Source organism: Neoarius graeffei, chromosome 8 (assembly GCF_027579695.1).
Source record: "Neoarius graeffei isolate fNeoGra1 chromosome 8, fNeoGra1.pri, whole genome shotgun sequence".
In the NCBI taxonomy this organism is placed as follows: domain Eukaryota; kingdom Metazoa; phylum Chordata; class Actinopteri; order Siluriformes; family Ariidae; genus Neoarius; species Neoarius graeffei.
The window spans coordinates 78665081-78809259 of record NC_083576.1 but is presented as its reverse complement, the minus strand read 5'-3'; the positions used below and the strand labels follow the sequence as shown (position 1 = coordinate 78809259).

At 41.3% G+C, this 144179-nt stretch overlaps 1 protein-coding gene across 1 annotated transcript; it reads right to left on the bottom strand.

The window, feature by feature from the left end:
• Positions 1-71424: 71424 nt before the first annotated feature.
• Positions 71425-137189, bottom strand: LOC132889937 (septin-8-A-like). Its single transcript, XM_060926745.1, is given in 6 exon segments — positions 71425-71733; positions 71795-71876; positions 71878-71900; positions 71902-71957; positions 128726-128907; positions 137077-137189. Coding segments are annotated over 6 exon segments (765 nt in total).
• Between the last annotated feature and the right edge of the window lie 6990 nt (positions 137190-144179).

The following is a 144179-nucleotide window of genomic DNA, read 5'->3' as shown; positions in this document are numbered from 1 at the left end:
GTGCACAGGGGAGTGTCTCCTCACGCCCCTAGCCCCACTCGGCTCGGTTGGGCTCACTTCAGCCTCACTCCAAAACCGTGCGAGTTTTGGGTGCTGAGTAAGGCTGAAGTGAGCTCAGTCGTGCTGCTCTGAGGTAGTCGAAACACGAGCCGTGTTGGGCTGAAGTGAGCTGAAGTGAGCTGAAAAAGGGTAGTGGAAAAGGCCCATAAGTGTCAGTCCTGCGATGATCTGGTGACTTGTCCAGGGTGTACCCCGCCTCTTGCCCATAGTCAGCTGGGATAGGCTCCAGCTTGCCCGTGACCCTACACAGGATAAGCGGTTATGGATAATGGATGGATGTTTGATCTCAAACGCATTAAGGCAAGAAACTTGTCCACTAGTTGCCTTTTGATGAGACACACCTGTTAATTGAAAAGCAATCCAGCTGACTTCCTCATGAATGTGGTTAAGATAATGCCAATCGTGTGCAAAGTGTCATCAAGGTAAGTGCTGGACACACTGAAGAATCTAAAATATCAAGCATGTTTTGTTTGTGAACAAACATAATTCCATATATGTTCCATATGTTATTTTATAGTTTTGACGTCTTCAGTATTGTTCTATAATATGGAAAATACAAAATACAGAAACACCTCTGCATGCTCATGAACGGGGTGTACAAACTTTTGATTGGTACTGTATGTGAATTGTTTATTTGTTTGTTTTTCCCCACCAGTTATCTGTCCTTTTTTAATAATATATTTATCATCAATTATATCAATTTGTTTCAATTGCTGTCTTAAATCAACATATCGATCCAAATAGGGAAACCCCTAGTTTCTATAGAAACAACATACATGGAATTTGTTTGGCAGATGCTGCAGATAAATGCTTTTTTTTAAATTATGTACAGGTATATGGTGTATGCAAATGTTTGCATTCCTCCAATACAAGATGAAACAAAAAACAAGAAGATCCATCCATTCATAACCACTTATCCTGTGCAGGGTTGTGAGCAAGCTGGAGCCTATCCCAGCTGACTATGGGCAAGAGGCAGGACAAGTCACCAGATCATCACAGGGCTGACACATAGAGATAAACAACCATTCACATTCACACCTACGATCAACTTAGAGCCACCAGTTAGCCTAACCTGCATGTCTTTGGACTGTGGGGGAAACCGGAGCACCCGGAGGAAACCCACGCAGACACGGGGAGAACATGCAAACTCCACACAGAAAGGCCACTGGGCTGGAACCCGGAACTTTCTTGCTGTAAGGCAACAGTGCTAACCACTACGCCACCGTGCCGCCCCAAACAAGAAGATGTTTGCTGCAAATCGCACAAAAATGTTAATATAATGATGCCTTAAGGTTATTTGGTTTGCCTGTATAGTGGAACCCTCCAATGTTTTATGTAAAACCCTACAACACACAGTCCCGAGTAAAACTCTTCAACGAAACCAAGAAATCCAAGATTGCTGTCACAGCTCATTATCATAAAAAACAAAAATCGTGCTTTTTCAGGGGGGTGGGATCATTAACCGACTTATTAATTTCTTGGAATTATTTTTTTTTTTGTACGAGAACTGTAAAACAGATCTACATTTTCCTTCCTGAAAATAATTCAATGTACTTTATGAGTGAAAATCGTCATTTCACAATCACAGACAATCTGACTTGGTCCCTCAACATCACCTCTCTTGCGAAGAGAGCACAGAAGCGCCTGCACTTTCTGCGCTGGATGAGAAGAACATACCTCCCCCCTCCCATCATCACCACTTTCTATAGGAACTCTATAGAGAGTGTACTGACCAGCTTCATCTCTGTCTGGTTTGGGGACTGCAAAGTTTCAGACTGGAAGATTGTACGAAGAGTGGTGAGGACAGAGGAAAAGATCATCGGGACGTCTCTGCCTTCCATCCAAGACACTGCAGTTGAACGCTGTCTGACCAGAGCCCAGAACATTAAAGACCCCACCCATTCACATCACGGACTGTTCTCCCTGCTGCCCTCTGGCAAGAGGTTCCGTGGTATTCGGAACAATTAGGTTCAGGAACAGCTTCTTCCCCCCAAGCCATCAGACTCCTGAACTCTAAATAATCCCCTACTGTATATATCTGGACAAGAACTTCACCGTGTGAGGACTATACTTGCAACCAGAAGTTTATATACAGTTTAGAAAAAGACCCAAACTTTTTTTTCCCTCCATGTCTGACAGTAAAATTGAGGAAACTTTTCCTGTTTTAGCTCCGTTAGGATCCCCATTTCTTTATTTGTAAAATGTCAGAATAATCAGAGAGAGAATTTTTCTGAGAATTTTTAATTATGTTCATCAAAGTCTGAAGTTTACATACACTAAGTTGACTGTGACTTTAAACAGCTTGGAGCATTCAGCATGATGATGTTTTGGCATTAGAAGCTTCTGATAGGCTAATTGACATCATTTGAGTTAACTGGAGGCACACCTGTGGATGTATTTTAAGGCACACCTTCAAACACAAGGGCCTTTTTGCGTGACATCATGGGAAAATCAAAAGAAATCAACCAAGACATCAGGAAAAGAATTGTGGATCTTCACAAGTCTGGTTCATCCTTGGGTACAATCTCCAGATGCCTGAAGGTCCCACGTTCATCTGTTCAAACGATAATACACAAGTCTAAACACCAGGGGAGCACACAGTGATCATATCGCTCAGGAAGTAGATTGCTTCTGTGTCCCAGAGATGAATTTGCTTTGGTGCAAAATATGCAAATGAACCCCAGAACAACAACGAAAGACCTTGTAAAGAAGCTTACAAGCATCCTTGCTTACAAGGACCTTATAAAGTATCATTATCCACAGTAAAACGAGTTCTGTACCAAGAGGAGCTGAAAGGCCACTTGGCAAGGAGAAAGCCACTGCTCCAAAACCACCAGAAAAAAAACCCAGATTACAGTTTGCAGCTGCACACAGGGACAAAGATCTTAATTTTTGGAAACAAGTCCTGAGGTCTGATGAAACAAAAATTGAACTGTTTGGTCATGACGATCATTATGTTTGGAGAAGAAAGGTGGAAACTTGCAAGCTTCAGAACACCATCCCAAGAAGAAGAAACCTTTATTTGGCACATGCACACTCAAGCACAGTGAAATTCATCCTCTGTATTTAACCCATCTGAAGCAGTGAACACACACACCCAGAGCAGTGGGCAGCCATACTACAGTGCCTGGGGAGCAGTTAGGGGTTAGGTACCTTGCTCAAGGGCACTTCAGCCCAAGGTCACCCCATGTTAACCTAACTGCATGTCTTTGAACTGTGGGGGAAACCAGAGCACCCGGAGGAAACTCACGCAGACACGGGGAGAACATGCAAACTCCACACAAAAAGGCCCCCTGTCAGCCACTGGGCTCGAGCCCAGAACCTTCTTGCTGTGAGGTGACAGTGCTAACCATTACACCACCGTGCCACCTGGTATGTGGGGCTAGGTACCTTTCTCAAGGGCACTTCAACCAAGGCCGCCCCATGTTAACCTAACTGCATGTCTTTGAACTGTGCTGCCACCACCATACTTCCTGGTTGTGATGTATGGGGGTGGTAGCATCATGTTGTGGGGCTGCTTTGCTGCAAGAGGGACTGGTGCACTTTACAAAATGTCATCACATTACATTACATTATCTCTAGCCGCTTTATCCTTCTACAGGGTCGCAGGCAAGCTGGAGCCTATCCCAGCTGACTACGGGCGAAAGGCAGGGTACACCCTGGACAAGTCGCCAGGTCATCACAGGGCTGACACATAGACACAGACAACCATTCACACTCACATTCACACCTACGGTCAATTTAGAGTCACCAGTTAACCTAACCTGCATGTCTTTGGACTGTGGGGGAAACCGGAGCACCCGGAGGAAACCCACGCGGACACGGGGAGAACATGCAAACTCCGCACAGAAAGGCCCTCGCCGGCCCCGGGGCTCGAACCCAGGACCTTCTTGCTGTGAGGCGACAGCGCTAACCACTACACCACCGTGCCGCCTACAAAATGTCATGAGGAAAGAAAATTATGTGGATATATTGAAGCAAGATCTCAAGACATCAGCCAAAAAGTTAAAGCTTGGGTGTGGATGGGTCTTCCAAATGGACAATGACCCCAAGCATACAGTACCTCCAAATTAGTTGCAAAGTGGCTTCAGGACAACAAAGTGAAGGTATTGGAGTGGCCATTACAAAGCCCTGACCTCAGTCCTATAGAAAATGTCTGGGTGGCACTGAAAAGACGTGTGTGAGGAAGAAGGCCCACAAATTTGACTCAACACCACCAGTTCTGTCAGGAGGAATGGGTCAAAATTCCAGCACGATATTGTGAGTAACTTGTGGAAGGCGACCCAAAACATTTGATCCAAGTTAAACAGTTCAAAGGCAATTCTACCAAATAGAATAGAATAGAATGCCTTTATTGTCACTATACACATGTACAATGAGATTAAAGCATCTCCAATAACAGTGCAAAACAGCGTGTAGAGTGAGAGAGAGAGAGAGAGAGAGAGAGAGGAAGGGGGGAGAAAAAAAAAGGGGGGGGAGTGTGTCAGGTGGGTAAGGTGCACAGTCCTGAGGTGTATATGTTGTGTTACACATTATGGAGTGAGGTATTGCTTATTGCACAGAGAGAGTCACATTATAAATTATTGCACGAGAGATTCACATTATAAAATAAAATAAAATATTACACATTTATGAAGTGTTGCAAGGTAAGGTAGGTGCACAGACTTGAGGTGTGTGTAAGGTGCACAGTCCTGAGGTGCATGTGCTGTATGTAAGGTGTACAGTCTTGAGGTGCATGTGCTGTATGTAAGGTGCACAGTCCTGAGGTGCATGTGCTGTATGTAAGGTGCACAGTCCTGAGGTGAGCTGAATGTGTTGTGTTTCACATTATGGAGTGAGGTATTGCAAATTATAAAAGTATTGCACATAGAGAGTCCCTTATAAAAGTACTGCATATTATAAATTATTGCACGAAGAGAGTCACATAGTAAAATAAATAGACTATAAAGTCAGAGCATATCCAAGTTCAGGGCGGTTATGGCTTTTGGAAAGAAGCTCTTTTTGAATCAGTTTGTCTTTGTCCTGATGCACCTGTCGCGCCTCCCTGAAGGCAACAGGTCGAACAGATCAAAGCCAGGGTGGGAGCAGTCCTTGATAATGTTTTTAGCTCTGCTAAGGCAGCGGGAGGTGTAAATGTCCATCAGGGAGGGGAGAGGGCAGCCAATGATCTTCTGTGCTGCCTTAACTACCCTCTGGAGCCTCTCCCTGTCTACAGCAGTGCAGCTGCCATACCATACTGTAATACAGTACATCAGCAGGCTCTCGATGGATGAGCGGTAGAAGGTCAGCAGCAGGTTGGAGTTTAGGTTGTACTTCCTGATGACTCTCAGGAAGTGTAGCCACTGCTGAGCCTTCTTAATAACTGCTGTGATGTTTACTGACCAGGAAATGTCAGCGGAGATGAGGACGCCGAGAAACCGGAAGGTGTGGACCCTCTCCACATACACGTTGTTGATGTAGAGGGGGGCTAGGTCGGTGCTGTGCTTCCTGAAGTCAACAATGAGCTCTTTGGTTTTCTTGGTGTTCAGAGCGAGGTTATTTTCTGAACACCAGGCTGCCAACTTCAGGACCTCCTCTCTGTAGGCTGCCTCGTCTCCCTTTGAGATGAGTCTGACCACTGTGGTGTCATCAGCAAACTTGACGATGAGGTTGTTGTTGTGGGTCGAACTACAGTCGTGGGTGTAGAGGCAGTACAGGAGGGGGCTCAGCACACAGCCCTGTGGAGAGCCGGTGCTCAACATGTGGGTGGAGGAGAAGTGGGGGCCAAGTCTCACAGTCTGGGGCCGGTTAGTAAGAAAGTCCTTTAACCAGGCACATGTGAGAGGGGGGAGGCCGAGAGTGTCCAGTTTTCTAATAAGGATGTCTGGGACTATTGTATTAAAAGCTGAACTGTAATCCACAAAGAGTATGCGGACATAGCTCTGCTGCTGCTCCAGGTGATTTAGCGCAGAGTGGAGAGCTACGGTGATGGCGTCCTCTGTGGATCTGTTTAGATAGATAGATAGATAGATAGATAGATAGATAGATAGATAGATAGATAGATAGATAATAGATAGATAATTCTTTAATGACCACACTGCAAGCAGGTGGAATTTGTTTTCAGTACAGCATGGTACAGGTTCCAACATATAACATAAGGACTAGGGACACAACCTAAGACAACATGAATATCATACATACAAATAGACACAGACAATTCCAACATCAAACAATTTTCAGTCCATGATCAATGTTTATCTGAAAGAGTTCAAAAGTTGTATGGCAGTAGGGATAAAACTATTTTTAAAGCGTGTTGTTTTGGTGGCAATTGACCTGTAGCGCCTTCCAGAGGGCAGAAGCTGAAATGCATAGTGTGCAGGGTGAGTGGGGTCTGAGACAATTTGTGAGACAGTTTGTGCGATATGCGAACTGGTAGGGGTCGAAGTCTGGGGGAGGTGGTCCTTGATGTGCTGAAGAACTAGTCTCTCGAAGCACTTCATGATTACCGGGGTGAGGGCCACAGGACGGTAATCATTCAGGCTGGTGACGGGAGACTTCTTCAGCACTGGGATTATTGTTGCAGATTTTAGGCAGGGCGGGATGACTGCCTGAGCCAGGGAGAGGTTAAAGATCCTGGTGAAGGTAGGGGCAAGCTGGTGGGCACATGCTCTGAGCACCTTACCAGGTACACCATCTGGGCCGGCAGCTTTCTTGGGGTTCACTGCCAGGAGCACCCGTCTGACCTCATGCTCCTGTACAGTGAAAGGAGTGGTGTGGGAACTGTGTGGTGGTGGGGGTAGGGCAGGAGCAGATGAGTGCTGCTGAGATGTTTCAAAGCGAGTAAAGAAGCGATTTAGCTCCTCTGCTAGTGGCGCACTCCAGTCTCCTGTTGGCACATCACAGTCTCTGAAGTTTGTGATGTCCTGAATGCCCTGCCACACCTCCCGTGTGTTGTTGCTGGACAGATGGGATTCTATGCACAGCCTGTGGTCCGCCTTGGCTTTAATTATTCCTCTTTTCAGATCAGCTCGAGCAGTTCTGTACAGAGCTCTATCACCTGACCTGAAGGCAGCGTCGCGAGCCCTGAGGAGTGAGCGGACCTGGCTGGTCATCCAGGGTTTCTGGTTTGGGAAGACCTGGATGTTTTTATCCACCGTCACATTCCTGATGCAGAACTTGATATAGTCCAGCACCGTTCCTGTGAATGTCTCCAGCTCCTGGTGTTCAACTAAGTCCCAATCTGTCTGTTTAAAGCAGTTCTGTAGTCTGGAGAGTGCATTGTCAGACCAGGTTGTGATAGTCCTTGTGGTGAGCCTGGCTCTGCGTCTGAGGGGGGTGTAGGCTGGGAAGAGCAGGAGGGAAAGATGGTCTGACTGGCCGAGGTGGGGGAGGGGTATGGCTCTGTACGCATGCTTGATGTTGGAGTAAACATGATTCAGAGTGTTCTCCCCTCTAGTAGAACACTTAACATGTTGGTAAAACTTTGGCAGTACAGTCTTCAAGTTGGCCTTATTAAAGTCTCCTGCTATTATGTGAACACCGTCAGGGTGAGCCCGCTGCTGTTTGTTAACGGTGTTCAGCAGGAGAGAGAGCGCTGTGTTTACACTGGCGTTAGGTGGAATGTACACAGCTGTGACACTCACTACAGTTAGCTCTCTCGGTAGAAAAAAAGGCCGGCATCTTACAGACATGTACTCGAGGTCTGGGGAACAGTGTTTATCTATAATTGTTCCGTTGTTACACCAATTGTCATGCACATAAACACAGAGCCCCCCTCCTCTACTCTTACCGGAGTTCTCATTTCTATCCCAGCGGATCAGAGTGCGGCCTGCTAGCTGCAAGCTAGCATCGGGTATTTCTGGATGAAGCCAGGTTTCTGTGATAATTAAAACACAGCAGTCCCGAACATAGCGATTTCCAGCGAGTTGTAATTCCAGATCATCCTTTTTATGTACCAGGGATCTAGCACTGGAGAGATACAGGCTCGGTAGAGGTGGCTTGTGTGGTTGTTTTCTTAGTCTTAGCATAGCACCAGACCTGTGGCCCCGCTTCTGCTTCCTCTCCCTCCTCCGTCTGCGCCGCCTCCTAGACCCAACAACAATCCACGGAGAGCCCGGCGGTCTCGCTATGTCATCTGGGATGTTATGCGTGAAGAGAAAGTAGCTCGAAACAGATATCTGGTGTTGGTCACCGATGGCTAAAAGTGTCTGGTGGGTGCACTGGATGTTCGCAGAACCGATGGTGCACAAACAAGCAAGAAAGAAATACAAAAACAAACAAAAAAAGAGCACTGAAAAGGAGAGCCGTAAGCCGCTGCAACCACGCGCGCCGCCATCTTGAATCAAGTATAAACAATACTTGATACTCAACAAATACTCACCAAGTGGATATAAACTTCGGACTTTGATAAAAGTAATTAAAAATTCTCTAAAAAAATCACCTCTCTGATTATTCTGACATTTTACAATAAATAAATAAATAAAATTGGGGGATCCTAACTGATCTAAAACAGGAAAAGTTTCCTCAATTTTACTGTCAGACATGGACAAAAAAAAAAAAAAGTTAGTGTCTTTTTCTAAACTGCATGTAAACTTCTGGTTGCAATTGTTTGTGGAATATCTTACATGTTGCTATAAATTTTTCATTGTCCAATATATTTACTATATTTTGTATAGTTAGTATAGTCTATTCTATGGAATATTCTTTTTTTAGAGTTTTTTTTATATTTACTTATAAATTTGATATTTTTGGTTACCGAATTATATGCAATAATTATATGCAGTCATCAATGAAGTGATGAGGATTGTTGTATCCAGAGGTGCTACAATGTCTGATCCAGCCATGTGTAAAGATCGTGATAGAGGGAACAGAAGTCCTGGACAGGGATCCCAGCAGTAATTGAAAAAAATAAAGGAATGTAAGAAACTATCAGCAGGGGTCAAGAGGGCTGCAAGCCCCCTGAAGCTGTTGAGATTTTAACATTTAAAGATGCTATAGAACACATTTTTTACATAGATTTAACATAGAAAAGCAACAGAATTTAACAATAATGTGTATCTATTTGATGCCATATTTTGTAATCAATGACATAAGTGGCAAAAAAAATTGTTATTTATAAAAATTAGATGAAAATGTAGCTTTGAAGAATATACTTCTTCTAACCTGGACACTGTTCCGCTATCTCTTTTATGGACGATATCTTTTTTCCACGACATATTCAGGGCTGTGAAATTGTAAATAAGAAATCTGAGGAAAAGGGGGGTTCTGGGGGGCACAGCCCACCAGCATAAGCCGGGGGTCTGGGGCCCACAGGGCCCCAGACACCAAGCCATTTTAGGTGTTATATGGTGTATTCTGAGCATTTCCTGCAAGTAAAAAATTGATCTCAATAAGTAAATATTTGACTAGTCTTGGTCTTCATTTTGCCATATAAAATACCTATCAACAGTTTTCTCTTTTAAAATGAAAGATCCATGTAAAATACCTTGAAATATCTAATAAGTGCTTATGTATTTTATCTCTTAATCAAAATAAAAGTAAAAAAAATGTGTAAATAACAATTTAAAGAAATGTTAATAAAAGAAAACTTTGATGGGCCTTTCAAAATGACTTTGTGAAAAATCATGCTCAATATTTAAGTGAGAGATACCTGTTGTCTTCCAAATTACACTTAATTCTTGTATTATGTCCTGGCTTTTTCCAAGAATCTGTCACAATGTCTCTTGTCTACAGAGCAAAAGTTTAAAAAAAACTAATGTTTCTTATCTAATATATTATTTACATCTTTTCTTTTACTTCTGGCTCCTTCTATTCCTCTTTGCATCACTCCCAGCTATTTCTTTCAATTCATCTTTCAGTAAGGCTATGTTATTAGTTCTATAGTATTTGCATTCCTCTATTAAAGCTATTTACAAAATGTTCATAGTCTGTCAAACAGCATCTAATGAAAGTCTTTTAATTTTCTTTTCTTTAACACCATCTCTTTCAGTTTTGCAAACTTGTTCTTTTTCATCTTTTCCTTCAGTCTGTCTGTGTGTTCTTTTCTAGCCCTCTTTGCATCTCTCTCAAACACCTCCTTAGCTTTCCTTTTTGATGGCATCTTAACTATGTCTGATCTTGCACCCTGTAAGTACAAAATTCACGTACGCGGTGCCAGGTCACGCAATAGCTATTTTTAGCTCTGTCATGCACTCCTGAGTCGCAGTCTCAAGACGTGTTCCACGCTCAGCTGGCATAAAACTCCACGAGTCCGGCTGTATTGAGCCGCCGGTCTCGTGCAAGGCGATTAAAACCGACTAGACCCCCCCCCCCAATGATTTTTAATGCAAAATAGACGTTTTGTGAAGATTATATTTTTCGCGACAGAATCCACGGAAATTTCACAGCCCTGCATATTGAATTAAGTTCAACGCATTAGAAACAAAAGCACGAACGGAGTTAAAACACATTTTCTAGCAAATGGGCGCAGCCATATTGTTTTCTCGTTCTATCGCGTACAGTCTCGCGGTATTTACATCAGTTTAACTTCCGAGTGTTCCCGAATGTCAACGAGAACAAACGAAGCTGACAAAAACATCGCTAAACAAGCAAACCAAATCAGAACATATTCTGCTGGTCATTTTACTTAAACAAACATATTTTTAACGGATATACAAGAGATTAAAAAAAACAAAAAACACCACCACTTTGGCTAGAAAAATAGCGGAATTCCGCTAAATAGCGGACGTCTGGGATCCCTGCCTGGAAGACCTAGATGTACCCAGAGCTTGTGCTTTGCTGATGGGGCTGAGATACAGTATACACTCAACCTCAGCTATCCAAAAGAACTGGGGAAAAAAAAAAACTTTGAGGTGTTTCAGGAGGGATTCCTTGAGCTGGATGGTCTGAAAGCTAGTCTGAAGGTAATGTTTCTAAAAAACAAACTGCTGTACTTAAAATGTGAAGAATTTGGCTGTTCACACATTCAACAGGATATGTTGTTGCACTGTTCACAAAATTTTGTTCTGCAACATACAGCACGTCGACTGTTGACAGTTGGTAGTTAATTAGGTGCACCCAGCGAAAATGAATGCAGTTTAATACAACAGCACTGCAATAAATCGTATCAGCACGAATGTTACAATGGTCACTGTTCTTGAGACAGTTTTACAGGTTTGTTATTTTAACTTTATGGTCATCTGGAATTTGTGACGTTGAACTGTATTGTGTGCTATCGAGTTGTTATTGATATTTAGTCTGCTCTCACTGAAAAACATGTCAATGGGGTGGACTAAACAGAAGCAGATCAGTATAATGTGTTTTCTTCCATCATCAGCAACACTTGATTTATGGATTACTTTTTTAATTTTCTCTCCTCCCCCCTCCCACTCTGTCTGTCCCTCTGAGTTACATGTCAATCCTGAGATCAAGATGCTGACCTCTTCTGCTCCTCGGACCTGCCTGATCCATCCTGGTGCCCTACTTCTGGCTGGAGTCTCATCACATCGCTCCTGTGGAGGACGGCCCCTATGGACAGTTGAAAGTCAGACTTGGAAGACGCTCTGGACACTTACAGTAATGCTTTTATGGCTGAGGACTACAGTTGACTTCCTAATTTTTTTTTTTTTGGCATGAACAGTTTTGCACTCAAGTTTCCATCAATGAAGAGTTATAACATCAATGAAACTGACTTCATGTTAAAACTGTTAAAGTTATATTCATGTTGTCTGTTGTCACCCAAATGAGGATGGGTTCCCTTTTGAGTCTGGTTCCTCTCGAGGTTTCTTCCTCATGTCGTCTGAGGGAGTTTTTCCTTGCCACCGTCGCCACAGGCTTGCTCATTGGGGATAGATTTTTTAGTATCTGTACATTACTTGAGTATTATTTTTTTTGGCAACTTATGACTTTAACTTCACGACATTTGAAAGGCAAATATCATACTTTTTACTCCACTACATTTCTATCAAGGTCCTCGTTACTCATTACTATGAAGCAGCTTTGAAAGTGGATGTTTTTTTTTTCTTTTCTAAAACGTGATTGGTTTTTTCCCAGGTGACACTGAGACAGCCTATCAGTAATCACTAAGGTCACGTCACGTCCAGCTGTATAAAATCAAGCTCAATTATTTCTCTGCAAGATTATTTGAACACAATCAACTGATGGCAGAATGGAAGGAGGCGGTTCTTCTGAAGAATGCACAGACCCATGGCCCATGAACCCATGTTTCAATTTTCTGAACAGATTAAAGATTTATTTCGTTTTAAATGTTTGCTTTGTTTGCCTAAAACGGAGTGCATCACGGGTTACAAAAACTTGCCATCCAACCTGCGGGAGCATATTGAGGGATATAAACATTTTATTCCAAGAGAAAGCTTGCAATGAAGTTGTTTGTGCTTTTAGAGCTAGCAATAACGTTGCAATAGCTATGCAGTCCGGTTAGTCAAATGACTTTCTATGGTTTTTCCTGCCAAGTTGCCATAGCTTTGTCCACGGCTAATGTTTACACACAGAACGTTAACTTGGACACTGTTAGTTAGCATGTAAAAATGGAGTTATGCTAACATGTATAACGTTAACTTATCTGAAGTCCTTTCAGAAATATGTTTTAGCATAATCTTGCCAAATAAACAACATGTAGAAATCTTTCTTTTCTAGTAATGTTAGCTACCCAATATGATTTCGAGTTTGAAAAGAGTTTGCTAGCATGTCGGGTGGGGCTTCACTGGCTAGCTAGCTTAACATTAAACCACAATGATTCCACAGGCAGATTCATAAGTGCATGGATACATACACTTATGCGTGCACGGACACGCACGCACACGCGCGCGCACACACACACACGCGCACACACACAAGAGACCTGTGAGATGGACAGTATTGTACTCGTCAATCGCAACAAATTGTTGGAATTTTTATCCCCTGCTGGCCGAAAGGCCTGAAGGGGGATTATGTCATGGTGAAGTCCGTCCATCCGTCCCGGAAAGGGTTCTCACCTTCTGAAATCAACTCCTCTCACAATTTTTGGAGGAATTTCACAAAACTTGACAAAAAGCTTTGTTATCGGACAGTAATACGCATATTGCAATTTAATTTGCAATATACTGTAGCGGGAGATATTGCGCTCTCAGAGCACTCTTGTTTGTTTTGATGTCAGATGATGGTCTTGCTTTTTTATCTCGCCCTGGACGGAGTCCACCAGGGGGTGAGGTATTGTTTTTGGTGGGATTTCTTTGTTTGTTTCTTTGTTTAGCTGTTAACGATATTACTGGAAAATGGCTGGACCAATCTTCATGAAGCTTTCAGGATAGATGGGCACTGGTCTCAAATAGAACCTCCAACATTTTGAGGGTCATCCGGTTATGGTCACCAAAAAGGTCAAAATCGTTTTTGTTGTGTGTACTGCCTCATATACAGGCGCTAGCCACTACTTCATCGTACTGTAAGAATGGAAGAGTGTAACAATCTCACACTGTGCATGCACATACACGTGTTCCGATTAAAATGGCCAGTGAGTGTATACAATTTGGTTCTCCATTCGAAATAAATGGACTAGACTAAAGAAATCGCTTTCAAACATGTTTATGTTTATTCCAGAGGGAAAGTGTGTTCCACTGAGCTCTAGCACCGGTGTTCTGATAAACGGTCCTACATCCGCGAAGCTTCCTACGGTAGGAGGGGATGTCAGACATGTCTGTCGAGCAGTCCTACATTGCAGGAAATCCTACAGTGTGATTCAACTTTAACTTTTAGTCATAGTTCGTGGTTTTTCCCTCTGCAAAGAACATGCTTCTACATTGATACAACGTCCACCAACCCTGTCAGAATTCATATGAATGTAGGACGTTCTGACAATTCAAACGACTCTGTCAGAATATGCTTTTACATTCATATGAATCTAGGACGCTCTGACTCTTCAATTGACCCTGTCAGAATATGTAGAATTAATAGTTTTTTTTGTCACTATTCACAAGTACCATTTGCTCTATTAAAATGAGTGTAGGACGTTCTTACAATTCAAATGACGCCGCAGGACGTTCTCACAACTCATATGACCCCATCAGAATATGCTTCTACATTAATAAATGAATGTAGGATGTTCTGACAATTCAAAAGACCCCTTCAGAATATGCTTCTACATTAAAATATGAGTGTAGGATGTTCTTACAATTCAAATGACGCCGCAGGACGTTCTGACAACTCATATGACCACGTCAGAATATGCTTCTACAGTAAGTAGGGCGTTCTGACTATTCAAATGACCATCGGAATATGTTTTTACAATATATGAATGTAGGGTGTTCTGACATGTGCTTCTACATTAAAATAGGAGTGTAGGACGTTCTGGCAGTTCAAACGACCTCGTCAGAATATTCTTTTACTTTAATATATGAATGCAGGACTTTCTGACAACTCAATGATCATCAGAATACACCTTTACATTAACATATGAATGTAGGAAGTTTTGACAATTCAAATGACCCCACCAGAATATACTACACTCACTGTAAAAAAGAATAAGTTAAGCTTACTTGAAAAAAAGGTGGAAACTCGTTGCCTCAAATAAATGAAGTAATATAACTTGTTCTCTTTCAAGTTATCTTTACACCGTTAATCTGCACCGTTTATTCTGCACCGTTTATAGCACAGCTGATGTAGGACAAAAACCTGTACAAATGCCAAGAAATGATGTTTTGTGCTCTGCGCATATGCAGTGGGGCTTTGTAAGACGCATTGACGTGTAGGACAGTTTATCAGAACACCTGGCCATTTCCGGGAAATAAGAGTTTGGGTCATGGCGACAGCGTGTGTATGTCAGCCTCGGTTCGGAGGTTTCAGTTTCAAAAACTGTAAGAGGTAAGAGTAGAATAATATAAAGTACAGACACTTGGTATATTTTACTTCTGTGATTTTTAAATTGTTCACTTTGGCGTTGTCAGTGACAACAAGCCACAGCACCAAGACCAGCAACACTAACGACTCCATGTTTATTGTTTACTATCCGGGTCGTGCGACTACCGCTTAAAAGGTCACTGATGTCACTGTTTGCGCCGCCTAACGACATCACGTGACGTCCACCCACTTTCGCTAACTCCACCCAATGTGTCCACCCACTTCCAGCCAGCACGGTTCAGCGCGGTTGTAGTCAAAATGCAACCCCAACAGCCCCACTCAGCTCGACTCAGCCCAACTCAGCACGGCATGGCTCAGCCCTACTCAGCCACGTTGGTAGTGGAAAAGCGGCAATACACATACATATGTGCACACACTGCCAGAGCTGGGTCAGAACACGACCATGCTGCTTTGTGGGGGTGGGGAGGAGTGTTACAATAAAAAAAAAATAAGACAATGGCTCTTTTTCAGTTCAGTTGTGTTTCATTTTGTAACATTTTACCAGGTGTTTATTCTACATGTTCTACAAGCGAGTCAGTAAATCCAGTCGGTTGCTTCAGAGGCGTTAGGTTTTGTAAGCTTTGTCGCAATAATACAACAATGTGTTGACAGAAAATGTACTTTTAATACTTAAGTATTTTAAAAGCAAGTACTTCAGTACTTTAACTTAAGTAAAAATTTGACTGGACAACTTTCCCTTGTGGGGTGGCACGGTGGTGTAGTGGTTAGCGCTGTTGCCTCACAGCAAGAAGGTCCGGGTTCGAGCCCCATGGCCGGTGAGGACCTTTCTGTGCGGAGTTTGCATGTTGTCCGTGTGGGTTTCCTCCGGGTGCTCCGGTTTCCCCCACAGTCCAAAGACATGCAGGTTAGGTTAACTGGTGACTCTAAATTGAGCGTAGGTGTGAATGTGAGTGTGAATGGTTGTCTGTGTCTATGTGTCAGCCCTGTGATGACCTGGCGACTTGTCCAGGGTGTACCCCGCCTTTCGCCCGTAGTCAGCTGGGATAGGCTCCAGCTTTCCTGCGACCCTGTAGAACAGGATAAAGCGGCTACAGATAATGAGATGAGATGAGAACTTTCACTTGTATTGGAGTAACATTGTATCACCGGTATCTGTACTTCAACTTAAGTAATGAAGTTGGGTACTTTGTTCACCTCTGACAGCAGGTATGTTGAGGAGCACAACACCGAAACATCCAGAAAGCAGAGACTCTTTGACTCCTTTATTCCAGCACACACCGTCTGCAAACAAACTCTTATTCACTTTGTCACTTCAGGGAATTTGATGAGGTGTGAAGTTTCTACAGGGGAAAGAAAAAGCCTTTCTTCTTGATGATGATTAAAAAGAGCAAAACAGCATTTCTCCTTTCTACCTTGTTTTTCATCCTGAGATGAAACGCTGCTGATGAAGTTTTGCTGACACTGTTTTCTGCTTTGCTTCATGGTCTTGGCATTGTTCGTATAACCAAACCTAAAGGAGTTTAAGCTAATGGAAGGACAGCATGGGAATCAGAGAAGATTTTTTTTCAAAAGAGGGAAAAAGTTTACTTTTTCATCCATGAGAACTTTTTTTTTCCCCTCTTATGCAATTCCAAGAGTGAGTCCAAAAAGCAGCTGACAAAAATAACAAATGAGGACTAATATCACAAGTATTTTGGACATAAATAAAAGCAGTCGAAGGTCTTTTTTAAAACCCAAGAAGAGGAAAAGAAAAAAAGATGTCCGGTGGCCAGCTGCTGACTCTGCAGTTAATGTTACGTCTCACGCATGATCTTTGTTATGGCTAAAACCTAATAATCATTGACACCACATTAACACAAAGACACTGTGTTGGTAAATACATTATGAATTAGCCTGCAGAGAAAGTGGATCTCATGACCATAAGTGCCGCATCGTGTCCCTTCCCCAACAGGGCCTGACAGTTGATCATCTAAACATTTTCAGCAAGCTATCTCGAGTATTCGCAAATAAACCATCCTGTTCATCCGTCTTTAATTAATTCTGAATTGCTATGCAGATTCTTCCAAAGAATTCTCAGAACAAGACTCTCATAATTCTGTCATAACACAATCTGTTCCACACACAGTCAAATAAATCCATAAATCTCTCTCACAAACACAAAGCAGACACTCAGTCACGTCAAATCCACTTCACTGATTACGAAATGTTCTTACAAATGCAGCTCACAGATGATACAATAGCCGAACATTAGATAAAGTAGTGAATTATGATAAAGTAGAGAATTACTGAATGAGTGACTGGAAACAAATCTGGTTCCGTCATTTTCTTTTGAGATGAACGAGATCATAGCTCTTGATTTCTCATGGCTCATGCTCCAAAAGTGCACAAAATCTCATTCTTTAATTTTGACTTCAATTATCTCGGTGAAATTAAATGATTTTGCTACAAATTGCTGTTCTTTATACCTGTGTCCTCATCTCATCTCATTATCTCTAGCCGCTTTATCCTTCTACAGGGTCGCAGGCAAGCTGGAGCCTATCCCAGCTGACTACGGGCGAAAGGCGGGGTACACCCTGGACAAGTCGCCAGGTCATCACAGGGCTGACACAGACACAGACAACCATTCACACTCACATTCACACCTACAGTCAATTTAGAGTCACCAGTTAACCTAACCTGCATGTCTTTGGACTGTGGGGGAAACCGGAGCACCCGGAGGAAACCCACGCGGACACGGGGAGAACATGCAAACTCCACACAGAAAGGCCCTCGCCGGCCCCGGGGCTCGAACCCAGGACCTTCTTGATGTGAGGCGACAGCGCTAACCACTACACCACCGTGCCGCCTACCTGTGTCCTTTCCCATTTAAATGAACTGGGTGCATTTTATTCATGTACACGCTGAGCATTGTTTGTTTTATCATGTTAAGATAATTTGAGAAACTGAAACAAACTGATGCTCCGTACTTAAGAGAATATGATAATGCTTCGACCTGATTTTTGATGGCTTTTGCAACCGTATAATGTCCGTACATACAAACGAGGTACATGTACCACGACAGGGAACCCGATTGTAAGTGCAAGGCAACATATCTCATAAACACTTGACCACCAGACAACTATATATCAGGTTTGTAGTACTCGAGTCCGACTCGTGCCCTAATTTTAAGGACTCGTGACTTGACTTGGACTTGAGCACTGATGACTCAGACTTGGACTCGGACTCGGACTTGTGCATTAACTGCATTCGGACTCATAAATTGGAGACAAGGACTCCGATTTTTTTTTTAATTTTTTGTAATATGACGTAAAAATGTGCCATAAGATATTTATATCTAGCCTGGGCCCGCCCATCCTAAGCGTGACGCAACACGAGGGCCTGTTGCGAGCTTAGTCTGGCAAGGCAAGCTATCTACAGCTCTTCCAAGCTCCCGAAAAATCGGGAGCCAATCAACTTTGAGCATCTCCAATGGCCCTGGGTAGAGGCGTGTTCAAGGCACTGACGTAGTAGAACTGCGACCGGAAGCCATAGATTGTTTACACAATCTATGCCGGAAGCGCTTCATTCACTAGAAACATTACGAACATGGAGCAAGTTCTCATTGAAAACGGAGCAAAGAGCAGCCCTGGAGGTATTTATTGAAAGGAAGGACGTTTTCACCTTGCTCCCGACCAGCTTCGGTAAGAGTTTAATCTACTAGTTACAGTGGTGCTTGAAAGTTTGTGAACCGTTTAGAATTTTCTATGTTTCTGCATAAATATGGCGTTAAACATCATCAGATTTTCACACAAGTCCTAAAAGTAGATAAAGAGAACCCAGTTAAACAAATGAGACAAAAATATTATACTTGGTCATTTATTTATTGAGGAAAATGACCCAATATTACACATCTGTGAGTGGCAAAAGTATGTGAACCTTTGCTTTCAGTATCTGGTGTGACCCCCTTGTGCAGCAATAACTGCAACTAAACATTTCCGGTAACTGTTGATCAGTCCTGCACACCGGCTTGGAGGAATTTTAGCCCATTCCTCCGTACAGAACAGCTTCAACTCTGGGATGTTGGTGGGTTTCCTCGCATGAACTGCTCGCTTCAGGTCCTTCCACAACATTTCGATTGGATTAAGGTCAGGACTTTGACTTGGCCATTCCAAAACATTAACTTTATTCTTCTTTAACCATTCTTTGGTAGAACGACTGGTGTGCTTAGGGTCGTTGTCTTGCTGCATGACCCACCTTCTCTTGAGATTCAGTTCATGGACAGATGTCCTGACATTCTCCTTTAGAATTCGCTGGTATAATTCAGAATTCATTGTTCCATTAATGATGGCAAGCCGTCCTGGCCCAGATGCAGCAAAACAGGCCCAAACCATGATACTACCACCACCATGTTTCACAGATGGGATAAGGTTCTTATGCTGGAATGCAGTGTTTTCCTTTCTCCAAACATACCACTTCTCATTTAAACCAAAAAGTTCTATTTTGGTCTCACCCGTGCACAAAACATTTTTCCAATAGCCTTCTGGCTTGTCCATGTGATCTTTAGCAAACTGCAGATGAGCAGCAATGTTCTTTTTGGATAGCAGTGGCTTTCTCTTTGCAACCCTGCCATGCAAACCATTGTTGCTCAGTGTTCTCCTGATGGTGGACTCATGAACATTAACATTAGCCAATGTGAGAGAGGCCTTCAGTTGCTTCAAAGTTACCCTGGGGTCCTTTGTGACCTCGCCGACTATTACACGCCTTGCTCTTGGAGTGATCTTTGTTGGTCGACCACTCCTGGGGAGGGTAACAATGGTCTTGAATTTCCTCCATTTGTACACAATCTGTCTGACTGTGGATTGGTGGAGTCCAAACTCTTTAGAGATGGTTTTGTAACCTTTTCCAGCCTGATGAGCATCAACAACGCTTTTTCTGAGGTCCTCAGAAATCTCCTTTGTTCGTGCCATGATACACTTCCACAAACATGTGTTGTGAAGATCAGACTTTGATAGATCCCTGTTCTTTGAATAAAACAGGGTGCCCACTCACACCTGATTGTCATCCCATTGATTGAAAACACCTGACTCTAATTTCACCTTCAAATTAACTGCTAATCCTAGAGGTTCACATACTTTTGCCACTCACAGATATGTAATATTGGATAATTTTCCTCAATAAATAAATGACCAAGTATAATATTATTGTCTCATTTGTTTAACTGGGTTCTCTTTATCTACTTTTAGGACTTGTGTAAAAATCTGATGATGTTTTAGATAATATTTATGCAGAAATATAGAAAATTCTAAAGGGTTCACAAACTTTCAAGCACCACTGTAGCCCTGTCGCATCACATACGTCAGAGGAAAGCGTGATGTGATTGGTTTAAGCTTCGTCACAGACTTTTCTGGCTTCGACCAGTAGCAAACTGAGGCATTTCAGGGAGGCGGGTCAAGCACGCACTTTGGGAAACAGTTGGGCTTAATATCTTTGCCAGACCAAATGCTCGCAGAGCTTTGAAGTCGCGTTAGCCAGACTAATTTATATCTACATTAATTTGAGACTAATTTTGTGCAAGAGAAGAGAATGCACATTCACTTGTTCATACGTCATGTTCAGGAACAAACTTTAATGGCGCTAAAATGCCTGGAGAGAAGCCCCTAGGATTGTCCGTTTTGCTTATACAGACTTCTCGTGCAGTGGGAAAAAACGCTCTGCTATGTGTTCCATATGTAGAAGAACTATCAAGGAGATGACGGGAACAACCTCGAACTTCAATCATCATTTGGCCAGACTCCACCCAGAGAAGGAAGTGACACGCTATGTTCACTGCTCTGTTGATAGCGGGGCTTGCTTGCTGAGTGATGAGCTAGCTAGTGTTAACCCTCTCTCATGTTATTTGCCCTGTTGATAGTGGGTGGGGCTTGCTGAGCGATGAACAAGCTTTTTATCTGTAGCCTGTTAACTAAAATGGGGCAGTCAAGAAGTAACATTAGTCCAACACAGCAGCAGAGACACTTTCACATAAAGGCAGCAACAGCCAGCGTCAAATGGTGTGGTTGGAGTCTTGTTCTCTGACTCGACATGAAATTTTCTTTAATGACTTGGATTTGACTCAGACTTGAATACTGGGAACTCAAGACTGGACTTGGACTCGAGGTTTAGGAACTCAACTCCGACACTTTATATATACAGTGGTGCTTGAAAGTTTGTGAACCCTTTAGAATTGTCTATATTTCTGCATAAATATGACCTAAAACATCATCAGATTTTCACACAAGTCCTAAAAGTAGATGAAGAGAACTCAGTTAAACAAATGAGACAAAAATATTATACTTGGTCATTTATTTATTGAGGAAAATTATCCAATATTACATATCTGTGAGTGGCAAAAGTATGTGAACCTTTGCTTTCAGTATCTGGTGTGACCCCCTTGTGCAGCAATAAATGCAACTAAATGTTTCCAGTAACTGTTGATCAGTCCTGCACACCGGCCTGGAGGAATTTTAGCCCGTTCCTCCGTACAGAACAGCTTCAACTCTGGGATGTTCGTGGGTTTCCTCACATGAACTGCTCACTTCAGGTCCTTCCACAACATTTCAATTGGATTAAGGTCAGGACTTTGGCTTAGCCATTCCAAAACATTAACTTTATTCTTCTTTAACCATTCTTTGGTAGAACTACTTGTGTGCTTAGGGTCATTGTCTTGCTGCATGACCCACCTTCTCTTGAGATTCAGTTCATGGACAGATGTCCTGACATTTTCCTTTAGAATTCGCTGGTATAATTCAGAATTCATTGTTCCATCAATGACGGCAAGCCATCCTGGCCCAGATGCAGCAAAACAGGCCCAAACCATGATACTACCACCACCACCATGTTTCACAGACCGGATAAGGTTCTTATGCTGGAATGCAGTGTTTTCCTTTCTCCAAACATAACGCTTCTCATTTAAACCAAAAAGTTCTGTTTTGTTTCATGCATTCACAAAACATTTTTCCAATAGCCTTCTGGCTTGTCCACGTGATCTTTAGCAAACTGCAGACGAGCAGCAATGTTCTTTTTGGAGAGCAGTGACTTTCTCCTTGCAACCCTGCCATGCACACCATTGTTGTTCAGTGTTCACCTGATGGTGGACTCATGAACATTAACATTAGCCAATGTGAGAGAGGCCTTCAGTTGCTTAGAAGTTACCCTGGGGTCCTTTGTGAACTTGCCAGCTATTACACGCCTTGCTCTTGGAGTGATCTTTGTTGGTCGACCACTCCTGGGGAGGGTAACAATGGTCTTGAATTTCCTCCATTTGTACACAATCTGTCTGACTGTGGATTGGTGGAGTCCAAACTCTTTAGAGATGGTTTTGTAACCTTTTCCAGCCTGATGAGCATCAACAACGCTTTTTCTGAGGTCCTCAGAAATCTCCTTTGTTCGTGCTATGATACACTTCCACAAACATGTGTTGTGAAGATCAGACTTCGATAGATCCCTGTTCTTTAAATAAAACAGGGTGCCCACTCACACCTGATTGTCATCCCATTGATTGAAAACACCGGACTCTAATTTCACCTTCAAATTAACTGCTAATCCTAGAGGTTCACACACTTTTGCCACTCACAGATATGTAATATTGCCTCATTTTTCTCAATAAATAAATGACCAACTATAATATTTTTGTCTCATTTGTTTAACTGGGTTCTCTTTATCTACTTTCAGGACTTGTGTGAAAATATGATGACGTTTTAGGTCATATTTATGTAGAAATATAGAAAATTCTAAAGGGTTCACAAACTTTCAAGCACCACTGTATAATATTCTACAACAATATTACTGTTGGTTTTTTATTTTTGCTTTTTTATTCATATCATTTAGGAACAACTATGAAGTGTTCAGTACATTCAGTAATCCTAGCAGGAAAGGTCTGTAGTTACAAGAGTGAGGAATGCAAATCATTAAATTTGTGATAAAGCCTCACACTTTTGATTTAATTCCAGCATCATATTTGCCCTTTAGTCAAACATAGTATTGTGCAGGGTATTGTATTTCCAAGCCTCAGAGCAGCTACAGTATAAACTTGACCTGAATTTATGCAAGCGTTATGCAATCAGTACGATATTGAAATATGATTAACACACATTTTCATGTTTATTGACCTTGAGAGATGGATGGGGGAAATAATGAAAGTTTTCAGAACTATCAAGAACTTGACAGCATCACAATGCTGATAGTAAGTGGAAATATGACAGAAAGTAATCTATGGCTGACTTACAACCCTGATTCCAAAAAAGTTGGGACAAAGTACAAATTGTAAATAAAAACGGAAGGCAATAATTTACAAATCTCAAAAACTGATATTGTATTCACAATAGAACATAGACAACATATCAAATGTCGAAAGTGAGACATTTTGAAATTTCATGCTAAATATTGGCTCATTTGAAATTTCATGACAGCAACACATCTCAAAAAAGTTGGGACAGGGGCAATAAGAGGCTGGAAAAGTTAAAGGTACAAAAAAGGAACAGCTGGAGGACCAAATTGCAACTCATTAGGTCAATTGGCAATAGGTCATTAACATGACTGGGTATCAAAAGAGCATCTTGGAGTGGCAGCGGCTCTCAGAAGTAAAGATGGGAAGAGGATCACCAATCCCCCTAATTCTGCGCCGACAAATAGTGGAGCAATATCAGAAAGGAGTTCGACAGTGTAAAATTGCAAAGAGTTTGAACATATCATCATCTACAGTGCATAATATCATCAAAAGATTCAGAGAATCTGGAAGAATCTCTGTGCGTAAGGGTCAAGGCCGGAAAACCATACTGGGTGCCCGTGATCTTCGGGCCCTTAGACGGCACTGCATACAGGCATGCTTCTGTATTGGAAATCACAAAACGGGCTCAGGAATATTTCCAGAGAACATTATCTGTGAACACAATTCACCGTGCCATCCGCCGTTGCCAGCTAAAACTCTATAGTTCAAAGAAGAAGCCGTATCTAAACACGATCCAGAAGCGCAGACGTCTTCTCTGGGCCAAGGCTCATTTAAAATGGACTGTGGCAAAGTGGAAAACTGTTCTGTGGTCAGACGAATCAAAATTTGAAGTTCTTTATGGAAATCAGGGACGCCGTGTCATTCGGACTAAAGAGGAGAAGGACGACCCAAGTTGTTATCAGCGCTCAGTTCAGAAGCCTGCATTTCTGATGGTATGGGGTTGCATTAGTGCATGTGGCATGGGCAGCTTACACATCTGGAAAGACACCATCAATGCTGAAAGGTATATCCAGGTTCTAGAGCAACATATGCTCCCATCCAGACGACGTCTCTTTCAGGGAAGACCTTGCATTTTCCAACATGACAATGCCAAACCACATACTGCATCAATTACAGCATCATGGCTGCGTAGAAGAAGGGTCCGGGTACTGAACTGGCCAGCCTGCAGTCCAGATCTTTCACCCATAGAAAACATTTGGCACATCATAAAACGGAAGATACGACAAAAAAGACCTAAGACAGTTGAGCAACTAGAATCCTACATTAGACAAGAATGGGTTAACATTCCTATCCCTAAACTTGAGCAACTTGTCTCCTCAGTCCCCAGACGTTTACAGACTGTTGTAAAGAGAAAAGGGGATGTCTCACAGTGGTAAACATGGCCTTGTCCCAACTTTTTTGAGATGTGTTGTTGTCATGAAATTTAAAATCACCTAATTTTTCTCTTTAAATGATACATTTTCTCAGTTTAAACATTTGATATGTCATCTATGTTCTATTCTGAATAAAATAAGGAATTTTGAAACTTCCACATCATTGCATTCCATTTTTATTTACAATTTGTACTTTGTCCCAACTTTTTTGGAATCGGGGTTGTAGATAAGTGTAATTAATTTTTTGGATCTATCAAAAAAAAAAATCATGGTTGTTAACAAAGGCTTTGGGTTTGTGCTGCTCACTTTAGCACTCTCAGTCCTGCAAAATCACACACAATCTCTTTCGTAGTCATGGTTGTCTGAGTCCAGTTGGGTCCTTGAAACTCTGACAGTAAGTCAGATTATGATGTCCTGACCAATTTTGAGATTGCCTCGACAACACGTTATTGTGTTCTCCTTTCCTAACTTTTTCATCTTTCCTTTTTTTCAGCAGAAGAGAAAAGGGCTTCCTTCTGATCCCCTCTTTCCTTATAAGAGTAAATACATCCATCTTCTGTGCAGCACAGAGTCCATTGATAGATAAAGCCTTTGGAGAGAGAGAGAGAGAGAGAGAGAGAGAGAGAGAGAGCAAGAGATAGAGAGATGAATAGTCTCTGTTGAGTAGATCTGTAGTCTCTAATCACATCCCCACAGTGAACAGAAATGCTTACAGCTCCAATTTGTGCACACCAAAGAAGAAGAACTGCAGGAGGTAATTTAGTCTTCATAAACCCGTCACACTCCACACGGAGCAGAGGATATGTGTAGCTCAGGCTTGTTTGTTGCTACGCTCTATTTCTTTTTTCATATATATATCAAATATGCATGTGTACAAAGCACATTTGTAGACACTCACACAACACAAAATATTTACTTTCCATCATGAAATAAAGCCTAAGATCATACAGGCAAATGTACAATACTTGACAACCATCTTAGCCATGCCTTGAGGTTAAGTTGAAGTTATAACAAGTGTTGCCAGGCAAAACAAACCTTGCCCGGCAGCACTTATTTTATACCTATTTATTGATAATGGTAATATTTCTCAATCATCAACTGTCATCTTATAGTCTGATGAAAATCCACTGAAAATCCAAAGTAATTCAAGGTCAAAGGTCATGGCAGCAACTGAAAGCCCATATGGGACTTCTTATATGTTGATAATGGTAAACATCTGGCTATCATGCACCATTTTAAAGTTATAGCCCTTTGAAAACCCATGACCTTCAGTTTGACCTTTCAAGGTAACTCAAGGTCAAAGATTATGGTGCCAAATGAAAGGCCATATAGAAGTTCCAATATGCTCATATTAATAAACATTTGTCTATCGGCAACCGTTTTTGAGTTATAATGGAAAATGTTATTTTGACTGAAAGGTTGACCTTTCCGGTGACCTTGATGTTCACCTTGACCCGATTACCCCCAAAATTTAATCAGGTACTCTACGGACCATTGCCCACCTACCCTGAAAATTTGAAGTCAATCGGTGCGACCGTCTAGACGCTAGATTGTTAACAGACAGACACAAACACAAACAAACAAACCCCACTGATTACAATTCCTCACCCCACTTACTCTGTCGCAGGTGAGGTAACTGGTCAGAGAAGGCCATGGTTTCTATCTAGCTGAATAGGAAGACACCAAGCTGATGTTTCAAAGACAGATTTAAAACTGATGCTAAAATTGGACAGAAAATGGTATGTATGTAAAGGCTGAAATAACACAAAATAGCAGATTTGTTGTCTGGTAAAGTCTTTATGGCACCATGCATGGTCATATCCGAAATGGATTTCAATTCAATTACTGTACATGTTATTTGTATTGATTCGTCTTATAATAGATATCTTTACAAAGCAGATTTCCATCATGATTCATAGTAAGCAGAGGAGATGGTGGCAAGGAAAACCTTCCTGAGATATATAAAGTTGAAACCTTGAGAGGAACCAGACTCAAACTAGATAGAACTCGACGCCAACGGCGTCGATGGGGATGCCTCCGCCCGGTAGACTACACGCCTTATTAAGTTGTGATTTGGGGATGGACATTTGACCTCACAGTAATCTTGACCTGGTGAAATTACTTGTATCAGCCTTGGAGACGTTCTGTTCACAAGGTTTTTGGACAGACATTTGACCTCACAGTGACCTTGACCTTAGACCTTTTGATCTCAAAATCTAATCAGTTTATCTTTGTCCCCAAATGCACAAATGGTGAAAGTTTGGTGAAATTCCTTTCATTTGCCTTGGAGATATTGTGTTCACAAGGTTTTCGGACAGACATTTGACCTCACAGTGACCTTGACCTTAGACCTTTTGATCTCAAAATCTAATCAGTTCAAGTTTGTCCCAAAGCGCACAAATGGTGAAAGTTTGGTGAAATTCCTTTCATTAGCCTTTGAGATATCGCATTCACAAGGTTTCGGGACAGACGCACGCACGGACAGACATTTGACCTCACAGTGGCCTTGCCCTTAGACCTTTTGATCTCAAAATCTAATCAGTTCATGTTTGTCCCAAAGTGCACAAATGGTGAAAGTTTGGTGAAATTCCTTTCATTAGCCTTTGAGATATCGCGTTCACAAGGTTTCGGGACGTACGGACGCACGCACACATGGACGGACAGACGGACAACCCGAAAACACAATGCCTCCTGCACCTTACGGTGGCGGAGGCATAATAAAAATGGTACCTACTGCCGTCTGGCAAGGCATGCTGCAATACAGGTGTGAGTGGTAAGTCAAGCTCTCATGGTTACTAGAGGACTAGCCCCCCATTGTAACCCTAGCTATGTAAGAGGCCGAGGACTACGGAAACAGAGATCGGTGGCGCCACATGGCGTGGGAAGGACTTTGATTTGACACCAGTCATAATGGCCGTGGGTTCAGGGGCTGCCTTCGGCCCCCGAAAGCTCATGGGCTCTACATGCTCAGAGATGCACTTGCAGGCCTCCCTGAAAGTCACTCTTTTTGGCAATATTAATGAGATTTTTTTTTTTGCGAAAACTTGCTGTGATTGTTTTTGATTGAAGACTTATTATAATTAATATTCAACTATATCAGTGACATATTTATGGAATAAGAATAAAACAACCAGTTGATGTTCACCAAGTGTCAGCTTAATTTTCAACTTTAGCCGTTCAATTACACTACATGACTATCCAGATCTAACTCATATCATCCCTTCCCTTACTGACTGTTACTCTGAAGGATTCAATGCACCATGTCGCGTCATAAAAAAAATTGCTGGGGACTGGCATGTATTATGCGCATGGCACATAAGTGCCTCTTAACACGGATGGCATTTGACTGTGAACACAGCATAAGGAAGGAGGTAAACCAGGCTAGCATGATCAGTGACAATCTCCACATGGAACTACTCGGGCAGCTATGCACTGGGCACTTACGTGAACGGAGAGTGGAGTATGTCCGAATGTAGAACATTCGCATGGTGGTGCTCCGTCACCGCCACGTGGAGATAACAAGAGAAAATTAAACAAAAGACCACATTTTCAAGATTGACAAGTCTTTTTATTAGTGTAGCGGCAACTTTTACAGGCATGTCAGCAATATTGTGGGCGTAGCAGTAAGGAAGCATTGTGTATCAGCCCAACATGCTGAAAAGGCCTAGTTAGAACCCTGGTATACAGGCATAACAGAGGAAAGATAAATGACACTAAGACTATGTTCAGACTGTCAGTCCAAATTCATTTTTTTTTGCATATCCAATCTGAATCTGATCTTCCTGACTGACCGTCCACATTATATATTGTAAGTGATTAGCTCTGATCTGTGTGTCCATGTGCCAATCCTCATGTTTTTGCTCATTGTCGTTGTTGGTTGACTATCGGCTCCCATAATGTCAGCTGTGCTGCTTTCGCTGATGTGATCAAATGAAAGGTAAGCACAACAATAACATGTGTGTGAGTTGGTTTATGGTGGGGAAACTGTTACACCGGAGCAACCCAACCCTCTCAGTTGCAGAAATCAAAGGTCTAGTGGCACGATGAGATGTTACAACTGGAAACTTCTTTGGCTGCAAACCTGGATGGCCAGGTTTGCCAAAGGTTTGAGGACCCCTCAGCGACCCTCACCTGGCTTAGCCAAGCTAGCAAAGCTGTTGTCTGGAGGGTGACTGCTGTTGCATGAAGATAGCTCCTTGGAGCCACAGGTGAGAGCTGAGTGCAGATGGAGACCAATGATGTATGAGCTACCCCGAAAGCAAAGTGCGACAAGGTACGACAATCACCACCACCAGAGGTACTGTTCCTCCCTACTTTACACCCCAAACACCTTTTTTTTTTGCTATAATTATAATATTATTCCTGGGTTGATCATAAGACAGTCTTTAAAATTACAGCAGCATTTCTTAAGCACCAATCTGCAGTAGGCAGCATGGTGGTGTAGTGGTTAGCAGTGTCGCCTCACAGCAAGAAGGTTCTGGGTTCAAGCCCAGTGGCCCAGAGCCCAGTGTGGAGTTTGCATGTTCTCCCTGTGATTGCATGGGTTTCCTCTGGATGCTCCGGTTTCCCCCACAGTCCAAAGACATGCAGGTTAGGCTAATTGGTGGTTCTAAATTGACCATGAGTGTGAATGGTTGTTTGTCTCTATGTGTCAGTCCTTGTCCAGGGTGTCCAGGGCGACTTGTCCAGGGTGTATCCCGCCTCTCGCACACAGTCAGCAGGGATAGGCTCCAGTTTGCCCACAACCCTGCAGAGGATAAGTGATTACAGATAATGAATGGATGAAATCTGCAGTATTTAAGTAACATTATATCAATAGTTAGTTCTGGTACATTTGATCGAGTGGCGTTCCAAGTGGCATTCTTAGAGTGCTTAAATTTACGATAATCTGACTAGAAAGTTTCGCTGTGTGTATCACTCAGCTCATCTGTGTTTGCCAAGTAAAATACCAGCTCCTAGTTCAAAACGGTTACTACAGTAGAGTTAGTGACATCATCAACGGCCATGGCAAATGATATTTTTAAGGAATATACAGTATGTAACTTTTGACTTAAAATATAAAAACCTGTCAGCTGAAGATGAAAAAGAAGAAATGGCATCAAATTTACCAGAAGCACCTTGAATGAGAATGGACAAATCAAAGTGAGCCAGCTAGCCAACAGGCTATAAAGTGAGTGCAGGCTATTACCTCTGCCATCTTTGTTGGAGGAGGTTGTGCTTTTGCTTCTGTTTGCTTGTTCCCAAGTTAACTCAAAAAGTTGTGAATGGATTTAGATAAAAATTTGAGGAAATGTGGGCCATGGGCCAAGGAACAACTGATTAGATTTTGATATAAATCCAGACATATACGTGGATTTGTACAGCGTTACCAGAGTGAACCTAAAGAGAGGTGTCAGGTCTGCAAAAAACACTTACAAACTATGAATACAGGAGGACTTCAAAAGTAGCTCCAATCCACAGAGGATGTGGCAAGGCATCCAGGCTATAACAGACTACAAAAGGAAAAATAACACAAAGCACACACCAGCCAACAGCAATGCAAATCTAGCGGAGGAGCTGAATAACTTCTTTGCTCGGTCTGACAAAGAAAATAACCAACCTCCAGTCAACTTCACACTGTCTGGTGACTCACAAACTTTGGTTCTCCACACCCACAAGGTGCGGTGAGCACTCCACAGCATCAACACACACAAATCAGCCAGACCAGATGGAGTACAAGGGTGTGTACTCCAGGCTTGTGCAGACCACCTTGCAGAGGTATTTACACAAATCTTCAGTCTCTCTCTATCATTAAGCATAGTGTCTGCATGCTTCAAATCCACCACCATCGTGCCTGTCCCCAAAAAATTTACAGTAACCTGCCCCAATGACTACCTGTTGGTAGCACTCACCCCTGTCATCTCAATCACATGAAAAGCATCATCCCAGCTGATACAGACCAACACCAATTTGCTTACAAAGTAAACAGATCGACTGAGGATGCCGTGTATGTAGCTCGCCATTCAGCCCTCTCTCGTCTGGAAAAACATAACTCTCACATCAGAATGCTGTTTGTCGACTACAGCACAGCCTTCAACACCATGATACTGGACAAGCTGGCCAACAAACTCCATACACTGGGACTAACTCCATCCTTATGCAACTGGATCCTGGAGTTCCTCATCAACTGCCCCCAAAAATTTAGACCACATCGTCCACCTTCACCCTGAGTACCAGCATCCCCCAAGTCTGTGTGCTGAGCCCATTCCTTTATGTACTTTTCACCCATGACTACCATCCTACCCATTGCTTTAATACTATTGTTAAGTTTGCGGATGATACTACAGTCATCGGACTTATCACAGATAGCGATGAGAAAGCATACAGGGAGGAGGTTCAGAATCTATCAATGTAGTGCGCTGACAACAACCTGGTCTTAAACACCCAAAAGACCAAGGAAATAATTGTGGATTTTAGGACTACCAGGAAGATCACACACAGTCCAGTTTACATCAACTCCGAGAAGGTGGAGAGAGTCCGCAGTTTTAAGTTTCTTGACGTCAACATCACTGAGGACCTCTTCTGGGGTGTCAACACAGCAGCAGTGGTGGGTAAGGCACAACAATGCCTTTACTTTCTGAAGAGGCTAAGGAGGGCCAACCTTCCCCCAAAACTGCTTGTGAAGTTCTACAGATGCACCATGGAGAGCATGCTCACAAACTGTATGACAGCCTCATACAGCAGTTGCACCAAAGCAGACAAAAAAGCCCTCCAGCATGTTGGGAAAACAGCACAGGACATTGTTGGCACTGTGCTGCCATCCCTGGACCACCTTCACAACATTTGCTGGATGAGGAGAGCAAAGAACATCACAAAAGATATCACATACCCTGGGCACCATTTATTTCAGCTCCTCTTGTCAGGCAGGTGCTTCAGATCTATCTGCATAGACACAAATAGATGGAAAAACAGCTCAAAGCTGTTGAACTATTAAATAACTTGTCCTCAGTTTGACAGGATCCCACTTTGCAATGGTATCAATATGTATCATGTGTAATATTTATTTATCACACTCCAAACCTATCATACTGTTTAACTCTACTGTGCAATACTTAGATTATTTATCTTACTTTTATTCTCAGTCACTTCCTCATATATATATATATATATATATATATATATATATATATATATATATATATATATATATATATATATATATATAAAAGAAAAAATCTACTATATATAATAGTTTTTTTTCCTTTTACTAGTAAAGTTTTATAATATGGAACAACTGATGACAACTTTTCTAATTTTGCTGTGTTGGCACAATGACAAAGTTCTTCTTGAGCTTGTTCTTGATCCAGGATCCAGACATGTATGCATTACATTGCTGGCATTTAGCAGACACTTTTATCCAGAGCGACATACAACAGACCCAGAGCATTCCAGGGAGCAGGTGCCTTGCTCAAGGGCACTTCAGCCATTCCTGCTGGTCCAGGGAATCAAACCAACAACATTTTGGTCCTAAAACTTCTTTCCTAACCAATTAGGCCATGGCTTTCCAGTGATGCAGATCCAGGATTTTTTTTGTCTGTTCCCAGCATAATTCAAAAAGTAGTGAATGGATTTGGATGAAATCTGGTGGACAGCTTTAGTATTATCCTAGGTTTGAGTGATTTGATTTTGATATTGATAATATGTGGCTTGTTGGAGGTATACACTCTACTCAGTCCCCTTTTGATTTTGTCTTTTCTTCCCAACATAACTCAAAAAGTAGGGATTGGATTTTCATGACATTTTTAGCAAAGGTACAATTGATTAGATTTTGATGCAAATCCGAATACGTGGCTTGGTGGAGGTATGCACTCTATTGAGTGCCCTTCTTTTGGGGTTCTTCATTGTTGGGGAAGCCACGGCCTAATGGTTAGAGAAACAGCTTTGGGATCAAAAGGTCACTGGTTCAATTTCCTGGACCAGCAGGAATGGCTGAAGTGCCCTTGAGCAAGGCACCTAACCTCCAACTGTTCTGACAAGAGTGGTGGTGTACCTTGTGTCTGACTAGCCAAAGAAAAGGTGATGTGATTGCCAGTTTGAGGTCAACTGAAAGCAGTGCCCTTCTCATTTATTTCTGGCATCTAACGGAGCAAAAATAAAGCAAACATATTGAGTGGTTTGTCAGATATATTACATTCAGCTAGCATGATACTGAATGAGTCGAAGACGAGTAGCTGAATGGAATATATTCAATATACCACAAGAAAAGCAAGCCATTATTATTCATCTCATCTCATTATCTGTAGCCACTTTATCCTGTTCTACAGGGTCGCAGGCAAGCTGGAGCCTATCCCAGCTGACTACGAGCGAAAGGCGGGGTACACCCTGGACAAGTCGCCAGGTCATCACAGGACTGACACATAGACACAGACAATCATTCACACTCACATTCACACGCACGGTCAATTTAGAGTCACCAGTTAACCTGCATATTATCTTCTTGCATAATCTTCTTGCTCGCAGGCAAGCTGGAGCCTATCCCAGCTGACTACGGGCGAAAGGCGGGGTACACCATGGACAAGTCGCCAGGTCATCACAGGGCCAACACATAGACACAGACAACCATTCACACTCACATTCACACCTACGGTCAATTTAGAGTCACCAGTTAACCTAACCTGCATGTCTTTGGACTGTGGGGGAAACCGGAGCACCCGGAGGAAACCCACGCGGACACGGGGAGAACATGCAAACTCCGCACAGAAAGGCCCTCGCCGGCCACGGGGCTCGAACCCAGACCTTCTTGCTGTGAGGCGACAGTGCTAACCACTACACCACCGTGCCGCCCCATTATTATTATTATTATTATTATTATTATAATACAGTGCCTTGAAAAAGTATTCATACCCTTTGAACTTTTTCACATTTTTCCACCTTACAACCACGAACTTAAGTTTTTTTATTGAGATTTTATGTGATAGACCAACACAGAGTAGCACATAATTGTGAAGTGAAATGAAAATGATAAATGGTCTTCAAAATTTTAAACAAATAAAAATCTGAAAAATGTGATGTGCATTAGTATTCAGCCCCCCTGCGTCAATACTTTGTAGAGCCACCTTTTGCTGCAATTACAGCTGCAAGTCTTTTGTGGTGTGTCTCTACCAGCTTTGCACATCTAGACACAGAAATTTTTGCCCATTCTTCTTTGCAAAATAGCTCAAGCTCAGCCAGATTGGATGGAGAGCGTCTGTGAACAGCAATTTTCAAGTCTTGCCACAGATGCTCAATGGGATTTAGGTCTGGACTTTGACTTGGCCATTCTAACACATGAATATTCTTTGATCTAAACCATTTCATTGTAGCTCTGGCTGTATGTTTAGCGTCATTGTCTTGCTGGAAGGTGAATCTCCTTCCCAGTCTCAAGTCTTTTGCAGCCTCCAACAGGTTTTCTTCCAGGATTGCCCTGTATTTAGCTCCATCCATCTTCCCATCAACTCTGACCAGCTTCCCTGTCCCTGCTGAAGAAAAGCATCCCCATAGCATGATGCTGCCACCACCATGTTTCACAGTGGGGATGGTGTGTGCAGGGTGATGAGCAGTGTTACTTTTCTGCCACACACTTTGCTTTGCATTTAGGCCAAAAAGTTCAACTTTGGTCTCATCTGACCAAAGCACCTTCTTCCACATGTTTGCTGTGTCCCCTACATGGCTTCTGGCAAATTGCAAACGGGACTTCTTATGCCTGTCTTTCAACAATGGCTTTCTTCTTGCCACTCTTCCAAAAAGGCCAGATTTGTGGAGTGTACGACTTATAGTTGTCCTGTGCACAGATTCTCCCACCTGAGCTGTGGATTTCTGCAGCTCCTCCAGAGTGATCATGGGCCTCTTGGCTGCTTCTCTGACCAGTGCTCTCCTTGCTCACTTTGTCAGTTTAGGTGGACAGCCATGTCTTGGTAGGTTTGCAGTTGTGTCATACTTTTTCCATTTTTGAATGATGGATTGAACAGTGCTTCTTGAGATGTTCAGAGCTTGGGATTTTTTTTTTATAACCTAACCCTGCTTTAAACTTCTCCAGAACTTTATCCCTGACCTGTCTGGTGAGTTCTCTGGTCTTCATGATGCTGTTTGTTCTTCAGTGTTCTCTAACAAACCACTGAGGCCTTCACAGAACAAGTGTATTTATGCTGAGAGTAAATTACACACAGTAGGACTCTATTAACTAATTAGATGACTTCCGAAGGCAATTGATTGCACTGGATTGTATTTAGAGGTATCAGAGTACAGGGGGCTGAATACTAATGCACACCACATTTTTCAGATTTGTATTTGTTTAAAATTTTGAAGACCATTTATCATTTTCGTTTCACTTCACAATTATGTGCTACTCTGTGTTGGTCTATCACATAAAATCTCAATAAAAAACGTTTAAGTTTGTGGTTGTAAGGTGGAAAAATGTGAAAAAGTTCAAGGGGTATGAATACTTTTTCAAGGCACTGTACATACCGTATACATTACTTTTAAGTGTTCAGTGCTTCTTTCTCTTGCAAAATTCTCTTGAAATCTTCCATATTTAATGAAGCAAACCTGGCGGCCATGTTTGTTTACAAATTGTCACAGTCGCTCACTAGCACGGAAGTTTTACATCTCCGACATGTGATGTCATGTTGTCTTGACAACCATGCAATATCGTAAACCATATTCAATGCTCATTCTCCATTGGGTAGAGTGACGTAATACACGTAGGATAAGCGATATGCTAACAATATTGCATGCTATCAAACCAAATGAATGAAACCTGCTCGAAGGAGATAGAACACGTTTTTATTCCATCGAAAAAGTGACCTGTATGTATAATAATTGTCTATATTGTATCCAAAATGTAACTTACTTGTTATTAATTTCATGTTTAAAGAACCGTTGTATAAAAGCAATATCGCACTCACAATTGTGCCGTTATAGTGAATATCAGCATGGCTGTGATTCCCTCAGGCCAAATTACAGCCATGCCGATATCTAGTGTAACTGCACTCTTGCTTTTCGATATTGATTAATTATCCTCTGAAACAAAGATTAGGGTTAGACTAAAACTCACAAACAACTTCTTCTTCTTCTTCTTCTTTTTAATATGAGTGAAAATCTTTCAGAAAGCCATCCGGGCCCATTCACAGCAGCAGAAGTTGAGTCACAAGTGCAGAATCTCCAAGCAGAAGCAGATCTTCAGGAAGAAATGAGAAATGATTTTCTATTTCCTCTGTAAGCTAGAACACAATGACTTCCTCACACTATGCTGTTTGAGATGTGGTATAGATGGAAGCATGAAGGATTCTCAGTGTGAGCTATGGAGCTCGCTGGTTTCTCTGAAGTTCATCTATTCTGGCTTTCAGTTCATTTCGATGACAGTTCAGAATAAAAGATCGTTGTCTCAGCTGAATCTAAAGGTGTATTATATGTTTAGATTACATGTTCTTCTTTAGATAGATAATCTACAATAAACCGTATTCTCTGGATTAGCTTCATTATATCGACTTGACAGGTCAGGGTTGGAATCTGACTGGTCTTTTAGGACTTTTGGAACATTAGTCAAAAATTGCTCAGGATCATCACAGATGAGCTAAATGATAGGCCAGGATTTTTCCATTTATGCTTTTCTGCTGATTTTTTTCCCGAAGAATGGGCATCACATGCTCTCTCTCTCTCATTCATGCGTCAAGCTGTCAGCAGTCTCTAATCCTCATACTGTGTTCGATAAAGCCAGATTTTTTTCACCTACTTCCTGGAAGCCTAGCAGAAAACCCAATTATTTATATCAAATTAATATGATTATATATGTCATTTCTTGACAGATGATATGGCTATTTAATTATAGTTTAGCATATAAGTATTGATCTGTTTTTAAATATGAATAAGCTCATTTTCATCATTCATTGCACTGAAATATTTATAAGGATGGATAACGACATGGTTAGAAAATGTACTCCATATACAAGGCATGTTTTTTTTAATATCCTGCTTACAGGAATATATTTAACAGTTATTCCATGAAATCGAGTCGTACATGAGCTGATAGCCAACGAGGCGCGTAGCACCGAGTTGGCAGTAAGCCATATACAGTATGACGAGATTGAATGGATTAACTGTTTTATTCTATACACATTCACTGGATTTTGAGAAACGGAGCATTTTTATTTTTAGCAAATTGGATAAATAAAAACTTTATATAAAACGTTCGACAAACTCATTTCCGCTTAGAATGTAAACAAACCAGTGAAATGACAGGAGCAATTTGTGAAAAATTCGATAATAATAATAATTCTTGAAAAATAAAAAAGATACATTCTCACCATCAAATACTTTTATTCCATATGTTGTTGCTTTTTTTGTATGTTTTGGGGTTTTGTTTTCGAGTAGAGTTTTTATTTTATCCTCGGTTGGTTCAGCAACACGCTCTGCCATTTTGTTTTTCTCTCCTCACGGTATATGAGCTGATAGCCTCGTAGTAGAGTAGCCAATCAGAGCACGCGATTGCTCATATCCAGTGAATGTTGATAGAATAATGATAATTAACATTTGAGCCTCTGATGATTGAATAAACAATATCCTTATAAATAATAAGAATAAACATGTTAAAGTCTGCTGAGTGGCACTTGACTGTAATTAAGTCACTTGTGCTTTTACAGGCTTTAAAGCTGATTGGGATTCAGAGCAGTATTTTGTTCAAAGCATCAGCAATGAAGGAAAACAAGCGCTGAACACGTTTGCATGGGTCAGTAGAATTGCATGGGTCAGTATAATTAAATTAAATGCATTAAATCAAAAGGAAAAAAAAAGGGGGGCAAGTAAGTTAATGGTGTGGGAGGAAATAATTTGTATGTAATCACTTCAAAGTAACAGACAAAAATTTGTGCATCCCCTCCTCCCTGGTTAAGAATTAAGTGAATTATTTATTTATTGACTGATTCAAAAATTCTTATTATTTCAATAAGATTTGAAAGTATGTATTTTTCTTTTTATATATATTTATATAGATTAAATCAAATTTATTTATTTGTATAGATTCATTTATCTATTTATTTATATAGATATGGGGAAAGATTGGAAAGTATTTATGTATATAGATTAAATAAAATGTATTGATTTATTTATATAGATTTATTTATATAGATTGGGGAAAGAATTGAAGGTATTTATTTATTTACTTATTTAAAGTTATTTCTTTATGTAGATTAAATACAATTATTTACACACACACACACAACACACACACACACACACACATGCATATATATATATATATATATATATATATATATATATATATATATATATATATATATATATATATATATATATATATGAGAGAGAGAGAGAGAAAGAGAGAGAGATCAGGGGAAATATTTGAAGGTATTTATTTGTTTGTTTGTTTATTTACATACATTACAACAATGGTCATCCTTATCATCTTTTATTGTAGTTATTATAATTAATATTTAATTATCATACTTATTAAGCTAATTGACTGGTCACTTGAAATGAATAGCTTTAAAATGTTGCCACATGACGGCACGGTGGTGTAGTGGTTAGCGTTGTCGCCTCACAGCAAGAAGGTCCGGGTTCGAGCCCCGTGGCCGGCGAGGGCCTTTCTGTGCGGAGTTTGCATGTTGTCCGCGTGGGTTTGCTCCGGTTTCCCCCACAGTCCAAAGACATGCAGGTTAGGTTAACTGGTGACTCTAAATTGAGCGTAGGTGTGAATGGTTGTCTGTGTCTATGTGTCAGCCCTGAGATGACCTGGTGACTTGTCCAGGGTGTACCCTGCCTTTCGCCCGTAGTCAGCTGGGATAATGAGATGAGATTTACATTTTATTTATAAAGCACCTTTAAAAACAAACGTTGACCTAATGTTGATGATACAGAGGATTTTACGCGGTTGTGTGAAGATATGAAGTTTATCTTTGAGTGGTGAACATATTCACGAGTGAGTGAAGCAAACAAGTGAAAATATTTTCAACATGAGAAGATAAACTTCAGATCTTTGTGCCACCGTGTAATGTTCTTTATATTATATGGACACATTCACATAAAATATGCAATTTATTCAAAATAATTTTGATTTTGAGCTGGTTTGCCATTTTGCTAGTCAGCCGGAAAACACTGGGAGGGACGTCCAGCCATCCATTGTCTGGAGCTGCTTATCCTGTCCTACAGGGTCACAGGCAAGCTGGAGCCTATCCCAGCTGACTATGGGCGAGAGGTGGGGTACACCCTGGACAAGTTGCCAGGTCATCACAGGGCTGACAAATAGACAAACAACCATTCACACTCACGGTCAATTTAGAGTCACCAGTTACCCTAACCTGCATATCTTTGGACTGTAGGGGAAACCAGAGCACCCAGAGGAAACTCACGCAGACAACATGCAAACTCCACACAGAAAGGCCCCCGTCAGCCGCTGGGCTCGAACCCAGGACTTTCTTGCTGTAAGGCGACAGTGCTAACCACTACACCACTGTGCCACCCTGGGAGTGACATCATCGGAGTGAAATATCAGGAATTATGATACATACAGGACACTTTTTCGATTGAATAAAAACCTGTGTTCTTTTCTCTTCTAGCTGGTTTCATTCATTTGGTTTGACAGCATGCAATATTGTTAGCATATCGCTTATCCTACGTGTGTTACGTCACTCTACCCCATGGAGAATGAGCGTTAAATATGGTTTATGATATTGCATGGTTGTCAAGACAACATGACATCACACGTCGGAGACATAAAACTTCTGCACTATCGAGCGACTGTGACAATTTGTAAACAAATATGGCCGCCAGGTTTGCTTTGTTAAGTATGGGAGATTTTGAGAGAATTTTGAAAGAGAAAGATGCGTTGAACACCTGAAAGGAATGTGTATGAATAATAATAACATTGGCTGGCTTTTTTTTCATGGTATATCAGATATATTCCATTCAGCTACTTGTCTTCGACTTGTTCAGTAACATGCTAGCTGAATGGAATATATCTCATATACCACTCAACACCAGCCAATATTATTTAAATGTCACTCAGAATCCGTGATGTACCTGGCGACTTGTCCAGGGTGTACCCCGCCTTTCGCCCGTAGTCAGCTGGGATAGGCTCCAGCTTGCCTGCGACCCTGTAGAGCAGGATAAAGCGGCTACAGATAATGAGATGAGATGCGAATTCATAGATTTCCTAACAAGGGACATATAGAGATTTATGTCATGGTTTTGGTTTCTCCATGTCCTGTCCATGTTTCATGAGCTCGTATGAAAAATACGAGTGACGTATTTCCAAGTAAAACACTCATGTCCATATAATACTGTATAAATAACTGTATGATGGTCCACAGTTGCCTACCTTTAAACTTAAGCCTGTGCTATAATTAAGAGATGGGTCAACTACATATGTTTTTACACTAAAAGAGATTCCCAGCTGTAAAACGTTTGTATCTATGACACCAAGCATGTGTCCACACTATCCATACATCCACACATTGCTCATTTCATTATTTCTTTCTTGTCACGAAATCCCCTCAGCATATTGCGCCTGTTCTGGCCCAGTTCCCTCGTTCCCTTTCCCAGCGCCGTGTTTGATTGGTCAAGGAAGAAGACTGATTTATTTACTGAAGGTCAGTCTTCTTGTCTCGCTATTGTCCATAGGAGGAACCAGCGCAGCTGTGTATGCTTAATTACCATGGAAACGGTGTCGGCCCGGTCCAGTCAGGCTTCAGCATGTGAGCAGCTGCAAAAACAAAAAGAGCCTTGCGTTGAGATTAGAAACGTCAATCAACAGGACACGGGAACTGGAGGAGGAGGAGGAGAAGGAGCCTCGAGGTCACTTCTTAGGGCTCCTGGAGACCAACTTGTGTAATGTAGCTGTTTTTCTTGTCTCTGGTCTCTCATTAGTTTATTTCTTCAGGGAAGCTGAATTTCCAGTGAGGATGGTAGAACAACCCAGTCACTCCTGAATCACTGGAAAAGGACTGAATTAGTGTCGTACTTCAATCAGTGTTTTTTTTCTTTTTCTGAGTGTTTTGTGATTTGTAAACAAATAGCGCAGGATCATCTCCTGATCTGAACCTGAGCGACACATCCAGAACACATGACCATTTAAAGTCTAAAACCTGATTAATTCCATAGTGCTATTAAAAAGTTAAAGTCCTTCCCACGCCTTACAGTACCTGGTATTCCTAGGCAGTCTCCCACTCAAGTACTAACCAGGCCCAACTCTGTATGTGGCACATCGGGTGGCACTGCTCTCCGTTTCCATAGCCCTTGGCCTCTCGCCTATTACATAGCTAGGGTTACAGTGGGGGGCTAGTCCTCTGGTAACCACGAGAGTTTAACTCCCCACGCACATCTGTATTGCAGTGTGCCTTGCCAGATGGTAGTAGGTACCATTTTTTTTATGATGGTCTTTGGTATGACCCAACCGTGAATAGAACTCCCGATCTCCTGATCGAGAGGCGGACACGCTACCACTAGGCCACTAGTCGGTCCGTAGTGCTATAGAAAGGATTTAAACCTGTGTCGGATTTCAAATTGCTGTACAACAATATCCAAGCTGACGTTTTCCACCTCTTTTTCTCTCATGTCACTTTATTCCTTTCTGTTTAAAACAAGGGTGGCACGGTGGTGTAGTGGTTAGCACTGTCACCTCACAGCAAGAAGGTTCTAGGTTCAAGCCCAATGGCCAACGGGGCCTTTCTGTGTGGAGTTTACATGTTCTCCCCATGTCTGCGTGGGTTTCCTTCGGGTGCTCCGGTTTCCCCCACAGTCCAAAGACATGCAGGTTAGGCTAATTGGTGGCTCTAAATTGACCGTAGGTGTGAATGTGAGTGTGAATGGTTGTCTCTACGTGTCAGCCCTGTGATGATCTGGTGACTTGTCCAAGGTGTACCCCACCTCTCACCCATAGTCAGCCCGCGACCCTGTACAGGATAAGCGGCTACGGATAATGGATAGATGGATGTTTAAAACAACATTTAAAGTAATATTGGAATCCTGTTACTATCTGAAACATTAGCCGTGTATTTATTGTGTGGGTATAAAAATAATGTCTGCAGTTTGGCGCCAAGGCAGTTTCACTGTCATGGAACTAGATTTACAAATATAATTTCTGAAATGAAATGTGTGTTTGGGGATCGAATAGTGGAGGATACAGAAACTCCATGATTTTTAATTTGTGCTAGAAATGTTGGCGCAAATTGTTACTCTCACTCAGGATCTTTATTATTATTATTATTATTACCTCGCCTGGGGCGGCACGGTGGTGTAGTGGTTAGCACTGTCGCCTCACAGCAAGAAGGTCCAGGTTTGAGCTCCATGGCCGACGAGAGCCTTTCTGTGCGGAGTTTGCATGTTCTCCCCGTGTCCGCGTGGGTTTCCCCCGGGTGCTCCGGTTTCCCCCACAGTCCAAAGACATGCAGGTTAGGTTAACTGGTGGCTCTAAATTGACCGCAGGTGTAAATGTGAGTGTGAATGGTTGTCTGTGTCTATGTGTCAGCCCTGTGATGACCTGGCGACTTGTCCAGGGTGTACCCCGCCTTTCGCCCGTAGTCAGCTGGGATAGGCTCCAGCTTGCCTGCGACCCTGTAGAACAGGATAAAGCGGGTAGAGATGAGATTACCTCGCCCGGGACAGAGTCCACCAGGGGGTGAGGTATTGTTTTCAGTCTGGTTGCTTTGTTTGTTTGTCTGTTAATGATGTTACGGGAAAACGGCAAGACCAATCTTCATGAAACTTTCAGGATAGATGGAGATTGGTCTCAAATAGACTCTCCAAAATTTTGGGCATCATCCGGTCAAGGCCAAGGTTTTTGTGGCTACTGCTTCATATAGAGGCGCTAGCCACTGTCATCATGCTGTAAGAATGTAAGAGTGTAACAATCGCGTAGTACGGTGTGACAGCAGTACGGTGTGTTCTGATTGGCTGAGAGCAGCAGAGAAGCAGAATCAGAACTATGTTTGCTGGCCAAATATGTTCACACACAAGATCAAAATCAATGTTACCAAAAAGGTCAAAATTGTTTTTTCACAATATCTTCCTTCATATTCATCATAAGTGCTACCGGACAAGGTTTGTTTTGCCTGGCAAGACTTGTTATTATTATTACCGTAAAATACCAAATAATAGCCGAGTTCCAATTAACCGCCGAGTTCCCTTTAACGGCCGGGTGTACGCGTGTGTTGTGACAAATAAAGGCCGGTTCCGAATACTAGCCGGGGTCTAAAAAAAAAAAGCGTCCGAACGTTCTATCTAGAATCTTGAGGCCCAGCACTTTTCTGGTTTTCTGGTGTTTAAACGATTTTGCATTGCATAGTTTTCTACCGAAACAATATGAATGAATGAATGAATGAATGCAAAATGAAATTATTTCTATAATACTGTTTACAACATTTTGTTACGTGATAATAAAGATGCCATTTCAATGTTATAATCTTGGTCTACCGTAATATTTCTTGAGGAATGCAACTCCGTAACTTTTGACAGATGTCTTAGCCAACGTTTGACATGGGTGTGTGAGATATCACTTACGTCATCGAATGAGGAATACCCCTTTGGGGTATTCACCCAACGAAAGCCAGCATGTGTGGTGACATTGAGGACTGCAGGTTTCCAAGGTTGGACTGCTGCTTCTGTTAAACGACCTAAATTGCCGAATGCATGCGTCAAAGCACACACTGAGTTTTATTAAAGACCTTATACCATTTCACTTGCCCTTACCCATTCGGATCTGGAAGACGCTTTACAAAAAAGGTGAGAGCGTTCTAACATGCATTTCAGTCTGCTCGCGGCCAATCTAATCCAAGGGGCCTTTTCAACAAGTAATCTGTCGTGCAAGTTGGGCAGAAGCACGCGTCAGGCAGGCAACATGTAGGCCTACAAGTCAGTAACCTATTCAACTAACTTTCGTCCGAACTTTAAGTTTTCTACGGGGTCGAGCCACCGTACCAACTCACTCGGGGAATAGGCTCATATCGGCCAAATAGGGAGACGTCTTGGAGAGAAACGTGATGCAAGATGACAGTATGTAGCCACTGCAGGTCACTTATTTTTCAGCATAAGAAAAAACCCTTTGGTTTGACACTTCGCACCCTAATTATGTTGCTTCAACGTCGCGCCCTCCATACAATTTCAGATTGACAGACATCGCGAAGCGCAAAGGGTGGCGGCTGCATGGGTGAGGGTGATAGCAAGTGACCATAACTTTGCAGAGTAATTAAATCACAGTGCTGCGCACAGACAATGGTGTGGTTTCTTGATTATTTTGTAAAGCATGCGCTTAACTAGTCATTAACAGGAAAAGGTGTGTGATTTATCCTTTATCCACCCCGACTGTGCCATACGAAGATGCATTCTGCGTCTTCAAAATTCCCCGAAGTCGGCACCGTGCTATCTGTAATCTAACTCTAAAGAAACTGTAAGTTATACTGGTTAAAAGTAGGCCTATCTGAGAATGATTTTTTCCCCGTTTTGAGGTAGATTTTGGGGAAGGTGTTTGTGAAGAAGGAATTAATCGCCTGTTCCAAATAGCCGCCTAGTCTCTAATACGCGCCGGGTCTCTTACGCGATTGAGACAAATAATAGCCCGGGCTATTATTTGGTATTTTACGGTATTATTAGTAGTAGTCGTAGTAGTAGTAGTCATATTCTCCTAACGTTTTTAGGACACTATTTCTCCCTCAGTTTTCAACCAATCATCACCAAATTTCACAGGAAGAATACCTCTTGGCTGAATTACGTTGCTATGACTTTTGGTGCTGATCTGGATCACTGATCCAGAATGATCCATGAAAAACTGGAGTTTTTTTTCAATCACTTTTAACTCTGTCAATTTTCATGATTTTTTCAATCTTTTTTAATTTTGTTCAGGGTGGCAGGGCGCAACTTTTCCTCACTAAGTGTCATTATCTCTTACCATTCCGGATCTATAGGGTACGGTGACCAGATGTCCCGGTTTGTAAGAGCTAGCGCAAATCTCTATCTAGTTTTCTCTCCTATAACAAGAACAAGTGCAAAACATACAACTGATGGAGTTGTACATTGTTACTTTTAGTGCTATTACGAGCAATATTACTGTAACGAGGATCAGGAAGATGTCCACGATTATCAATTGTATATTAAAAGCCATGACAAAAAAACAAAAACAAAAACAACCCCCCTCCCAGCTTTTTGATGATTTAGATAGATACCATGACTTTTGGGGGAAAAATAATTGCACTGGGCGGCACGGTGGTGTAGTGGTTAGCGCTGTCGCCTCACAGCAAGAAGGTCCTGGGTTCGAGCCCCGGGGCCGGCGAGGGCTTTTCTGTGCGGAGTTTGCATGTTCTCCCCGTGTCCGCGTGGGTTTCCTCCGGGTGCTCCGGTTTCCCCCACAGTCCAAAGACATGCAGGTTAGGTTAACTGGTGACTCTAAATTGAGCGTAGGTGTGAATGTGAGTGTGAATGGTTGTCTGTGTCTATGTGTCAGCCCTGTGATGACCTGGCGACTTGTCCAGGGTGTACCCTGCCTTTCGCCCGTAGTCAGCTGGGATAGGCTCCAGCTTGCCTGTGACCCTGTAGAAGGATAAAGCGGCTAGAGATAATGAGATGAGATGAGAATAATTGCACTGGAAAAGGAATTAAGAGTAGAGGGAAAATTACATTACATTGCATTGCATTAATGGCATTTAGCAGATGCTTTTATCCAGAGCAACATACCCAGATCAGCCTGGGGAGCAGTTGGGGGTTAGGTGTCTTGCTCAAGGGCACTTCAGCCATTCCTGCTGGTCCAGGGATTCAAACTGGTGACCTTTCGGTCTCAAAGCTGCTTGTCTAACCATAAAGTGCTACTAAGATTCCCAAACAGAAAGCTCGACCTCGATGTACACTTGACCTGAACCTTGACTTCTCAGCTTTCTGAATTCCCTGAATCAGGGAACCTGATTGACATGCAAGTGGTCACATCTCTTTATCCTGACTGGCTGGATGTTATCTGTTCACGTCATGTGTTTCTTCGCTCGGTTACAGAGTCTGCAGTGCCACAGACTTCTCTGAGCTGATGCTTTATCGAAAATACCTGAAGAAATTCACCGAAGATTATATAAATCTCCTTCTGAACACTGATTTGATGCATGAAGGTTAAATCTTGTTGACATGTAGCCTTTATTCAGCACATAACAGCATTTTCTTTAAAAAAATAAATAAATAAAATCTTTCAGTCATGAAGGGATGTTCACTTAAATAGCTAGCATTGACAGTGACTGATGGGCTTAGATAGGATAAAGCCGACTGAGCCATGAATTTGCACTTAGACGGAAGTGAGAAGAGACTAATTACACACACACACACACACACACAGAGTATTTATAAAACTTTATCACTGATCATCATGTTTTCTTTTTCTTTCTTTTTTTTTGACATGAGGTAATCTTCAGCCCTGCGATAACCTGGTGACTTGTCCAGGGTGTACCCCGCCTTTCACCCATAGTCAGCTGGGATAGGCTCCAGCTTGCCTGCGACCCTGTACAGGATAAGTGGCTACAGATAATGGATGGATGGATAGATGGATGAGATAATCTTGTGCCCATGGTATAACCAAACATTGGGATCTTGTGGCAGGATTGTGTCTCCATCTCAAAAATGTCAACAGTGATTTCAGAACAACATGAACCCAAAGGAAATCTAACAGCTTCCAATCACATCACCAATCACTAGTGTTGTGCATGAACACACTCGTTTTTCCATGAACTTTGAACTGAACGCAACAACTTTGTAATGAAAGAACTTGAACGTGAATTCGTTCAAATTATGCGACATGAACGACAAACATGAAGATGAATGAAACATGAAACCTGATGAATCGAGTGGCACGTCTACTTGCAAGATATTTTACGTTCTACTACTTCACTGTCAGTCTGATGTTGTTGTCACTCACTGCCCTGAGGTGCCGCGTGTGTGCAATGCATCATGGATAACGTAGTGTGAAGCCGGAGATAGTGGATGGCTCTATGATTTGGCTCCATACTACGTTACCCATGATGCAGCAGAGGAGAGTAGGCGTAACCCAGCATTCCCTAGCTACAGGCAGCAGACAGCGCGCACACCACAGCCGGCGCACACGCTCAGCAACATGGCCAGTGAAAGTTCAAGTAGCGGCACGGAGAACACAGATGAGACGGATTCTCCTCATGGTTATTTACAGCAATTTTACACAATTTCACACAAAGACTCAGACGGTAAAAACCTTACCTTTCTGTGTAAGCTCTGTCCACCTTTCCTGAAAAAAACAAGTAAGAACATTGACAACGTCGTTCTCAAATTTGAAACGACACACTGAGTTGAAGCATCTGTCCAGTTTCAAAGTATATATGCAAGTCCTCGAGGATCAGAAGGGAAAGGGCAAGAAGATCCCCTGCCAAAATCCCCAAATCCAAGTCACACTGCCTGCAGCCTTCAAGAGTACCACTGTCTCCCAGCAGCAGGTAGATAAACTGATTATTGACTACATTGTGGAAGATTTACAACCACTAAGCAAAGTTGAGAAATCCTCATTCATCAGACTAGTTTATTAGAAGTTACTGTTAGTTGAAACTGAAAGCATTTGTTTGAAGTCACTTGTAACGTTTTGGTGCAGTGGTTGAGTCAGTGAAGAAATCAAAATATTTTGTCCTTTTTCCATATATAGTATATACAATAACTTCCATTTTGTGTGATAGAATATAATATCTATAATATGTGAGTAGTTTTGAGCTAGAATGTAGCATATGATTTTAGTCTTTATTTTCATATCCGGGGCGGCACGGTGGTGTAGTGGTTAGCGCTGTCACCTCACAGCAAGAAGGTCCTGGGTTCGAGCCCCGGGGCCGGCGAGGGCCCTTCTGTGCGGAGTTTGCATGTTCTCCCTGTGTCCGCGTGGGTTTCCTCCGGGTGCTCCGGTTTCCCCCAAAGACATGCAGGTTAGGTTAACTGGTGACTCTAAATTGACCGTAGGTGTGAATGGTTGTCTGTGTCTATGTGTCAGCCCTGTGATGACCTGGTGACTTGTCCAGGGTGTACCCCGCCTTTCGCCCGTAGTCAGCTGGGATAGGCTCCAGCTTGCCTGCGACCCTGTAGAGCAGGATAAAGCGGCTAGAGATAATGAGATGAGATGAGATTTTCATATCCCGCCTAAAAGTAAAATGAACTGAACTTTGAACTAGTTCAGAATTAAAACTATGAATGTGACCAGTTCACTTTTAACATGTTTGAACTGAACTTGAACTAGTTCAAAAAAAGTGTGAACTTGCACAACACTGCCAATCACATGTCCCTTACTTACATGAGCTGATATTTTTATTCTTTCGAAGATTTTTTTTTATTCTACCATACTTTCTACTTATTCTCCTCACAGTGCGTGCCAGTGCAATGCCTCAGTGCCCCAGAGACCCCTATTTGTATGGTGTTGTTTCGTTTTAGACCTGTTAATGTTGCTCTTGCCTCAGCTTCAGACAATCCACCCACAAACCAAAAATAACATTTATGAAACACAATGACAAATAGATTAGATATCAGAAATTATTCCAGGGCATCATCTGTTACCATGCTGACTCCTCCGTTTTCTGTCATTTTGCTAACAGCATGGGATCCACGACCACATCAGCCTTCCCGTGGATCAAAAAGAACATTTCTTAAATAGGATTTTTTTTTTTTAGTTGGTGACCAGATAGGCTGCTTTTTGAATGTGTGTATGATGCACAAGCCCTGAACAAACAAACAGTCTCCATGATGGTTCTTTCTCAATTAATGGAAACTAAAAATTATTATTATTATATATTTTTTTACAATAACTGAAATACCCATAGAGGTTAGCACTGTCGCCTCACAGCAAGAAGGTCCGGGTTCGAGCCCCATGGCCGGCGAGGGCCTTTCTGTGTGGAGTTTGCATGTTCTCCCCGTGTCCGTGTGGGTTTCCTCCAGGTGCTCCGGTTTCCCCCACAGTCCAAAGACATGCAGGTTAGGTTAACTGGTGACTCTAAATTGACCGTAGGTGTGAATGTGAGTGTGAATGGTTGTCTGTGTCTATGTGTCAGCCCTGTGATGACCTGGCGACTTGTCCAGGGTGTACCCCGCCTTTCGCCCGTAGTCAGCTGGGATAGGCTCCAGCTTGCCTGCGACCCTGTAGAAGGATAAAGCGGCTAGAGATAATGTGATGTGTGTGATGTGAAGTTTCCATATTGGGCGGCACGGTGGTGTAGTGGTTAGCGCTGTCGCCTCACAGCAAGAAGGTCCGGGTTCGAGCCCCGTGGCCGACGAGGCCCTTTCTGTGTGGAGTTTGCATGTTCTCCCCGTGTCCGCGTGGGTTTCCTCCGGGTGCTCCGGTTTCCCCCACAGTCCAAAGACATGCAGGTTAGGTTAACTGGTGACTCTAAATTGACCGTAGGTGTGAATGTGAGTGTGAATGGTTGTCTATGTGTCAGCCCTGTGATGACCTGGCGACTTGTCCAGGGTGTACCCCGCCTCTCGCCCGTAGTCAGCTGGGATAGGCTCCAGCTTGCCTGCGACCCTGTAGAACAGGATAAAGCGGCTACAGATAATGAGATGAGATGAAGTTTCCGTCTTCAAAGCCTGAAAAAAGTGTCATGATGTCATTTTCAAGTGCAGTAAAGAGATGAATTACTGATGTGTAGCAAGAGAAGGAGATCTATTCATGATGATTATATCCACATTCACTGGATATGAGCAATCGCACGCTCTGATTGGCTACTCTACTACTAGGATATCAGCTCATATACAATGAGAAGAGAAAAACAAAATGGCAGCGCGTTTTGCTGAACCAACCGAGGACAAAATAAAAACTCTACTGGAAAACAAAACCCCAAAAAATACAAAAAAAAAGCAACAAAATATGGAATGGAAGTATTTGATGGTAAAAACGTATTTTTTTTTATTTTTCAAGAATTATTCTTATTATAGCATTTTTCCCAAATTGCTCCTGTCATTTCACCAGTTTGTTTACATTCTTCATCTTTAAGCACTGAAATTTAGACTGGTTCAAAAGCTCAAAGACGTTTGAAAATTACAGAACTGAAATGTTCAAGGAAGAATTAAATAAATGTCTAAAGCTATTCTATACCTCATCACGACAGCACTTTCGACAAAAAAACAACACTAAAGTCAATTCATGCAGCAATCGATAGGTTTTTAAGAAGTCCACCTAAGCGGAAATGATTTTGTCGGACGTTTTGTATAAAGTTTTTATTTATCAAATTTGTGAAAAATAAAAATAAAAATACTCTATTTCTCACAATTCAGTGAATGTGGATAGAATAAAACAGTTATTCCACTCAATCTCGGTGCGACACACCTCATCGGCTATCAGCTCATGTACCGTACAACTCGATTTCGTCAAATAACTGTTAAATAGCTTCCATGGATGGATATTTGCATGTATTCTGTCCGTATCTGTGATAAATGGGCCTCCATATTTATCAATCTTTTAATAAACTTGTGTGAAATAGTCACATCACACAAACTGAACTAAAATTTTCCGTCAGATTTACAAAAGTTTCGGAAACACTAATTTTCTTGGTACTCGTGTGTGTGTGTGATGAGAAAGACCGGCCCGTCTTCTGTTTACTGTATATGGAGGTGTTTCTTTTGTCATAATTGCATGATTAGTTTTATTTGTCTGGACTTATAGGTTTGTTTTGGGTCGCTTTTTATATTCTTTTTTTCTTTTAAATTAATTAATGCCAAAAAAACGACTGGTTTTCACAAAATGTTCTTGATGGGATTCTTATTCTCTGATCTAGTGAACCAGCATGAGGATGTGTTTATAATAAAGTCCACAACGCACTTCTATAAGTTGCTCTGAATAACGGCGTCTGCTGAATGGTGTCAACGTAAGAAAAATAAGCAATTTATACTCAACAGTATGTTCCATATAATAAAATACAAATAAAAATAATAAAGAAATATAAAATAAATGTCAAATAAAATATAAAAATAAACTTATATGTATAATACATTCATCCATCCATCCATCCATCATCTGTAGTCGCTTTATCCTGTTCTACAGGGTCGCAGGCAAGCTGGAGCCTATCCCAGCTGACTACGGGCGAAAGGCGGGGTACACCCTGGACAAGTCACGACAAGTCACCAGGTTATCGCAGGGCTGACACATAGGCTACGTTTACATTAGACCGTATCTGTCTTGTTTTCTTCGCGGATGCACTGTCCGTTTACATTAAACCGCCTGGAAACGCCGGGAAACGGGAATCCGCCAGCGTCCACGTATTCAATCCAGATCGTGTCAGCTCCGGTGCTGTGTAAACATTGAGAATACGCGGATACGCTGTGCTGAGCTCTAGCTGGCGTCTCATTGGACAACGTCACTGTGACATCCACCTTCCTGATTCGCTGGCGTTGGTCATGTGACGCGACTGCTGAAAAACGGCGCGGACTTCCGCCTTGTATCACCTTTCATTAAAGAGTATAAAAGTATGAAAATACTGCAAATACTGCCCATTGTGTAGTTATGATTGTCTTTAGGCTTGCCATCCTTCCACTTGCAAGTGGTAAGTGATATGCGCTGGGATCACACACACAGCGGCTCAGTCCCGAATCACAGCTTGTTCACTTCACTCGCGCGCTCTGTGAGCTGCGCAGGGCCGGAGTGCGCACCCTCCAGAGGGCACTCGCTGTTCAGGGCGGAGTGATTTGGAGCGCAGGATGCCTGCAGAGCCGAGCGTATCCGTGTATTGGTATTGCTGTGTGCACGCAAATCATGTATTGGTGTTGCTGTGTGCACACTAATCGTTTTAAAAACATTAATCTGATGATCCGCTGATACGGTCTAATGTAAACATGGGCATAGACAACCATTCACACCTACGGTCAATTTAGAGTCACCAGTTAACCTAACCTGCATGTCTTTGGACTGTGGGGGAAACCGGAGCACCCGGAGGAAACCCACGGGGAGAACATGCAAACTCCACACAGAAAGACCCTCGTCGGCCCCTGGGCTCGAACCCAGGATCTCTGTGCTGTGAGGTGACAGTGCTAACCACTACACCACCGTGCCGCCCATGTATAATACAATATAAATAAATATAAAAATAAAAATACTGGACATATGTAAAAGTGCTGTAGTCCATACAGATTATACGTTTACATTAGTTCATCTTATGTGTAAATTTACACACACTCAGGAGCACAAATAGGATACAAACTTTTTTTTTTAACAGGATTTTCATGAGTACCACATTCCATGTGAAAATTCTTCTTACGAATGATTTACGAATAATTTTGCTTGATAAATGAGGCCCATTGTGTTTATTTCTGTGGCTTTTTATCCCATTTCCATCATACTGTTTATGAAAACAGAGTAAGATTCCAGAGAAGCATCCTAAAAGTAGAATAATATAATCGTACTTCCATGTCAGCTCTGTTTATGATGAAATGTGCTACAGTGGGATTTTATTATTATTTTTATTTAATGTACTTCATGAATATTGGCTTTATCTTGTTTCTGTGGGATGTAGAAACAATTAAGTCAAAATTTTATCATCTAAAATCAATCTTAGGCAAAAAAACATTGCCAACCTTTGCTAAACAAAAATAATTAAATAATTAATTTGAAATAATTAATTAGTTTGTGTCCTTGTTGTCCTGTTTTTATTATGAAATTAAAAATTAATGAATGCGACATGCACAGATTGTATTCAAATGGTTTTGTAAGTGGATTTTTAATGTGAAAGGACAGCAATGAAATACTTATATTACCCTCTTTGCTTTTGTCCTTAACACACACACAGTATATACACAGTTCTCACCATGATTATTTTTATTCTTGGCGCCCCTTGTAAAGATAAATAAAAAGGGTTAGAAAAAATCAACGCACTTCTCCCTAATTTGGTTTGTGTGTCTCTTCTCTTTCCCATGTTGATGGATGACTAAGGGAATTTGGCCTCTGTGTCACCTCATATTTGTTCCCCAGTTAATCAGGAAATCATGGATTACAGCTTGAAAGTTCCTACACACTCCAATCAACTCAAAAATACTGTACAATTTAAATGGGAAACATGCTTCGGTTACATTGTGTTTGCTATAATTTCTAGTGGTGCCAATAATAGTGGCATATGTGTTTTTGTTGAAAATAATTATTTCTTGATGAGGGATTTATTTTTATCTGAATAAATTTATTTGCTTTGATAGTGGCCTTCAGCTCGTCTGTATTTTTGGTTCAGGTGTTTCTCATCTTCCTCTTGACAATACACCATAGATTCTCTGTTGGGTTCAGGTCAGGTGAGTTGGCTGGCCAATGAAGCACAGGAATATCATGGTCAGCAATCCATTTCGTAGTAGTGTTGGTACTTTGGACAGGTGCTGAGTCCTGCTGGAAAAGGAAATCAGCATCTCCATAAAGCTTGTCAGCAGATGGAAGTATGAAGTGCTCTAAAATTTCCTGGTAGATGCTGCATTGACTTTAGACTTGATAAAACACAGTGGACCAACACCAGCAGATGACATGGCACCCCAAATCACAAACTGCAGAAACTTCACACTGGACTTCAAACCCCTTGGATTCTGTGCCTCTCCATTCTTCCTCCAGACTCTAGGACCTTGATTTCCAAACAAAATGCAAAATTTACTTTCATCTGAAAAGAGGAATTTGAACCTCTGAGCAGCAGTCCAGTTATTTTTCTCCTTAGCCCAGGTAAGATGCTTCTGACATTGTCTCTGGTTCAGGAGTAGCTTGATATTAGGAATGCAACAGCTGTATGCCCTTTCCTGAAGCCGTCTGTGCGTGGTGGCTCTTGATGCACTGACACCAACCTCAGTCCACTCTTTGTGAAGGTCTCCCAAGTTCTTGAATTGATTTTTCTTGACAATCTTCTCAAGGCTACAGTCATCCCTGTTGCTTGTGCACCTTTTCCAGCCAGCCTTTTCTTTTCAGTAATGACATTCTGTGGCTTACTCTCTTTGTGGAAGGTGTCGATGATCATCTTCTGGGCAACTGTCAAGTCAGCAGTCTTTACCGTGATTGTGGTTGCGTGGACTGAACTAAACCAAGAGATATACGGTATTTATACTGCTTTACTCAAACTCGAAACCAGAATCTCAAGGACATAGCAGGTCATCTGGCCTGCCATCAAAACAACCATGACTATCAGAACATCAAACAGAACTAAAATGTGACAATGTGAGAGAGGACCAACCTCCACGACAAATTGTTTACAACAGAAAACTCAACAAAGGACTAAATTTTGTTCCCCGAGGGAAGATTGACCCAAAACATAGATCAGAAATGAATTTGCATGATAAATGGGAGAGGAGATACAATTCTACTCAGAAGAAAATTTGTTAAGTTGACCTAATTACTAATTTGTTAGCAAAAAATTGACAATACAACAACCAAGTTTTATGCAGAAGGTCTAGTTCTTTCAAACAAAACAATCATAACTGAAATCCATTGAGAACTGAGGAGACATGATTTAACTGAAAGTATACAAAGTTGTAAACAAATTGTTTACAACAGGAAAATCGACAAAGAAATGAACAAGTTTTGTTCCTCAAGGGAAGATGGACCCAAAGCATCGATCAGAACTGGAATCGGATGAGAAATGAGAGAGGAGATACAATTCTAGTCAGAAGTCTCAAAACTTGTTAAGGTAACCTAATTAGCAGTTCGTTAGCAAAAGTTTGATGATACATTGACCAAGTGTTGTGCAGAAAGACTAGTTCTTTCAAACAAAACAATCAGAACTGAAATCCATCGAGAACTGAGGGAGGAGATATCATTTAACAGAAAATAAACAAAGTTGCCAACAAATTGTTTACAACAGGAAAATCGACAACCAACCAAGTTTTGTTCCTCATGGGAAGATCTACCCAAAACATCGATCAGAACTGGAATCGGATGAGAAATGAGAGCGGAGATACAATTCTTGTGAGAGGCCTGGAAAATTTGTTAATTTGACCTAATTACTAACTCGTTAGCAAATAAATTGACAAACACTGACGAAGTTTTGTGCAGAGTGATGAGCTCTTTCAAACAAAACAATGGGAATGGAAATCCATGGAGAACTGACAGAGAAGATACAATTTAACTGAATTGTGGACAACAAATGGACAACGGACGCCACGCCACTGCAATAACTCATCGGTATTATGGACATATGAGCTAATGAAATATTCTAATCATTTGAGATGCTGGGTTTCTGATTTTCATGAGCTTTAAGCCATTATCATCTCATCTCATCTCATCTCATCTCATCTCATTATCTGTAGCCGCTTTATCCTGTTCTACAGGGTCGCAGGCAAGCTGGAGCCTATCCCAGCTGACTACGGGCGAAAGGCGGGGTACACCCTGGACAAGTCGCCAGGTCATCGCAGGGCTGCCATTATCATCAAAATAAAATTTAAAAAAGCCTTGAAATATTTCACTTTACATGTAATGAATACAGAACATATGAAAGTTTACCTTTTTGAATTAAATTACGAAAAAGTTAACTTTTTTAACGATATTCCAATATTTTGCAATGCACTAGTGTATATGTAAAATGTTGCCAGATTGGATCGGCTGTTTTCATGGATCAAAATCATTGTTTGAAAGCCAAGTTGGATAGCTACCTTAGTAAATCTATCATGCATTTGGTCACAGCAGAGTTTCCAGAGTTAAAAAAGTGAAAATACCCTTACTAACCCCATTATTTAATCACACAATCCCTTTTAAATCTTAAAAAAAAAATCGTTTTTTACAACTTGACCTTTTGATATTTTTTTCATATAGGCATAATTTAAGGGTGTGAGTCTTATACTCTGGAGTAACATAATTATATGCTGTATTTTTCTTTTTATCTGGGTCACAACCTCACTACATTAGCATAGATGTGACTTTAAAGGTTTTTTAGTTTGTGCTTTGGTGCTGAGAGCTGCAATTATTATCTACTGTTCTTTTGGTTTGCTGCGCTTTTTCAGTGGGATTGGCACAGGGTCATGTGTGTGTGTTAGTGCTAAAACAATGACTCTGAGAACCTTAATCAAACTATCTTTCCAGTAAATTATTCATGTAACCCAAAATCTGAAGAGAAACAGAGTCTGTTCTCAAAAGCCAGGAACTTTCTTCTGTCTACAAAATAATCTTCCTCGGAGGCTCAAGGTGATTTGTGGCAGACAGAAAGAAAACTATTATCGAAATCAGTAATGAGCTCCGATAATACAGAGAGGAGTTAAATGGTCTAATTCTGATTAATTGCTCCATGGGTCATTTTGATGACAGATTCCTTGGTGCAGGCGTATGACATCATTATTTCATCAGTCGCACAACGGACACAGTGCCCTCCATAAATCCCCATTAAACCTTCTGAAAGCTCACATCGTACAACCATTTAATTCAATATTACTTTCACATTGCGCTACCTTTTCATAACAAACGACACAACACTCATCTCATTATCTCTAGCCGCTTTATCCTGTTCTACAGGGTCGCAGGCAAGCTGGAGCCTATCCCAGCTGACTACGGGCGAAAGGTGGGGTACACCCTGGACAAGTCGCCAGGTCATCACAGGGCTGACGCATAGACACAGACAACCATTCACACACTCATTCACACCTACGGTCAATTTAGAGTCACCAGTTAACCTAACCTGCATGTCTTTGGACTGTGGGGGAAACCGGAGCACCCGGAGGAAACCCACGCGGACACGGGGAGAACATGCAAACTCCACACAGAAAGGCCCTCGCCGGCCACGGGACTCGAACCCGGACCTTCTTGCTGTGAGGTGACAGCGCTAACCACTACACCACCGTGCCGCCCTGCACGCAGATATCATACAGTAAATCTAATCTGATCTGTTTAGACCATGACTGCAGAAGAACAAATTGGCTTTCTTTTTTGACTTAGTCATGATACAACTAGAAGGGCATTTAGTAGAGTGCATACCACCACTAAGCCACATATTATCAACATCAAAATCAAGTCACTTGAACCTAGGATAATACTAAAGCTGTCCACCAAATTTAATCCAAATCCATTTACTAACTTTGTGAGTTACATTGGGAAAAGGCAAAGAAATCCTGGATCCACATACATAGCCAGATTTGTATCAAAATCTAATCAAGTGTTCCTTGGCCCATGGCTCACACTTCCTCCAAATTTCATCAAAATCCAGTCACTGCTTTTTGAGTTACGTTGGGAACAAACAAACAACTGAAGGAGAAAACATAACCTCCTCCAACAAAGTTTGTCAAATTTTGTAAAAGTCAAAATTTTCGAACTCAAATCATACATTTACAAAGATCATGTATGATGCATATAAATACATTAATTATTTCTATTTACTCACATTATTTCATTTTATATTTCCTTTTTTTTAACTTTTATTCTTGTTTTTCTCTCATTCTTTCTTAATTATAATCTCATCTGACTGACAGGCAATGAGTTTATGCCATCGTGTGTTGTCCATCATCCGTCCGGCGTCCACATTTCACGAAAGGCTCCTCTTCTCTCTCAATTCTTCACTGATTTTTATTCTTTTTGGCAGGAAGGTGGGGTACCTAGGGTGCATATAACTTCTACACAGATTTGCTTCATTACAATTATTAATGAAGTTATGGACTAATTAATCCTTAATGAGCAGTTCAACAAAAATCGCTTCTTCTCAGTCAGTTCCTCACTGTTTTGGATTCTTTCTGGCAAATAGGTCGGTATTCCTAAGGTGTATATAGCTTCTATATATAGCTTGTATATAGTGTATACAGTATAGCATGAAACATTTATTGCGCAAGGAAGATGACCTACTTTAGATCGTTCCTTCTGTACTAGACGGAGCCGGAGTAAGCTATGCCATCATTGACGGGCTCGTTTATATTTACAGACTTCTTATTGCTGCTCAAGTTGATTCCTGATTCTTGTTCTTATCTTTTTCTATTTTCCGCCCCATGTTAACCTAACCGCATGTCTTTAATAAACCTTCACTGTTGGTTTAATTGAGTCTAACTGCTGGGCAAATGAATGAGGTGTAGTATAATATACTGTAAATGTACAGTTAGACAGAAATATTTAAAGTGTACTGTAACTGGCTGTCTGGGCACATCTTTATATTCCTCTCTGCAACTTTGGTGATTTATTACGCTATTATCAGTAATCTGTGTTGTTTGTTTGAGCACGAACTCAGCCATGAAGTGAACACAACTCCTGAACATAATGGTTGAAAATACTGTGTAAAAAAAAAATCATGCACAAGTAAATGATTATTTTATATTACCATTTCAGTGAAAACAAAACAATGGCTAGGGCAGCACAGTAGTGCAGTGGTTAACATTTTCACCTCATAGCAAGCAGGTTCTGAGTTCTCCCCCTGTCTGCATGGGTCTTCTGCAGGTGCTTCGGCTTCTCCCATAGTCCAAAAACATAAGGTCACCTGACCGGCTGTCTGTCTCAGCCTCGCAGTAGACTGGAGACCTGTTCAGGGTGAACCTGCCTCTCACCCAATGTGAGCTTAGATTGGCTCCAACTCATCCATGACCCACAATGTCAAGTCAAGTCAAAGTCCCTCTCACACCAGAATCTGGTCTTCCTAGGCAGTCTCCTGTTCCAGTACTAACCAACTCTTTAAGGCATATGGATGCGACCTCTCACCTATACAACTAGGGTTATAGTGGGGGGCGAGTCCTCTGGTAACCACAAGGGTTTGACTGCCCCACTCGCAGTTTGCCTTGCCGGATGGTAGGAGGTATCATTTTCATGATGGTCTTTGGTATGACCTGACCACGAGTAGAACTCATGATCTCCTGGTCAAGAGGCAGACACGCTAACCACTAGGCCAATTCACAGTTGACCCACAATGGATAAGCACTATAAATAAATAATGAATGAATGACTACGTGAGCATGCAAAGAATTTCCATTCCAAATGAAGAAATTCTGATTGTATATACACAGGTTCAGATTCAGCATGTCTTAGCCCTTAAAGGGCCATAGGCACTTCACTGAGCAACTAAAGGCTCAAACAGTCAGAGTGGCGCCACTCCTCAATCAACCAAAGAAGTTCCTGGATGGCCATTGTTGGCTCTCCTGAGCCAACGCCCTTTAGATGGATCTTGTATTTTAATTCCATCACGGTGTCTAGCCGCCATCCTCACCATCCTCCAAGGAGTTGGTGTGGGAGACGGTTTAGTCGCCAACTGCCTGACCCTGCAGCAGGTAGTACTGGATTACAGGATACCAGTAGCAGGTCTCCTGACCTCACCTAATGTAGACTCACTGGCCACTTTATTATGAAGAACACCCATCCACCTGCTGTTTGATGCCGTTCTCTAATCAGCCAATCCCTTGACAGCAGCACAATGCATCAAATCATGCAGAAACAAATCAAGAGCTTCAGTGAGCTTAATGTTCACTTCAAACATCAGAATGGGAAAAATTGTGATCTCAAAGTGTGACTTTCTTTCTTTCACTGTGGCATGGGTGTTGGTTTGAGCCAGATGGACCGGTTTGAGTATTTCAGAAACTGCTCCTGATCTCATGGAGTTTTCACACACAACAGTCTCTAGAGTTTACACAGAATGGTGCGAAAAACAAAAAAAACAAATCATCGAGTGAGTGAGTGAGTGAGTGACAGTTCTGTGGGTGGAAACAAACACCTTGTTGATAAGACAGGTCAGAGAAAATTGGACAGATTGGTTCGAGATTTTTTGCCAGGAAAGATATAGCAACTCTTTACAACTGTGGTGAGCAGAAAAGCATCTCAGCATGTAACAGTAAACAGAAGAGCACACTGGGTTCCACTCCTGCAGCCAAGAACAGGAATCTTAGAATCAACAACAAGTTCCTATTAAAGTGGCCAGTGAGTGACTATAAGAGGCGAGGTGGCCAAGTGGTTAGAGCGCTTGACCGCCAAGCGAACGGTCCCTGGTTCGAGCCTTGCCTCGGACGGTAATCTGGGGCTCACCTCCTGTCCACCCAGCAGTGAATGGGGACCTGGTGGAAACACTGGGGAAGTTAAAAGGTGGCGAGGAAAGGAACTGGCCACCCTACCTCACCATGCCGATGGCCTAGACAGAGTGTGCTCTCTAACAGGCACTCCCCAACGTATGTACGAAAAAACATATATGGGACTCTTTGACTTTTTTGAGTGAATATACACATACTGCATATTATTTTTATTTTTTTTTTTACAGATGGTTTTAACCAAATCAGTTTACAACTGAGGGAGAAAACAATCCAAGCAGTTGAGGGTTAAAGGCTTGATCAGTAGCTCAGCACAGTGCAGATTATTACAGATTAATTTTTAAAACGTACCCTGAATGTGTCAGTCTGTTACAAAAATAAGATATTTATTAAAAAGAGGAATTTAGGTTGTGTTCTACTCTGAAGCGATGATGATTATGCCCTACTTCCTCAACAATGAGAAAGGATAACAATGCACTTCATTTCTCAAAGCCAATATCCTACTTTTATTTTATCAAAACATAGGCGTAAATGGGAACAACCCTAATTTCAGTCAGAAACAAATCGATGAAACAAATTTCCCCTTAGATGGGCCAAAAAAAAAAAAAACTAATAAGCAACGATATAATACCGTTACAGTTTAGTGAAGGCCAACAATGTACTTTCTGAGGCATTACTTGGGGAAGCCATGGTCTAATGGTTAGAGAAGCAGCTTTGGGACTGAAAGGTTGCTGGTTTGATTCCCTGGACCAACAGGAATGGCTGAAGTACCCTTGAGTAAGGCACCTAAGCCCCAACTGCTCCCCAGGGTGTGTTGCTCTGGATAAGAGCATCTGTTCAATGCCAAGAATGCAACTGAAGCAGAAAGATAGATAACAGAATAAATGTACTTTATTAGTTAGCTAGCACATATAGCCACCATGAAAGCCATATAATTTCAGTATTAACAACATCCATCCAGCCAAAAAATTTATTCAGTTATACTATATTCATGCATAAAAGCACACTTATTGTTATACTGTCTGATACTGTCTATCTTCAACGTTACACATTTTACGTATCACGGTTGTGTCAAGAAAGTGTGCACAGTTTTTTATCTCTTTCTCAGATGCTGCTTCACTCAAATTGACATAATCAACATTTGCATAACAATGTAAAGTTGCATCAGTGATTACTGTGCTGAAAAGGGAGGGGTAAGCTTGTCTTGGGAGAAAGAGGAGGGGCACCCCTTTGGTTTGGGATGAAAATCTCTGGAATTCTAGTGTTAATCTGTCAGTGAATGTCCAGTTCATGTCCAAGTGATAAATGGTCTTATTAGATGCATATGTATTAATTATGTGTGTGTGTGTGTGTGTGTGTGTGTGTGTGTGTGTGTGTGTGTGTGTGTGTGTGTAAAAAAAAAACCTAACAAGCAATTGTATATAGTTAGTTTTTGTTTTTTTCTTTTTTATCAGACATCTAATTTTTGGGTTTGTTTACCTGACATGTTTCGACGTACAACTTCCGTCTTCCTCAGAGTGTCACCGGATGTTATTGGTGACGCATCTTTTATCAGCTGCTGTTTCTGAAGGCGTGGCCTTCCTGTCTGGTTTGACAGGTCGGTCACGCCTTCTACTGTCTGTTCGTCCCCTGCAAGATGTCACTCCAGGTATGGGAGAGCATGTATGCTCCCTCATCCCGGTTGATGGTCCTCGGGCTTTGCTTACGGATCTCCATGGCCTCCCTGATCCAGCGCTGATGTTTGTTATCTTCTGTGCGGATGACTCTGGCATTCCCCCAGTCCATAATGTGATTTTCCCTTTTGCAATGATCTGTTATAGCTGACTTATAATTTTCCTGTTGTGTCTTTTCTTTTATTGTTCGGGTTTGTCTTGTAGCTGTCTCCTTTTCGCACTCTTTCTTATGTTCATTTTTTCTTGTGTTGAAACTCCTTCCTGTCTCCCCAATATAAGTTTTATTGCATAATTGACATGGAATCTCATATATGGTGTTGCATCTGTTGTCCGGATGTATTCTGTCTTTGGGATGAACCAGGATCTGACGGAGTGTTGTGTGTATGGTTTGACAGGTGTGTTAATGTTGTGTTTCCTCATTACTCTTTGAATGCGTTCAGTTATTCCCCTGATGTATGGTAATGTAACTACTCCCCTGTGTTCTTGTTTGTTAGTTTGTTTTTTCTCTTTCTTCTGTGTTTTGTTGTTCTTAACCTGTTCCGCCCCTTTGGATATTGCCCATTGTGGATATTGACACGCCTTCAGTGCATGTTGTATATGTTGTTCCTCCTGTTCTTTGTCCTGTGGATCTGTAATTATTGCTGTGCGTTCATGTAATGTTCTAACTACGGATATATTGTGCATTATAGGGTGTTCGGAAGTCCAGTTTAAATATTGGTCGGTATGTGTGGGTTTTCTGTGTACTTTTATTTTGATGTCCCCATCTTCTGTGTGATGTATTTTTAAATCCAAAAATGCTATTGACTGCTCCGTTTCTTCTTCATGTGTGAATTTTATATTGCCGGTATTGTCTATGGTGTTGAGATGGTCAGTGAGCTGTTGAGTGTGTCCCCTCTTTACTTTTTCCAATATGTCGTCCACATACCGTTTCCAGAGTGTTGGTCTGTATTCCGCTGGTATTGTAGTGAGTGCTTTTTGCTCCAGATCCTCCATGAAAAAGCCGCACATGATGGCTGATAGTGGGTCTCCCATGGCAAAACCTTCCTTCTGTCTGTAAATTGTATTCCTGAACTGAAAGTATGTGGATGTGGCGATGAATTGAAGGAGCTGAGTGATGTCTTGTTAGAAGGCGTGACCGACCTGTCAAACCAGACAGGAAGGCCACGCCTTCAGAAACAGCAGCTGATAAAAGATGCGTCACCAATAACATCCGGTGACACTCTGAGGAAGACGGAAGTTGTACGTCGAAACATGTCAGGTAAACAAACCCAAAAATTAGATGTCTGATAAAAAAGAAAAAAACAAAAACTAACTATATTTAATATAAGACATAATGAACGTAATCGAAAGAAGCAATTGTATAATATCTTTACAGTTTACTGAAGGCCAACAATGTACTTTCCGAGGCCTTACTTGGGGAAGCTATAGCCTAATGGTTAGAGAAGCAGCTTTGGGACTGAAAGGTTGCTGGTTTGATTCCCTGGACCAACAGGAATGGCTGAAGTATTAGCCATTATATATAAGTATACATATATATCCAGCTGAAACTATTTAAGCTCTCATAGATGTAAGATTGATTTCCACCTTAAACACATTCTACAACATGCTGGAAGGGGATGGGTCTCCCAAAGGACCATATCAGCTACCAAAGGTGTACCTGGGCGCCGCCCATTTTTTTTTTTATACAATTGATGGTTCTAACAGCTATAAAGCTGTGATTTCTCATGCAGTTGGAACTACTCTTTGAGCTACTGCTATTTAACAATTATTTGCCGAAGGCGGGTGGCACGGTGGTGTAGTGGTTAGCGCTGTCGCCTCACAGCAAGAAGGTCCTGGGTTCGAGCCCCGGGGCCGGCGAGGGCCTTTCTGTGTGGAGTTTGCATGTTCTCCCCGTGTCCGCGTGGGTTTCCTCCGGGTGCTCCGGTTTCCCCCACAGTCCAAAGACATGCAGGTTAGGTTAACTGGTGACTCTAAATTGACCGTAGGTGTGAGTGTGAATGGTTGTCTGTGTCTATGTGTCAGCCCTGTGATGACCTGGCGACTTGTCCAGGGTGTACCCCGCCTTTCGCCCGTAGTCAGCTGGGATAGGCTCCAGCTTGCCTGCGACCCTGTAGAAGGATAAAGCGGCTAGAGATAATGAGATGAGATGAGATTTGCCGAAGGCTCTGTGAATAATAAATGAGACAAAGTTAAGGTTATTATTTAAATAATGCTGGCTGGCGTTGAGTGGTATATCAGATATATTCCTTTCAGCTAGCATGATATTGAATGAGTCAAAGACAAGTAGCTGAATGGAATATATCTGATATACCATGAAAAAAGCCAACCATTATTATTCTCATCTCATTATCTCTAGCCGCTTTATCCTTCTACAGGGTCGCAGGCAAGCTGGAGCCTATCCCAGCTGACTACGGGCAAAAGGCGGGGTACACCCTGAACAAGTCGCCAGGTCATCACAGGGCTGACACATAGACACAGACAACCATTCACACCTACGGTCAATTTAGAGTCACCAGTTAACCTAACCTGCATGTCTTTGGATTGTGGGGGAAACCGGAGCACCCAGAGGAAACCCACGCGGACACGGGGAGAACATGCAAACTCCACACAGAAAGGCCCTCGCCAGCCCCGGGGCTCGAACCCAGGACCTTCTTGCTGTGAGGCGACAGCGCTAACCACTACACCACCGTGCCGCCACCATTATTATTATTATACATACAAATTCTCTTCATATCAGTATTTTTGAAGGCCAATGCTAGTTTACCCGTGACTCGGTGCTGTTAGCACAGCAGTCCAGTTACCTTCCAGCCAGTGTAGTGTTCAATAGTGTTAGCGCAGTCAAGACAGTGCTATTGAAAGCTTCTAGCACAGGCTAACAACTGAGAAACTAAGATTTCTGACTTCAGACTCTTCTTCCACGCACGCTTACCAAAGTATTTTTTTTACTCAGACTTAAGTATTCATTCTTCTGTGTAATTTACTTAGTTATTTTTTAAATCAACGTCAATAACTACACACAACAGAGCTACCTGGCAGCCAAAATTCTCTAAAATTCTTCCGTTTTTAACAAAGCAAACCTTCAGCTATGTTTGTTTACAAACTGTCACAGTCGCTCACTAGCACTCACTAGTTTTACATTTCTCACATGTGACATCGTGTTGACTTGACAACGTGCAATATTGTAACAATATTGCATGCTCATTCTCCATTGGGTATAGTGACGTGATACATGTACAGTGGTGCTTGAAAGTTTGTGAACCCTTTAGAATTTTCTATATTTCTGCATAAATATGACCTAAAACATCATCAGATTTTCACACAAGTCCTAAAAGTAGATAAAGAGAACCCAGTTAAACAAATGAGACAAAAATATTATACTTGCTCATTTATTTATTGAGGAAAATGATCCATTATTACATATCTGTGAGTAGCGAAAGTATGTGAACCTTTGCTTTCAGTATCTGGTGTGACCCCCTTGTGCAGCAATAACTGCAACTGAACATTTCTGGTAACCAGTGTTGGGCACGTTACTTTCAAAAAGTAATTAGTTATAGTTACTAGTTACTTTTCCCAAAAAGTAACGGAGTTACTTTGTCATAAAAGTAACTAATTACCAGGGAAAGTAATTATTCCGTTACATTTTGTGTCTCCCCCCCAAAAAAAACAAACAAACAAAAAACCATTCAATTAGTGTAATCATAATAAAAGTGAATGTTAAATGTGTTTAATGACTGAAATGGACACTTAACAGAACCAGTTAGTAACGTTATCTACACTATATTAATATTTTTGTGGGATAATGTGAGATAAGACATCTATCAAATTTAATATATTTTTGTAGTTATTAAAATTGTTACTAATTACTGGCCACTGACGAGGACAAACGCTTTGTTCCTCGACATAATGTGCATTGCACGTAGACATTTTTGCCTTTTATTTCAAGTAATGAAAAGTAATGCTGTATTTCCAGTTTGAAAGTGCAGTCTTGGGCTGACCGCTTGCCATCGCTGTGTCTTCTGATTGAAAGTGTGCGCAGTAGTGCAGTAGGCGGAGCCTACCTACGTATGTTGTCCAAATCTACTCTGATTGGCTGACTATGCCGTTGTCTCGCGTCTCCCTGCCCCACACTAAAGCAGAGTAAAGAAAGGCTGAATGAGCAGCGTGCCAGATGAAAACAGCTTTAATAAAGTAATGCAGAGCATTTTATTGTAAGTAACGGGAACAGCGTTATAACGATGTAAAAAGTAATTAGTTAGATTACTCGTTACTAAAAAAAGTAACGCCGTTAATTTCTAACACCATTATTCCCATCCCTGCTGGTAACTGCTGTTCAGTCCTGCACACCGGCTTGGAGGAATTTTAGCTCGTTCCTCCGTACAGAACAGCTTCAGCTCTGGGATGTTGGTGGGTTTCCTCACATGAACTGCTCGCTTCAGGTCCTTCCACAACATTTCCATTGGATTAAGGTCAGGACTTTGACTTGGCCATTCCAAAACATTCACTTTATTCTTCTTTAACCATTCTTTGGTAGAACAACTTGTGTGCTTAGGGTCGTTGTCTTGCTGCATGACCCACCTTCTCTTGAGATTCAGTTCATGGACAGATGTCCTGACATTTTCCTTTAGAATTCGCTGGTATAATTCAGAATTCATTGTTCCATCAATGATGGAAAGCCGTCCTGGCCCAGATGCAGCAAAACAGGCCCAAACCATGATACTACCACCACCATGTTTCACAGATGGGATAAGGTTCTTATGCTGGAATGCAGTGTTTTCCTTTCTCCAAACATAATGCTGCTCATTTAAACCAAAAAGTTCTATTTTGGTCTCATCAGTCCACAAAACATTTTTCCAACAGCCTTCTGGCTTGTCCACGTGATCTTTAGCAAACTGCAGATGAGCAGCAATGTTCTTTTTGGAGAGCAGTGGCTTTCTCCTTGCAACCCTGCCATGCACACCATTGTTGTTCAGTGTTCTCCTGATGGTGGACTCATGAATATTAACATTAGCCAATGTGAGAGAGGTCTTCAGTTGCTTAGAAGTTACACTGGGGTCCTTTGTGAACTTGCCAACTATTACATGCCTTGCTCTTGGAGTGATCTTTGTTGGTCGATCACTATTGGAGAGAGTAACAATGGTCTTGAATTCCCTCCATTTGTACACAATCTGTCTGACTGTGAATTGGTGGAGTCCAAACTCTTTAGAGATGGTTTTGTAACCTTTTCCAGCCTGATGAACATCAACAACGCTTTTTCTGAGGTTCTCAGAAATCTCCTTTGTTTGTGCCATGATGCACTTCCAGAAACATGTGTTGTGAAGATCAGACTTTGATAAATCCCTGCTTTTTACATAAAGCAGGGTCCCCACTCACACCTGATTTTCATCCCATTGATTGAAAACACCTGACTCTAATTTCACCTTCAAATTAACTGCTAATCCTAGAGGGTCACATACTTTTGCCACTCACAGATATGTAATATTGGATCATTTTCCTCAATAAATAAATGACCAAGAATAATATTTTTTGTCTCATTTGTTTAACTGGGTTCTCTTTATCTACTTTTAGGACTTGTGTGAAAATCTGATTATGTTTGAGGTCATATTTATGCAGAAATATAAAAAATTTTAAAGGGTTCACAAACTTTCAAGCACCACTGTAGGATAAGCGATACGCTAACAGTATTGCGTGCTATCGAACCAAATGAATGAATCCTGCTAGAAGGGAATAGAACATATGTTATTATCCCATTGAAAAAGTGTCCTGTATGTATAATAAATCACTGATATTCACTGAGCCTGAGGTAGATAATTGTTTTAGTATAAATAAACCGGTGATTATTTCAACAAAATAAAAAAAATATTGTATTAATTTTTTTTCAAACTTCAAAAGTGACATATAAATGTAATAAAAGGTTGTTTTGAAATCAACAAAATAAATCACAATCTCACTTTACCTTTGAATAGTTTTAGACCAATCTTCGTAGCATCTTTAGTGCTTTCAGGAACAGTATTTTCTTTCATAATTTGTAATTCTTCCTCACTTACGGTGATGAAGTGATTGGCCACCATTTTATTGAGTCAATCGAGGTGATTATCAAGAAATAGTCTGGATATCTCGATCAATCAGCTTGCGCGATTTCCTATAATCAGCTGTTTATTTATACTCAAGGAAATTAAGCAACACTTCCCGACCAATCAGAATCGAGAATTCAACAGCACTGTGGTATTAAATGATGCTAGTCTCAGCAAAATGGCCTACAAATGTGGTAATGAACACAAGGCTGGAGAAAATAAATTGGATCCTGCATCATCATTCTTTGAAATAAGTATATATAATATCAATATTATTATTGTCTTCAACCAGTTTAGTGTATTTTCTTTTCATTTGGATTGAGCTACCAGTGTTTTTTTTTTTAAATCAGCATGTAAACGTGGCTCATGGAACAAGTGTGTCTGTTTTCACATCCAGTCATGTTTAGGATCCAAAACCATGTCTCTACTTATATTTAATCTGTGGTCATCTGATTTGAGGTCTAACTTTAATCTAACCCATGGTATTTCCTCAATAGCTTGATATTTCAAGAATTTTTTTCCGTCTGTCCCACTGAACATATGGTCAGCCTTTTCTCTTGATCCTCAGTGTGTTCCAGCGCATGGATGAAAAAAGGTTTGCTTTCTTTCAGTTGAGTCCTGACCTTTCTAAACCTCCACAAGTAATGATTTTAGATAAGTCACTGTGAGCACATGAATGCTATCATTTCCTGCAAGGTCCCCATCGCACATTTAAGTCCTTGATAGCTGTCTTTTGACAATACGACCTGAGCAAAAAATGGGACTTGCAATAAGTTGTTTTTCTCATGGAGTCGATAGTCTTTTTGGCCTCATTCATTCAAAAAAAAAATCCATATTTTTTTTAACACAAGACCTGCTAGTGTCAGGTGTTCATGAACAACCAGTGAAATTGTTTCCCCTTGTTCCAAGTCCTTACTGAAAGATTTCAAATGTATTTTATTCCGTTTGAATTTAGGATCAAAACCATGTTGTGACATACGTACTGTATTTCCCACTACAAGTGCTGTATGAACTGTGTAGTAAGCAGTAAAGCTGTGGCCAGATGTTGATTGCAGAACTTATTCAGAAGTTTCTTCCCACATCATTTGTGTTGGTTTTGCATACCATAGAAGCACTCACTGTCCACCCGACCCTGAAATGTCAAGCTTGACTGAGATAAAGCAGATAAAACACTCCTACACACTGTTTTAAAAAAAAAAAGCATTGCATTTTGTAAAAGTCTGTTTGCATTCTCGGTAGTGAGCAGCGTCTAAAAAGAAAGAGAAAACATTATAGCTTTGACTGTAATATACAGTATCAAGATAGTCCCATTGTCCCCGTTTATATCATGATGGGCGTAGTCTCTTCCAGGACTCTTCCACCCCATCCACAGGACATGAGTGCTTACTGAATGGTTTAAAGAGGATGAAAGCTGTTCTGGTGGCGTGTAATGATCTAACACTTTGCTGGGACACTTCATGGACATGAATGTCATGGCAATTTTGGGCTTTCAGTGATTTCTTTGAACTGTTCTTTTTCTGTCGCAGAAGGATTATACAATATACATCTTTAATAAAAAAAAAGAATTTGGTGCACACATTTTAATTTATTTTGGGTTTCCTGAAATCAATACAGGGTCAAAACAAGTGTTGCCAGGCAAAACAAACCTCGCCCAGCAGCACTTATTTTATACCGATATGTTGATAATGGTAATATTTCTCAATCATCAGCTGTCAGGTTATAGTCCTATGAAAATTCATGACCTTGACTTTGACATTTCAAAGTCATTCAAGGTTAAAGGTCATGGTGCCAAATGAAAGCCCATATGGTACTTCCTATATGTTGATAATGGTAAATATCTGTCTACCATTAACTGTTTTCAAGTTACAGCCCTCTGAAAACCTGTGACCTTGAGTTTGACCTTTCAAGTTCACTCAAGGTGAAAGATCACTGTGCCAAATGAAAGGCCATATGGGAGTTCCTATATGCTCATAATAGTAAACATTTTTCTATCAGCAACCGTTTTTAGTTATAATGGAAAATGTGTTATTTTAATGGAAAGGTTGAACTTTCCGGTGACCTTGACCTTCACCTTGACCTGATTACCCCCAAAATTTAATCAGGTAATCTATGGACCATTGACCACCTACCCTGAAAATTTGAAGTCGATCAGTGCGACCGTCTAGACGTTAGATTGTTAAAAGGCAGACACACAAACAAACAAATGTAGCATATCAGTGGAAGCAGGATTGAAAGATAAACATTTTGGAATTAGTTTGAATTAAATATGATGAATATGAAGGACGATATTGCAAAAAAAAATTTACCTTTTTGGTGGCCTTGACCTTGACTGGATGACCCTCAAAATTTTGAAGGTTCTATTTGAGACCAATGCCCATCTATCCTGAAAGTTTCATGAAGATTGGTCCAGCCGTTTTCCCGTAATGTTGCGAACAACAACAACAAAGAAACCCCACCGAAAACAATACCTCTCCCCCTGGTGGACTCCGTCCTGGGCAAGGTAAATATACATATAGCGCACATAAAATTTGGTTAAGAAGAGCCTTTATTTGTCATATGCACACTCAAGCACAGTGAAATTTGTCCTCTGCATTTAACCCATCTGAAGCAAAGAACACACACATGCACACACATACATGTCAACCTTTGGTCAATCAAACCTGTATAACCAACCTCCAAAATCCGTATTTCCCTTATAAAATCCGTATAAAATGCAAATTAAAATAATTTACCTAAAATTTGAATGATAATTAACAATGATATATCCCAGTTACTTTTTATTCAATATTAATAACAATAAACCTTCAGAATGAATACAAAGCTCCAATGTTTGACAAAAACACAAAGTGTTATCAGTGTAGTTACGAAGGAAATACTTCGTTGTTTGGAGACAGGTTTCACCGAGCGGCTATTATGCACGAGACTTCATATTAGCCACAAAGTCAGAAAAATCTGTTTGTAAAATTACGTTATAATGACCAAATACAATGAAAAGTATTTTTCCAGTCTCACCTGTGAAAGGTAATCCCATGTGATCTCGTTTGGACGGTAAACCTGTTGGTACAGTTAAACGCAGCACATGAATGAGGCATCTTTATTCTCGGCTACTGTCTAGACGCTATACCAGAGACGGTTGAAGAATCTCCACTTTGCCACATCCAATATGGCGGCGAGGATGACGTATGATTCTACGCAGAAGGCGGCGTCTATGTTTATATGTCTATGACTTCACGGTTGGCGGGATTCTCGCAATGCGGTGTGCGCATGATCAAAAGTGGAATGAAGTCTCGCTACCATAAGATAACGCGCGATTTCATAAGACTCTTTACTGGCTGTCTGTGGTGTACAGTACGTTTGTAAATCTTATGCACTCTTTTATCATCGTGGGAATTGATTATAGCTCTAAATAAATATTGAAGTTTTTTTAAAGAATCCGTATAACTTTATTTATACGCCCGTATACTACGTTTATTGAATCAAATCTGTATAAAATACGGACATTCCGTATAGGTTGACATGTATGCACACACACAAGTGAGCAATGAGCACATACCCAGAGCAGTGGGCAGCTATGCTCCAGCGCCCAGGGAGCAGTCAGGGGTTAGGTGCCTTGCTCAAGGGCACTTCAGCCCAAGGCCGCCTGATTCTCCAGTCAAAGGATTTAAAAAAAAAAAAAAATATATATATATATATATATATATATATATATATATATATATACACACAGGGTGGCATGGTAGTGTAGTGGTTAGCGCGGTCACCTCACAGCAAGAAGGTCCGGGTTCGAGCCCTGTGGCTGGCGAGGATCTTTCTGTGCAGAGTTTGCATGTTCTCCGCATGGGTTTCCTCCGGGTGCTCCGGTTTCCCCCACAGTCCAAAGACATGCAGGTTAGGTTAACTGGTGACTCTAAATTGACCGTAGGTGTGAATGTGAGTGTGAATGGTTGTCTGTGTCTATGTGTCAGCCCTGTGATGACCTGGCGACTTGTCCAGGGTGTACCCCGCCTTTCGCCCGTAGTTAGCTGGGATAGGCTCCAGCTTGCCTGCGACCCTGTAGAACAGGATAAAGCGGCTAGAGATAATGAGATGAGATATATATATGTACATATCTCGACACAATTGGAAAGTTGATCCTCGCAGTCGGACTGAGGTCCCCGGCAGTGTCTTTAGTCCATTTACAAAATGCTAATGAGGAAAACAGGAAGGAAAAAAGTGAACTAAATGGCGATGTCACTATGATGATGGAGGGCAAGTCCATGTTCAGCCTGTGATGTTGTGCTCATAAATTAATTATTCTTGTCTTTCTTGAGCAGCTGTGAAAGACACATCGTCTCAGCCGCCACCTTCCTCCTGTTGAAGGCGTTCATCTCCTCTTCCAGGTCCCGCCTCTTCTCCTCCACTTTCCTCTTCTCCTCCTGGTGCATGCATTTCAGCTGCTCAAACTTGTTGTGAAGCTCTCGCTCCTTCTCCTTCAGCTCCATCTCAGTCTCCTTCACTTTGTTAGCAAACATCTGCCTCATTTCCTCTTCCTTATGCTGCAGATCACTGAGGAACTCTTTCCTATTTGCCTCATAGGTCTCCTGTAGACTGAATGGCTGTCTGGCTGTCAGGGTCGGTGTCTTTGAAGCCCATCTCCTCCAGTCTGCAGCATCTGGCTGTCTGGGTGTCAGGGTCGGTGTCTTTGAAGCCTATCTCCTCCAGTCTGCAGCATCTGTACAGTTCATAGTGGTGAGTGTGCCTGCTCTTGCAGGTTCTCCATATTTCACATGGATCAGCATCTCCATCAGCTTCACAAAGTCATAGTGACTCTCATTCTCCACTAAATGTCCCTTAGCAAGTTTCCCCTTGACCAGATGCTTTTGGTAGCCATCAACAAGCTTCTGGCAGAATTCTGGTTGGATATTTGACCACTCTTCTTGGCAGAATTAGTAGAGTTCAGTTAAATTTGTGTGTTTGTTGGCACAGTCCACATATTTTCAACAGGGTTGAGGTCAAGCCTTTGGGAAGGTCATTACAAAAGCTTAATGTGAGCCTGCTTTATCTATTCCACAAACATCTTTGATGTGTTTTGGGTCAATATCCTGTTGGAATATTCAATTGTTTCCAATTTCAACCATCTAGCTGATGGTCTAAGGTTATGCTGAAGAATTCTGAGGTAGCCCTCTTTCTTCATTATTCCATCCACTTTGTTTAAAGCGTGTCTCCCTCCCGTTGAAACTTTCTGTGTTGAAAAAGACTCATATATTGACGCCATTAAACGAATAAATACCTTCAAATGGTGTATATATATTCCAAAATAAAGAAAATGAAATAGTTTTTGGACCCCCCCAAAAAGGTGCAGTGATAGGCCTACGAACGATCGCGAAAAAATGAGGTCACAACCCGAGGTCACGTGATCGATCTGACCTCGATATATATTTAGCTGGAGCGAAAATGGCGGAACGAAAGAAGATAGGGAGGCCAGAAAAGTTCGAAACAGAGCATGAGGAAAAAGGCAAGAGTGGCATATAAAGCGGCAAGATATCATATAGACATTGGACCGGTTTCAGAAGAGTGGATACGGCGAAAGGAGGAGATGGGGATGAAAACCCACGCGGATTTCGCAGCATTTCTACTGAACAGGTACATTTTGAAGTTGAAGTTTTGTTTATATGCTCTCGAACACGAGTGTCATTCTTTTTGTCTACATGATATAACAATCTCTGTATCCACAATATATCATCTGTCTATCTTTATTCATCAAAAATAAACTATGTGTAAATTCTGATTAAGAATTACATAATCAAAGTCATAGCCTAGTCAGTTTCAGATTGATTCTTCTGCTTGTCGCTATCGATGTTGAAAACAATATGGCTACACGCACGTGTTTGTTTATCGGCAGATAGTGACCTGGATCTTTACTAGGTCGGAAATGAGTGATTCGGCGCTATAGTACTACGCGGGCAAAAAGTAATCCCTTTATTCGAAAATTTATTTTTTATTTCTAGTCGTTTATTTACGCTCACATTTGATCATTTATGATCATTTTCATACAAAAGAAAATACACGAAGTTTCAATGGGCGGGAGACTCGCTTTAACCATGCTTAACAGTTGCTTAATAGTTGGTACAGTGTACTCAACTTGATTTCTCCAAACATACCTCATGATGATGTAAAACTTGCTTGACTGTAGACAGTGACACTGGTGTTCCAGCAGCTTCCAGTTTGTGGCAGGTCTGTGCCTTGGTGTTTCCTGGGTTGTTCCTGACCATCTGAACCAATTTCCTCTCAGGTGAGGGTAGCAGTTTGGGTCTTCCCAATGACTTGCACTTGTCAAACAAACAAAGAATTCTGAAGTAGTCCTCCTTTTTCAATATTCCATCTACTTTGTGCAATGCACCAGTTCCACTGGTAGCAAAACAGCCCCAGAGCATGATGCTTCCACCACAGTGGCGGCTGCTGGTTTTTAAAACAGGGGAAGCCCATTTTACGCATTCATTGTAAAACCTGTAGGCCTGATATCAAAGCATAGAAAGGTGTGCCTCATTAGCATAGTGAACTAGACAACCCTACCTAGTGGCAGAAAGTATTTTTGCTTGTACATTTCATGTTATAGTCTGGCTTGCCTGGCTAGTGCCTCATATCCTTAATCAAAAATATCAAACATCCAAAAATCACTGGCTATTCAACGAAGAGCCTTGAACATCATACCCTGATATGCAACACAGAGTCTTTAACACAACACGCAGCTGTGCAACACATCCTTGAACATCTTCTGCAACACAGTCTGGAAATTCATAACCAGGTAGGCTATGCAACACACAGAACCTTGAATATTATACCCAGGTATAACCTATAACACAGAGCCCACCATTCTCTTAACATTACTGAACAATATACACACTTCAGATTCATGAACATTATATGATGCACACTATTTATACACAAATTCTGCCCTCTGCTCCTTTTCCAGAAAATGGTCTGTGACCCTGTCATACTAGCTGGTTGTGCTTTCCAGAGACTTCACCAATTTCTGTTAGCAGCTAGCACTGCAGATCCCAATAAGGCTCAAGCTAGCCTACAACCAGATTGAACTACAAATGAAATAAACGAGTGAATTCGCGAATGATCAAACTGATAGAATGGATGAAAGTTAACGGAGCACAACGAGTAATATTTACATTTATTTACAGAGTAATGTACAGAGACATCAATGAGAAGAAACGTTTATATGAAAAGAAAGTCGGACAGCACTTTGGCACACGACTACACTTTCTCGACATCCGCTGGGGACTGACTGATCATACTTCCGTGTTCCTCGCCGACGCCGAAGTACAGAGCCCGCCCTCCTCATGTCTTTCAAACACTACCTCCAATAATCCTTCATCAGCCCAGCTTCTTGTCCCTCCCACTGTCTCGTTTAGTCCCAGAGAAGCCCGGCTTCCCTGGAAGTGACGATTTTGTCGATTTTAACCAATAACAACTAGCTGAAATTGGCTGTTCAGAGCCGTCTCATAGACTGCAGTGGATACCCGGCTGCCAGCCATAGAGCCCATTGAAATAAGAAAGGTTACAGCCAGTGTTGCCAGATTGGGTGGTTTTAAGTGCATTTTGGCGGGTTTTGAACATATTTTGGCTGGAAAACGTCAGCAGTATCTGGCAACGCTGGTTACAGCCTGGCAGCAAAGGTGATTCTTGTAGCGAACTGCAAGTTCATCAGACATCACTCAAATAAGTTACAGGATAGTTATGAACGTAAATACAATCTTGGGCATATGTTATGCAAGTTATTGTTTTAATGAGAATTCAACATCGTAGATGCCGCAGTTTGGGGAGAGAATTTTAGGGGAAGCTCGGCTTCCCTTGTTGTCTCTGAGAAATCGCCCCTGTTCCACCACCATGCTTAACAGTTGGTACAATGTGCTTCCGTACCTCTTGTCATTGTGGCCAAAAAACTCAATCTTTGTCTCATATGATCATAAAACCTTTCTCCAGAAGGCTTTTCCTTTGTCTATGTGAAAAGCTGCAAACATGAATAAACCTTGAAGGTGTCGATTTTGGAGCAGGGGCTTATTTCTTGGATGGCAATCTCTTGGTCCATAATGATGTAAAACTTGCTTGACTGTAGACAGTGAGACTAGCGGTCCATCAGCTTCCAGTTCATGGCAGGCCTGTGCCCTGGTGGTTCCTGAGCTGTTCCTGACCATCCGTACCAATTTCCTCTCAATTAAGGGGGACAGTTTCGGGCTTCTTCCAACAAAATAGATTGGTAAAGTGGCTACACCTCCAAATAACTTGTATTTACATACAATTGTTTGAACTAATGATCTTGGAATCTGCAGTTGTTTAGAAATGGGTCTAAGAAGCATTCCTGAGTTGTGTAAATCTAAAAAACTGTTGTGGTCCATCAAATGAGTGCTGTCCAACAAACCATTTTTATGTTGGTGCAGAGAAGCTACCAGCTGTAGTCAATCATGAGCACTAACAGGAAGTTAAGAGGCCTTGGCTCTGGCAAGTGAAAAGATGTTTTAGAACTTTCAGCACCACTGAATAAATAATCTAAGTGGGTGTATGTATAATTTTGACCCTGTGTTGATTTCAGAAAACCCAAAATAAATTAAAACTTGGACAAAAAATTCTTGTGTTGTTTTCTGTTAAAGATGCATGTTGTACAATCATTCTTCCCTGGAAAAAGAACTGTTTAAATAAGTCACTGAAAACCCAATATTGCCATGAGATCCATGTCCATGTCCAACTTCTGACCACAACTGTATATAGCACAGAAGCAAAAACTACGTGTACATGGCAATATATAATATGGACACGAGTGTTTTACTGGGAAATATGCCACTCATATTTTTCATACGAGCTCCATCCGGGACATGGAGAACCAAAACCGTGACACAAATCTCTAGATGTCACTCGTGAGGCAATCGATGAATTGTTTTGACAAATTTGGGTACTTTTTGTTTTTGAATGTGTCTCTATAATAAAAAGAAAATCACATGTTGGCTTCAAGACATGAAGTTTATCTTCTCGTGTTGAAAAACTCGCATTTTTCATACAAAGTACATCACGGATCTGAGTGACATTTAAATAATATTGGCTGGCGTTGAGTGGTGTATCAGATATATTCCATTCAGCTAGCATGATATTGAGTGAGTCAAAGAAAAAAATCCAACCGTTATTCAGCCAAAGTCTTTCTTGAAGAGTTTGGTGAATTGTTATCAGTCATTTGCTTAGAGTTTGATTGTCTTATTATATCTGGGGATTTTAACTTACATGTAGATAATACTGATAACATTTATGCCAAAGAACTATTTGCAATTATTGATAACTTTAACCTGGTACAACATGTACAGGGACCGACCCACTCTCGTGGTCATACTCTTGACCTCGTCATCACAAAGGGTCTTACTGTTTCTTATACTGTTGTTGACCTGGCCTTATCTGACCATTTCTGTGTTTTCTTTGAAGTTTCTATGTCTCCTCACATTCAGAATAGCTCAACGACTATAGGCAGGAGAGTCATAAACGACAACACATGTGCTCTTTTTAAGCAAGCTCTCTCTCAGAACTCAACCAAAATGTCAGACTCTGTAGATGATTTACTGGAATTTTTTAATTTAAATATGACCCAAATTATGGATGATATTGCTCCATTCAAAATCAAAAGAATCAATGATAAGCAGAAAGCACCATGGAAGCAGTACCCGGCTGTTAAACTGCTAAAGAGAGAATGTAGAAAGACTGAAAGAAAATGGCGCAAATCTAAACTTCACATCCATTATCAAATCCATAAAGAGATGCTTTGTAATTATAATTATGAAATTCGTAAAGCAAGACAGTCTTTCTTCTCCAATATCATCAGCAGGAATATGAACAATGCCCGTGTGCTATTTTCAACAGTAGAGAAGCTAACTAATCCCCCACCACAATTAGCACCTGAACTTCTCTCAGTTAATAAATGCAATGAGTTTGCATCCTTCTTCAAAGGTAAAATTGATAAAATATGGCAGAATATTTCTCATAATATATCTCAGTTGCAAAAAATTGAAAAACTGCAATCACCAATGACACAGATAGATAACTTTAACACAATGTCAGAATTTTGTTTAGTTGATTATGAGACTCTTGAAAAAACTGTACAAAATCTCAGTTCCTCAACATCTGAACTGGACATTCTGCCCACCAACTTTTTTAAGTCTGTTCTTCATCTTATAATTACAGATGTGCTTCAAATTATAAATACATCCTTGGAGACTGGTGTTGTTCCTGTGTCCCTAAAAAAAGCTGTTGTAAAGCCCCTTCTTAAAAAAAATAATCTGGATCCTTCAGTGTTAAATAATTACAGGCCAATATCAAATCTACCATTTATCGGGAAAATCCTGGAAAAAATTGTCTTCAATCAATTAACTGCCTTCTTGATATCAAACAGCCGTTTTGATAATTTTCAGTCAGGATTTCGTGCCAATCATAGCACTGAAACAGCGCTGATTAAAGTTATAAATGACATACGTCTTAATACTGATGCAGGCAAAACATCGGTCCTGGTATTACTGGACCTCAGTGCAGCTTTTGATACTGTTGATCACAACATACTGCTATATCGACTTGAACACTGGGTTGGATTGACTGGTAAAGTTATCAATTGGTTAAAATCATACTTAAAAGATAGAAGCTTCTTTGTTACCCTGGGAAATTGTTCCTCAACGTCAATGCCCTTGACCTGTGGTGTCCCCCAGGGGTCGATTCTTGGACCATTACTTTTCAACCTTTATATGCTCCCACTTGGGCAAATTATCAATAAAAATTCAATTCTGTATCACTGCTATGCAGATGATACCCAAATTTATTTTGCTCTATCACCTAATGATTATGCCCCCCTTGAATGTCTCTACCAGTGTATCGATCAAATCAACAACTGGATGTCACAAAATTTTCTTCAGCTGAACACAGATAAAACAGAAATAATTCTATTTGGAAAAAAAGATGAAAGACTCAGGATTACCACTATTCTTGACACAAAAGGGATTAAAACTAAAGAAATGGTTAAAAATCTTGGTGTTTTCATTGACAGCGAGCTAAACTTTGACAGTCACATGAAAGCAATCACTAAAACGGCATTTTATCACCTAAAAAACATTTCCAAACTAAGAGGACTTATGTCAAAACATGATCTGGAAAAACTAATACATGCCTTCATCTCTAGTAGGGTTGATTACTGCAATGGCCTTTTCACAGGCCTGCCAAAAAAGACCATTAAACGACTTCAGCTGGTTCAAAATGCAGCGGCTAGGGTTCTCACACGAACAAAAAGAACAGAGCACATTACTCCAATTCTAAGGTCCCTTCACTGGCTTCCAGTAAGCTACAGAATTGACTTTAAAGCATTGCTGCTGGTGTACAAATCTCTAAATGGTACAGGGCCCAATTACCTCTCTGATATGTTGCAGCGGCCTAACCCAATCAGATCTACCAGATCGCAACAGAAAAATTTACTATTAAAACCAGTTGTTAAAACAAAGTGTGGTGAAGCAGCTTTTAGCTACTATGCAGTGCAGCTATGGAACCAACTGCCAGAGGACATTAAAAATGCTCCTGCTGTTGGCAGCTTCAAATCTAGGTTAAAGACCAAGCTGTTTTCAGATGCTTTCTGTTAAATAATTAATATTTTACATTTTTTATAATCTTTTTCTCTGCATGTTTTAAATTTATTTTAACTTTATTCTATTTTATTCTGCTCGGTTTTTTTTTTCTCTCTTTCTCTTTCTCCTTTTTCTTTTTGGCATTTTAATATTTTATTTCTACTATTGTTTAATTCTTATTATTTTCTTTTAATTCTTTTAATTCTTTTAATTAATTATTTTAGAATAAAGATAAAATTATTTTATGTAATTTTATTTCTCTATTGTTTACTGTTTTTGTTTTTACTTCTGTAAAGCACATTGAACTGCCATTGTGTATGAAATGTGCTATATAAATAAACTTGCCTTGCCTTGCCTATTATTATTATTATTATTATTATTCATACACATTCCTTTCGGGTGTTCAACACATCTTTCTCTTTCAAAATTCTCTCAAAATCTTCCACATTTCACGAAGCAAACCTGGCGGCCATGTTTGTTTACAAATTGTCACAGTCGCTCACTAGTGTGGAAGTTTTACATCTCTGACATGTGATGTCATGTTGTCTTGACAACCATGCAATATCATAAACCATATTCAACGCTCATTCTCCATTGGGTAGAGTGACGTAATACACGTAGGATAAGCTATATGCTAACATATATTGCATGCTATCAAACCAAATGAATGAAACCTGTTAGAACGGAATAGAATACATGTTTTAATTCCATCAAAAAAGTGTCCTGTATGTATAATATTCTCTCTCTCTCTCATTATCTCTAGCCGCTTTATCCTTCTACAGGGTCGCAGGCAAGCTGGAGCCTATCCCAGCTGACTACGGGCGAAAGGCGGGGTACACCCTGGACAAGTCGCCAGGTCATCACAGGGCTGACACAGACAACCATTCACACTCACACCTACGGTCAATTTAGAGTCACCAGTTAACCTAACATGCATGTCTTTGGACTGTGGGGGAAACCGGAGCACCCGGAGGAAACCCACGCGGACACGGGGAGAACATGCAAACTCCACACAGAAAGGCCCTCGCCGGACCCGGGGTTCGAACCCAGGACCTTCTTGCTGTGAGGCGACAGCGCTAACCACTACGCCACCGTGCCGCCCCGTATGTATAATAATTCCTGATATTTCACTCTGATGACATCACTCCCAGTGTTTTTCCCGCTGACTAGATGCGCGTTGTCAGAATGGCAAACCGGTTCAAAATGAAAATTCTTTTGATTAACTTGCATATTTTTTGTAGATATGTCTAATATAATATAAAGAACATTACCATAGGTGCAAGTATAAAATTTTCAAAAACCTGAAAAGTCTGACAAGGTCAGACGTGCATGGCGCAGCCATGCAGGGGGGGTTACAAAGGGGGGTGAGCCCCCCCCCCCCTTAGGGCTCGAAAAAAAATTTAAATTACAAGTTAAAATGGTTGTCTCTCATGCAATCTCATGCAAACATTTATAATATTAATAGTTATATGATTTGCATATTCACATCAAATGTTTAATACATTTCATCAATTCATCTGAAATAACAATATTTCAAGTACAAGGCTTGATATTTCAAAACATCTAGCAACTACTAATTTAAATGTTGGAACAACCATTTTTAATATGCTTTTGCTGTGATACCTTTTTTACAATATATACACTGGAATAGCTGTGCTGATTTGGTCGAACAACGTGCTACGTGCGTGAAACATGATATCACACATGTATAACACCGTGAAACAACGGCCTAGTCAGGACCGCTCGTCGGTGAGCGGCGTATAAATTGAATGAGGTTTGTGGCGAAGACGAGATGAAAAGATTTGTCTCGTGCAGAGACTGTACCGCGGTAACCCGGTAATACGCTGAGAGTAGAGCCAATGATTTTCCGTTTCAAAATCTGGCTTTTTCCGTTTCCGTTTCGGACAATTAAAAATTCCATTTCAATTCCGCTTCACAATTTCAGTTCAAAATTGTTCTGTTTGGCTCCAATTTAGTAATTCTGGCTGGCATAATTTTACTTGGGTTTCAAAGTATTGCATCTCTAGACACAAATGGTCCTTTGCATGATGAAGTAATTCATGAAAAAAATATATAATAAAACAATTACACTGACAGTAAGCTGATAAATTGCATTAATAAAAAAAATTAAAGTGGGATCACAGATTGAGACAACTCAAAATATTTTACTTGACATACTGATAACAGAGGGCGACACGGTAGTGTAGTGGTTAGCGCTGTCGCCTCACAGCAAGAAGGTCCGGGTTTGAGCCCCATGGCCGGCAAGGACCTCTCTGTGCGGAGTTTGCATGTTCTCCCCGTGTCCGCGTGGGTTCCTCCAGGTGCTCTGGTTTCCCCCACAGTCCAAAGACATGCAGGTTAGGTTAACTGGTGACTCTAAATTGACCGTAGGTGTGAATGGTTGTCTGTGTCTATGTGTCAGCCCTGTGATGACCTGGCGACTTGTCCAGGGTGTACCCCGCCTTTCACCCGTAGTCAGCTGGGATAGGCTCCAGCTTGCCTGCAACCCTGTAGAACAGGATAAAGCGGCTAGAGATAATAAGATGAGATGAGACTGATAACAGATAAATCAAGAAACTAGGATCACCGTGAACTAAAAACCCACCTCATATATAATATATGCAATATAATAGCATATATAATATCTCAATATAATATTGAGAGTACTGATAAATTAATAGGGATAAATTAATATTCAGTAATACTTACTGAGCCTGTAATGACAATACTCATGACTATTTAAAAATATTACTCTATATCCATCTTTTTTAGTACACCACAAACTCATGAAACAATGTTTCCTAACAGAACACAGAACACACTCTCAAACAGACTAGAATAGTTTAACTTTGATTGTAATGACAGTACTGAATATTCCTTGCAGATTAATCATTGCGCGCTCTCAGAGTACAGAGAAACGCTGCTCGATATCGCCATTATGATAGAGCATCATAAGTTGTTTAGTGTTGGTCTCCGTGAGACTGAATCTTCTGTCATTTAGATGTTTATACATGGAAAAGGAGCGCTCAACGTCCACACTCGCCACTGGCAACCATATGGCGTCCTTGGCTACCAGAGCATTCATTTCTTTTTTGCGGCCGCCATTCTGGTTGCGACGCGGGGAGCGAATCTGTAAACAAGCAGCTCATTGGCTGGCGAGGTGTGCCACAAGCCAATCACAATCACCGACAAAGCTGCCTTGACCGGAAAGGCATGTCTGCTTGGGCGTTAGCGGCAGTTACACTTTGACACGCGAGCAATGTTTCACTATAAAAATTCCATAATTTCTGTCCGTTTTCCACGATCGCGGAAAATCATTGGCCCTATGAGAGTGAGACAGTCAGAGGGCCACCCCTATACCCCCCCCCCCCCAAAAAAAAAAAATCTTAACGGATTTACATGATTTGGAAAAATGACTTTTTCAGAACCGAAAAAAACGGAGCTTCCGGCGCATGCCGGAAAACTTGCACCCATGCATTACATGGTGGCGCAAAGATATGAAGTTTATCTTCTCGTGTTGAAAAATATATCACTTGTTCACTTCGCTCATTTGTGAATATGTTTACTACTCAAAGATCAATTTTATATCTTCACGCGACTGTGTAATATTCCGATATATTAAACAGCTAATAAGGAACAGTGCAGCCATTTGCTTTTGGAAATCCTTCCTGAAACAATCAAAAAGTCCTGAACTGTTTGCAAATTACTTTGCCTCTGTATTTTAATACTCATCTCATTATCTCATCTCATCATCTCTAGCCGCTTTATACTGTTCTACAGGGTCGCAGGCAAGCTGGAGCCTATCCCAGCTGACTACGGGCGAAAGGCGGGGTACACCCTGGACAAGTCGCCAGGTCATCACAGGGCTGACACATAGACACAGACAACCATTCACACTCACATTCACACCTACGGTCAATTTAGAGTCACCAGTTAACCTAACCTGCATGTCTTTGGACTGTGGGGGGAAACCGGAGCACCCGGAGGAAACCCACGCGGACACGGGGAGAACATGCAAACTCCGCACAGAAAGGCCCTCGCCGGTCACAGGGCTCGAACCCAGACCTTCTTGCTGTGAGGCAACAGCGCTAACCACTACACCACCATGCCGCCATTTTAATACTGTTTACAAATATTTTAAGTTTTTCTAACACTTCTAACATTCAAGGGTTGCGCATATGACACCACTTCCTTTGACTTAACAGTAACTTATGGAACGCATTTGTGTAATGGCGGACCCAAAGAGCCAAACTTTAACAACTAAATAGAACATATTCCCGGTCTCATATTAAAATACAATTTAGACAGTAAACTATTTAACATGTCTAGTTTTTCAAGGTATAATTTCCAGGAGTGATGTCATTTTCATAAGACTAGCACTTTAAGCTTTCAATCATTAGCTGTAACCTACCTTTTAGTTATTTAACATCTAGCATTTAGCTTATAAGCTGCTTTACATCACCAATTTTTCCCCTCTAGCCTTAGGCATTAGCTAACACATCCTTTAGCCAACTGACATCTAGCTATTAGCTTCTATGCTAATTTGTATCACCAGTTTTACCTCACATTGATATATTAGCTATCATTCACCTATTAGGCATATGATATCTAGAAAATAGCTTGTTAGCTAGTTTTATCACCTTTTTTCCCCCTCTAGCCTTAGGCCAAGTTTACATTAGACCGTATCTGTCTCGTTTTCTTCGCGGATGCACTGTCCGTTTACATTAAAACACCTGGAAACGCCGGGAAACGGGAATCCGCCAGGGTCCACGTATTCAATCCAGATCGTGTCTGATCCAGTGCTGTGTAAACATTGAGAATACGCGGATACGCTGTGCTGAGCTCTAGCTGGCGTCGTCATTGGACAACATCACTGTGACATCCACCTTCCTGATTCGCTGGCGTTGGTCATGTGACGCGACTGCTGAAAAACGGCGCGGACTTCCGCCTTGTATCACCTTTCATTAAAGAGTATAAAAGTATGAAAATACTGCAAATACTGATGCAAATACTGCCCATTGTGTAGTTATGATTGTCTTTAGGCTTGCCATCCTTCCACTTGCAAGTGGTAAGTGACTTGCGCACAGCGGCTCAGTCCCGAATCACTGCTAGTGCACTTCACTCACGCGCTCTGTGAGCTGCGCAGGGCCGGAGTGCGCACCCTCCAGAGGGCACTCGCTGTTCAGGGCGGAGTGATTTGGAGCGCAGCCGCTGAGGAGGAAGCGATGAGCCGCACTGACACATTTCAACTTACGTGCCGAATTAGTCATGTGATTAGCGTATCCGTGTATTGGCGTTGCTGTGTGCACGCTAATCATTTTTAAAAACGTTAATCTGATGATCCGCTGAAACGGTCTAATGTAAACCCCACCTTAGGCATTAGCTAACACATCCTTTAGCCAACTGACGTCTAGCTGTTAGCTTCTATGTCAGTTTGTATCAGGGTCCGTCACAGAAACTGGTCTCTCATTTGGGACATTATGGTCAAAAAATAAATTTTCTAATTGTACTATTTTTTTGCATTTACCTAACACTCAATGTTTCTTTTGTCATGTTTAATAAGAATAGTCTCTTGCTTTATCTGGCCTCCACTGAGGATTTTTTTTTATTATTATTACAATTCAAATGCTTTTGTAAAATTGATTTACATATAAAATAACTACATCACGAAGAATTAAATCCCCTCCTTCACAGACGAGTGAATATATTGAATAAATTTCCTCTTTTTGATTGCTTGGGTTAAAAATGGCAAATAATGATGAGTGAATTGATTATTCACTTAAATATGAATAATATAATCAGGGACGTCAGAAGCATTTTTAATGTGGGGGGAACACACTGGCGGGGGGTCCTCCGCCAGAAAATTTTTAATTAATTAGATGCCATTTCCTGCATTCTGGTGTATTTTTAACAGGTTGTTAAACACCTAATTTTACCTACAAAAGTCACTTAATTCAATGACTATTTTAGAGACTCAACAATAAGTTCTCATTCAACTAGTCCATATATTCATCAGCCTGTTTTTAAACCAGGGGCGATTTCTCAGAGACAACAAGGGAAGCCGAGCTTCCCCTAAAATTCTCTCCTGCGGCGTCTACGACGTTGAATTCTCATTAAAACAATAACTTGCATAACATAATATATGCCCAAGATTGTATTTATGTTCATAACTATCCTGTAACTTATTTGAGTGATGTCTGACGAACTTGCAGTTCGCTACGAGAATCACCTTTGCTGCCAGGCTGTAACCTTTCTTATTTCAATGGGCTCTATGGACTGGCAGCAGTGTTGCCAGATTGGGCGGTTTTAAGTGCATTTTGGCGGGTTTTGAACATATTTTGGGATGGAATACGTCAGCAGTATCTGGCAACACTGACTGGCAGCCGGGTATCCGTTGCAGTCTACGAGACGGCTCTGAACAGCCAATTTCGGCTAGTTGTTATTGGTTAAAATCAACAAAATCGTCACTTCCAGGGAAGCCGGGCTTCTCTGGGACTAAACGAGACAGTGGGAGGGACAAGAAGCCGGGCTGATGAAGGATTATTGGAGGTAGTGTTTGAAAGACATGAGGAGGGCGGTACTTCGGCGAAGAACACAGAAGTATGATCAGTCAGTCCCTAGCGGATGTCGAGAAAGTGCAGTCGTGTGCCAAAGTGCTGTCCGAATTTCTTTTCATATAAACGTTTCTTCTCATTGATGTCTTTGTACATTACTCTGTAAATAAATGTAAATATTACTCGTTGTGCTCCGTTAACTTTCATCCATTCTATCGGTTTGATCATTCGTGAATTCACTCGTTTATTTCATTTGTAGTTCAATCTGGTTGTAGGCTAGCTTGAGCCTTATTGGGATCTGCAGTGCTAGCTGCTAACAGAAATTGGTGAAGTCTCTGGAAAGCACAACCAGCTGGTATGACAGGGTCACAGACCATTTTCTGGAAAAGGAGCGGAGGGCAGAATTTGTGTATAAATAGTGTTCATGTTCATGAATCTGAAGTGTGTATATTGTTCAGTAATGTTAAGAGAATGGTGGGCTCTGTGTTATAGGTTATACCTGGGTATGATATTCAAGGTTCTGTGTGTTGCATAGCCTACCTGGTTATGAATTTCCAGACTGTGTTGCAGAAGATGTTCAAGGATGTGTTGCACAGCTGGGTGTTGTGTTAAAGACTCTGTGTTGCATATCAGGGTATGATGTTCAAGGCTCTTCGTTGAATAGCCAGTGATTTTTGGATGTTTGATATTTTTGATTAAGGATATGAGGCACTAGCCTGGCAAGCCAGACTATAACATGAAATGTACAAGCAAAAATACTTTCTGCCACTAGGTAGGGTTGTCTAGTTCACTATGCTAATGGGGCACACCTTTCTATGCTTTGATATCCGGCCTACAGGTTTTACGATGAATGCGTAAAATGGGCTTCCCCTGTTTTAAAAACCAGCAGCCGCCACTGTTTTAAACCCACCGCTACGCCTAAGATAATGAGATGAATGTGACACAATTTATTACCAACAATGACTTTATGGGTGCATTTTACTTTTTATTTTGTGTTTTCTATTTAGTTTTAGATTTAACACAACATGCCACTGGGCCAAGCAATAGTGACACTCAACTGTATGTTTAAAAATAAGAATATTCATAATTTCACACAATGACCAGGCATGACATGGCATCATGCAAACTTCATAACACAAAATCACACTGTGTCAAGCAACGGTGACGCATAAAAAATAACTTCGCACAATGAACAGGTGCAATTTTGTTCACCACCAACAGTGACTTTCGTGGGTGCATTTTACTTTTTTCCGATTTAGCAATACTTATAACAAAAATGGCATGGCATCATGCAGTCTTCATAACACAAAATTACACTGGGTCAAGCAATGACACATAAAAGGTAACTTCACACAATGAACAAGTGCAGTTTTGTCAACCTACATGCAATGATGGTACTACAGTAACAGTTACAGATTAGTATAACAAATAGATTTATAGATATAACTCCTTCTTATATTGGTGCCACCACAATTTCTACCACTTCATAACTTTTATCCCCCTTTCCTTCACAATCCACCTGGAATAACATCCATCTCTCTCCATTACTTTCCTTTCTACTATTCCTTCCCCATACACTGATTTCCCATCTTACTTTCCAGAAAACTGCCAAAGACCAGACAAAACAAGTTCTTCAAATCAAACAGGGAATCAATAAATATCATCAGAGCAGACTTGACCTCATTCTTGGCATTACAGTAAGGCCTACTGGGTTTGAATTAAATGATAGCTAAGGTTAAGCTAGCTGATACATCTCCTAAAATTGACTAGACATTTCCATTGGGACAAAAAAAACCCTGTCCTGTGGGGAAATTTTGACTGACTTTCCGCTTCTTTGTAAAGAATTTCCTTATGTCCATTGTGTCTAGGGGGGAGCAAATACTGCAAACAATTCATCATCAACCAAGAATACCCCATTTCATTGTCTCATCTCATCTCATCATCTGTAGCCACTTTATCCTGTTCTACAGGGTCGCAGACAAGCTGGAGCCTATCCCAGCTGACTACGGGCAAAAGGCGGGGTACACCCTGGACAAGTCGCCAGGTCATCACAGGGCTGACACATAGACACAGACAACCATTCACACCTACGGTCAATTTAGAGTCACCAGTTAACCTAACCTGCATGTCTTTGGACTGTGGGGGAAACCGGAGCACCCGGAGGAAACCCACGCGGACACGGGGAGAACATGCAAACTCCGCACAGAAAGGCCCTCGCCGGCCACGGGGCTCGAACCCGGACCTTCTTGCTGTGAGGCGACAGCGCTAACCACTACACCACTGTGCCGCCCCCCATTTCATTGTTTAGTTGAATATTAATTTAACGTGTCCTAGGGTTAATTTTGAGGGCCTATAACAAAAGAATAAGGTTTTAGCAAAAGCTAGACATTGTGAGGTTGCAATGTGGCTGACGTCACCTCCTCCACTTTCCAGCAGCTGCACCAACATTTCTCTGCTCACGCTGAGATTCACTTCACTCGCGCGCGGTGAGCTGTTGTAGGGAACGCCCGGAAAACCCGGAGTGGATTTTCAGTGGTCTGTGTATTCTCTTATCAATCAAGTGGAATGGATTCTTTCACGAAGCAATAGAAACGGCGCTGGGTGAACTAATATTTTATGTTAAATGTGGGGGGTCCAAACGAAGAATTATGAAATGTGAGGGGGACATGTCCCCTTCACATTCAATGGTGGCGACGCCCATGAATATAATACATTTTGTGGGCATCACGGTGGTGTAGTGGTTAGCGCTGTTGCCTCACAGCAAGAAGGTCCGGGTTCGAGCCCCGTGGCCGGCGAGGGCCTTTCTGTGTGGAGTTTGCATGTTCTCCCCATGTCCCCGTGGGTTTCCTCCGGGTGCTCCGGTTTCCTCCACAGTCCAAAGACATGCAGGTTAGGTTAACTGGTGACTCTAAATTGACCGTAGGTGTGAATGTGAGTGTGAATGTGTCTATGTCTGTGTCTATGTGTCAGCCCTGTGATGATCTGGCGACTTGTCCAGGGTGTACCCCGCCTTTCACCCATAGTCAGCTGGGATAGGCTCCAGCTTGCCTGCGACCCTGTAGAACAGGATAAAGTGGCTAGAGATAATGAGATGAGATGAGACGAGACACCAGAAAGATGAGAATAACGGCGGTGGTAAAGGAACAGCGACTGTTCCGGCTGAAGGTCGCGCGGGTCTCTGCTGCAGTGCGCGAGCAACGGGACATCACTACTGCACCGGACAGAGCGCGAGGCAGGGGCGGGGCAAAATAACTGGCCATAGAGTCTATCAAAAGTTCGATCTAAATTGACCATGGTTGCAAAATATTGGCCAAAAATATGCAAACACTATGAAATATGAAAGTAAGATGAAAAAGAAACATTCTTTTGCCTTATACTGCAAGACTAAAACAAAATAAAACTGTCAAAACTCACCTTTTCAGTGATAACGTCCGAACAGATCACCCGCGTAACAGAAAGACCGCAAATGGAAGCACGATCAACTTCTAACTGCTGGAGTGGAAAATTCCATTCTACACATGCAAATTGTTAACGTGTGTCCTTCCCCGCACACAAATAACATGCTACGGTAAAAAATAGACCACGACTCATTTTATAGCTCACAAATTCATACAAGACCAGCTACCATCGTAACATATTCTGTAAGAAACACATTCTATACCTAACTTTCAGCTTTTGGTTTTTTTTTTTAAATCGCAGATTTATAACTAAATTTTTATATGGCATACTGATTTTAAGTTACTACTTTTGGTGAGGTAGTGACCTTGACCCTGAGGCTTTCCGTTTAGATCAAAACACACGATCGTATTGGTTTTGGGTCTGCGGAAAATGGAGTTACAACGGTTATCAAATATTTTGCATAATGTTTTATTACGGTTATGATTATTCTGTGAGCGCACCAATCCTTAGGTGTATAAAGTTACAACTTAAAATACAATTAGTGATAACTGTAGACTTTTCAGTGGACTACAACCTTTTTAAGGGAATGCGATGTAGTCAACCATTTATCATGTCCCAGATCAAGCCGCCATTTTTCCACAAATTTGCAGAATTTTTGCCAAATTCTGAATAGAGTATTCACATCAAAGATTTAGTTTTATCTGTATTATTTCTTTCATCATTTTATTTCAAATTAAAATCAACATCACCATTCAAAACCGTATATTTTATTGACTGTGAGTATATTTAGTGGGGCACCCCCACAGTACCCAGTTTCTGAGACAGACCCATCACCAGTTTTACCTCACATTTATACATTAGCTATCATTCATCTATTAGGCATATGATATCGAGAAAATAGCTTGTTAGCTGGCTTTATCACCAGTTTTTGTGTTATTAAGCTTTCAGACATTAGCGGTGATCCAGTTATTAGTTATTTAACATCTAGCTATTAGCTTATAAGCTACTTTGCATCACCAGATTTTTTTCCCCCTCTAGCTTTAGGCATTAGCTAATACATCCTTTAGCCAACTGACATCTAGCTGTTAGTTTCTATGTCAATTTGTATCACCATTTTTTACCTCAGATTTATACACTGGCTATCATTCATCTTTTAGGCACATGATACAGGTAGTCGTCGACTTACGACCTATGCGACTTATGACCGATCGACTTTACGACCGTCTGGTTATGACTGGTTATGAAGTGTTTCCCAGCTGAGCTAGCTGAGCGTACGACAGTTTCTGCCCCAGCTCCCGGCAGCGCCTCTCGCCGTGTAGAACAGTTTCTGCCCCAGCTCAGGCACATGCTCAGTCTCTCTCACACACTCCGTCATACAGTTTCCACCCCAGCTCCTGGTTTATGAAACGAGCAAATGCTCCCACCAGCCCAAGCGCTGCAACAGCTGATGATGACGTAGACGACCCACAGCCAAGCACCAGTGATGCCAGCGGTTACTAAATTTTGTATTTTGCTATGTTTTACATTTGTATTTTGGTATGTTTCAAACTAAAATGTTTTCTATTTTTCACACCTGTATTTCATATTTTTTGTTTTGCACATATTAAACGAATTGTACTGTACGCAGTGTAGTATGCAGTGTTTGACTTAAACCAAATAATGAGCCAAGGTAATGAAATAAGAAAATGTTGATAAAATAAGACTTTAAGATGATTACAATATCATTACACATCACAATATACTTACGTTCATTTAACATAGGCCGGTCAGTCGTAACCAAACGCAGTCGTAAGTCGATGACTACCTGTATCTAGAACAGGGGTTTTCAAAGTGTGGGACAGTCAGCTCCCCCTCAGTGAGCAAATAAACAACAGCGCCCCCCCCCACAATTTTTGTTGTTGCTATACTTAATGTTCCATTCGTATTTTAAAAAAATGGTTGTTGTACACATTTTTCTTTTTTTCTTTTACACATTTTAAACATCTGTGCTTTTTAAAACATCTTTTTTTTTTACACATTTTAAACATCTGTGCTTTTCTTTTTAAAACATCTTGTTTTACACATTTTAAACATCTCATAGCATCGTTAGTTAGCACCTCTTGGCAGACAACACACTGTGGCAGTGGAGCATCTTCAGATCCAGTCCATGAAAATCCAAACTTTAAATAATCATGGTCATACTTCCTTCTTTTTTCAGTCCCCCCAGGATTTTGTGGGCCTTTTTTGTGATTGTTGCGGGCTAAAATGTCTGATGTTACAGGGGGGTTTTCCAAAAAATTGCGATGAAAGTTGCGGTGTTTTTTAGGTTTTTGTTGCGATTACATTGCGCGAGGAAGTGAAAGTTGCGAGAAACTGTTGCGATTTTCTCTTTTTGTGATTAAAATTGAGTGATATGTTAAATATTAAGTTATTACTGAAAAACTATTGATTAAAAAAACAGACACTGAGAAATGGTCCTATAAACAACTTTACCAATATAAAAGATTACCAGGACTACAAAAATGCAGAAAAATAGGCTTTACTTATCCAAATGCACCTGTTGGTTCAAAAGTTAAAGTGCATAGAAACTCACAGCACAACATGAAGTTACCTTAAAATATAATATAAATGCCTCAGCTTTCATGTAAGAAAAAAAAACTATTAATACTAGTACTGTGTGCAGGCAGTCTCTCCTGAAGACTAAATTAAACAATAATTATAAACTAATAAAATAAATGGCTCAGGCTTCATAGAAGGAAAAAAAACAATTTGAACAGAATCTCACAGTATGATGCTGAAGCTCCTAAACAATGGAAAATAAAATACCATTTTGGCAAAAATGTTGGCATCCATTAATTTCTTGTATTAAGTAAAAAAAATAATGTAAAGTGCGCACAGTCCTTCACTGTAAACATAACACACTTTCAGTAATAGAATTTAAGCCTATATAAACACTGACTCGCGCATGCTGCTTCTCTTGAACGTATACACGGAAGTAAGGCGGAAGGTAGTTTGTCGACGTCACCTCAAGACGACGCCAATGATTGGTCAAAGTTGCGGGAAGGTTGCGGTGATTGGATAAAATTGCAACACCACCCTGAATTCGCGGGATTGGTTGAATCGCAACATCGCGAAATCCTGGAGGGTCTGGTTTTTTGCTTGGCCCAGACTCTGTCTCCTCACTCACTGTAGCTTTAGGTACTAAAAATCGATCCATTTTGTCTCTGGCAAAGGCTAGCTGAAGTTCGCTAAATGTCCGCAATAGTAACTTATTCTGGCTTATGTTTCCTCACGTTGCGCCCCCCCTGAAAAACTCTGGCGCCCCCCAGGGGAGGCGCGCCCCACACTTTGAAAAGCCCTGATCTAGAAAATAGCTTGTTCACTGGTTTTATCACCAGTTTTTGTGTTATTAAGCTTTCAGATATTAGCGGTGATCCAGTTATTAGTTATTTAACATGAGCTATTAGCTTATAAGCTACTTAGTTTTCACCCCCTCTAGCCTTAGGTATTAGCTAACACATCCTTTAGCCAACTGACGTCTAGCGGTTAGCTTCTATGCCAATTTGTATCACCATTTTTACCTTAGCTTTATACATTGGCTATCATTCATCTATTAGGCATATCAGTGGTGTAGTCTACGTGATACGCAGGTATACGCCGTATGCCCACTGGAAAAGCTCAGCGATTTCCGTATACTCACTGAAGAGCTCAGTGATTTGCGTATGCGTATACACCTACCGAAAAATATATTCGTTATTTGAACTGGCCAAACCAACGTCAACATTGTCAGATGAATGTTCCACAGTTCCATTCCTAGATGCCTGTGTCCACCAAACGCGCTTTAGCACTACAAGCACCTATTCAATTCAAATCCTATGGGCTTCATTTATTAGACGCTGACAGAGCCCGACTCAGCACTCAAGGCGTTACGAGTTGATCCAAGAGCACAGAATTGACCCTTCCGGGAGCTCCGCCCCCCATAGCAACTGTTGCTATGTTAGTCAAGCCAGCCGTCCCCCTTCGCAGTAAACGTCATTCATACGTAAGAGGAAATTGCGCGCGCAGCCTGGACCCAAAAAAGACTCGGCGACGGTACACAGCAAATTCCTCAGTGTTGAATTAACACTTTCAGAGTTAATCTGGGTCCAATTGGACCTATATAAACACAGTAGGGTGTTAAATCAACACTCTGGGTGTTAATTCAACACTGGGGATTTTGCTGTGTAGAGACAAGAAGAAATATTTGGAAGAAATGCCTAGTTGTTGTGTTGTCGGGTGTCAGAATCGTAGCAGTGATGGGGTTAAAATGTACAGAATTCCAGCAGGATCTCACCCATTCCAAAAAAATCACCGACGTCTATGGCTACAAGCCATCAAACGTGTAGACTGGGATGAAAGCACCATCAAAAATGTACGGGTTTGCAGCGTCCACTTCATCACAGGTAAGATCAGGCTATTTATTAAATCTTTCTTTTTTATTCTTTCTAGTCTTCGTTTATTGATGTAGCAAAATACTTTGGTAACATTTGCCTGATTAGCTGGGTCATAGTTACACAATGTAATGAATATTGTTAGCATGTTAACTTAGCTTTGCATGCAATTTTGTTTGTAGGAGAGGTCTCGCTTGACTCAAGCAGTCCAGATTTTGTGCCATCATTATTTGTGTATGCCGAAAATCACAATTTTAAGGCAAGGATGGAAAGGTAAAATTGTGTGCCCTCACTCTAAATGCCAACTTATGTTGACTGCTCTAACCTAGCTCCCGCCTCGTTCAGTTTCATTTCTGCTCTCTGCCTCTCGCTTTTTACGCAGCTCTGATTTCTCTTAGCTGCACTCTTTACACCATCATTGTGGATATGTTGGATGATGTAGGCATGAAGTTTTTCGTGGGTGTACACTGAAATCTTGTCAATAAGGTACGAGTATATATCTGGCCATTGTATACCAGGGAACTTACTAACATCGTCCGTCCACTCTTTTATTAAATGCGGATCCGGTAGGCGATGTCCACTTGTTAGAGTTAACTTATTTATGTAGCATTCTCGATCTTGTAACGACAATTGTTTGGCATAATCTGACAGCTCATAATGCCAGTCTATGGGCAGCACCATTGTTTCTGAGTCCAGGCTGCACACGCATCCTGGCAACGGTCGGTTTGTTTACAAACATGCGAAGGGGTCTGCCTGGCTACGTTCACACTGCAGGCTGAAGTGACTCAAATCCGATCTTTTCGCCCATATGTGACCTGTATCCGATCTTTTATTGACAATATGAACGACACAGATCCGATTTTTTCAAATCCGACCCAGGCCGTTTGGATATGTGGTCCTAATTCCAATTCCTATCCGCTCTTTTCATATGCGACTTCAGTCTGAACCGCCGGGTTGCATTCATCCGACTTACACGTCATCAACAAGCCACAAACGTCACTATTCTGCGCTGAAGTAGGCGGCGGGTCTCTCAAAAAAAGTTACAACAACATGGCGCATAATCACGGGCGCAGATAGAGGGTGGGACTCGTCCCACCCAGATTTAAATTCACCTCGTTCGGTCCCCCCCACTTATAGGGAGGAAAAAACGTCTATGCTGTCTTTCTTTGCATAAGGCAAACCTCACGGAAAAATCAAAAGACTAATTACCATTCGGTTTATTGAGGTGCACAGCAGTGTATACATAGTTGCAACAATTCACATAAAACAAAACAAAGACTGATATTCGGTTGGTTGAGCTGCGCAGACTGCACAGGTTGCGAGCTCGAGCTTGGTTGCTATGGTAACCCACAACAAGTTTGACAGGCATATCGGGGTTGGGGTTTGCTGGCAGCTTTGTCCCCCCCAGTTTTTTGTCCCCCCCAGTTCAAAAAACGTATCTGCGCCCCTGCGCATGACATCAATGCGAGGGACGCTTCGGGCTGTGAAGGTTCTGAATCTTCTCAATGGAAGGACGCAGAGGTTAGGGAGCTGATTTCCATTTGGGGGGATGCAGCTATTCAAGCTAGATTGGATGGGTCATACCGCAACCGGGCGGTTTTACTTCCGTAAACACTGACCATGCTCACTGCGTGTGATGTCGTCGTATCCTGCAATGCACATGCAGAACACTTTTAGGTCGTTTTTCGTTCATACTGAGGATCACATACAAGTCGCATATATTTGTTAATGTGAACGACCTCACAAAAAAAATCAGATTTCACAAAAAAATCGGAATTGAGCATTAAGCCTTGCAGTGTGAACGTAGCGCCTTTGACTTGTTGCTAAGCAACAGTGCTTATTCAGTCATGACAGACCACGCCGCATTATCTAGCATTCAATCAAGCTTGCGAAATCATGAAACGAAAACAAACGACACTATTTCAGTGTTTTCAGAAGTGTCCTCAGCCCATCACTCTGCAACACAACCAAGGAGGCAATGCAGACCTCAAATGCCAGAATATAAAAACACCTGGAAAGTCCTGTAGACTTTTTTTGCAGGGCTTGTGGACTAACACACTGAAGGGCATTGCGTATTTGTTAATTAAATTAATTTTTTTTCTTTGAAGCAAACATTTCTTTTAGCACATCTAGGATGTTTTCTTGTTCATTTAAGCTGATGTGCTGAATAGATAAGAAATAAGAAATGCATTTAATATGTTAAAAATATATTATTGTGTGATATGTGTTTAATTTACATGTCAATATGTCAAATTTTCTTGATACATGAAAAATAAAAAAAAATGATGGAAAAGCCCACTTATCTTAAGTTGAACGGTGAATCAAAATTTTATAAATTTTGTACATTTAAACCACATTTGTTTTGCATACAGTAGATCTGTACACAAAACCAGTTTCAAGATGCATATTACTTTGCATTAGGCAGTGATGGTGCTCATCAGGTGTTGCTTTCAGGTTATCGACAGTTACAAGATGGATGAGTACAAGTATAACAGTATAGCCATAACACAGGTGTGTGTGTGTGTGTGTGTGTGTGTGTGTGTGTGTGTGTGTGTGTGTGTATATATATATAGTGTGTGTGAGTATAAATTTTTTTCCTGGGGGGGGGGGGGGGGGGGGGGGGGGGGGGGGGGGGGGGGGGGGGGGGGGGGGGGTGCATTGCATGGCAAGCACTGAGTATACCACTTACCCACTGCAAAAAAGTAGACTACACCACTGAGGCATATTTACTGTATATCTAGAAAATAGCTTGTTAGCTAGTTTTATCACCAGTTTTTATGTTATTAAGCTTTCAGACATTAGCCGTAATCCAGTTATTAGTTAATTAACACCTATAGCTATTAGCTTGCAAGCTAGTGTTATCACCAGTTGTTGTTTTTTTTTTAAATTGTTTTAAATTAGCTATTAGACATTAGTTATCATCTTTCTCTGAGTCAGTTGACCTTTAGGTATTACCTTGTACAGGAAGCTAGTTTGTATCCTGTGTACCGAGTTCAGGGAATAGCTGTTGGCAATTAGCTTTAGTTAATGTTTCCCACATTCTTTGGTTCCCCTGTGAGAAACATGCTAATTGAGGCTCATTAACGAAAAAATGTCATGTGTTTGAGTCATTTCTCATTTATGATTCTTTTGTACTTTTACAAGTAAATAAAAGAGAGAGAGAGAGAGAGAGAGAGAGAGAGAGAGAGAGAGTTGTACTTTAAACTGTGTAAATTCAGGTCATTTGAAGCTTCAGCTTTTACTATATTTTTAATGTAAGTATTTGCAGTTTGACTCGAATCAGAAAGGTGTGTATTTTTATCAGAGCCCAGTGTGTGCAGTCGGATATTGGAGAAAAGCCTTTTTTTTCTTCTTTTTTTGAAAGATGAAGGAGAAAATCTACTTTGCACTCTGCTTTAGATTCCCCCCCCCCCCCCCCCCCCCCCCCCCATAAAAGTTCACTCAGTGACATTTCAATCTGGTGATTGGGGAGGCTATGGGAGACGTTTGATATGAAAAGCACTTCATGAATTTAACCCTTTTCGGCTATCTGTCAATGCCATTCACATGTATTGACACGGATGTTTGGAAAAATCTATTAGAGTTTGCACTTCCATTCAGCCAACTCCCACTGTATTCCACATCGCTTTTGTGCATCGTAAGGCTGTAAGTCTTTCTAGCTTGGCCTTGGCTTTGGCAAATGGTTCCTGAAAGTGAACAGCTATGCCATAAAAACCCCCAAGCTTTGCCTGTGGGATTTTGTGTTGTTTATGTTCCTGTCTGTCATTGTTGGGGTGCATTGACTTGGAAACGTTTCTTCTTTTTTTGCTGATGAGATTTTTTTTTCCTCTGGTTTTGGCCTATGTTGTTGTTTTGAGCCTATTCTCCTTGTCAAATGAAATAATATAGTGCTTCTTATTACCATTTTAAAAGTTGGCCACAGATTTGAAACTATTAAAGTCCCCTATAGACAAAATAAATAAATGAATAAATCTTTTGCTTCGCATTAATCAAAATGATATTGTTTCCTGTATCTGTATTTATCCAAAATAACATGGCATTCAAAGCCTGTTTGCTTCGGTCCACCACACACATGCACACACACTCTGTGAAACAATACTTATTGAATCGTAAAGGGTCGAAAGGATATTACATCTCCTGCTATCACATCACCACATGACTCCACAGTGTCTGATGTGCGACCTCCACTATGGCATATGCTAGCTTTGAGCTAATGGTGATGAATTAGCAGAGCCTTGGGTTCATTTCCTGCACAAGGTTTTTACTATTCCAGGGAGGGACTTTTGTTATAGGCCACTGGTTTTGTCACAGTACTTGCATTCTGGCTGTTTCCAGAAATATTCTTTTATGGCAAATGGCCTCATGGCTCCATTCTGGAAATATTTGTCATTATCAGACTGTCAAAAAAGTGGGTGTAGAAAATGGTGGAGTAATTCAGCATAATTTGTTGGACTGGGATGATGCAATTAGTGATAAATTCATATTCATACCACAGTGCTCTTGAATTCTCAAGTCTTGGTGGTCATAAAATTATATAACAACGTGGCTTTAGACAGTAATTCGGTTGGAAGTCGAATCAAAGGTTTAGACTCATTGTGATATACAACCCCGATTCCAAAAAAGTTGGGACAAAGTACAAATTGTAAATAAAAACGGAATGCAATGATGTGGAAGTTTCAAAATTCCATATTTTATTCAGAATAGAACATAGATGACATATCACATGTTTAAACTGAGAAAATGCATCATTTAAAGAGAAAAATTAGGTGATTTTAAATTTCATGACAACAACACATCTCAAAAAAGTTGGGACAAGGCCATGTTTACCACTGTGAGACATCCCCTTTTCTCTTTACAACAGTCTGTAAACGTCTGGGGACTGAGGAGACAAGCTGCTCAAGTTTAGGGATAGGAATCTTAACCCATTCTTGTCTAATGTAGGATTCTAGTTGCTCAACTGTCTTAGGTCTTTTTTGTCCTATCTTCCGTTTTATGATGCGCCAAATGTTTTCTATGGGTGAAAGATCTGGACTGCAGGCTGGCCAGTTCAGTACCCGGACCCTTCTTCTACACAGCCATGATGCTGTAATTGATGCAGTATGTGGTTTGGCATTGTCATGTTGGAAAATGCAAGGTCTTCCCTGAAAGAGACGTCGTCTGGATGGGAGCATATGTTGCTCTAGAACCTGGATATACCTTTCAGTATTGATGGTGTCTTTCCAGATATGTAAGCTGCCCGTGCCACACGCACTAATGCAAGCCCATACCATCAGAGATGCAGGCTTCTGAACTGAGCGCTGATAACAACTTGGGTCGTCCTTCTCCTCTTTAGTCCGAATGACACGGCGTCCCTGATTTCCATAAAGAACTTCAAATTTTGATTCCTCTGACCACAGAACAATTTTCCACTTTGCCACAGTCCATTTTAAATGCGCCTTGGTCCAGAGAAGACGTCTGCGCTTCTGGATCATGTTTAGATACGGCTTCTTCTTTGAACTATAGAGTTTTAGCTGGCAACGGTGGATGGCACGGTGAATTGTGTTCACAGATAATGTTCTCTGGAAATATTCCTGAGCCCATTTTGTGATTTCCAATACAGAAGCATGCCTGTATGTGATGCAGTACTGTCTAAGGACCCGAAGATCACGGGCACCCAGTATGGTTTTCCGGCATTGACCCTTACGCACAGAGATTCTTCCAGATTCTCTGAATCTTTTGATGATATTATGCACTGTAGATGATGATACGTTCAAACTCTTTGCAATTTTACACTGTCGAACTCCTTTCTGATATTGCTCCACTATTTGTCGGTGCAGAATTAGGGGGATTGGTGATCCTCTTCCCATCTTTACTTCTGAGAGCCGCTGCCACTCCAAGATGCTCTTTTTATACCCAGTCATGTTAATGACCTATTGCCAATTGACCTAATGAGTTGCAATTTGGTCCTCCAGCTGTTCCTTTTTTGTACCTTTAACTTTTCCAGCCTCTTATTGCCCCTGTCCCAACTTTTTTGAGATGTGTTGCTGTCACGAAATTTCAAATGAGCCAATATTTGGCATGAAATTTCAAAATGTCTCACTTTCGACATTTGATATGTTGTCTATGTTCTATTGTGAATACAATATCAGTTTTTGAGATTTGTAAATTATTGCATTCCGATTTTATTTACAATTTGTATTTTGTCCCAACTTTTTTGGAATCGGGGTTGTATTAGCATGTATATATTAACAGTTAATTCATCTGGATTTGTATCGAAGATGGTTCACATAGACTGATTTTTTTAAAGTGTGTCATTTTTGATATGGTGGTGTAGTGGTTAGCGCTGTCGCCTCACAGCAAGAAGGTCCGGGTTCGAGCCCCGTGGCCGACGAGGGCCTTTCTGTGCGGAGTTTGCATGTTCTCCCCGTGTCCGCGTGGGTTTCCTCCGGGTGCTCCGGTTTCCCCCACAGTCCAAAGACATGCAGGTTAGGTTAACTGGTGACTCTAAATTGACCGTAGGTGTGAATGTGAGTGTGAATGGTTGTCTGTGTCTATGGTGGGGTTTACATTAGACCGTATCAGCGGATCATCAGATTAACGTTTTTAAAACGATTAGCGTGCACACAGCAACGCCAATACACGATTCACGTGCACACAGCAACGCCAATACACGGATACGCTCGGCTCCGCAGGCATCCTGCGCTCCAAATCACTCCACCCTGAACAGCGAGTGCCCTCTGGAGGGTGCGCACTCCGGCCCTGCGCAGCTCACAGAGCACGCGAGAGAAGTGCATGAGCAGTAATTCGGGACTGAGCCGCTGTGTGTGTGATCCCAGTGCATATCACTTACCACTTGCAAGTGGAAGGACGGCAAGCCTAAAGACAATCATAACTACACAATGGGCAGTATTTGCATCAGTATTTGCAGTATTTTCATACTTTTATACTCTTTAATGAAAGGTGATACAAGGCGGAAGTCCGCGCCGTTTTTCAGCAGTCGCGTCACATGACCAACGCCAGCGAATCAGGAAGGTGAATGTCACAGTGACGTTGTCCAATGATGACGCCAGCTAGAGCTCAGCACAGCGTATCCGCGTATCTCAATGTTTACACAGCACTGGACCAGACACGATCTGGATTGAATACGTGGACCCTGGCGGATTCCCGTTTCCCGGCGTTTCCAGACGTTTTAATGTAAACGGACAGTGCATCCACGAAGAAAACGAGACAGATACGGTCTAATGTAAACTTGGCCTATGCGTCAGTCCTGTGATGACCTGGCAACTTGTCCAGGGTGTACCCCGCCTTTCGCCCGTAGTCAGCTGGGATAGGCTCCAGCTTGCCTGCGACCCTGTAGAACAAGATAAAGCAGCTAGAGATAATGAGATGAGATGAGATTTTTGATATGGTAAAGTTTTCTGTTATTTATGATTTTCAACAGAGTCTCAAGTGTCACTGTTTTGTAAAAGTCACATATGCCGCTTTTCCACTACAAACGCGGCTGAGTCGGGCTGAACCGTGCCTTGCTGAGTCGGGCTGAGCGGGGCTGTTGGAGTTGCATTTCGACTACAACCGCACTGAACCGTGCTGGCTGGAAGTGGGTGGACACATTGGGTGGAGTTAGCGAAAGTGGGTGGACGTCAGGTGATGTCGTTAAGCAGCGCAAACAGTGACATCAGTGAGCTTTTAAGCGGTAGTCTCACGACCCGAATAGTAAACAATAAACATGGAGGACATGGAGTCGTTAGTGTTGCTGGTCTTGGTGCTGTGGCTTGTTGTCACCGACAACGCGGACAGATACTGGCAAGAGCGTATAGATGAGGCGAGGCGCATAAGGCTTCAGAAATTCTCGTAATTCGTAATTCTTCTTCTTCCGGGTTTGCGGTGTTTACAGATCCCAGCACGCTCGCGGGGCGTGTGTGGGCATGTGAGGACACTCCTCCTCACCAATCAGTGCACAGGGGAGTGTCTGCTCATGCCCCCAGCCTCACTCGGCACGGTTTGGCTCGCTTCAGCCCCACTCCAAAACGGTGTGAGTTTTAGGGGCTAAGCAGGGCTGAAGCGAGCTGAGTCGTGCTGGTTTTTGGTAGTCAAAACGCGAGCCGTGTCGGGCTGAAGTGAGCTGAAGCGAGCTGAAGTGAGCTGAAAAAGGGTAGTGGAAAAGGGCCAATACTGTAAGTGGTTCCTTTAGGTTTTCCAACATGGGAAAGCTTCAAAACGAGCTGAAATCTTTGTTATTATTGTTTTGTTGTTAACTTAAAAAGAGAGAGAAAAGAGAGGCTACTCAGGCAATAAGAGTTTTTAGTATAAATACAGAGGTGATTATAGGAAATCACACACACTGATTGGTCAAGAGATTCAGATTATTTCTCAATAATCACCTCCAGTGACTCGGAAAAATGGCAGCCAAGTGCTTCATTACCGTAATGAGGAAGAATTACAAATGATGAAAGAAAATTCTGTTCCAAAAAGCACTAAAGATGCTACGATGTTTGGTCTAAAACTATTCAAAGGTAAGGTGGAATTGGGATTTATTTTATTGTCTGTGAAGATTCTCAGTCATCCAGGTCATAGTAAACTGTGGGTGGTAAAACAGAGTAACTGGAGTTGCTTGAAGATTCTTGAAGATGTTTCACCTCTCATCCGAAAGGCTTCTTCAGTTCTTTCTGACTAATAGGGAGTATCAGGTATTTTCTCATGGATGAAAAATAATCCTAAAGTGTCGTTGAGTCACCCTGTTGGTGTGGGTCATTGGGGGCTGGGTGTGAACGGCCTAGAGAGTCATTGGGGTGATTAATGACTCTCTAGACCGTTCACACCCAGCCCTCAGTGACCCACACCAACAGGATAACTCAACGACACTTTAGGATTGCTTTTCATTCATGAGAGGATAAATACCTGATACTCCCTATTAGTCATTTATTTTATTGATTTCAACACAAAGTATTTTATGTGACTCGACATTGATAAGTGACACAAGTCTGTGCCGCACCTTTATTACATTTGCATGCTGCTTTTGAAGATTGAAATAAATTATTTTAATATGATTTTAAAAAAATAATCACCAGTGTATTTATACTAAAACAATTATCCGCCTCAGTCTCAGTGAATATCAATGATTATTCTATCCACATTCACTGGATATGAGCAATTGTGTGCTCTGATTGGCTACTCGACTACGAGGCTATCAGCTCATGTGCCATGAGTAGAGAAAAACAAAATGGCGGAGAACATCAAGTCAGATATCACTTTGTTATCAAGTATTTAAAGGAAACAGAAATAGGAAAAGAATATAGTGTCTGTCTGTCCGTCCGTCCCCAACAGCTCCTGTTCCACACTCCAGCCCAGTCGGTGGCAGCAAACTGCCAAAAACCCTAAAGAAGAAGAAGAAAATGGCGGCGCAGGTTATTGAACCAACCAAGGCTGAAATAAAAACTCTATTTGAAAATAAAAACCCCAAAAATACGAAAAAGCAACAAAATATCAAATAAAAGTATTTGATCGTAAGAACATATCTTTTTTTATTTTTCAAGAATTATTATTGTTGAATTTTTCATAAGTTGCTCCTGTCATTTCACCGGTTTGTTTACGTTCTAAGCAGAAATGATTTTGTCGGACATTTTGTATAAAGTTTTTATTGATCGAATTTGCAAAAAAAATGCTCTGTTTCTCAAAATTCTGTGAATGTGGATAGAATAAAACAGTTATTCCACCCAATCTTGTCGTACATGGCTTATAGCCGACTTGGTGCTACGCGCCTCGTCAGCGATCAGTTCATATACGACTCGATTTCGTGGAATAACTGTTAAATAATAACCTCGACTTCTCGCGTATTATTCACGGATATTCACCTTCGACCAATAAATGGATGCTATTCTCCTGACATGTCATTCTTTCATAAATAACAAATTGTAATCATTGGCAAATTACGGTAGTATAAGAGGAATAAAACACTTAGGGATATGTTGTTACCACTCAACTGCTGTTTCAGATGCTATTGTTTGGATAATTAGTGTTATATTTGGAGTCACAGGTTTTTAGTATAGCAAAAAAAAAAAAAGGCTAAGTTATAGCTCCATTGGATTGGATAAATATTAAGCTATATTTATCTATAACATACTACATCAATTTATAAAACATCACACAAATCTAACTTTATAGGATTGCACATGTAGAGATTCCTTTCAGCGCAGATGTCAGTTGGATCGAGAGTACAGCCCTCGGCTGCAGACAAAATGAAAGTTTATTGAACTGCACCTGTGAGTCGCTTGAAGCCATGTAACCCTCCTCCCTGATTTCTGAAGTGTTCCATGCCAGTGACAGAATAATGGCGTGGAAAAGCAACAAAACAGCCTTGAAGCATTTTAAGATTTCACTGTGCAGCCCTCTGATCCTGACGCCCTGCAGAATCCAATTTAAAGTAAGATTAAAACTCTTGCTAGATGGGAACTTTTATCTTCTCCCATGACCTACCATCATGCTGAAATGGAACTGTCAAGCTTTATTGTTTTTCCCAGTGTTTTCCCATCATCATAAATTTTGTCTGAGGTGAAAGTTATTGCCACTACAACCTCATTGCACAGTTTTGCATCAATCAGTGGAACATTAGTCAAGGCAAGATTGGACATTCTACACTACCACTAGTCTCCAGTCAGACAGCTGGATATCAACCAAGACATCTGGATTTGTTTTCATTTAATTTTGCATATGTGCTGAACGGAAAAAAACCCATCCGTACAGTAGTTTCCAAAAAACGTGGATGCTAGAATCAAAACCACATCTGAATTTCCATCATCAAATAGCATCCGTTAACCAAAATGTTTAGTTCAGGGAGGCAAAGGAGGTAATTTTCTGACAAAATGGATAAAGTCATGTAAACCTTATGCAGCAATATAACTGAACCGAATCACTCTAAACTATACACAGGAAAAGGATCATCCATATATTTCGTTACAAAATGTAGTCCAAAGACTTAACTCTTTCACTATTTTTAGATTATATTACCTGAAAAGTTAAATCTACAATCTTCAAAGGGTTCTTTGCATTGTTCCACTGGGAGAACCCTACAATTGAGGATAAACATTAATGAAGGTCATTACTAGACAAGAATCCTAGAAGTGAATAAACCCCAACCATTTAGGAACCGATTCCAACCCCATTGTTTATGTCTAGAGATATGTAGTAATTTTTTTTTTAATTTATCCTTTGTTTTAGATACTTTTGTTTAATTTTATGCATTACTTTGTCAGCAGGAGAAGGGATTTTTTTTTTTTTAACATTTCCAAACAGGCGGCACGGTGGTGTAGTGGTTAGCGCTGTCGCCTCACAGCAAGAAGGTCCTGGGTTCGAGCCCCGGGGCCGGTGAGGGCCCTTCTGTGTGGAGTTTGCATGTTCTCCCCGTGTCCGCATGGGTTTCCTCCGGGTGCTCCAGTTTCCCCTACAGTACAAAGACATGCAGGTTAGGTTAACTGGTGACTCTAAATTGACCGTAGGTGTGAATGTGAGTGTGAATGGTTGTCTGTGTCTATGTGTCAGCCCTGTGATGACCTGGTGACTTGTCCAGGGTGTACCCCGCCTTTCGCCCGTAGTCAGCTGGGATAGGCTCCAGCTTGCCTGCGACCCTGTAGAACAGGATAAAGTGGCTAGAGATGATGAGACATTTCCAAACATTAATTTTTCTATGCTATTAAAGAACGTATTATGTAACAGGCCATTTGTTTATATAAGACATCATCAAGGCAATTCTGGGACCTGCAAAAACAAAAAAGTCAAAGTGTGTAGCAGAACTGTGACAAGTTCTCTCAGACAATTTTCCAGTAAAACTCCACTACATTGGACTGAAGACAAACTGATGGTGTCTTTCATTCAAAAGCTAGTCACATAAAATATTGTGAAATTAAAATTAATTGAAATTAAATATAATTTCGTGAACTATTTATTGACCTGTATAATAATATTTTAATAACTTTCCACATTATAGTAGCAGCTATTTACATTACAGTGACTTCACGGGCAGCACATTGGTGTAGCGGTTAGCATGGTTGCCTCACAGCAAGAAGGTTCTGGGTTCGAACCCACTGACCGGTGAGGGCCTTTCTGTGCGGGGTTTACATATTCTCCCTGTGTCCGTGTGGGTTTGCTCCAGCTTCCCCCAAAGACATGCAGGTTAGGTTAACTGGTGACTCTAAATTGACCGTAGGTGTGAATGGTTGTCTGTGTCTATGTGTCAGCCCTGTGATGACCTGGCGACTTGTCCAGGGTGTACCCTGCCTTTTGCCCGTAGTCAGCTGGGATAGGCTCCAGCTAGCCTGCGACCCTGTAAGACAGGATAAAGTGGCTAGAGATAATGAGATGAGATAAAATTAAATATAATTTCGTGAACTATTTATTGACCTGTATCATAATATTTTAATAACTTTCCGCATTCTAGTAGCAGCTATTAACTTTACAGTGACTTCATGGGCAGCACGGTGGTGTAGTGGTTAGCACGGTTGCCTCACAGCAAGAAGGTTCTGGGTTCGAACCCAGCAGCCAGCGAGGGCCTTTCTGTATGGAGTTTGCATGTTCTCCTTGTGTCTGTGTGGGTTTCCTCTGGGTGCTCCGGTTTCCCCCAAAGTCTAAAGACATGCGGTTAGGTTAATATGGGATGGCCTTGGGCTGAGGTGCCCTTGAGCGAGGCACCTAACTCCCAACTGCTCCGCGGGCGCTGTTAGCATGGCTGCCCACTGCTCTGGGTGTGTGCTCATTGCTCACGTGTTTGTGCATGTGTGTTCACTGCTTCAGATGGGTTAAATGGAGAAAGGAAATTTCACAAGTGTGTGATGAATAAAGTTGTGCTTTCTTCTTTCTTTCTTTTTCTTTCATAGTAGTGGCAAACCATTACTATTAGAGCTGGGGCTTGAGCTCAGCTAAAACTTAGCCAGACACCAAAAAAAGCAACAGGGTAAAGGATTTTGCAAGGGATTAACGGCAGGCTGCCAGGTCGCTCTGTTGTCTGTAGCTGTCAATGTTGATCTTAAAAGTAACTAAGTAAATTACAGAGGAAAATGAGTATTTAAGTCTGAGTGAAAAATACTGTAGCGAGCGTGCAGCGTGGAAGAAGAGTCTGGAGACAGAAATCTTACCCTGTGTCCGAAATCACTCCCTACTCACTATACAGTGGACTAGTGAGTTCGCCATTTTGTTGTGCTGTCCGAATGTATAGTGAGAACTATTACACCCTATATAGTGCACTCAAAGTATCCTACAATGCATCATGAAAAGTAGTGTACAACCGATGGTCACTAACGAAGCAATATATACCATCATGCATTGCGGTCACGCTGAAAAAAGTGTGTTGGGGTGAATGGACAGAGGAAGAAACACATTATAAACAAACATTCATGTACAGTTAAAAAGAGAATAGAAAATAAGCTAAAATAGAACAAGACAGATAAAATACAAGAATAAAAGTTACAGTGCAGAGCGAGGAATTAATCAAAAGCCTCAAATTTGATTTAATAAAAGGCAGCGGCAAAGAAGAAGGAAAGTATTCAGCCTTGATTCAAAAGAACTGAAAGATGCAGCAGACACAAAGTGCTTTGTATTGATTAATGTGGGAAATACGCTCAGTATAATAGATTTATCACAAAAATACATTCATGTATTTATTATTTTGAAAACCCACCAGCCGACTGATCTGGCATGTTTTAATTGTGCGACAGTAATGATGTGCATGGTGGAGTAGTGTTCAAAAGGTTTTTTTGTTTGTTTCATTTTACCAATGAGCTCACTATATAGTCCTCTATATAGTAATTCCCTATATAGTGAGTAGTGAACGAGTGAGTGATTTCGGACACAGGGTTAGTTTCTCGGTCGTTAGCCTGTGCTACTTGCTCTCGATAGCACTGGCTTGAGTGCTTTATTAGCGTTCGCTAACACTACTGATGAACGCTACACCAGCTGGAAGGTGACTTCACTGCTGCGCTGACGGCGCTGACTAAGCTCGCATTGGCCTTCGAGAAAGCCGAGGGCAATAAATTTTTGGTCCCTCCCACTATAAATCAAAATCTGATCGGTTAATTAATCTGTCACTTCCTACATAAATATTCACTGCCATGGCCTTCTGTCCCGGCAATGAAGTCCTAAGCAATGAGTGAGCAGCTCTAAACTCTTCTCAGCCAAGAGACAACAAACAAAAAAAATCTCATTGGATAACTCGATTTTAATGTTTTCAGGACAGTACCCCTTTCATTTTTGAAGCAAATTTGATAGAAAATGAGGTCAAATTCAAATTAGAAGAGAATAATTATAATGAAATTATGACAGAACGAAAGAAATTAAATATAACATTTGAAATGCTGATATGTTTGGGCTTCTCTGAAGGCATAGAAGGCCCTGACAGTTCCCTTCTGCTTCATAGTAATGATCTACTTTATAGTATATTGACAATAACTAAATTTAACTTTGTTTTTTTAACTTTATGGTAACTTTTCTACTTTTAATAACTATTCATTATAGTAGTAGCTCTCTATTTTATAGCAAATTTATGGTAATTTTCTACTTTATAATAACTTCATAGGAACATTCCAGGGCGTCACGGTGGTGTAGTGGTTAGCACTGTCGCCTCACAGCAAGAAGGTCCGGGTTCGAGCCCTGTGGCCGGCGAGGGCCTTTCTGTGCGGAGTTTGCATGTTCTCCCCGTGTCTGTGTGGGTTTCCTCCGGGTGCTCCGGTTTCCCCCACAGTCCAAAGACATGCAGGTTAGGTTAACTGGTGACTCTAAATTGACCGTAGGTGTGAGTGTGAATGGTTGTCTGTGTCTATGTGTCAGCCCTGTGATGACCTGGCGACTTGTCCAGGGTGTACCCCGCCTTTTGCCTGTAGTCAGCTGGGATAGGCTCCAGTTTGCCTGCAACCCTGCAGAAGGATAAAGCGGCTAGAGATAATGAGATGAGATGAGGAACATTCCACTTTATAGTAGCTAATGATCGCCTTCATAGTAACTCCTTCATTAATAACCATCAAATTTTATTATCTTTATCGTAACTATCTCCTTGACTTGATGGTAACTTTCTATTTTATAATAGTGATCTACTTCATAGTAATTTAGTAACAATTTACTTTTTATTATCTTTGTAGTAACTATCTTCTTGATAGTAGTATATCAATTTTATAAGAACTTAATGTGCGGTGCCCTCCATGATTATTGGCACCCCTTGTAAAGATCAGTAAAAAAGGTTTTTTAAAAAATCCACTTTCTGGTGAAGTCGCTTCATCTCATTATCTCTAGCCGCTTTATCCTTCTACAGGGTCGCAGGCAAGCTGGAGCCTATCCCAGCTGACTATGGGCGAAAGGCGGGGTACACCCTGGACAAGTCGCCAGGTCATCACAGGGCTGACACATAGACACAGACAACCATTCACACTCACACCTACGGTCAATTTAGAGTCACCAGTTAACCTAACCTGCGTGTCTTTGGACTGTGGGGGAAACCGGAGCACCCGGAGGAAACCCACGCGGACACGGGGAGAACATGCAAACTCCACACAGAAAGGCCCTCGCCGGCCCCGGGGCTCGAACCCAGGACCTTCTTGCTGTGAGGCGACAGCGCTAACCACTACACCACCGTGCCGCCGCTTCATCTCACACTGAAAAAAAATTTTAAAAAATCAAACATTTAATAGAAATATATTTATTCAGAGAAAAAACAAATCCCTCATCAAGAAATAATTATTTTCAACAAAAATACATGTGGCACTATTATCGGCACCATATATTTAATACTTTGTACAACCTCCCTTTGCCAATAAAACAGCACTGAGTCTCTCTTATAACATTTTATAAGGTTGGCGATACAGAGCAGGGCATCTGAGACCGTTCTTCTTTACACAATCTCTCCAGATCATCTAGGGTCCTCGACCCTCTCTTGTGCTCTCTCTTCTTCAGCTCGGCCCATAGGTTTTCAAATGTCAGGCATTTACGTTTGTGGTTAACTGACAGAAAAGGCTTCTTTTTTTTTCTCAGAGACCTTCCAAATCATCTGTTGGCATGGAGGTGGAGTCTGATGGTGGTTTTGGAGACTTGGAAACACCAAGATTTTACTTTCTCTTGTAATTCACCATCCTTGGGGATTTTTTTTCCCTCTCTTACCCTCCTTCTCACTGTACATGGGGACAAAATAAATTTGGCTCCTCTTCCAGGCGAGTTTGTAACAGTTCCATTTGGTGTCCACTTTTTTATTTATTGATTGATTGATTGATTGCTTTATTCCGAACAGTAAAGAAGATATAAAAACAAACAAAAAATAAAAATGAAAAATGCAACCATCAAAACATCATCATAAACAGAATAGCATCGCCACAAGGCAATAACATAATAATGTTCGGAAAGGATTAGGAAGAAGTAAATAACTTATCAAATCCTAACCCTCTATACCAGTGGTTCTCAAACTTTTTTCACCAAGTACCACCTCAGAAAATACTTGGCTCTCCAAGTACCACCATAATGACCAACATTAAAATACAGTAGCGTAGTAGGCCTAAGTATTCATTAAAAACAAGGCGGAGGTTTTATTTAACAAGTATATTTAATATTGTTGGCCACTGTAACATTACACACAGTACTTTGAACATTAACACTGTTTAAATATAGGAAAATAAAACACTGTACTTAAATAATGAATCAAATAAAATTAATTGCACATAAGTGAAATAAAACATTGTACTAAAATAAATATTAAGACAGTTCTTAAAGATTAAATGAAAATGTACTTAAAAGTTAAATAACTGTACTGTACTTAAATGTTAAGTAAAAAAGTACTGTACTTGATGTACTTGAAAAAAATCAAAACATGCTATGCATAGCTGCAGTTCTTGCTGTTTCTTAACTCCAGTGACTGCTTTCTGAAACAGAAACACACACCCACAAACAGAGGAAGAACAATAAGATTAAGAATAAAACAAAAGTGAGGAAAAGCATTAAGAATAACAGCTTATAATGTTAAATATACACAGATTATTGACTGATTGACTATTGATTGACAACTTACTGAGCTTAATGTGATGGGTGTGCATGCCTCTGTGAACACAGTCCTGCAACGTCCAATCCAAGCCATGCTCCTGGATGAACTTGTTCAGTAACTGGAATATTTGCTCTGATGTAGTTATGGTCTCCAGTGATTTACAGAACATAAAGTCCTCCTGCGCCACACCGTCATATTCATATCTCACATAAACCAATAAATTGGCCAAATCTGCAACATCTGTAGTCTCATCAAGCTGTATGGCAAAATATCTACTGTTCTTAATGCGCTCAGTGTCTTTTTAACATCGTCAGCCATGTCGTTTATCCTCCTTGACACGGTGTCATTTGAAAGCGGCACCAAGTTTAACTCTCTGGCAGCTTTCTCTCCACACATGATGCGTGTCATCTCTTTGGCTAATGGCAAACACAGCAGTTCCCCGATTGTGTGCGGCTTACCGGCTCTGGCGATCAGGAGGCTGGCACGATATGAAGCTTCCTGTGCTTTGGCTACGGGTGTACCATAGGACAGAATGGTAGACTTGGACTGCTTCAGTTCATCACGTTTTTGTAAAAAAAAAAATCCATTGGTTTGTCCTTTAGTGCTGTGTGTTTGATTGTAAGATGCCGTTTGAGATGCGATGGTTTCATGGACTCATTGCTCAGAACGCCCCCGCATACAACACACTGCGGCCTGGGCAGCTCCTCTGTCCCGCTCCAAATGAATCCCAGTTTTATGTATTTTTCGTCATACTTCCTCCTTACTGGTTTCTGCCGTTTGCTAGCAGTTCTGGAGCTGGTTTTGCCACTGTCGTTAGCATCTGCGCTCGGCTCACACATGTCCTCTTCAGTTCTCCCTCTCTCCTGATCCACGCTCCCATTCACGGATTTAAGCCACGACAGTAATTTTGTCGTACTCGTCATAATTAGCAAAGCCACCTCCACCTTTTCCCATCACAGCCTAGTCTACCAATGGCGGATAACCGTCTGTCAGCGGAACCGGCAGGAATGCGTACGTACGCTACGTATGGCTACCCAGAAGCACTTGCAAACTTTTTAAAATTATTAACTTAATTTGTATCTCCTTTCATTTTCTTGTCATCGGTTGATAAGATATTTTCATCCATTCGGATATTATGGATAGTATTTCACGTTTTATTTTTTTAATTTTATTTATATTTAATTAAGTGATTCTTTGGCGTACCACTAGAATGGAGCCCGCGTACCACTAGTGGTACGCGTACCACAGTTTGAGAATCTCTGCTCTATACAACCGCTAATCAAACGTCACTTTCCACCATAATAAACTATATATACAAAAGAAAGCAAAATCAAAAAAAAAAAAAAACTGTGGCAGTGGGGGCGTGATCAAGCGTCGGTCTGTGACCGGAGGGCGGAGTCAGGGAAGGTAAGTGGCAGAATCACTGCACCTGATGTTAATTAATGTGTTTGTGTGTCTTCCCCAGTGACCACGCCCTATTTAAGGAGAGAGAGCGAGAGCAGAGGGAGCTCTCTCCCCAACCAGACGACTGATGTGTGTGCATGTGTCTGAGTGTCTGGGAGAGTGTAACGCTGAAAAGTGTCACAATAAAAAGAGTTTTGTGAACTCAGTTCTGGCCTGCCGTCCTTCTGTGCTCCACCCACCCATACGAACTGTCACACATACCAACATACCAAGACATACCAACATGGTATAATATCGCCCAAATCAAATCATATATATACAAATACTTATGCTATGCATGTATACACACATACAATACATATATACAGTACATACTACATATACACATACCTATAACTATACACATCCATACTATTGCCCTGACAGTAGAAATGGACATTTTCAGGCAAGTAGCTATTTTTTTTATAACCATTCCCTGGCTTATGAAGATCAACACACCTCTCCCTCATTATCCCCCACCCAAATGTCTGTCCAGCTGTCCGTCCAGTCACATTTTCATTTCCGGGCCGTATCTTTAAAACAACTGAAGATATCTTCATGAAACGTTGTATACATATCAAGCAACATGTGAACTGGTGCCTTTTGCTATTTTGGATTTTTGAAAAAAAGCATTTTTCAAAATTTTACATTAAAAATAGATCTTTACTTAGTTTCTAAGAGCAATGTTCATTTCCGGAGCATATATCCAAAACTATTCATGATACGGATTTGAAACCTGGTATACATGTTAACAAGGTGATGTAGATGTGCCTTTTCATACTAAGAAATTTGAGAAATTAAAATTTTCATGTTTCCATGGAGGGTAGCACGGTGGTGTAGTGGTTAGCGCTGTCACCTCACAGCAAGAAGGTCCGGGTTCGAGCCCCGTGGCCAGCGAGGGCCTTTCTGTGCGGAGTTTGCATGTTCTCCCCGTGTCCGCATGGGTTTCCTCCGGGTGCTCCAGTTTCCCCCAAAGACATGCAGGTTAACTGGTGACTCTAAATTGACCGTAGGTGTGAACGGTTGTCTGTGTCTATGTGTCAGCCCTGTGATGACCTGGCGACTTGTCCAGGGTGTACCCCGCCTTTTGCCTGTAGTCAGCTGGGATAGGCTCCAGCTTGCCTGCAACCCTGTAGAACAGGATAAAGCGGCTAGAGATGATGAGATGTTTCCATGGAAACAATTTCAGACTTAGTCTCTCAGGTTAGTCTTAGGGGTAGGTTTTGTTTCCGGAGCAAAACTTGAAAACTATGAGTGGTATGGTCTTGAAAGTTGGTAGATGTGTTGATTAAGTAATGTATATGTGCCTTTTGATACTAAGAAATGTGAGAAATTTTAATTTTTAGCTCACATGGACCAAAGGTCTGGTGGGTTTATGCCATGGGCTGCTGAGGTCAGTGTAAAGAGGTAGGGTTGGTTTACTGCAGCACAACTTGAAAAATGTGAGAAATAATATCTTGAAACTTGGTATATAGTTGGTATATAGGGCAGGGGATATAGATGACTCTGTTTTCTTGTTTGGTCAGTGTGTTCTCTTATCTTTCCCATGTTGATGGATGACTAAGGGAATTTGGCCTCTGTGTCAACTTATATTTGTTCCCCAGTTAATTGGGAAGTCATGGATTACAGCTTGAAAGTTCCTACACACTCCAATCAACTCAAAAATACTGTAAAATTTAAATGGGAAACATGCTTCAGTTACACTGGGTTCACCATCATTTCTAAGGATATGAATAACAGTGACACATGTTTTTGTTGAAAATAACTATTTTTTGATGAGGGATTTGTTTTTCTCTGAATTGATTGATTTCAATTAAAGGTTGGATTTTTTTTTCTTTTTTTCACTGTGAGATGAAGTGACTTCACCAAAAGGTGGATTTTTTCTAACTCTTTTTACTGATCTTTACAAGGGGTGCCAATAATTGCATTATCTTTATAGTAACTATCCACTTTATTCGTAACCTTTTGATAACTTTCTACTTTGTAGTAACTCTTTATTGTAGTAAATATCAATTTTATAGTAACTTAATAGTAACAGTCTATTTTATATTGTCTTCATAGTAACTTTCTGCATGTTAACTATCTTCTTTATGGTATTAAGTGTGTACTTTACAGTAACTATGGTAATTATTTCCTTTTTAGTAGTAGCATTTGACTTTACAGTAGTAATTATTATCATTATAGTTGTAAAAATCCACCTTATTTTTAGTACGTATGTACTTTATAGTAATTTTATAGTAACTATCTACTTTATAGTAATAAATACTATATTGTATCTCCTTTAGTAATTTTATAGTAACTTTCTTTACATGTACCTAAGACTTTTCCATAGTAATGTACTTAAAAATACCTTTTGGACAGTTTGGACTTTTTCACTGAAAGAAAATGTTTTGAGAAATACATTTTGCATTTATTTACTTTCCAAATGGGAAAAGAAGACATCCACCAACATCCAACTCACATTAAGGCCTATGTGGATCTTTTAATTCCCTTTAAATACAACAGACATATAATTTGTCTCATAGCTAAAATATATTTCCTCTTAAAGCTAGACTGCCTTTCAGATTTTTCAAGTGTAGGTCATAAAAATAATTTTCCCCGACGCCCAATTATTTTTGTTTCGTGGATCGAAAGCTACTGAATTCAAATCACAGACTTCTGATTTTATTATGTTTTTTTTTTTTTAACAGACCAATGAATGAATTTAGGAGAGCATGGCCCTAAATTCTCTATTATTTTTTCCTGTTTCACCATGACCCAATTCAAGATACTGCGTGATGTACCGTATGACATGGTGGGCTTTCCCCGTTCGTGCAAGGCATTGTGGGATACAAATTTGAAACAGGAGAGAAAAATGGAGGACATGAGTGTGCGAATGAAACGTGAAACTCAGTTTCAGTACAGTAACGGAAAGCGAGAAGAAAAGACGTTATGCTACATACAAAGGAAAGGAAACACATGACCAAACTAATAAATATCGGTGGTCAGCGAGCACCTCGGTGTGATCAGCTGTTCGTTTAGCAACAGAATGATGTAACTGTCAGTGCACGGTCAAAGGTAAACCTGCGCATGCACACACACAGACTTCCTCTATCTGCTTGACTGCGTGAAGCGAGCGATTTCATGCACATTATTTGCTCGGGAATCCCCTCAAATTAAATAACATCCCAGCCACAGAATGGCCTGATATTTTGTGAGATATTACAGAAACATATATCACAATGAGGTGGTGTAGTGGTTAGCACTGTCGCCTCACAGCAAGAAGGTCCGGGTTCAAGCCCTGTGGCCGGTGAGGGCCTTTCTGTGCAGAGTTTGCATGTTGTCCGCGTGGGTTTCCTCCGGGTGCTCCAGTTTCCCCCACAATCCAAAGACATGCAGGTTAGGTTAACTGGTGACTATAAAGTGAATGTGAGTGTGACATTCACGGTCAATTTAAAGTCAGCAGTTAACCTAAAGTCACCTGCCTCTCGCCTGTAGTCAGCTGGGATAGGCTCCAGCTTGCCTGCGACCCTGTGGAACAGGATAAAGCGGCTAGAGATAATGAGATGAGATGAAAAGGCCGTCAAGCTTTCAAACTGATGCTAATGGGAAAATCTACAAATGGTGTTAAAATGTGTGTAATTCTTACAAATGAAAAAATAGAAACACAATGTAGGATTGTTGCAAATAAATGATTCGGGAATATATATATATATATATATATATATATATATATATATATATATATATGAATGTGAGTATATATATATATATATATATATATATATATATATATATATATATATATATATATACAGTGGTGCTTGAAAGTTTGTGAACCCTTTAGAATTTTCTATATTTCTGCATAAATATGACCTAAACATCATCAGATTTTCACACAAGTCCTAAAAGTAGATAAAGAGAACCCAGTCAAACAAATGAGGCAAAAATATTATACTTGGTCATTTATTTATTGAGGAAAATAATCCAATATTACATATCTGTGAGTGGCAAAAGTATGTGAACCTTTGCTTTCAGTATCTGGTGTGACCCCCTTGTGCAGCAATAACTGCAACTAAACGTTTGCGGTAACTGTTGATCAGTCCTGCACACCGGCTTGGAGGAATTTTAGCCCATTCCTCTGTACAGAACAGCTTCAACTCTGGGATGTTGGTGGGTTTCCTCACATGAACTGCTCGTTTCAGGTCCTTCCACAACATTTCCATTGGATTAAGGTCAGGACTTTGACTTGGCCATTCCAAAACATTAACTTTATTCTTCTTTAACCATTCTTTGGTAGAACGACTTGTGTGCTTAGGGTCATTGTCTTGCTGCATGACCCACCTTCTCTTGAGATGGACAGATGTCCTGACATTTTCCTTTAGAATTCGCTGGTATAATTCAGAATTCATTGTTCCATCAATGATGGCAAGCCGTCCTGGCCCAGATGCAGCAAAACAGGCCCAAACCATGATACTACCACCACCATGTTTCACAGATGGGATAAGGTTCTTATGCTGGAATGCAGTGTTTTTCCTTTCTCCAAACATAACGCTTCTCATTTAAACCAAAAAGTTCTATTTTGGTCTCATCTGTCCACAAAACATTTTCAATAGCCTTCTGGCTTGTCCACGTGATCTTTAGCAAACTACAGACGAGCAGCAATGTTCTTTTTGGAGAGCAGTGACTTTCTCCTTGCAACCCTGCCATGCACACCATTGTTGTTCAGTGTTCTCCTGATGGTGGACTCATGAACATTAACATTAGCCAATGTGAGAGAGGCCTTCAGTTGCTTAGAAGTTACCCTGGGGTCCTTTGTGACCTCGCCGACTATTACATGCCTTGCTCTTGGAGTGATCTTTGTTGGTCGACCACTCCTGGGGAGGGTAACAATGGTCTTGAATTTCCTCCATTTGTTCACAATGTGTCTTACTGTGGATGGGTGGAGTCCAAACTCTTTAGAGATGGTTTTGTAACCTTTTCCAGCCTGATGAGCATCAACAACGCTTTTTCTGAGGTCCTCAGAAATCTCCTTTGTTCGTGGCATGATACACTTCCACAAACATGTGTTGTGAAGATCAGATGTTGATAGATCCCTGTTCTTTAAATAAAACAGGGTGCCCACTCACACCTGATTGTCATCCCACTGATTGAAAAACACCTGACTCTAATTTCACCTTCAAATTAACTGTTAATCCTAGGGGTTCACATACTTTTGCCACTCACAGATATGTAATATTGGATCATTTTCCTCAATAAGTAAATGACCAAGTATTATATTTTTGTCTCATTTGTTTAACTGGGTTCTCTTTATCTACTTTTAGGACTTGTGTGGAAATCTGATGATGTTTTCGGTCATATTTATGCAGAAATATAGAAAATTCTAAATGGTTCACAAACTTTCAAGCACCACTGTATACCGTATATATATTCAGAGTAGCTTGGCCTTGATGTCAGTCTTACAGTACAATAGCTATTGTCTGGTGAGTGTAATTTTTTTGCTGTTCTTATTTTTTGTGCAATAACACTGCAGAGGAAGCTAAAGGGAAAAGTGAATTATTTTAGCAATCATAGACAAACCATCTTAAATATGAAGAGTGTGTGAATGTGTGTGTCTAAGAGTAAGCAAATCTGTCAATTTAAATAAAAACTGACAAGGTGTGTTGCAAACTTCTGTTATCCCCTAAACTCCTGAGCTGTGCTAACACCAGCACCTTTAACAAGCACTTTACCCACTACAGCATTCTGGATAGATCAGATGACAAGTGATGATGCAGTAATGCGAGGCATAATGTTCAACTCTACAGGAAAACATGTTTTTAAAGAATTCTTAGATAAAATTTCCCTCTCTGTGTCTGACAGCATCTTTGGAATAATCCATACTGATTTGGTCAGTTTGATATTTTTATACACTGGGTCCATTTTTATATACAGTGTTGAACGAAGAAAAGTAAAGGAGTCAGATGAAGGTCAGGCTAATCCAGAAAAAAAAAAGTAGTTTGACTTTTAAATCCTTCTCCCGAGGAAACATTGAGAGTGTTCTCTGATGTTACATCACTGTCTGATTCGGGAACTGCAACGTCACTGAACAAAAGTCCCTGCAGTGGATAGTGAGGACGGCACAGAGAATCATTGGGGTCCCTCTCCCACTTATCTCCCAACTCTATAAGAAGCACATCGTCTGCCATGCCAACAGTATAGTGGAAGACAAGTCCCACACATCGCATGCGCTGTTCTCCTTCCTGCCGTCTGAAGCATCCGAACCATTGGTGTCAGACCCTGCAGCAGCTTCTTCCCCCTGACAGTCAGAGTCCTCAATTCACTGTTACCCCCCAAAGAACTGACAGTTTAAACTGAAACCACAGTTTCTGATCCATTTGCACTCCACTGTTCATTTGCCCACCCAAATGCACAATGCTCACTTTGCACCTGTCTTTGTCTTGTCAGTTATGCTGTCTATGGGGAAGCCACGGCCTAATGGTTAGAGAAGCAGATTTGGGCTCAAAATGTTGTTGGTTTGATTCCTTCAGCAGGAATGGCTGAAGTGCCCTTGAGCAAGGCACCTAACCCCCAACTGTTCCCCAGGCTGCTCTGTGTATGTTGTACGTCACGCTGACATTGAGCATCTGCTAAATGCCTGTAATGTGTAGTCTGGCTAACGCAACTTCAAAGCTCTCCGAGCTATTGGTCTGGCCAAGATATTAAGCCCAACCGTTTCCCAGAGCCCGTGGTTGACCCGCCTCCCTGAAATGCCTCAGTTTGCTACTGGTCGAAGCCAGAAAAGGCTGTGACGAAGCTTAAACCAATCACATCACTCTTTCCTCTGACGTATGCGATGCGACGGGGCTAACTGGTAGATTAAACTCTTACCGAAGCCAGTCGGGAGCAAGGCGAAAACGTCCTTCCTTTCAATAAATACCTCCAGGGCTGCTCTTTGCTCCGTTTTCAATGAGAACTTCCAGTTGAATGCTTTCAATACAGCATCTATGCGTAATAGATGCGGAAGCGTGAATGAAGCGCTTCCGGCATAGATTCTGTAAACAATCGATGGCTTCCGGTCGCAGTTCTACTACGTCAGTGCCTTGAACACGCCTCTACCCAGGGCCATTGGAGATGCTCAAAGTTGATTGGTTCCCGATTTTTCGGGAGCTTGGAAGAGCTGTAGATAGCTTGCCTGGCCAGACTAAGCTTGCAACAGGCCCTCGTGTTGCGTCACGCTTAGGATGGGCGGGCCCAGGCTATGTAATGTGATGTCTATTGTATTTAGTTGGCCTAGTGGTTAGCGTCTCTGCCTCTCAAGCTGGAGATTGTGAGTTCTACTAACGGTCAGGTCATATCAAAGACAATTGTAAAAATGGTACCTACTTCTGTCTGGCAAGACACACTGCAATACAGATGCAAGTGGGGAGTCAAACTCTCATGGTTACCAGAGGACTAGCCTCCCACTGTAACCCGAGAGATGGCATTGAGAATCGTGCAATGTTTTTGCTGGCTGATCCAGTAACCATCAATAAACAATCACCTCAATAGCACCCCGTGGGATACATTTACCACTTTTAACATCATCCACGACTGTGTTGAACTGAGACTGGTTCTAGAGGACTTGAGACAGTGACTTGTTTAAATGACTACTGTGTAGTTACTGTCCAGAGCCAGAAATGAGTCAACGCTCGACTCGACAGCATCCATTCATTGTCCATGTACTAACTGATTCTGAATCCTGGTCTCCATGTCTTCTTTCAACACTGCATGTTCAGAGATTAGAAAGAATAAAAACACATTTTATGACTGACTATCTTGTATCAACAACAGTTCTAGCTTTGTTGGTAACATTTTGTACAGGTTAAAGTTGGTCCCACATTAGTGTATCAGCAACTAATATTCTGATATAATCAGCACAGTGCCAAAAATTAATTTGGCATGGTGCCAACCAATCAGTGAAGCATCAGATTAAATTACCTGAAGCTGTTTTGCACATTCATTGTAAAAGTAGTGTCATTCTGGTCCAGAAATACACTTTAGACCTAGCTGAAACATTGTGGACATTTTGAAGGCCAAATTTCTGCCTGGAAAATGGACCATTTTGGGTTGCGCACATGATTTCATATCACATTTACAGGAACTTCCCTCGGTCCAATTTCACTTTGGTTTGTATTTCCTGCATACAGAGGCTTGGTAATGCAATGCAGCAGGTATAACTCAAAATCCATAATCTGAGCATCTGGTATGAAAATCTGGTACACTGACACATATCGAATTATTTATATACCTGGTTTTGTTTTTCATTCTATTTCCTTACAAATGCACCATGGGGAGCCTGAGGGAAACGGTATTTCAATACACTGTATACTTGAATATGGACATACTGACAGTAAAGCTCTCTTGAATCTTGGAGCTAAAAGAATGTTTCTGCATTATAAAGCAAGAGTTTCAGAATGGATTAGATTCAGTCTGGCCTTTCCTACATTTCAGCTATGAAATTTAAAAAAGATTTAAAAAATTGCTATACAATTTTTTACTTAAAACAAAAAGTATTGTCTTCATGTTTGAGGTATTTGGGTAACCAGAACCAGAAATTCAGTATTAAAATCAGGATCAGTATCACAGACTGATTTTTTGCCACCTCTGTCAAAATGTATTTAACACTTATTCCATGAAATCGAGTCGTACATGAGCTGATAGCCAACGAGGCATGTACCGGTAGCACTGAGTTGGCTATAAGCCATGTACGACAAGATTGAGCAGAATAACTGTTTTATTATATCTACATTCACTGGATTTTGAGAAACAGAGCATTTTTATTTTTATTTTCAGCAAATTCGATAAATAATAATTTATACAAAACATCCGTGGCGGCACGGTGGTATAGTGGTTAGCGCTGTCGCCTCACAGCAAGAAGGTCTGGGTTCGAGCCCCGTGGCCGGCGAGGGCCTCTCTGTGTGGAGTCTGCATGTTCTCCCCGTGTCCGCATGGGTTTCCTCCGGGTGCTCCGGTTTCCCCCAAAGACATGCAGATTAGGTTAACTGGTGACTCTAAATTGACCGTAGGTGTGAATGTGAGTGTGAATGGTTGTCTGTGTCTATGTGTCAGCCCTGTGATGACCTGGCGACTTGTCCAGGGTGTACCCCGCCTTTCACCCGTAGTCAGCTGGGATAGGCTCCAGCTTGCCTGCGACCCTGTAGAACAGGATAAAGCGGCTAGAGATGAGATGAGACAAAACATCCGACAAAATCATTTCCGCTTAGAATGTAAGCAAGCTGCTGAAATGACAGGAGCAATTTGTGAAAATGCGATGATAATAATTCTTGAAAAATAAAAAAAGATATGTTCTTAACATCAAATACTTTCATTCCATTTTTTGTTGCTTTTTTTGTATTTTTTTGTGGTTTTGTTTTCGAGTAGAGTTTTTATTTCATCCTCGGTTGGTTCAGCAACACGCTCTGCCATATTGTTTTTCTCTACTTACGGTATATGAGCTGATATCCTAGTAGTAGAGTAGCCAATCAGAGTGCATGATTGCTTATATCCGGTGAATGTATAGAGAATAAATTTATTATGTACAGGGTGTTTCAAAAAATTTAATATTATCTGAGATGTAAATATCCCAGAAACTACATAGTCTAGGGAAATGAAACTGAACAGGCAATATCAGATTTATTCCTCAAAATTTGAATGAGAGATTCAAAGGTATGTGGATTTCAAAAACAATTTCACAAATTTTCAATATTTCCAAACCCGCTCGACTGTCTCTTCCGATGCTGGTAGTCATCCAGATCCTTTTGCCCTGCACAGACTCTAACACACAAAACGCATTTTCTTTTCCAGTGAATGGCATTTCTATACCTAAAAAGATAAAAACAAAAAACATTAAAGGAACAGTCCACCGTACTTCCATAATGAAATATGCTCTTATCTGAATTGAGACGAGCTGCTCTGTACCTCTCCGAGCTTTGCGCGACCTCCCAGTCAGTCAGACGCAGTCAGACGTGCTGTCACTCCTGTTAGCAATGTAGCTAGGCTCAGTATGGCCAATGGTATTTTTTGGGGCTGTAGTTAGATGCGACCAAACTCTTCCACGTTTTTCCTGTTTACATAGGTTTATATGACCAGTGATATGAAACAAGTTCAGTTACACAAATTGAAACATCGCAATTTTCTATGCTATGGAAAGTCCGCACTATAATGACAGGTGTACTAACACCTTCTGCGCGCTTCGGCAGTGCATTGATATCTGAGCTCCGTATCAATGCGCTGCCGAAGCGCGCAGAAGGTGTTAGTACGCCTGTCATTATAGTGCGGACTTTCCATAGCATAGAAAATCGCTACGTTTCAATTTGTGTAACTGAACTTGTTTCATATCACTGGTCATATAAACCTATGTAAACAGGAAAAACGTGGAAGAGTTTGGTCGCATCTAACTACAGCCCCAAAAAATACCATTGGCCATACTGAGCCTAGCTACATTGCTAACAGGAGTGACAGCGTGTCTGACTGCGTCTGACTGACTGGGAGGTCGCGCAAAGCTCGGAGAGGTACGGAGCAGCTCGTCTCAATTCAGATAAGAGCATATTTCATTATGGAAGTACGGTGGACTGTTCCTTTAAACATAAAATTTTGACCTGTTTCCACACATGCTGTTAAAATTTGAGGTCAACTGAAAGAGAATTGGCAAAGTTATTAAACTGTGAAATTAAATCAAATTTTTTGAAACACCCTGTACTTTCAACTTCCATTAAAAAATGTACTTTTTTTTGCTTTTTTTTCCTGCCTTGCCTTGCACATTACCACAACAATCATGTTGAATGTGGACCTCCATTCAGTCCTGGAAATCTTCTTCTTCTTCTTCTTCTTCTTCTGTCGGCTGTTCCCATTAGGGGTCGCCACAGCGGATAATGTCCCTCCATCTCCTCCTGTCCTGTGTATCTTTTTCTGTCACACCAACCATCCTCATGTCCTCCTTCACCACATCCATAAATCTCATCTTTGCTCTTCCTCTTTTCCTTCTACCTGGCAACTCCATCCCCAGCATTCTTTCCCCAATATACCCTGGATCTCTCCTCTGTACGTGCCCAAACCATCTCAATCTCACCTCTCTCACTTTGTCTCCAAGCCGTCCTACATGTCCTGTCCCTCTAATATTCTCATTTCTAATCCTGTTCAACTTTGTCACTCCCAGTGAGAATCACAACATTTAAGTCTCGGCTGAAAACATATCTGTTGAGTCAAGCCGTTTGTTAATGGTATTTATGAGGTAAAGGAGTAGATCTGGAGGGTCCTCAGACATAGTGTTTTGGTAAACTGGGGTGTATGGATGCTGTCAGTCCCCCACTCGCTTGCTCACTCGAGTTTGTTGACGGTGTAGTGGCTGCTGCTTTATGTCCCAGGGCTCCCTCATGCCTGTGTTACCTTCTGGCTCTCTCCTTTTAGTTATGCTGTCATAGTTAGTTTTGCCAGAGTCCCTGCTTGTACTCAGTGCAATATGTATACTGTTCCTACTTATTCAGGTGACATTGGGCATACCTAACAACCTGTGTTTTCTCCCCCCCACCACCAATCTGTCCCTCTGAGTTACATGTCAATCCTGGGATCGAGATGCTGACCTCTTCTGCTCTTCAGACCTGCCTGATCCATCCTGATGCCCTGTGTCTGGTTGGAGTCTCATCACCTCATTCCTGTGGAGGACGGCCCCATATGGACAGCTGAAAGTCAAACTTGGAAGACACTCTGGACACTTACAGTACAGTAATGCTTTTATGGCTGAGGACTACAGTTGGCTTGCTAACTTTGGGACTGCGGTTGTCATGAGCAGTTTTGCACTCAAGTTTCCATTAATGAAGAGTTATAACATCAACAAAACTGACTTCATGTTAAAACTGTTAATGCTATAGTCATGTTGTCTGTTGTTGTCTAAGTTCCCTTTAGGGTCTGGTTCCTCTCGAGGTTTCTTCCTCGTGTCATCTGGGGGAGTTTTTCCTTGCCACCGTCGCCACGGGCTTGCTCGTTGGGGATAGATGAGGGATAAAATTGGCTCATGTCTTGGGTCATTCAGATTCTGTAAAGCTGCTTTGGGACAATGTCTATTATTAAAAGTGCTATACAAACAGACTTGACTTGACAACATCTTCAGCTCCGCTATCTCCAGTTCAGCCTCCTGTGTCTCCAAACCATACACCATTGCTGCTCTTACTTTCCCTTTCACTCTTCCTGATAACCTTCTGTCACAAATCACTCCTGACCCTCTCCTCCATCCATTCCAACCTGCTTACACTCTCTTCTTCACTTCTCTCCATGACTGTGTACAGCTGACCCCAGATATTTGAACTCATCTACTTCGACCACCTCTATTCCTTATAGCTGTACCACTCCACTGTCCTCACCCTCATTCATGTACTCCATCTTGCTCCTACTGACCTTCATTCCCCTTCTCTCTAGTGCATATCTCCATGTCTGTAAGTTTTCTTCCACTTGTTGCTTGTTCTCACAACAGATCACAATATCATTTGCAAACATCATTGTCCATTCAGTCCTGGAAGTGATAATGATGTAAAAATATGCAAGTAGGCTAGATAAGAAACATATAAGAAATAAATGCAATAACCAAATCTCAAAAGCCATAACATGTTAAAAGTCTATGGAGAAGATTTAATCTACCATGCAATCTACTGTAAGATTCAGGCATCCAATATACAAATTGGTAACAAATTAAAGAAAAAAGTACAACCCCAATTGCAAAAAAGTTGGGATGAAGTACAAATTGTAAATAAAAACGGAATGCAATAATTTACAAATCTCAAAAACTGATATCGTATTCACAATAGAACATAGACAACATATCAAATGTCAAAAGTGAGACATTTTGAAATTTCATGCCAAATATTGGCTCATTTGAAATTTCATGACAGCGACACATCTCAGAAAAGTTGGGACAGGGGCAATAAGAGGCTGGAAAAGTTAAAGGTACAAAAAGGAACAGCTGGAGGACCAAATTGCAACTCATTAGGTCAATTGGCAATAGGTCATTAACATGACTGGGTATAAAAAGAGCATCTTGGAGTGGCAGCGGCTCTCAGAAGTAAAGATGGGAAGAGGATCAACAATCCCCCTAATTCTGCGCCGACAAATAGTGGAGCAATATCAGAAAGGAGTTCGACAGTGTAAAATTGCAAAGACTTTGAACATATCATCATCTACAGTGCATAATATCATCAAAAGATTCAGAGAATCTGGAAGAATCTCTGTGCGTAAGGGTCAAGGCCGGAAAACTATATTGGGTGCCCGTGATCTTCGGGCCCTTAGACGGCACTGCATCACATACAGGCATGCTTCTGTATTGGAAATCACAAAATGGGCTTAGGAATATTTCCAGAGAACATTATCTGTGAACACAATTCACCGTGCCATCCGCCATTGCCAGCTAAAACTCTATACTGTAGTTCAAAGAAGAAGCCGTATCTAAACATGATCCAGAAGCACAGACGTCTTCTCTGGACCAAGGCTCATTTAAAATGGACTGTGGCAAAGTGGAAAACTGTTCTGTGGTCAGACGAATCAAAATTTGAAGTTCTTTATGGAAATCGGGACGCCGTGTCATTCGGACTAAAGAGGAGAAGGACGACCCAAGTTGTTATCAGCGCTCAGTTTAGAAGCCTGCATCTCTGATGGTATGGGGTTGCATTAGTGCATGTGGCATGGGCAGCTTACACATCTGGAAAGACACCATCAATGCTGAAAGGTATACCCAGGTTCTAGAGCAACATATGCTCCCATCTAGACGACGCCTCTTTCAGGGAAGACCTTGCATTTTCCAACATGACAATGCCAAACCACATACTGCATCAATTACAATATCATGGCTGCGTAGAAGAAGGGTCCGGGTACTGAACTGGCCAGCCTGCAGTCCAGATCTTTCACCCATAGAAAACATTTGGCGCATCATAAAACGGAAGATACGACAAAAAAGACCTAAGACAGTTGAGCAACTAGAATGCTACATTAGACAAGAATGGGTTAACATTCCTATCCCTAAACTTGAGCAACTTGTCTCCTCAGTCCCCAGACGTTTACAGACTGTTGTAAAGAGAAAAGGGGATGTCTCACAGTGGTAAACATGGCCTTGTCCCAACTTTTTTGAGATGTGTTGTTGTCATAAAATTTAATATCACCTGATTTTTCTCTTTAAATGATACATTTTCTCAGTTTAAACATTTGATATGTCATCTATGTTCTATTCTGAATAAAATATGGAATTTTGAAACTTCCACATCATTGCATTCCGTTTTTATTTACAATTTGTACTTTGTCCCAACTTTTTAGGAATCGGGGTTGTACAATAAAGTGTCAGCAACATGTTGAGCCATGAACAACAACCAGAACCTCTTCAATCTGACCCGTTTTAATTTGTTCTTTTACTTAACCCTTGTATGGTGTTCGGGTCTGTAGGACCCGTTTTCATTTTTTATCAAAGGAACAATGATACGATTAATTATTTTTTCAAACTCAGACTCATTGACCTTGGCTCATTTTCTGTGAAGAACATATGTCAGAACACATTTTTTTATGACCACGCACTGTACACCCCCTTACACATTTATATTACATACAGGATGTTCAGGTCCAATGGACCCGGGGCTAATAAAAGTGTGTACCTTCACTCTGTCCTCCTCCTGTCTGGGCCTGCTGTTAGTGTGTGTGCGTATGTGAGTGAGTTTTGTGTTTCTGCCCCTGCCCTTCAAGTACTGACACCTGTCTGCCCTCACATTCCTACACATTTTACCCTCTGTCTTGTGGGAACCAAGACAGAAGTTCCCATAAATTGGGGGTGGGACACAATAAATATAGCTTTTCCAATGTGGCTCCTTATCACAACTGATCAAGATGGCCAAAAGATTCTCTGCTCAGATGGACTTGCAAATGATTTTGGAAGAGAGAGAAGCTTTTGATGATGTAGAGGAAGACATTTCAGAACGTGAGGATCACATTTGTATGTGGCTGGGTAAAGGACCTCGGTATCAAGTCGCTGCCAAATGAATCCTGTATTGTTTTTGCTCGTGTAAGTATGTTTTATTAAGCTTTTCATTCACACCTTTACAACGAAGCGCTGCAAGTTGAAGTGGAAACAAACAACAGTTCACTTGATTCTCACTTGTGTTGGCTCTTATCTCTCAGATAAATCATTCACAAAGATCATCAGAAACCCCTTTAAAGACCTGGATCTTAGTTAAATAAGACGGAGAAGTGATCGCGGCGCATTGTAACTGTATGGCTGGGTAAGAATTTTGTCGCGGCCTTCATGCATATGGACTTTGTGAGGAGTAAACAAAGAAACAGCTGGGGACTTTAGCACTTTGTGACTAAAAAAAGTACCGTAAAATAACGACACATAGCAAGAAAAGTACTTGGAAAACACTAAGGCCAGAGCTGAAAGGGAAATACAAACCTTTCACCAAGTGATCACTGCAAACTCGAGCATGGTTCGACTCGGCTCCCTTCGATTTCAGTGAGAGGTTCAAAAGCCACCTTTCTCGACATCTTTTTATGAAATCCTGTGTTCATTCACCCTTTTTTTTATTAGTTCACGGGGCACCCTGAAGAAACTTTTATCAGTTAAAACAACACAAGTATAAGGCATTTTTCATGCGAGCAATGCACCTTCCTCGTACAAACGCTGTGTCAACTGAGCTTTGATAGATCACCAGCTAAAGTTTTGAATAACTAATGAGGCAGATGTGATGTCACGTGAAACCCAGCAATAGGTGAGAGGCCGAGGGCAAAAGAAGCGGAGATCGGCACCACCCAATGCGCTTTAAAGGCCTGGTTAGTACTGGGACAGGAGACTGCCTGGGAAGACCAGGTCCTGGCACGGGAAGGACTTTGACTTCATTCATTATCCTACAGCCACAGGTTCCAGCTCCTCCTGAGGGATCTCCAGACATTCTTGAGGAAAGTGTAAGATATAATTCTCTTGTGTGTCCTGGGTCTGCTCAGTATTTCTGACATAGATCTAGGAGAAATGAAGGAACATCTTTCTAAGGTCCCCAAACCACCTCAATCACCTGGGGAACAGCATCTCTACTCCAATTCAATTTCCCGATAAAATGTTTCTATCCTGGTGGCACGGTGGTGTAGTGGTTAGCGCTGTCGCCTCACAGCAAGAAGGTCCGGGTTCGAGCCCCGTGACCAGCGAGGGCCTTTCTGTGCGGAGTTTGCATGTTCTCGCCGTGTCCGTGTGGGTTTCCTCCGGGTGCTCCGGTTTCCCCCACAGTCCAAAGACATGCAGGTTAGGTTAACTGGTGACTCTAAATTGACCGTAGGTGTGAATGTGAGTGTGAATGGTTGTCTGTGTCTATGTGTCAGCCCTGTGATGACCTGGCGACTCGTCCAGGGTGTACCCCACCTTTCGCCCGTAGTCAGCTGGGATAGGCTCCAGCTTGCCTGTGACCCTGTAGAACAGGATAAAGTGGCTAGAGGAGATGAGATGAGATGTTTCTATCCTGGTGGGAGTGGCCTCTTCCAGAATGACTCCACCCCATCTCCAAGGCACTGAATGGTTTGATGGGAATGAAAGTGACATAAATCATACGCTATGGCCTTCCGAGTCACCAGATTTCAACCCAAGTGAACTATGGGAGGTTTTGGAGCAATGTGTTCTCCACCAACATGATCCAGCTAAGGGAATATATTTTGGCTGGAGATTGTTTCTCCCTCCAGTAAAGTTCCAGAGACTTGTAGAACCTCTGCCAAGACATGCTGATGCTGTTCTGGTGGCTTGTCATGGCTCAACACTTTAGCAAAACATTTTATTTTTCGTTAATTTCTGACCCATCTGTCTGGACATAATTAATCACTTTTTTCCTGATAGCTAATTAATGTTTAACAACAGCAAGTTAGCAGCAGGTCAGGTCTGTTTTTCGCATCATTATTAACACCTAACTCCATGGGAAGACGTGTTTGCATAATTGTGCGACATTATCATCAAATCCACATTAATCATTAATTTTAATTGCATACCTACAAAGTGACTTCAAGTAAACACTTGGCTGATTAATCATCATTCTGGAACCTGAACAAACTGTCACTGATCTGAAAAAAAAAATTACAATATAACTGAAATAAGTGAAAAGAAATAACAAACCTGTCATGGCTCCAAAACCGCATGGCCATTTACCATTGCCTATTATTGCGACATCTGCTTTTACCATCAATAACAACACACCATAACATTTCAATTGGATTAAGAGCGCAGTTGAAGCCCCGACGGCCTTCGAAGCTGGCTAACTCCAGCTTAAATTGAGCAGCGGAAGCACAGAGGGACTCTGGGTAATGACCACGCTGTGGGATGACAGGCAGAGTGAGCTGACAGAGTGCTTCAGCATAGTCCCTACATCCCACAACAAGGGAGGAGAAAACCAGAGTGAGGGATCATTAGATCTGGAAACAGCAGTCCTCATGTGCCAATGATTTATGCGTTCAATAAAGAGTGCATGGTACATTTTTCTCCATTTTATCGGTTTAACCATGACACCAAGAGCAAGCAGTTGGACTGTATACAGGGAGCCTGATTCTGTCATGGATGGATTTTAGATTTGCGTACTATTTGGTACAAATTACACAACATGGAGGATGTTTAAGTATTTTATCTATCATTACATTAGGAAATTAGAATCCATTAATAAATAACTAGGGTGGCACGGTGGTGTAGTGGTTAGCACTGTCACCTTGCAGCAAGAAGGTCCTGGGTTTGAGCCCAGTGGCCGACGACGGCCTTTCTGTGTGGAGTTTGCATGTTCTCCCTGGGTCTGCATGGGTTTCCTCCGGGTGCTCCGGTTTCCCCCACAGTCCAAAGACATGCAGGTTAGGCTAATTGGTGGCTCTAAATTGACCATAGGTGTGAATGGTTGTCTGTGTCTATGTGTCAGCCCTACAATGACCTGGCGACTTGTCCAGGGTGTACCCCACCTCTTGCCCATAGTCAGCTGGGATAGGCTCCAGCTTGCCTGCAACCCTGTACAGGATAAATGGCTACAGATAATGGGTGAATGAATGGTTTCCATCGCATAATGGTTTCTGTCAGATTCCTAAAGGGATTTTACCACTGGAAACCAATATGACCTTCTTTCATGAGTAGATCATGAGAATTAAATAAGGCAACCCGAGTGCTTACCATGTTACGGCATCATCTATGGAATCAATTTTGTGCCAAAATGTTCATACAATACTTTTGAAATATCAAACAAAAACGACAAGTCAAAATACAAAAAAAGAAAAAAAAAGTCAATTTTTTTAGACTGGCAAACAAATTATTCGTGTAATCATGCAAAAAAATTGTTTGCCAGTTTAAAAAAATTGACTTTTTTTCTTTTTTTGTAGTTTGATTTGTCATTTTTGTTTGATATTTCAAAAGTATTGTATGAACATTTTGGCACAAAACTGATTCCATAATCATCCAGCACTTATTTACACCCATGAAAACAATTTGAATGAATAATCATTTGTTATATTTATTACCTCATTTGAAATACAATCTGCTCATTACCATGGTGACTAATTGCTCACCAGTAATCACAGCAGACTTGCATCAACATCATGGATCATCCTGGTGAAGAAAAGTGAAGAAAAGGCCAGCTGATTTTTTTGATAATGATGTTCATCTTTCAGGGTCAAAGATGACCATGACTTCAGTTATTTGACTTTGAAGTCATGACTTGTGCGTGACTTGGATTAGAATGAGGGAGAGATGCGCAACCGTCAGCCTCACTCTCTTGTCCTGACCTAACGGGGTCCAGGGGTAAGACAGAATCAAGACAGCTGGAGCTAGGTCAGGATGCAGTGGATGGCCAACAGTATTCTACGTGTTGCACTGTGCCCTGATTGCGCTCCACAAACACTTTGCTGTGTCCGCCTTCCTGCCTGTTGAACCACCAGGTAGTGGTCTGCTCTGCACAGTCTGCCGAGTCCAGGCTTTGGTCGTAACCCTGAGCAGGGGGAGCGAGGGGTTGCTAGTGCTTGCTCAGGGCACCACCCCAGGCTAGTGAAGGGAAAGAGATGCCTTCCTACTCCATTGCATGGTGGTCAAGGATGGCACATGCCCACTGCCATAATACAGATCTGTATTAGGATTTTGTTGATATTTCTTAAAGTAGTAAGTGTGTAGAACAAAATGCTGAAAGCAAGGAGGCATCATTTCTATTTCTGAAACTTGCCAGCAGACCACGCACAATATTCAACCCTGCGCCACATGTGCGTGTGGGTTTTTTTCTCCTAAAGAGGACCATACTGCCACAGATGAGCGCATCACCACATCCAGAGCAGGAGATTGGAAGTTACTGCTGTGGAGTAATAAATAAGGAGAATTAGACAAGCGAAGAATGTTCTTTTCCAGGTGGAATTTTTCAACCGAAGTCAGAATTTTTAACCCAGTTCATAATTTTCTACTTGTATTAGGGAGACTTACTACCGGTATATCTTGAGTGTGAATGGTTGTTTGTCTCTGTGTCAGCCCTGTAATGACCTGGTGACTTGTCCAGGGTGTACCCCGCCTATTGCCCATAGTCAGCTGGGATAGGCTCCAGCTTGCCTGCGACCCTGTAGAACAGGATAAGCGGCTACAGATAATGGATGGATGGATTGATGGATGGATACTATATCTCATGTTAGGTTTAGGGTTTGGATTTGGGAAGACTTTGTATTTTAAACTACTTGATGGCATAATAGGACTGGACTTATTAATAAATTCATAAAATATATGGGTAGTGTTACGTCTTACGTGTTTCTTTATGCTCCTCAGACAATTACCGAGGCATTTCGCTGTGTTGTTCCCTATGCAAGGTTCTAGACTCAGTTATAATTGAATTGTACAGTAATCTTTTGTATACCTCTGACTTGCAGTTTGGGTTAAAGAGTGGCTTGTCCACTACGATGTGCAATGCCGTGTATAAAGAAACTATTGATTACTATTTACATAGGAACAGTGATGTGTACAGTTGCTTGTTGGACGCAAGTAAAGCGTTTGACAAAGTTCATTTTGGAAAATTGTTTAAGTTGCTTATTTCTCGAGGTCTCCCTTTTCTCATTGTCCGTTTATTGTCGGATGGTTACACCAGACAAAAAATGTGTGTGTCATGGGATTCCTGTAAATCACGTCTTTTTAATATTTCAAACGGTGTAAAACAAGGTGGTGTCCTTTCACCTATATTGTTTATTGTTTACATTGATCAATTACTTGTCAAATTAAAAAGGTCTGGCTTGGGATGTCACGTTGGCCCATACTATGTTGGTGCTCTGGGGTATGCCGATGACCTTACGCTTCTCAGCCCCAGTGTCAGATCACTTAATGAAATGATAGAAATGTGTAAATTGTTTGCTGATGAATATAATATAACTTTTAACATTAAGAAGACTGTTTGTATTAAGCTTGGCTCTTCTGTTATAGAGAGTGAAAATGTGTATTTAAATGGTTCACTTATCAAGTGGGTGGACAGTGTGAAACACTTAGGTCATATTATTAATTCTAATTTGTGTGATAATCAGGATTGTAGTATTAAGAAGGGTGTTTTTAACTCTGCTGAGAACAAATTGTTTGGGTCGTATGGTAAATTATGCACCCCAAATCTGTTGTATTTATTTCGAACTTATTGTTGTTCTTTTTATGGCTCACAATTATGGGATTTTAAATCCCAGGGTTTCACAAGTTGTTGTACTCGGTGGAATAAAGCAGTCAGGAAGCTGCTAAAGCTCCCTTTCTGCACTCATACTTGGTTATTAGGTCCTTTATCTGGGCAACCTCATATCTCTGTACAATTTTATGTTAAAACGTTTAAGTTTATTTACAGTATGTACCATCATGTGAATCCTGTTGTTTCTTTTCTGGCGCGGGTAGCCAGCTCATGTGCTAGATCTCCGCTTGGTCGTAATATTTCGTATCTTCGTCATCACTGTGATATTAATATAGAGGAGTCGGTCTCATCTAATGTTGAACATATTTATGGCAGCAATATGTTGTCTCTTGAAAAAGAAGCGCTTTTTAATGTTTATAATGAACTTGTTTCTCAGCCTGTTATTCAGGGCTTTACTGATGACATGTTATATGATATTGTCAATAACATATGCTCTGATTAATTTGTATGTGTGCTTATTGTTGTTTCTGTAAATATGTTCTATTGTTGACCGTTGTGTTCCTTTGTACCTTTTAAAGTACGAATAATATATATATATATATATATATATATATATATATATATATATATATATATATATATATATATATAGTTCTTCAGTCACATGATTACATTCACAACAAAATGTGATAATTTTTTTTAGTTGCAGTATTCAAGATAATGGTATTAAATAAAAATTCCATCCTGTATGGGGTATCTTTTGACCCGAAAAAAAAAAGCATAGAAAAATTGCCTATGTTTAACTCTGAACGCAAAATCTTTTATGAGGAAAGAAAAGTCAGTCACGGAATTACGTCAGAAAAAAACGAACTTTCATTTCTTAAAATTGAAACCAAGATTTCTCTGAAGTGACATTGCTATAATTGGGGTGATGATTTTTAAATATGGTTTTCAGTCCATTTTACCTTGGATTCCATACTTCACAATATCATTGAGATGACAAGTTAAGGCAATCTTAATAATTTCATAATTTTGGCCTCTCTCCTGAAAAATTGCCCATATCACTCCTTCCATCACAATTGTTGCTGATCTAGTGGGTAAGGTGTTGGGTTAAGAATCAGAAGGTTCTGAAATTGAATCCTGGTTAAGTACCATATGAAAAAAGATATTCAAAAAATATGCTGAATAGGTACACAACCCTAACCCAAGAGGAAACACTAGGTAGGTACAGTGGTGCTTGAAAGTTTGTGAACCCTTTAGAAGTTTCTCTATTTCTGCATAAATATGACCTAAAACATCATCAGATTTTCACACAAGTCCTAAAAGTAGATAAAGAGAACCCAGTTAAACAAATGAGACAAAAATATTATACTTGGTCATTTATTTATTGAGGAAAATGATCCAATATTACATATCTGTGAGTGGCAAAAGTATGTGAACCTCTAGGATTGGCAGTTAATTTGAAGGTGAAATTAGAGTCAGGTGTTTTCAAGCAATGGGATGACAATCAGGTGTGAGTGGGCACCCTGTTTTATTTACAGAACAGGGATCTATCAAAGTCTGATCTTCACAACACATGTTTGTGGAAGTGTATCATGGCACGAACAAAGGAGATTTCTGAGGACCTCAGAAAAAGCGTTGTTGATGCTCATCAGGCTGGAAAAGGTTACAAAACCATCTCTAAAGAGTTTGGACTCCACCAATCCACAGTCAGACAGATTGTGTACAAATGGAGGTAATTCAAGACCATTGTTTCCCTCCCCAGGAGTGGTCGACCAACAAAGATCAGTCCAAGAGCAAGGCGTATAATAGTCGGCGAGGTCACAAAGGACCCCAGGGTAACTTCTAAGCAACTGAAGGCCTCTCTCACATTGGCTAATATTAATGTTCATGAGTCCACCATCAGGTGAACACTGAACAGCAATGGTGTGCATGGCAGGGTTGCAAGGAGAAAGCCACTGCTCTCCAGAAAGAGCATTGCTGCTCATCTGCAGTTTGCGAAAGATCATGTGGACAAGCCAGAAGGCTATTGGAAAAATGTTTTATGGATGGATGAGACCAAAATAGAACTTTTTGGTTTAAATGAGAAGCGTTATGTTTGGAGAAAGGAAAACACTGCATTCCAGCATAAGAACCTTATCCCATCTGTGAAACATGGTGGTGGTAGTATCATGGTTTGGGCCTGTTTTGCTGCATCTGGGCCAGGACGGCTTTCCATCATTGATGGAACAATGAATTCTGAATTATACCAGCAAATTGTAAAGGACAATGTCAGGGCATCTGTCCATGAACTGAATCTCAAGAGAAGCTGGGTCATGCAGCAAGACAACGACCCTAAGCACACAAGTCATTCTACCAAAGAATGGTTAAAGAAGAAGAAAGTTAATGTTTTGGAATGGCCAAGTCAAAGTCCTGACCTTAATCCAATCAAAATGTTGTGGAAGGACCTGAAACGAGCAGTCCATGTGAGGAAACCCACCAACATCCCAGAGTTGAAACTGTTCTATACGGAGGAACGGGCTAAAATTCCTCCAAGCCGGTGTGCAGGACTGATCAACAGTTACCGCAAACGTTTAGTTGCAGTTATTGCTGCACAAGGGGGTCACACCAGATACTGAAAGCATAGGTTCACATACTTTTGCCACTCACAGATATGTAATATTGGATCATTTTCCTCAATAAATAAATGACCAAGTATAATATTTTTGTCTCATTTGTTTAACTGGGTTCTCTTTATCTACTTTTAGGACTTGTGTGAAAATCTGATGATGTTTTAGGTCATATTTATGCAGAAATCTAGAAAATTCTAATGGGTTCACAAACTTTCAAGCACCACTGTATAGACAGAGAGGAAGTGGATGGAAGAAAGAAAGACAAAAAAAGTGATGGAAAATAGATGTATTGTTCTTTTGAGGACCCCCTAAAAAATCCAAGCCACTGTTTTATTAAAGCTAGATGACCTTTCGATTTCATAAAATCGGTGAAATTTAGTTCCCACTGAAATTTGGTCATTGTGATGTATGTTTATTTCTGTAATATCTTTAAAAAAAAACTCAGGCCATTCTGTGGCTGGGAAGTTATTTAATTTGAGGGGATTCCAGAGCAAATAATGTGCATGAAATTGCTCGCTTTGCACAGTCAAGCAGACAGAGTTAGTCTGTGTGTACGTGTGCGCATCCGCAGGTTTACCTTTGAGCGTGCACTGACAGTTACATCATTCTGTCGCTAAACGAACAGCTGATCACACCGAGGTGCTCGCTAACTGCCGATATTTATTAGTTTGGTCCTGCGTTTCCTTTCCTTCATATATAAGATAACGTCTTTTCTTCTCGCTTTCCATTACTGTAGTAGGTCTTTCACGTTTCATTCGCACACTCGCGTCCTCCATTTTTCTCTCCTGTTTCAAATTTGTATCCCACAATGCCTTGCGCAAACAGGGAAAGCCCACCATGTCATGCATGGCGTAGCCTCTTGTATTGCGTCATGGTGAAGCAGGAAAAGATAGTGGAGAATTTAGGGCCACAGGGCCCTAAATTCATTAATTGTTCTATTTAATACTACTACTACTACTACTAATGATAATAATAATAATAATAATAATAATAATAATAATAATAATAAAACTGGAAGTCTGTGATTCAAATTCAGGAGCTTTCGGCCCACTAAACAAAAATAATTGGGTGTCGGGGAAAATTCTTTTTATGACCTTCACTTGAAAAATCTGAAAAGCATTACAGCTTTAATGAGTCCTCAAAATAAAAATCCCTTTTAAGAATCTTAGATAATCCAAAATTTTATCTAGACTGGAAATTATGAACTAGGTTAAAGTTTCAACCCAGGTCCAAACAAAATCATTAGGTTTTTTTTTTTTTTTTTTTTTTTTTAAACCTGTAACATGGGCGGCACGGTGGTGTAGTGGTTAGCGCTGTCGCCTCACAGCAAGAAGGTCCTGGGTTCGAGCCCCGGGGCCGGCGAGGGCCTTTCTGTGTGGAGTTTGCATGTTCTCCCCGTGTCCACGTGGGTTTCCTCCGGGTGCTCCGGTTTCCCCCAAAGACATGCAGGTTAGGTTAACTGGTGACTCTAAATTGACCGTAGGTGTGAATGGTTGTCTGTGTCTATGTGTCAGCCCTGTGATGACCTGGCGACTTGTCCAGGGTGTACCCCGCCTTTCGCCCGTAGTCAGCTGGGATAGGCTCCAGCTTGCCTGCGACCCTGTAGAACAGGATAAAGCGGCTAGAGATAATGAATGAATGAATGAATGAATGAACCTGTAACATACACTATATTGCCAAAAGTATTTGCTCACCCATCCAAATTATCGGAATCAGGTGTTCCAATCACTTCCATGGCCACAGGTGTATAAAATCAAGCACCTAGGCATGCAGACTGTTTTTACAGTTTGGAGCTGGCGCCTTCCTCTTCCAACATGACTGTGCACCAGTGCACAAAGCAAGGTCCATAAAGACATGGATGACAGAGTCTGGTGTGGATGAACTTGACTGGCCTGCACAGAGTCTTGACCTCAACCCGATAGAACACCTTTGGGATGAATTAGAGCGGAGACTGAGAGCCAGGCCTTCTCGTCCAACATCAGTGTGTGACCTCACAAATGCGCTTCTGGAAGAATGGTCAAAAATTCCCATAAACACACTCCTAAACCTTGTGGACAGCCTTCCCAGAAGAGTTGAAGCTGTTCTAGCTGCAAAGGGTGGACCGACGTCATATTGAACCCGATGGATTAGGAATGGGATGTCACTTAAACTCATATGTGAGTCAAGGCAGTTGAGCAAATACTTTTGGCAATATAGTGTATTTGTAAGACCTAGAGTTCTGGGCAAACTGTTTGTTGTGAGGTTGAAAGCAACTTGTGAAGCTTATTGCATCAGAAATGTCTCCTTCAGTCCTCCCACAGCATCACTGAAATGCTAACCTACATTATTATCCCTAGGTCAATGACTGCATTGAACATATAAGGAAGTGCTTGAAGCACTGTTGCCTCCTTGTCCACTTGCTCAATCACCCCTCCCTTGGTGTTTCGGTAGCTCATGATTCAAGCACAGGATAAGCCATCAAGAGCCATTAGGATTGCAATATTACATTATTGTACCATTACAGACCAACAAAAACACATTAAATCCATTAGGGACCACTATAACTCTGTTTTGTTTTGTTTTTTTTAACCAGCAGAGTGACCTGGATGACAGTAAAACCACCTTCTTGCTTGTCTTTTTCTATGGATCCCAGTTCTGATCACTGTAGGCTTCAGAAGGGTATTTCTTTAAAATAGAGAAAATATCAGTGAAGCTCTTTAGTTAGCCTTACTCGCTAAGAAGTGTGTGTAAGTAGATAGCTAGCTAACTCTCTGGGGGAAAAAAAAGCAATAAATTCAAATTGGCTGTTGACTATCCAGATAGATGACATAATTTTACTACATTAAATTTAACCCATGAGAAAAAAAAAACCATGCTACATTGTATGTTTTTATGGTTCCGTTGTATGACAATCTCTCTCTTAATGTGGAGAAGATGAAGGAGATGGTTGTTGACTTCCGGAGAGCCTCTACCCAGCATCCTCCACTGACCATCAATGGTGCCACTGTGGAGAGAGTGAGCAGCACCAAGTTCCTGGGTGTGTACCTCACTGAGGATCTCTCCTGGAGCAGCAACACTGCATCGCTGGCCAGGAAAGCTCAGCAGCGCCTCTACTTCCTCCGCAGACTGAAAAGAGCTAGAGCACCAGCCCACCAGCTACTGCATCCTGCCGGAAGACCCTGCAGCGCATAGTGAGAGCAGCTGAGAAGATCATCGGTGTCCCTCTACCATCCTTTCAGGATATTTACAACACACGTCTGGCCCGCAGAGCACTCAGCATTGTGGGCGACTCCACCCATCCCAACCACCACTTCTTCAGCCTCCTGCCTTCTGGGAGGAGAATGAGAAGCCTCCGGGTGAGAACCAGCAGACTGAGGCCCTGTCCACACGGCAACAGATTCAGGTGAATCTGATAAAATTGTTTATCATTTTGGCCTGGCGTCCACACGGCACCGGCGTTTTGGGTGCCCCAAAACGAAATCTTTTGAGAACGGGTTCCAGAGTGGAAAAATCTGGCAACGGCGCCGTTGCGAAGTCGTCTGGATGAGTAGAACGGATTTGTTTACGATGACGTCACAACCACATGACTGTCAGTGCTTCACGCCGGGTAGAAGTGTAACGAACTCGATGCAAGTTGTCAACAAATCCTATAACTTGGTTCATGAAACGCGCTTACAAAATATTTTCACTGCTTTCCAAAAACAATCCTGCCAGCAAAAATAGGGGGAAAAAAAGGAGCAATCTCACCTCTTCAGATGTTGGTTTAAGTCCGACAATACATTCCTCAAAAAGGGCGTAGAAGAACAAAGTAATCCATCAACGTGTAGCATTCAATTTATTCCGGACCATTAAAGAATTCTGGAGGATATCAGAATGTTGGCGTACCGGCTTCTATCTACCCCCATTCATTCCTCTTTCCGCGTCTTTCGTTTTACGCTACTGATTAATAATCAAAACTTTATGTGGCTGATGCTACAGAAGAAGGGGTTTATGCGCATGCGTCTACTTCTTCTATTGTTCTGGTGTCTCCGATGGGACCGTCTTACAGTGCACGTAGAGGTGTGGCATGTGTATTGCATCATTTTCAGCAAGCATTGCGTTGCCATATGTACCTGATATTTTACTGATCCGTTGCCCATGTGGACGCGATATTTAAAAAAAAAAATCTCGTTGTCGTTGTCGTGTGGATGTAGCCTGAGAGACAGCTTCATCCACCAAGCCGTCAGGATGCTGAACTCCCTCCCAGGCCAGTACCCCCTTCCCTTAATACACAAACCAAATGTCACCAGCCACTTTAACGAACTGTAACGGAATTCAATTGCACCATGTTAAAACTGTTTACAATACTGTCTACATGGGTTTTTTTTGTTGTTGTTGTTGTTAATTGCACTATATAGAAACTGTTTAGAACACTGTTTACACTTTTCACATATCTGCCGTATTTATACTTACACTGAAAATTATGCTCATACTGCCTTTTTTAATAGTTAATTGCACTATATAAAAATTGTTTACAACACTGTTTACACTTTATACATCTTTAATCTTTGATAGACTTCACTGCTACACTGTTTATACTGTCATATCTGCCATATTTATACTTACACTGATAATTCTGCTCATACTGCCATTTATTTATTTATATTTATATTTCTAGTGATAATTACTATAATGTCAGACTGCTGTTCCCGTTTACATTGTTCATTCTGTTTATATTGTCATTTGTCACATTTAAATTTATACCGTTAATTCTGTTCACAGTGCCACATTTGCACTTTCTGGATTGCCACGGTCTTGTCTTTTCTTAGATAGCTTTAGCTTGTGTGTGTAAACCCCCCCGGTAGTGATGTGCGGATCGACCCATAACCCACGGATATCCGCGGGTTGACCCGCGAGTCGGGCGGATTTGGGTATTAATTTTTCTAAATAGTGCGGGTGCGGGCGGGGCGGGTCAGAAATAGCGAAAATTTCTCTCATACATTTCTCAGTTGGGAATTTTATGAGATATAGGTGCAATAAATATTTTGCATTATAGATGTTCTAAATCGCATGCAACAATCTTTGACTGTTACAAGTGCAGACCTGCAGTATCTTGCACTCAAAGCTCTCACACGTACTGTTCTCAGTCTGGATAAACGGAGGTATTAGATGTCTATCTTGGGTTTCCTTCTCACATTTTATTCTGTATTCTGTGTTCTGTAATATGTTTTCCTTTTGAAACGGAGATATAAATTATGTAGCCTACTGGCGTAGTTTTTAATAACATGTTTTCAATGGTTTATCCCAAAACGGTATCCGTACACTGTACGGTGTACAGCTTTTGTTTACACCGCCAAAACTTCTCAGAGACCTCCGATGAAGATGGCTGACTCGATCAGAGAGAAGTTAAAAAAGGGCGATGCAAAGGTTGTACGGAAAGTTGATCAAAAAAGCAAGGTGTGGGATGATTTTGGACAAGTCGTTTTGTTGGATGACACCGTTGCAGACTTTGTCATGTGCTTTCATTGTGAGGCACTGTACAAATACGATGGACATAAAACAGGTACATCTAACCTGCTTTGACATTCATGTCGTGGTTCGGCACCACAGCCTAACAAGCCTTCCCCACACGTCCATGCAGAACAGCCCTTAATGTCATCATTTATGAAAAGCAAGGTGCCACTTGCTGCAAAGTCGAAAGTAGTGGATGACTTCGTAGCATTCTGTTGCTCGGATTTACGTCCGTTTGATATTGTGTCTGGACAGGGATTTTCACGCGTGGCACAAGGGCTTGTAAATATAGGTGCACGGTTTGGATCAGTGGACATAAACTCTGTCCTACCACATAGGCAAACCATTTGCGACAGGGCCAAAGAGCAGGCCAAGACTGAAAAGGAGAGGCTAATCCAACAGATAAAAAAGGCCATGGAAAATGGAATAGGCATCACAACAGACATGTGGACTGACAGTATTAATATGAGGTCGTACACAGTGCTCACGTGTCATTTCGTTACTGAAGATTGGAAACTGTCAAGTCGCGTGATTTCCACATTGGAATTTGACCACACACTAAGAAAAACAGCACCAAACATACACGAACAGATCACCAAAGAACTTCTTGAAGTTGGCATATCACCTGATAATCTGTCAAAGGTTGTCTTTGTGAGTGACCAAGGCCCCAATATTAAGGCTTCACTCAAGAATTATTCTTGAATACCCTGCGCAGCGCATGTTATCAACACCATCCTGAAACATACATTCGACGAAAGGGACGCGCCAGATTGTATGGTCGACGTAACTGACCAAATTAATCAGTGCAAGCACCTGGTTGCTTACCTTAAAAAATCCGGAAGCACACTCATCCTTCTGCATGCTGTGGTTCAGGAAAGCGAGACTCGGTGGAATACTAAAGCGGAGATGTTGAACTCAGTTGCGAGGCAACACAGTGAGATTAGAGAACTGCTCCGAGACAAGGGTCAAGAACACCGAATCGAGGGCATACAGGTGGAGGTCCTCACTGCAATTGGCGAATTTTTGACCCCTTTCAAACATGCTTCAGAGGACATGGAGGGAGACCGATACCCAACTATCAACTCAGTTTTGTTATGGTACCACAGGCTGCGAATGCACTGTGAGCCTAGGTGCGGGGACCCACTGTACATGGAGCACATTCGCAGACGTGCCGGAGAGCTCTTTAATGACAAGATGACCATCACCCCTATCCATAAAATTGCCACTTTCCTCTCACCGCGATTCAAGAGCCTAAAGATGCTCTCACCAGATGAAAGCTTGGTAGTCCAAGCTGAAGCCAGGAGACTGACTACAGCCCTCATTCCAGCTCTGCAAGCTCAGACTGCGCAAAGGCAAGGTAAATGGAAGCCTCACTGTATCGGCTATATTACCAAAATCAATACCCTGTATACTGAAAGATATAATAATAATAATAATAATAATAACATTGGATCCCTTTTGCCTTTTAGCAGCAGACAACACAAGTGAAACACAGAGAGAAGAAGCAGAAGCTATAGGCCCAACCATGCGAGGTAACAGCCATAGAATAATGTGAAATGTTTCACACAGCTTGTTTCTAACCTTGACAGATCAAATGTATGCTCATACTTTAGTGAAATGGTGACGCCTCTTGTTCGTTTTGACAGAACATTTACTGAAAAGGCGCAGGATGTTCCTGGAATGGGAAGACACGCCGGATCTTATAGAGCCAGATGAAGTACAGCGTTATATGCAGTCACACTTCAGCCTTGATGAATGTAATGAAGACGTCCTTGGCTTTTGGGGGGCTCATTGTCACGATTTCCCTCTAATGTCGATGCTGGCAAGAGCGGTGCTTTGCGTTCCTGCAACCAGCGCTTCGAGCGAGCGTGCGTTCAGTTCGGCAGGTCGCGTGTTGGAAGCGCGCCGAAATAGGCTAAACCCAGGGACGGTGGATGCCATTCTCTTTCTCCATAGCGCTTCCAAACAGTTGTCATAAATAGAGTGCTCTGAGATGATGCTAAAAATAGTAACACTGCGGTCTGAGCGGCCATCTTGGAAGTCACTCGCTCCAGAGCGCTCATAGAGTACACATCATAGAGTACACATTCACCGATTCGTTTCCGCGTTAGAGGGCGTAGAAGCTTGGATTTTTTAAGAATTTAGACATCTGAAGTGATGGAGCACTACTGTGAAAGTTTGGATAAGCAGGCACGGGAGCGTTATGCTGAGAAGGTACGTTTCATTGGGAATGTAGATCCATACACTGTTAGTGAGAAGGAATGGAAAGCTGACCCCAGCTTGTTGCCGCATGTGACATACATCGATCTTGTGAACTATCTAGTGTTTCACCCAAGTCCATTTTGTGAACTAAAGGATTTCCAGAACTACAAGAGTATGGAAGCCAAAATCTAAATAATGTTTGAAAAACTATTATAATTATTATCAATTATTTTAGTCAGTGAATAAAATGTAAGCCTAGTATGTAACTTGTACTAACAGCATGTGTACATAAACATTACTAGGTCTAGATCTTAAATGCCATTTGATGCAACAATGCACTGCAGTAGACGTAAGCTACCTAATGTGACAAATATATCCATTAATCATTGCTGAAAGTACATAGAAAAGATAATAGTTTGTATCACATTTATTTTAGTAACTATGAAATTCAAGACAATTTAACCTACCTGTCACAAAGTGATCAGAACAAATCCGGATACAGTCAAGTTGTCCTAAATTTGATCGGTTAATGGCAGCCAGCCACTGTCGTCTCCTCCGCTCGCTTTTCTCCTGTGCTGCAATTCCCTGGTTAGTCACGACTTTAGGGAGTCTGTGGAAGCTTTTGCCACCCTTTTCCCCCCGGCTACTACAGCCAACAATGACACACGTATTCGGCATTGTCACCCCTTTTTGCTTCGCTGAACAACAACAATGCACTGACACAGCGACCTTTGACTTCCAATATGGCCGCCGCTGGGTTCGCGCTGACCTCGAAGCACTCTATAGCCTACAATCGGCCAGTATTTTTTTTTTTTTCAGTTTTGTAGTTTTCAATTTGTAGGATAACCTAGTTTGGCGAAATACCACGGTTATTAAATGGGCAAAATTGCGTGAAAAGACCTACAAAAGTTAAATTCATCAGATCTAATGTTTAAATCGTTTGAGTCAGTTACTGTTGAAAACTAGTGTTTTGCGATACAAGGGATCTTGTGTCTGTGTGTGCAAGAGAGCGATGTCTTTCATCCAATGTTTCACAATCCTTCAATAAAGAATGGTGTAAAATCCATCTTTCGGTTTCTTTGTTGCTGTTTGATACACAATTAATGTTTCCCTAAAAACGTGAATTCAGCGCATACCCTTATCGTTTTGATTAGTGTTACAAATTAATCCCCCCCCCCGCCCTTTCCCCCTCGGGTCGGGTCGGATTTGGGTCACAATCCGAACGTATTTTTGCGGGTTGGGCGGGGCGGGTTGGAAGTCCGCACGGGTCGGGTTGGGGCGGGTGTTAAAAAAAGCCGACCCACGCATCACTACCCCCGGGGGTGTTTTTTTTCCCCTCCCCCTTTTTTCCTTTTTCCTTTTTATAGTTTATACCTTGTATCTATATTTTATATTTCATGTTTATTACTGTTTGCACTGCGGATAAGAGGGAAACGCAATTTCAATTCTCTGTATGTCCTGCACATATGGCATTATTGACAATAAAGTTGACTTGAACTTGAACAATCCAGCTAGCTAGCATGTTACATTTTCTTAGCTGATTAGCACTCTTAATACAGGTGTAACATTTCTGTACCAATAAAGTCACGTTAAAAGCAGAATTGAAATACACAGCATGAAAAATCACTCATTTTCATCCCTCATGCATTTCTTTCCATGTCCATATTTTACTTATTTTATATGAAATAAGATGGAACATGCCAAAAACCTTAACTCTCCCATCCAAATGTAAGAGTACAGCAGGAAAACAAGCA